Source organism: Pseudorasbora parva, chromosome 3, assembly GCF_024679245.1.
Source record: "Pseudorasbora parva isolate DD20220531a chromosome 3, ASM2467924v1, whole genome shotgun sequence".
NCBI classification, from domain to species: Eukaryota; Metazoa; Chordata; class Actinopteri; order Cypriniformes; family Gobionidae; genus Pseudorasbora; species Pseudorasbora parva.
The window spans coordinates 57,172,394-57,316,572 of record NC_090174.1 but is presented as its reverse complement, the minus strand read 5'-3'; the positions used below and the strand labels follow the sequence as shown (position 1 = coordinate 57,316,572).

General features: G+C 37.7%; 9 protein-coding genes and 1 long non-coding RNA gene across 13 annotated transcripts in view; 7 read left to right on the top strand and 3 right to left on the bottom strand.

The window, feature by feature from the left end:
* Positions 1-26,722, top strand: part of pxna (paxillin a) — a 60,531-nt gene extending 33,809 nt beyond the window's left edge. For 2 of the 3 annotated variants that reach the window (XM_067439614.1, XM_067439613.1), the window contains exons 2-10: positions 2,254-2,459; positions 8,000-8,207; positions 8,309-8,501; positions 9,393-9,543; positions 20,808-20,966; positions 22,144-22,317; positions 24,249-24,330; positions 24,468-24,616; positions 25,463-26,722. In XM_067439614.1, coding sequence (XP_067295715.1) covers positions 2,254-2,459; positions 8,000-8,207; positions 8,309-8,501; positions 9,393-9,543; positions 20,808-20,966; positions 22,144-22,317; positions 24,249-24,330; positions 24,468-24,616; positions 25,463-25,729 — 1,589 coding nt within the window. In that variant the 3' untranslated portion in view covers positions 25,730-26,722. Of the gene's footprint in view, positions 1-673; positions 751-2,253; positions 2,460-7,999; positions 8,208-8,308; positions 8,502-9,392; positions 9,544-20,807; positions 20,967-22,143; positions 22,318-24,248; positions 24,331-24,467; positions 24,617-25,462 lie in introns of all 3 variants that reach the window. The other variant, XM_067439615.1, reaches the window with a different exon arrangement.
* Positions 9,684-15,146, top strand: LOC137071526 (uncharacterized). The gene is made up of 3 exons (XM_067439616.1): positions 9,684-11,338; positions 12,749-13,018; positions 13,822-15,146. The coding sequence occupies exons 1-3, from the start codon at positions 10,445-10,447 to the stop codon at positions 14,134-14,136; spliced, it is 1,479 nt and encodes a 492-aa protein (XP_067295717.1). The 5' UTR covers positions 9,684-10,444; the 3' UTR covers positions 14,137-15,146.
* A 2,098-nt stretch (positions 26,723-28,820) lies between the features above and the next one.
* On the bottom strand, positions 28,821-35,984 carry ostf1 (osteoclast stimulating factor 1). Its single transcript, XM_067439612.1, has 10 exons — positions 35,778-35,984; positions 32,471-32,517; positions 32,123-32,173; positions 31,945-32,008; positions 31,526-31,579; positions 31,336-31,443; positions 30,397-30,446; positions 30,153-30,231; positions 29,118-29,216; positions 28,821-29,020 (listed from the first exon to the last, which is right to left on the bottom strand). The coding sequence occupies exons 1-10, from the start codon at positions 35,809-35,811 to the stop codon at positions 28,962-28,964; spliced, it is 645 nt and encodes a 214-aa protein (XP_067295713.1). The 5' UTR covers positions 35,812-35,984; the 3' UTR covers positions 28,821-28,961.
* Positions 35,985-49,231: 13,247 nt separating this feature from the next.
* Positions 49,232-51,426, bottom strand: LOC137072085 (uncharacterized). Its single transcript, XR_010904616.1, has 4 exons — positions 50,672-51,426; positions 50,504-50,563; positions 50,217-50,354; positions 49,232-50,040 (listed from the first exon to the last, which is right to left on the bottom strand). It is a non-coding gene; the product is annotated as an uncharacterized lncRNA (long non-coding RNA).
* A 3,586-nt stretch (positions 51,427-55,012) lies between these two features.
* Positions 55,013-65,568, top strand: areg (amphiregulin). The gene is made up of 6 exons (XM_067439611.1): positions 55,013-55,527; positions 59,590-59,763; positions 61,948-62,167; positions 62,311-62,469; positions 64,847-64,941; positions 65,069-65,568. Exons 1-5 carry the CDS (start codon positions 55,488-55,490, stop codon positions 64,932-64,934), a joined length of 681 nt encoding a protein of 226 aa, XP_067295712.1. The 5' UTR covers positions 55,013-55,487; the 3' UTR covers positions 64,935-64,941; positions 65,069-65,568.
* A 3,597-nt stretch (positions 65,569-69,165) lies between these two features.
* me2 (malic enzyme 2, NAD(+)-dependent, mitochondrial) lies at positions 69,166-99,037 on the top strand. Its single transcript, XM_067439609.1, has 15 exons — positions 69,166-69,326; positions 78,885-79,016; positions 83,086-83,219; positions 83,506-83,655; positions 85,674-85,749; positions 85,982-86,143; positions 86,738-86,951; positions 87,089-87,186; positions 87,314-87,427; positions 92,568-92,679; positions 93,122-93,264; positions 93,872-93,974; positions 95,313-95,383; positions 95,913-96,011; positions 97,161-99,037. Exons 2-15 carry the CDS (start codon positions 78,909-78,911, stop codon positions 97,320-97,322), a joined length of 1,746 nt encoding a protein of 581 aa, XP_067295710.1. The 5' UTR covers positions 69,166-69,326; positions 78,885-78,908; the 3' UTR covers positions 97,323-99,037.
* Positions 99,038-101,146: 2,109 nt separating this feature from the next.
* elac1 (elaC ribonuclease Z 1) lies at positions 101,147-107,961 on the top strand. Its single transcript, XM_067440305.1, has 3 exons — positions 101,147-101,431; positions 102,245-102,721; positions 107,388-107,961. Exons 1-3 carry the CDS (start codon positions 101,275-101,277, stop codon positions 107,867-107,869), a joined length of 1,116 nt encoding a protein of 371 aa, XP_067296406.1. The 5' UTR covers positions 101,147-101,274; the 3' UTR covers positions 107,870-107,961.
* Positions 107,962-111,147: 3,186 nt separating this feature from the next.
* On the top strand, positions 111,148-122,274 carry smad4b (SMAD family member 4b). Its single transcript, XM_067439608.1, has 11 exons — positions 111,148-111,216; positions 112,658-112,964; positions 113,744-113,918; positions 114,061-114,090; positions 115,629-115,844; positions 116,308-116,415; positions 117,230-117,280; positions 118,037-118,220; positions 119,181-119,349; positions 120,076-120,214; positions 121,587-122,274. Exons 1-11 carry the CDS (start codon positions 111,191-111,193, stop codon positions 121,796-121,798), a joined length of 1,617 nt encoding a protein of 538 aa, XP_067295709.1. The 5' UTR covers positions 111,148-111,190; the 3' UTR covers positions 121,799-122,274.
* Positions 122,275-125,962: 3,688 nt separating this feature from the next.
* On the bottom strand, positions 125,963-131,536 carry LOC137071520 (RNA-binding E3 ubiquitin-protein ligase MEX3C). Its single transcript, XM_067439607.1, has 3 exons — positions 131,421-131,536; positions 130,780-131,294; positions 125,963-129,387 (listed from the first exon to the last, which is right to left on the bottom strand). The coding sequence occupies exons 2-3, from the start codon at positions 131,264-131,266 to the stop codon at positions 128,285-128,287; spliced, it is 1,590 nt and encodes a 529-aa protein (XP_067295708.1). The 5' UTR covers positions 131,267-131,294; positions 131,421-131,536; the 3' UTR covers positions 125,963-128,284.
* A 1,668-nt stretch (positions 131,537-133,204) lies between these two features.
* Positions 133,205-144,179, top strand: part of stpg2 (sperm-tail PG-rich repeat containing 2) — a 24,026-nt gene continuing 13,051 nt past the window's right edge. The window contains exons 1-9 of one of the 2 annotated variants that reach the window (XM_067440302.1): positions 133,205-133,436; positions 134,404-134,513; positions 134,592-134,744; positions 136,155-136,319; positions 138,216-138,331; positions 139,294-139,405; positions 140,050-140,151; positions 141,657-141,816; positions 143,628-143,791. In XM_067440302.1, the coding sequence (XP_067296403.1) occupies positions 133,328-133,436; positions 134,404-134,513; positions 134,592-134,744; positions 136,155-136,319; positions 138,216-138,331; positions 139,294-139,405; positions 140,050-140,151; positions 141,657-141,816; positions 143,628-143,791 (1,191 nt within the window). In that variant the 5' untranslated portion in view covers positions 133,205-133,327. The remainder of the gene's footprint in view (positions 133,437-134,403; positions 134,514-134,591; positions 134,745-136,154; positions 136,320-138,215; positions 138,332-139,293; positions 139,406-140,049; positions 140,152-141,656; positions 141,817-143,627; positions 143,792-144,179) is intronic. The other variant, XM_067440303.1, reaches the window with a different exon arrangement.

The window sequence follows — 144,179 nt, the reverse complement described above, 5'->3', positions numbered from 1 at the left end:
GGTTAATGTTTCCTTCACCACTCCCTCATCAGGCCGAGTGCTGAACAAACAGTCGAGATTCGTTCAGAGACAAGTCTCAAAGACTTCCTGCTTGCTTCGATGCTATATTTACATTTATTTAGCAAATGACATTATTGTGATCTTAAAGTATTATTGACTGAATATTGAGTTGATTTGAGAAAGTTCATCTGTTTGTCTAATGTTAGCAGTGTATTTCTCTCACTTGTCAAGATTAGTGACCTGTTGGAGACTTGGAGATTATATACTGCAACCTTTTTAGTATCTGGTATGTGGAGGGGAAGTTAAAGTTAGCACCTGCCGAAAAACAGCCCGCCCTCCACGGGGACGGCTCCACAGTCACTGCTACTAAACGCAGCACAGTTTACGATACTTGTTCTGTCTTGAAGTACGTTTTCCTTCTGTTTCTTCTCTCTCTCTGTCTCTCTCTGTCTCTCTCTGTCTCTCTCTGTCTCTCTCTGTCTCTCTCTCGCTCTCTCTCGCTCTCTCTCGCTCTCTCTCGCTCTCTCTCGCTCTCTCTCGCTCTCTCTCGCTCTCTCTCGCTCTCTCTCGCTCTCTCTCGCTCTCTCTCTCTCTCTCTCTCTCTCTCTCTCTCTCTCTCATATTCATATTCCATTCTTATCCTATCTGTTTTTTTTCCCACTCCTTGTCGTAGCTCCTCCTGTCTGAGATAAAGTGCGAAGGTAAAGACACACAGATCAGCAGGGCGTTACTGTCTGTCCCTCTCACAGTGTAAGTAACCGGCTTCACTCTGTTGCAGTTGTTTGCCTTTAGTTGGTTGTTTCTTGGGAAATTGTCTTTTTGGGATTGTCTTTCATGTGTTTGTGGTTTTTGGAATCTGCTGTTATTGTTGGTTGATATTGTGTGATTTAACAGTGTGTTATTTGTTTGTTAACTAAAAAAAAAAGTATATTGAGCTTAAGTTTGATGTTTTGTTGCACTCGTGGTTTATCTATGGTACTAGATAAACCTAATTCCTAATATCTAGAAGTCTACAGCGGACATGAGCGGCTTTGAGAAACATCAAAACTAAATCGCTCCACTCATTCGATCAATTCAAATCACAAACACTGACAAATGATGATTCATTTAACATTCACTCCATTCCCATTTGTCTGAAATAAAATAATTTTATTTATAGTTTACATTTATGCATGCATTAATTGCTCTGAATTTAGTATAGTTTCTCTGAATAATTATATATATGTATATAAATATATGCTCATCATTTATCTCATTATATATATATATATATATATATATATATATATATATATATATATATATATATATGAAATAAATGATGAGCATATACAATTATTTAGCTATTCTGCAAAAAACCTTCCATGCATATTCTATATTTATTTATTTTTATACCGATAGATTTCCATTATTTAGAAATGTTTTAACACTGCATTTTAACATGCGTTTTAACATGGCTTACAGCTCAGCTCACCGGGTTTATTCTGACAAACAAATTGTGATGATATGCTGCTTTAAGTGTCGATAAACTCGAGCTGTCATACTGCAGTGTGTCCTCAATCACTTCCTGTGTAGACATAACCGACTTGATAGAATGGATGGGGATGCAAACTGGGATCCAAAGGTTTCTTATCACACTTGCTATATAAAGGTGTTTTAAACCAGAGATGTTTATATTCTCTTAAGAGCATGTTTAACAGCATTACTGAGTTGTGTTGAAGTGCTTTCTGTTCTGTTCCTGATGCTTATGGCTTTTGAATATTGATTTGTGTGTTCATGAAGAGGTGTGTCCATTTATGCACATGCATTTTGCGCTTTACTTCCTGCTGAATCTATCCCTGTAGGCATGCAGTTTTAGAGCAGTCTTTACATGTGAGGTTGTCACTCTCACCACACCCCGTATGAGTGAAGCCTGCCGTGATTTCACCATCCCGGTCATGTGATTCATAATAAACGCTCCAGGATCCAATCCAGCCGAGAGCCGTGTTTTGAACAGGCTTGACAAAGTCACGTTGAAACAGGGTTATTCAACAACAGCCTGTTTGATCTCGAATAGATCATGCGCAGGGAATGTGAATCGGAAGCAAATGTCTGAACTCTTGAGGTTATGGAATTGATCAGACTTGCAAATCCATAGCTTCAGATTTTTAGATTACTTTATGTATTTGACACCACTTTTGTCCAAAGTTTTATCAGTGCATGTTCTCTGAAAATGAAGCCAATCTGTTTTTTTATTGTTTTGTTTTTTTACAGATGCTCTTCTTGCGGATTTGGAGTCCACAACCTCCCTGATTTCCAAACAAGCTGTTTTTCTGTCAGAAGAAACACCATATTCCTACCCCACAGGAAGTGACTCTTATCAGGACGTGTCCTCCCCACCTCGCGTAACTTCCCCTCCTGCTGAAACACTGAATGGATCTTGGGTAGAAAAGCCAGAATCAAAGCACTCATCAACCCAGGTAAAAATGCACCATTACTTCCTGAAGGGTTTCTTTTTTCCCACAGGGTTTTTGTTGGCATTTTATATGAGTCTACTCAGTTATCCTTTAACCTTACAACAAATACCAGATGCCGTCCTGTTCCGCTTTCTGCCTGTCGTGCCCTTGAGCAAAGCACTTCAGTTGTGCCATTAAGTAGGTACAACATATTCAGGGTTTCTTTAATGGCACCATATTCTACATATTTCTATAATTTTTGTAAAATTTGTCTTACTAGAGATTTTACTTTAAGTTTACTTCAAGTTTATTCTTTAATGACCATTTTCCAACCTCTCAATGATCCTGAGAATTAATCAGACTGTTTATGCTACTGTGCCTTTAAGACAGTAATGAATATACATTGATATAACTGATGCACCAAAATTATTATTTTTTTCCAAAACATTGAAACTAAACTTCAGTTCTAAAAAACTTCTAAAATAGTTTCTGAAATAATCTATGAATTTATCAGATTTATTTAATAACTCTCAAATAAAAACTTGAGTTTTACACACACACACACACACACAAAAAAAAAAATATATATAGTGACATAAGGCCAGTTGCTATATCAGATAATAACAGAATTACATTTCTACTCCAATTTGTTATTGGAAATTTTAAAAGTTATTTAAATGTTTATATTTCATGACAGATTTTTATGACAGATTAGAACACATTATATAATAAAGACAATAGGTTAAGTAAAAAGATAATAAATGTTATATGCTGCATTTTACAGGTTACATCACTTGCCCCCTGTGGCACCGCCCTCACTGCTGTTAATTTTTTTATAGTAATAAAAATAATTGAGTTCAGTTACTAAACAGACACTATAATTAAAAACTGAACGTGTCTGCTTAATACAGCGTGAGCTGAATGAGTTTGAACTGATCAGCTTTTCATTTATCACGAGAGTGAAGAGCTGATTGACAAGACGACGGAAGGTTTGGTTTCAAAGTGAAATGTAAAGGTGCCTATTTGAAGGAGTTTGTCATTGTAATGTTTAGTTGCGTTTTTCATTAAGAATAATAGGCTAATGGACCCACCATTCAAGCAATCCGCCCCCGAATTGGCGCTGATTCTTAAACGAGAGTAAAATGTGCAGATCCGCACGGGCATCCATAACGGTATGTGCACGGAGCAAGCGTCTCAGTTCATTACTATGGAAGCTCAACTTTCATAGGAATTAATCGAAAACACTCACTCTGCTCCGCACTGTTATGAAAGCCAGTGAGGGCGCGCGCATTTTACTTTCGGTTTAGAATTAGCGATTTAAAAGAAAATGTCCTCATTGTCACATCACTAGCGTCAAACCACATATATTGTTTAAATTCTGTGATAAAATTGACTGAATTTGAAAGCTGAGACTCCATGTTAAAGGTAACAAAGCACAAGCTTATTGCTCAGATAATTAAACATCACAGTTTTGGTAAATGATTTCAGCCCTCCCAAACCGTTTTGAACAAAACCAAAAGTTGCTGTTTCAGCTGAAAATTTTCCGCTGCAGAAATTTTGGTGCATCACTATTTGATTGTCACAGTGCCTTGCGAAAGTATTTGGCCCCCTTGAACTTTGCGACCTTTTGCTACATTTCAGGCTTCAAACATATAAAACTGTCATTTTTTGTGACGAATCAACAACAAGTGGGACACAACCATGAAGTGGAATGAAATTTATTGGATATTTCAAACTTTTTTAACAAATCAAAAACTGAAAAATTGGGTGTGCAAAATTATTCGGCCCCTTTCCTTTCAGTGCAGCAAACTCTCTCCAGAAGTTCAGTGAGGATCTCTAAATGATCCAATGTTGACCTAAATGACTAATGATGATAAACAGAATCCACCTGTGTGTAATCAAGTCTCCGTATAAATGCACCTGCACTGTGATAGTCTCGGAGGTCCGTTTAAAGCGCAGAGAGCATCATGAAGAACAAGGAACACACCAGGCACGTCTGAGATACTGTTGTGGAGAAGTTTAAAGCCGGATTTGGATACAAAAAGATTTCCCAAGCTTTAAACATCCCAAGGAGCACTGTGCAAGTGATAATATTGAAATGGAAGGAGTATCAGACCACTGCAAATCTACGAAGACCTGGCCGTCCCTCTAAACTTTCAGCTCATAAAAGGAGTAGACTGATCAGAGATGCAGCCAAGAGGCCCATGATCACTCTGGATGAACTGCAGAGATCTAAAGCTGAGGTGGGAGACTCTGTCCAAAGGACAACAATCAGTCGTATACTGCACAAATCTGGCCTTTATGGAAGAGTGGCAAGAAGAAAACCATTTCTTATAGATATCCATAAAAAGTGTCGTTTAAAGTTTGCCACAAGCCACCTGGGAGACACACCAAACATGTGGAAGAAGGTGGTCAGGTGATCTCTGGTCAGATGAAACCAAAATTGAATTTTTTAGCAACAATGCAAAGCGTTATGTTTGGCGTAAAAGCAACACAGCTCATCACCTGAACACACCATCCCCACTGTCAAACATGGTGGTGGCAGCATCATGCTTTGGGCCTGCTTTTCTTCAGCAGGGACAGGGAAGATGGTTAAAATTTATGGGAAGATGGATGGAGCCAAATACAGGACCATTCTGGAAGAAAACCTGATGGAGTCTGCAGAAGACCTGAGACTGGGACGGAGATTTCTCTTCCCAAAAAGACAATGATCCAAAACATAAAGCAAAATCTACAATGGAATGGTTCAAAAATAAACTTATCCAGGTGTTAGAATGGCCAAGTCAAAGTCCAGACCTGAATCCAATCGAGAATCTGTGGAAAGAACTGAAAACTGCTGTTCACAAACACTCTCCATCCAACCTCACTGAGCTCGAGCTCTTCTGCCAGGAGGAATGGGCAAAAATGTCATTCTCTCGATGTGCAAAACTGATAGAGACACCCTTACAGCTGTAATCGCAGCAAAAGGTGGCGCTACAAAGTATTAACTTAAGGGGGCCGAATCATTTTGCACGCCCAATTTTTCAGTTTTTGATTTGTTAAAAAAGTTTGAAATATCCAACAAATTTCGTTCCACTTCATGGTTGTGTCCCACTTGTTGTTGATTCTTCACAAAAAATTACAGTTTTATATCTTTATGTTTGAAGCCTGAAATGTGGCAAAAGGTCGCAAATTCAAGGGGGCCATTACTTTCGCAAGGCACTGTATATATTTGTATGTATGTGATTATGTTAATGAGCCCACAAGTTGGGCACTGTATTTGGAGCTTAGTTTCCGTAAACATTCTGGACATCAAATGTTTTTGATGGATGGCACACCGACTACTATAGCGCTTATATATTCACTATCATTTCTATTTTTAATTCTTTCTACAATAGTACGGATTGTTTCAAAACAGCTTTACATTGATAAACAGAAATATAAGTGTTGATTTTGTAAAATGCATCAATTATGAAGCAAGTTAAATTTCAGCTGTAAAGAAGCTCTACAGAAGGCAATAGTTTAAAGGGGGGTGAAACACTCAGTTTCAGTCAATCTCATGTCAATCTTGAGTACCTATAGAGTAGTATTGCATCCTTCATATCTCCGAAAAGTCTTTAGTTTTATCATATTTATAAAATAAATATGGGCTGTACCGAGTCTTTCCGGAAAAAAACGAGCGCCTGGAGGCGTATCGTGTGGGCGGAGCTAAAGAATGACGAATGCGCAAAGCGGTGACGTCCTCAAGCGTGGAGAAACCCATCTATCTCAGCTAATACAGATAATGATCCACAATCAAATCTGAGGCAGAAATAAATTGAACAGGAGAAACGGCAACATCAGGATGTCCGTCTCTGTGGTATGTACTGTATTTAGGGGCCTTTGTGTGCAGTTTATGAGGACATGATTCGGTTTATGGACTATTGTATGTGACTAGACCTTAGAGGTAGCAAGCAAAACGGTTTTGCACGTCAGAGTCAGACTAGTGTTATACAGAACAACAATGGAGTAACCGTTAGCGCATTTGAATGACGAAGCACGCGATCGTATCGTTTACTGATGTTTACTCATGCGACGGTAGCCAATAGCGGAGACTTTTGAAGTTGATTTACTCACCGGCTGCTTCCAAAGCATGACCGAACCTTTATCGCTGGGACCGCTCTGTCAAAAACACACTTCTTTGGTATGATTTGGTGAAGTCCTGTGACAGCAGTGAATGTGGAAATCCACTTTGCGACGCGACTGAAGCGATGCCTTGAAGCTTCCCGTCATTTCTGCGTTCAAATCGGTTCAAATGCAGCGCTGCCTTCCCGGAATGCTGTGCTGAAGCGTTGAAGTCGCTCGACGTCACCCATAGGAATAAAGTGGAGCGCGGCGCGTCATAAGTGTTCACGGACGACTGGATCTGCACCTGAGAGACTGTTTACGGCGTGCATTTCCTCTCTCTCCCTCTAGTTACGCGCGCGCGCACCCTACCGGGAGAAGAGCCCGTACGGCCCATACAAGGACCTTCCGATCTATTTAACGTCAAGTAGACCCATACTCGAAAAAAACTCGCCGAAACTTGTGAGAAAACGGAAGGAGTATTTTTAACACAGAAATACTCCATCAAACGTCCAACATTAGTTTTTGAAACTTTGTCTATGTTTAGGATGGGAATCCAAGTCTTTAAAGGTGTAAAAAGCTCAGTATGCATGAAACAGCATTTCACCCCCCCTTTAATTATTCAGATCAATTCAGTTCAGTGTTGATTCAGTACAGTTCAATAACACTAGCTGTGTTTACATGAACCCTAATAATACGATTGTAATTGGATTGATCGGACTGAAGAGCTTTGATGTAAACACCTTAGCTGATCCCATTGAGCTTGATCCAAATTAAATTTTGAACCGACTGGTTGGAGTGGTTTAAACATTTTCTCATCCGATCGGGAGAACATGTAAACACTTGACCGGGCTGAAAACCGGAACTGGACAAAACACTACGCATGTGCAATGACATAAAATGGCCATAATGACGTATGACATACGGAACAAGCTGCAGCAGTTGTTATATAAAATGTCATAAATCACTCGTGTTATTCTAAAATTCTCCTGCCACTCATCTGTAAAGTGGAGCAGAACAACGTCCCACCAGTCCTTGTTTCGGACTCTCATCCACAGGTGCTTTGTTTTGGGCGCGGGAAAGGCTGTTTTTACTGATTGATAAATATAAGCAGCACAGAACAGAGCTTCATGTGCTCGTTCTCTTCTAATCAGGACCCGAAATAGGTAAATATTAAGTCTTCTCGTTAAAACAAAGAAGCAATGTACGAGAATCATATGCACAAACAGTGGAAAACGATATGTTCCTGCAGTGTTCACATCGAAAATCAATTCTGATTAGAAGCTTTTGTCATTGAGATGTGCACGTCAACCCTATCTCTTTATTTGGCGTTCATGTAAACACTACATTCGAAATCATCAATCGGAATGGTTTCATTCAGATTGAAACAAAAAGTGTCCATGTAAATGTAGATACTGTCGATGCTGCAAAGTCTGCTCTCATCTATAAAGTGAAAATGCTTAAATGTTTCTTTCCTCAAGTCTTTCAGCTCGGCTCCGAAAAGCGCCAGTCCTCGCGTGTCACAGTCGGACGAAGAGCACGTCTATAGTTTCCCCAACAAGCAGAAGACTACTGACTCCCCCTCTGCCGCCATGAGCTCGTCACTGGGCAGTAACCTGTCAGAGCTGGACCGTCTGCTGCTGGAGCTCAACGCCGTACAGCACAGCACGCCCTCCTTCGCTACTGAAGGTCAGATCTTTAACGCAACACGCGCTACAGCAATACAAACATCACATATACATTTCGACTGTTTTTAAAATGTGAATGCTTTTCCATGTTATATTTCACAGAGACCTACCCACCCAAACCAGCCAGCAACGCCCAGCGCTATGTCCCAGAAAACGGTGTTTCATCAGTTGTGAAAGCGCCTCCTCCTAAGATAGAGAAACCCAAACGCAACGCACCCAATCGGGGGATAGAAGACGTCAGACCCAGTGTAGAGAGCCTGTTAACCGAGTTGGAGAGCTCCGTGCCGGCCCCTGCGTAAGTTTACACACTGCTGAAAACATTTCATTCATTTAGTAGTTGTATATATGTAATATTTGTGTTTTATAATTTAAATATTTTATATTTGTTTAACTTTTTACTGAGAAATAGGAAACAAAATATTATTTTAATTACATTTTTAGTTTAAATTATACTTTGAATCCCTGATTTTATTTGGGGTCTTTTGGACTCTGTAGTTAACATTGATGTTTAAATGAGCAGAGATGAACAAAAGAGAACTTCACCAGGTGCCTTATCTGTGTGCTACTTTTCTTACATTGAATATTCGAATATTACTATTTAATAATTGTTTAATCGACACGTCGTCATCAATAAACCCGTCTCCGGCGTGATGCCTCCGATCTTTCGAATATTCAGATCTACTATGACTTGTCATCTCATATGTAGTAATCTAATATGATTTCTGACCTGTAAGGTTGCCAGAATAATAATCATCATACACTGTATGTTAATAGGCCAGAGGAGAACTGGCACCCCGACTGAGTCTGGTTTCTCCCAAGGTTTATTTTTCTCCTTCATGCCCTGATGGAGTTTTAGTTCCTTGCCACTGTCGCATTTGGCTTGGCTTGCTCATTTGGGGACAATAAATGTTCAACTAAATATCCAAATAAATTACATTTCTAAACTAAATCAACTATATCAACTATATCACTGATCTGCCCACATTGTCGCTATATGATAATTGAACTGAGCTGATAACATTGCTGTTTTCTCCAGAACGACTGTACAGACGAATCAAATTCTGTTGCATTATTTTCCTGTTTAACAATGTGAAGCTGCTTTGAAACAATTGGCATTGTAAAAAGTGCTATATAAATAAGTTTGACTTGACTTGACATCCCATTTTTAATATTGTCAAATTTATAGACCCGCCCCATCAGTGCCGATGGTTCCTGAGGTGAGACAAGTTCAGGATGAGACCCCAAACCAGCAGCAGGCCAGAATCTCCGCCTCTTCAGCTACGCGAGAACTCGATGAACTCATGGCTTCACTGTCTGACTTCAAAGTTCAGAACAATGTAAGTCTTGGAGCAAGAGAGACACATTACATTATTTTTCATGTTTTCTATAAATGTTCCATAAAAAAACAAACTTCCTAAACTGTGATCCATTGCTTTGCCACACAGTAGAGGAATCTTATTAAAAAAATATATATTTTTGAATATACTTTTATTGGCAAATAATCTGGTCTGTAGCATTACAGGGGCTGTTTGAATGAGTTCTCATGTTATGTTGTGGTTTTATTATAAGCATGTCTGAGTGCTGAAAATGATAATCTGATAGTAAACAGATTATTATCAATAAAGGACTTTGAAATGAATAAAGGTTTATATGCCTGTATGAGGGCATGCTCTCATGGGTCAATTATGAAGGTCTTGTTAGCATCTCTGTCTTGGACGTGTGCCACACTGCGGTCGAAAAGAGAGAATCTGGAATGCTGTGTTTGTGGTGTCATGTTATATCTTGAAATTCTGGTGATCATATTTGCTTTCAGGTTGGTAAACCAAATATCCGTCTTGTACTTTCTTGCATTCTTAGAATACATTTTTATTGACTAAATAAGCCAAACTTTTTTCGAGATATCATTGCATTAAGCCACTGGTTTGCATGCATGATTTTTTTCATTTGAGATTAAGGATAATTCCCAGAATGCCTTCATGATTCTACTCAAATGCTTTCCTCCCTTTCTCTTTGATTGTTGTTGTCTTACTGTTGGTTGTCTAGTCTGGCTCTGTGTCGGTTAAGGAAGACTCATTATCCACTAAAGGGTCAGAACTTTCCAATCTTGTGGTGACTGAGAGCCTCACAATCCCTTCTGTCCCAGAAACAGAGGTATCTGACCGCAGCTTTCCTTCCTCTAATTGCGCTCCACTTCTGCTGGAACTCCACATTGTTGAGGAATCAACAACCATAGCTCCAATGTCCAGCTCTACAGTGTGCTGCACTTCCTCCAAGACCCATTCGGATAAACTACTGGTAGTTTCTAGCACAAAGAGTCCAGTCCCTGAGACTCGTTTATCACCAGAACCATCTGCAAATACCTCAAGCCTTCCAGCATCAAGGTTAAACAAGCGTGAAGTCAAGACCGTCAACCTGAAAACATCAAGTCCAGTTTTGGTTTCCAAAAACAGTCCACCTGTGGTAGCAAAGGTCTCCTCACCAGTTATAAATCGAAGGATTTCTAGCCCAGTGGCTAAAAGCCCCATTCCACCAGAGGTTATGAAGAGCTCAAATCGAATTGTTGACGTGAAAAGTTCTAGTCCTGTAACAATTGCTAAAACCTCTAGTCCAGTTGTGGTAAGAAAGAGCCCAGGCCCCATTACAGCTGTTAGAGCAACCAAAAGTCCTGTCCCTGGAGTCCTTGCCAAGAGCCCAAGTCCTGATCCAGGGATTACTGGCAAGTGTGCAGTGCCAACTCTCATTTCACTACCTGCTACTCCAGTTTCAACCCTAACATTAACTCCCAAGCCTTCCAAAGAGAAACCTGAGATCTCTGGACCTGGCATATTGGGAATAAGTCTTCCTTGCCCCAAGCCTCTTCTGGAGGAAGCTTTGGACAAACTGTTGACGTCCAGTCTCTCCCAACCAGAGACGGGGAAAACACATGGAGATCATGCCTCACTAGAAATGAACGATGACATTCTGGCACTTCTTCATCAATCGACGCCACAGGGTGGCTACAAAGACACACAAACCCCCTTAACTGAGATCAGTTGGACAGACGACTCCTTAAACCCTGGAGCGTCAGATGTTTCTCTGGACCTTCCACTTCTTCAGCCAACAGCAGTTGAAAGGCTCTCTGCTTCTGGACAAGTATGAGGCGCACCAACTCTGTCTGTCTCCAATTTGCACCCCTAAATTTAGCGTGCATGACCGAGACGCATGCTGAACCACGTACGGCTGTTTATGCTTTCTCAAATACACAAGCCTGATCCTTGGGTCAAGGAGGCCTGTTGATATCCAATCTGAACCTTTCCATCCTGCTCAGATAGAAGCACCAACCATTAGCAAGTTAAATATGCCTCTCAAAAACCCGATACACAAGTACAAATGTCACTTAGTGCTCCTAAAACTGAAGGGCTAGCCATTTTGTTTGGTTTCTAGCTGCTCTGTTCATTTGCATTGCTTTGTATCGTGTTTTTGGAAAGGTTGAGAATTGAGAAATCCAAAGTATGTGTGCTGCATGAAATGGATAAGTTTCTGTGGAAGGGATGTTCAAATGCATGCCCTGACACGCTTCCTCAATGATTCTTATGGCGTTAAATGGACAAGGCTAGGCTTGCTTGTTTCTTTGCACTTCTGCAATGGAGTTTAATTGTGCAATTGCATTCCATCTTCACTTCGTTCTTTCTTCAGGGCACATGATGCTTTTTAGATCTCTTCTGGAGATGTTCTGCAAAGTGGTTATTTACTGTGGTCCCATATTCTGATGGTCTTGCATGGTTCTAATTATTTGCAGTTGCTAAATTTGAGGTGTGAAGTCTAAGGGTGTAACATTTCAGTCATTTTCTCAACGCGTTAAAATCATGCAGATTCACTTGCATTAATCATGAAATATAACTTAAATCATAAATTGTTTGCGTTCACCAGTAACTAATCGAAAATGCTAAAAATGGAAAGAATTGCAGTTTGTTGAAACACAGTGTTTAATATCTGAGAAATATCAATTCCATCGAAACTTTTTACAAAGTTGCTTGTCTTTTTCTTGCCTAAGAATGGGAGTATTTAAACAATACTAGACATGCATTTACAAATATATTGCATATATTTATTGTTAATCAAATAAAATTTTGTACTGAATTGAATTTATTCACTCTGAGGTTTTAAATCAAAATTCAAATGGAATTGTAAGGAATTTAATAAATTTTTAGCAGTGATGTTAATTTCGACCTTTTAGTCCAATTGAAAATTGCTTTGACAATTTTGCTTTGCATTGCTTTGGCATGTGTTTGCTTTATGGTCTTTATACCTGCTCTTGCATCATTTTAGAGTGTTTGTAGAAGGTTAGAGATGTTACTGTGAGTCACGAAGAGGATGCTTCAAGCTACACATTGCATTGGCCCACATTTGGTGGGTGTAGTGCTGATTTTCATTATGCTGCCTGCCTGGTTTTTAGAGGCCTTTGGACTGGATGTCTTGAGTTCTTGAATGGCGTTTGCAAAGAAAGCATTGCATGAGCTAAACATTTAAACTGGTGACTTCATTAATGCTGCCTCTCCGCAGCTTAAATCGGTCATCAGACGCACAAAGGAAACGTCCAACGTTCACCCAATGTTTCGTGACGGCCACTTGCGCAGAAAAACAGGCCCGCTCATTCTCAACAAGAGTAACTCGCAAGATCTACTCATTGAAGAGCTGCAAGGGAAACTGGGGATCGGTCGCACTGAGCGGCCACCAAAACGGCCAGATGATTGGCTTACGGAAGGGGTTATTGTCTGTTCCAACCCACAGCGCTTAAGAGAGGAAGGTGGTGTATCACCAACGGTTGATAAGGTAGTGTAAGTCACAAGATTAGTGCTAGAACTCACAAATATCTTGCACAAAAACATTTCTTGAATTGGTTTGTTTTCTATAAAGTTTGCTTGTTAACCTTTATAGGACGTTTTCAAAGAGCGTGTCCATGTTTTCCACGGAGTTAGTTCTGGAATAATTTTTTCCATTCATTTTCCCATAGGAATGTTTAAAAAAAGTCTTTGTTATAAGCCCTGAAACAAACCAAGCAGCTGCGAGGTGATTTGAAGCAAAAAATATTATTTTAAAATCAGACGAAAGACAAAGGTTCAAGACTGTACTTATCGTCTTTACTGAGGTAAAGAACTACAATCCCATCAACCATTATAATTGATTATCCAATGAAAAACTATGGAGAAATATTGTATAATTAATTTCTGTTCAGTTTATTGTAAAATTATTTGCAAAAGTATTTGGAGTGTGTTCCCTGCAGAGTTAGCTTTTTGGCTTGACTTGCTTGCCACGATTTTCTGATTGGTGGAATTTTCTGTACAGCATCATGGGTAATGTAGTTTTTCCTCGGTAATTCTGTTAAACATCCTTTAAATACGTTAAAATAATGCAAACTGATGGCTTCAGCAAAAGCATTGACCGTTGTTTAAGAAGAGTTAAAAACAGGTCTGTCTTTACAGGTTTATAAGTTATCGTAAAAACAAACCGAAAAAAACTTCCTATGGATAAAATGAATGTGATTTTTACTTTTGGAAGCCGATTGTTGCACAATATTATGCATTGTGTGCCAATTTTACTTCCTATTACGTGCTTCACATTTCTTTGTCCATCAGATCATCATTCCTCCAGACTCGCCCAGTCCTCTGAAAAAAGTCCTAACCCATCCTGTCCCAAAAAAGCCAGTGTCTGTGGTACAGATGCCCGCTCCTCTCCCCCCACCACCTCCACCTCCTAGGGAGCCATCTCCACCTCCTCCTCCTCCTCCACCTCCCCCTCCTCCAGTTCCGGCTCTGCCTCCAACTAAAGACCCCACCCCTCCTCCATCCCCTCCACTCAAACCTGCGACCCCGCCCCCTCCACCAAAGGTTTTATCATCTGTGGGCTGCCAAACGGAATACGAACCTCTTTTTCCACCGGTACAGGCATGAACTTGCTCTCTCCGTTTATCTGCATCTGATCCAAGCTTGCATCTTTGTGAAAAGGGTTTGCATGGTTATGGAAAGTATGGCAATATCAGGGAATTTGTGAGGCCTGGAAAAGTAATGGAAATGTATTAAGTCATAGAAAACTAGTTGTATATTGGGTTCGTATAGAGTAAAACCTGTTCACAAGCCATAGTGAATCATTCATGTCAAGTCACATTTATTTATATAGCGCTTTAGACCTTATGCGCCAGAGAATACCTCTATATATCATGCTGTGGAAATACAAACTGGAAGACAAAACACAATGAGTGCAATGTTCTTTTAAAGATATTTTTGCAGTGTTTTGTCATTCGAACAATCCAAATAACTGTTAATAACTGTACAACCCACTGAAGAGAAGAGTGCCTATCCCTCACATCTTCGCTGTCAATCATGTTTAAGATGGCGCTGCTAACAGGAAAATGGTGCAAAGTCATCATTTATGAAACTCATTCGATTTCAGCTGTAAAGGAGCTCTAAAAAGACAGTAGTGTCATTATTTATTTCAAGTCAGTTCAGTGTTGAATCAGTTTAGTGTCGATGTTGCAAAGTCAGTGCTTGTTCAGTTCACATTTTGTTCTCATCTTATAGAGTCAGTGCAGTTGAATCGATAACCCAACTGACCTGAAACTGAGCAGCAAACTCCACCTGGTGACCGTAGTGGAGAAAACCTTTGGGAGAGACCTAAAAAATAATGATCAATGTATGAGTGGATTATTTTCAAGTGAATGAATCTTTATTGAATCATTCTGAATTTGAATATGAACTTAAATGTGAATGATTCTTATCTAGTAATCACACTACTGGAAAAGCCATGAAAAACATTTAGAAAATGCATTGGTCAGATACTGTGGGAACCCTGTGCCCTTTCTTTCCATTTTTTCATAGTCTCTAGCATGTTGCTTATTGAGCGCATGCTGTTATGTGTTTGACCTCCAAACAGCGCTCACACTAGGAGTGTCTCAGCATTTATTAAATAGTTTGCTGGTGCCAACATGTCCCATGAAGACAGTCTGTTTTCCCTAGTTTTCCCTCTAGATTCCTGCTATGTGATTAAATTCTGTTGCCAACTAAGTTAGTTATCAATTACAGTTGCATTTTAAAGTAGAAATGAAGCAGTGACTCATTTAGTAAATGGATTTTCTCTGTAATAAAAAAATAGGTTACACTTTAGGGCCCAATTAACACTATTAAGTTGCTTATTACTATGCATATAACTAGGATATTGGATGTTTATTAGTACTTCTAAAGCATGGGTTAGTGTTATTAATGCCTTATTCTGCATGACTATATTCTATATCCTTAATCCTACCCAATACCTAAACTTAACAACTACCGTACCAACTATTTATAAGCAGTAATTATGAGTAAGCAGTAATTATGAGGCAATAATAATCATAGTTGATAGTGAGAATTGGACCCTAATCTAAAGTGTGACCAAAAATGATATAACAAACACAATAAATGTAACCGTTTAAAAGAAAAACAATGCTTTGTTATAGCTTTTGTAGCAAGGGCGCCACCATCTTGCAGTACACCATCTTTTATATTAATGAAGATTATTATAGTTTTGATTCTGGTCTTTGATTTTTCTGCCTAGTTGCTGTAATTGTTACTCGTAATAGATAAACTCATTATATCTGTCACCAAGTAGATGACAAATATAGGGCTCAAGTAGCCTGACAAGCCAGACCCACATCAAGATGTTTGGTCTGGACACTCACCATTGACAGCTCAATCCGAGGGGCGGATAAACGGTTGTCTTTCAAACTCCCTCTGCACGCGATAGGATAGCACTACAACCAACCAGAGGAACGAAGGTGAAACAGAGATTGTTGATAGATTAAACATTCGCCATATCCGGTCGGTAAAACTCTGAACACATCTTCCCCTTTTAAGAATGACTTCAGTGCCGTTCTTTGTTCTTTTCTCAGAGAAAAGCTTAACTCCAAGTCTTCCAGAGTCACGGTCAAAGCTGATTCGAAAGACCGCCGCCGTTCGCCAGTTTCTGTGTTTATTAGAAGCACACAAACGCAACTCGGCCGTCGTCATTATGGCCCTGCCCACCGACTCTATACACGATGTGATTGGCCCGGCAAGAGTTAGGCGAATACAGCTCAGAAGGGTATTGAGAGTTCCTAGACGACACTTGCGGGCAGATTAAATTTGCTGCCACTATAGGGTGCGTCTAGATTTCTAGGCTAGGGCTCCAGTGCTATTTGCAAGGCAATTCCAGGCTAATAAAAAATTGGTCCAGCAGTGAAGGAAAATTTGGTTATCTTTATTACACAATGCAAAATTTTCAAAAAAGATAATGTCAAGGAAGATGACAGAATCAGGGATGATGTTAGAGATTAGCCAATGAATGGCTGATTGGTATAGAAATATTTATTTTGCGGTTTGCATCAGCTTTGGTCTTTTGTATGTTGTAGAAAGACAAATGGGTGTTTATAATGGTTGTGGTTCATTTCCATTTCTGACAGTCAACCTGACAGCATAATGTGTATCCAAGTATAACTATGGAAATCTCGAGGCAGTGGGACGTTGTACGTGGATGTGTATCTGGAAGCGAAGCAGAGAAGCACCATTCTCACGTCTTTCTGATTCCGAGCTGGTCCTTTTTGTTGCTAGCGGCACAGCTACACGCTCTCCGTCTCTTCTCTCAGATGTGACACACACCTGTCTGCTCTCACTCACTCGTCTCATTCGCTTAGGTTAAACAGTGCTTGCATTGCACATAATTTGAGTCATTTCCACAGGTTTCATGCTCACACCAAAAGCATGCACACCACTCAGTCAGCTTGTGAGTCCCAAATTTAGTGGCTTATTGCTCTTAAAGGTGGGGTAAGTGTCATTTCAAAACCGTTTTAGAAAAAGGACTCGGACCAAGTGGAATAACAAACTTGTAGCCAATCAGCAGGTAAGAAGAGAGAAGAGGGACTTAACGTCGTCATTATTCAAAACACAAGACACACAAGGACATTAGCCGAGAACTAATGTGCTGGCTTTTGCTTGAATATGCTCGTGTGTCACGTTCACTTGTTTGTCCATTTGCGATCGTATTGTGGCTCACTTCAGCGATGATAAAGACCAGTTCATTTCCACACCGTATGGAGCATCTAAATCTCCTCCCTGTCTGTCTCAAGCGTCATCTCACACAATGTGTCCGACAAGTAAGATACTATACTCCTAATATATGTTTGTTTCCTCTTTTCATGATCTATATAATCCTAATCCTGTCATAATTGTTATATGTTGTTAGCTGGACTAGCTTGTGTACTATCGAGTTGTTCATGAGAACTAGTTTGTGTTTTTGTGATCGCTATATAACTCTAATCATGTCATAATTGTTATATGTCGTTAGCTGGACTGTCGAGGCTCGTGTACTATCGAGTTGTTCATGAGAATGGTTTGTGTTTTTGTGATGGAAGGAGTGACTTTTTCATTGAATATTCGACCTGGATTAGTTACACACAGATTCTGCCATAGTCGTTGCCTGGGTTACGTATGTGTGGGGCAGAGCTATCAAAATTGGGGCGAGACCCTTTTTGGGGGTAGGGCTGTGTTTGTTTTGGTGATTTGAAATGTCTACAACGGTTTCTAGATAGCACTTACCCCACCTTTAAATGGTCAAATATACACAAAATGATGTCAAAATGCCTTTCTTGGCGGGCATTTACAGTTAAACAGTCAGTTTTGGAATGTAAATAGTTAAGATAACGCAAGTTATGTAACAGTGTATTGCATCCATGAATAAACTTTTAAAGTGACAGCAGCCTAATATTCTTGCTGCTTTCTGTCATTAATGTTAATCAAAGAAAAAAAGACAAATCACTCTCTGCTCTTGACTAAATAACTTTTGTAACTTTAAGCATTAATCTGTATTTTTCACAATGAAGACTATCCAGTATTATTTTACATTTGATTACTTTCATTTCTATAGTATTTTTTACCTGAACGCTACAGTGAGACCCAGCTAAAAAACTTAAAACCGTGTTTATTTCAAATCTCTCTTTATTACACCAGCATTAATTTGTGCTGGTGTTTGCAATTTGTTTATTTGTTCTTTATTCATTTTATTTTTTGGACTTGTGAAATTAAATTTAGCATTGAAGAAAAGTAGATATTTATTAGTATATGCTGTCAGTCATAGTTCTTGGTATCGGCAGGTCACACATACACAAAAATTGGCCAAGACAATTGCAATCGGTGCATCTCTAGTATTTAAGTCTGCCAAAATTGTGTAAAATGCTGCAGAATGCACCAAGTCAAAGGGCGGGCTTGCGCTGGAGCACTTCAGGAGTAGCTTGTTTAAGTGTGAGATCATAAGCAGAAATAACAGAGGATGTGTAGGTTGCTATTTTTGCATTGTGAATAATGCTTCAGTGTCATGCTTCTTTGAATTGAGAGCTCAGAGATGGGGTTACTGTTTCACCAGCACTTTTTGACCCATGGCCTTGGTTGGTCTGTCATCTGATTATGTATTTAACACCACTTTGGTCTAGTTGTATTTAGGGAAGGTTAAGCAGGGAACATGAGATGGATTTCCTTTGATTAGTAAAACAGATATGATTCAAAAGCCTTTCCATTTATGTGAAATAAACTGAAATATAAAATTGCAAATGTTGCAGAATATCTCACCAGATTTGGTGTTTATATATAATAACAATTGCATGTTTTGTACAGGATCATGTTTCTCTGCTGGCTGTTGATTGCTGTTTGCTTTCAAGGCTGTGAATAAGACAAATGCAGTAAATATTTCCATTACATGCTTTGCAATAAAAGCAGTTAAAGGTGGGGAAAGTGCTTTCTGGTAACTGTTGTTGATATTTCAAATCACTAAAACAAACACAGCCCTACCCCCAAAAGGGTCTCGCCCCTATTTTGATAGCTCCGCCCCACACATACATAACTCAGGCAACTAATATGGCAGAATCTGTGTTACTATTCCAGGCCAAATATTCAATGAAAAATGGACACATTGTCGGACAGTGGACTTTGTACTGTCGGACACATTGTGTGAGCTGACGCTTGAAACAGACAGTGAGGAGATTTAGATGCTCCATACGATGTGGAAATGAACGGATCTTTATCATCGCTGAGGTGAGCGACAATGCGATTGCAAATAAACAAACAAGCGAACATGACACACGAGCATTTTCAAGCAAAAGCCAGCATATATTAGTTCTCTAATGTCCGTCATGTGTGTTGTCTGTCTTAAATAATGCCGTGCACTGAGCAAGCGCTCTCATCTCAATATCATTTGTAGACACGCCCCTTATCTGCTGATTGGCTACAAGTTTGTTATTGGACTCTGCTCCAATCCGTTTTTTAAAATGGTTTGAAATAACACTTACCCCACCTTTAATTCCGTTGATTCCAAAATAGTGTTGCACCAAAGCTGAGAACTACTTTAAGTGTGTCATTTAAAACCACTAGCATCCTGTAATGGATTGACTAATAAATGATGCAAGTAAATGTGTGCAATTCAACATCTCCAGTCCTGTTTGTTTGAAGGAAGAAGCTCTTGATGTACATGCTGAGTAGGAGTTTGAAAATACCCTTTTCACGTGACAAGTAATTTCTTGTTTTTTTAATAAAGTTATAAAATAAACAAATAGTTGATTGACCATAGTCATGATACAAAATTGATCATCTGTTGTTGAGCACACAAAAAATATCTGAACAACTACACTCCATATAGAGGCAACTTTGTAGGCCAACCGGCAGTTAGCATCGCACTGGTTCCCTCGAGAAAAACCCAATAGGATTTTCCCATAGGCTTTTGGATTATAGCACAAAATAAGCTCCGTGATCAGCAAAAGTTTATGATACTTACACATTTTGTCGATCAAGATAGTTTGTAAAAAGCGAAATGTAGGCTATAAACAGACTACACCGCTGTCGCTCGACTTCAGCGTCACCATCACTAAGCTTTGACAACTCTTTCAGTTTATCTCCAAATGTTTTCCCAGAACGTTTGACTGAGCAGACTGAGATTACCTTGGCGTGATGAAGTTTTATCTTCTTGACTGCTTCTATAGTCCCATTTAGCCACTTGTTAGCAACCGCCTAGGGTAATACTGATGTGTTTTATGTCGTAGAATAAAACTTGACAGTGTATTTAGCTTGTGTTCACCACAGACCTTGTTTTCAGCCATTAAATAAAAACATTGATTTTGGGACGAGGGAACTGGAAGTGCTAAAATGCTAACTTGCTTCTGCGGTTTAGCCTAGAAAGTGAAGTCATACCTGCACCACTCTATTAGATGTCATTTATATTGACTTCACTGTTGAGTTCTCCAAAACAAGTCAAGAATTAGTGGATGGTGTGGCTTGAAATCCTGCACGCATTTAGTTATTTAGAATTATCACAATTGCCCCATTGATCAAGGCACTAAATCTCTGTTTACTCCAGGGCGATTTACCTGGTAAAAAGTGTATTACAAGTCGCTTTGAAAACTGCATTTGATAAATTATTAATTTGTAGTAATTAGTTATGTGTACTAAGTAGAAAGTGTTTAGCTTAAGCAAAGCTGCTTGTTTTGTGTCTGCGTGTGCAGAGTGGGATTTGCATCCATATTCTCTTTGCTTTATGAAAACAAACTTGAAAATACCTTTGCCTTTTGCTTTAGATTATGGCTCAGGGCAAGAGTTCCCCCACCAGCGTCCCGAAGCAGGGGAATAAACTGGACAATATGTTGGGCAGCCTGCAGTCAGACCTCAATCGCCTGGGTGTCCAGACTGTAGCCAAAGGCGTTTGTGGAGCCTGCAAGAAGCCAATCGCTGGCCAGGTAAGAGATCTGTGGATCATCTGTCCATTTACTGGCCAAATCATTATCTTTTTTAGTATATTATGCCTTAGAGTGGAAGCTTGGGTCAAAAATAAAACCAAAAAGCAACCGAAGGGTGTATTTGCATGTCTCTGTATATAAAGCTTGGAGATTTCCGATTTTTAAAAAGTTTTGTCTCTTAGGGTGTGTTTGCACTTGGCATGTTTGGTTGGATTAAAACAAACCCTGGTGCGATTTACTCTGTTAGTGCGGTTCATTTGTGAACCCTGATGTGGACAGAGACCGCTGAAAAGAGGGGTCACGGTCCGCTTCCAAATGACTGAAGCGGTTTGAATTAAATATGAACGCAACTTAGACCAAAGACATCTAAACGAACCCAAAACAGGACATGATGTGACCCCAAAAAGGAGAGAAGGCGCAATCATACCTGTTTTTTTCTTGTTATAGTTGTGATGTTACAGTGTATAAGCTCTTCACAAGTTCTCAGCTGGTCAAATAACCATCATATGAAGCTACACACAATACCACGAGCACATTTAGCCCAACACACAGCATTGTTTTGGATGTTTGGATGTCATATATAAGTAATAAAACTCGACCAATCAGGTTGTGAACATATTCCTAGGTTTGGTATCTTTAGGTTCAGTGTTAAAATGCCATTGTGAACGCTAAGCAGACCAAGACTAACATTTGTTATTTATTTATTTGTATTATTATTATTATTATTTGTTTGTCCGAACCAAGTGAACCAAACTACAAGTGTGAACACACCCTTATGCTCACTAAGGCTGCATTTATTAGCAAAAATGGATGTTATATTGTGAAATATATTATATTCAGTGTCACATAATCCTTCAGAAATCATTCTAATATGCTGATTTGCAGAATGTAAAAAATGCTGGGGAGGGTATTAATTTCCACACATGAATAAATTACATTTAAAAAAAATTAAACATTACATTTAAAAAGTATTTTTTTATTGTAATTTAAAATATTACTGTTTTCACTGTATTTTTCGTCAAATAAATGACATTTAAAATCATCAAAAAATCCTAATGATCCCCAACTTTTGTAGCTTGTTTAGAATCATGAGACGCTGGCATTCGGTTGTCTTTTGTTGTTTACTACTTTCACTGAAGCTGTACGCTTCCACCCTCGTTTTCTTTGATTCATTCAGGTGGTGACAGCAATGGGCAGGACGTGGCATCCAGAACATTTCGTGTGTACTCACTGTCAGGAGGAAATCGGTTCCAGAAACTTCTTTGAGCGAGATGGCCAGCCGTACTGTGAAAAGGACTACCACAGTCTCTTCTCTCCACGCTGTTACTACTGCAATGGACCCATTCTGGACGTAAGGAGGATTATGCTTCCTATCACCACTTTAAGCGCTCACAGACGGGGCATTCACAGGCCTGTGTGTGTGTCTCATATGTCACCACCCATTCGTGATGGTGCTTACTATAGCTGCTCACTCTTTACCTCTGGCTCAGGTTTCCTGTAAACGTAAACATTCACTCAAATTCAGTCTAAATGGGTCTTTGCAGTCGAACTCAACACATGCATATGGATGGAGAGTCTGCTGTGAATGTAAATGCATAAAAGAAAGCATTTAGGAATACTGTTTCAATAAAAATAATTAAGCATCTTAAAAACAAGATACAAAATTGTCTACCACAGCACTATACAAAGGCAATAAATACACATTTTAATTTATTTTATTTAATTTTATTTAGAATCTTATGTATTTGCTGTCTGCATGCAAAAACACACAGTGTGTCGTCTGATTTGATTTACTAATGATTCTCGTGAATTTTTCTTTTTTTTTGTCAGTTGAAAATATTCCTGAACCCATGAGTTATTGAATCAGTTATGAATTACTAAATTTACATGTGACTCACTTATGTCTTTATTTGATAACATAGATAAAAGATTTTCCATAAAAGAATTTTGGTTTCTATAGAGATACACTGATCAGGCGTAACATTATGACCACCTTCCTAATATTGTGTTGGTTCCACTGTTCCTGCCAAAACAGTCCTGACCTGTCGAGGCATGGACTCCACTAGACCCCTGAAGGTGTGTTGTGGTATCTGGCACCAAGATGTTAGCAGCAGATTCTTTAAGTGCTGTAAGTTGCGAAGTTTGTTCAGCACATCCCACAGATGCTCGATTGGATTGAGATCTGGGGAATTTGGAGGCCAAGTCAACAGCTCAAACTCTTACTGTGCTCCTCAAACCATTCCTGAACCATTTGTGCTTTGTGTCAGGAGCATTATCCTGCTAAAAGAGCCTGCAATAGTGCTTAGGTAGGTGGAGCATGTCAAAGTAACATCCACATGGATGGCAGGACCCAAGGTTTTCCAGCAGAACATTGCCCAAAGCATCACACTGCCTCCACCGGCTTGCCTTCTTCCCATAGTGCATCCTGGGGCCATGTGTTCCTCAGGAAGCCATGCGCATGCATCCGGCCATCCACGGGATCAGAACAGACCACCTTCTTCCATTGCTCTAATGATTTCGGCGGTGGACAGGGGTCAGCATGGGAACCCTGACTGGTCTGCGCGTATGCAGCCCCATACACAACTGCGATGAACTGTGTATTCTGACACCTTTCTATCAGAACCAGCATTAACTTATTGAGCAGTTTGAGCTACAGCAGCTCGTCTGTTTAATCAGACCACACAGGCCAGGCTTCGCTCCTCACGGGCATCAATGAGCCTTGGTCACCCATGACCCTGTGGCCGGTTCTCCACTGTTCCCTCCTTAGAGCACTTTTGATAGATACTGACCACTGCAGACCGGGAACAGCCCACAAGAGCTGCAGTTTTGGAGGTCGTCTGGACATCACAATTTGGCCCTGGTCAAACTCACTCAAATCCTTATACTTGCCCATTTTTCCTGCTTCTAATGCATCAACTTTGAGGACAAAATGTTCACTTGCTACCTAATATATCCCACCCACTAACAGGTGCCGTGATGAAGAGATGATCAGTGTTATTCACTTCACCTGATCGGTTTATATATTGCAAAATTAATGTTTTGTTCAGCATGTAGTTAGGATTGGAGTAGTTTACATTGCTAAAACAGAACTATGTAGGAAGTATGTAATTCACATTTTTATGTAGATTGAAACAACATGACTTGAAATGAACACTATTACCAATAATTGTTAATAAATCTTATCTTAATTTGGTATACATTCATTGATATTGTGCTTTCTGTTCGTTTTTTGCCATGAGTTCATTGTAATGAATTATACATTAGCCTTTTTTCATCCTGCAGAGGGTGGTGACCGCATTAGACAAGACTTGGCATCCAGAGCATTTCTTTTGTGCCCAGTGCGGGTCATTCTTTGGGCCTGAGGGTAAGCAGCTTCTACTCTTTTCTATTCCTCTTTTCTTCTCTTTAGCTGGCCTTTCCTTTTTTACTACCAAGCAATTTTTTCTTAAAAAGGTTTTTAAGCCTTTGGCAACCTTTTTTTTTTGTCTCTATTTCCTGTAGGTTTCCATGAGAAGGAGGGAAAGGCATACTGTAGGAAGGACTACTTTGACATGTTTGCCCCTAAATGTGGCGGCTGTGCCCGTGCAATCCTGGAGAACTACATTTCAGCCCTCAACTCTCTCTGGCACCCAGAGTGTTTTGTCTGCAGGGTCAGTATATATGTGTGTCTGTATAAGAATGCCATTGATGTGTGGTGTAGTGTGTGTGATTGACCGATATATCAGCTAGGCATATTCATATTCCAAAATCTGGCATGGGCATATTTCATTTAATTTAGGTTAATTAATTAAAGAAAAATGAACATTTATTAAATAGTTTGACACCAAATATTGTCCTATTAGTGTTTTATACTAAATAATTATATAAAATCTGAAATATCAGATTGTATATATCAGTGTTATTTTAGTATCACTGAGATAATATTAGTTGTTAATAATTTGAAGTTTTTATTTAAAAAAAAATTTCAGTTTAGAATAGAAAATTGCATTGGAAGCTTGCCGTAATAAAATAAGAATTAAGGATAATTTGTATTATTTTAATTTATTTCAATTAAAGTTTATTTCAAATAACTGGAAAAAAAAGGTTTTCGTTAGCTATAATAATCCTGCTTAAAACTTACCTTTATACATTCAGATTTTTAATCTATATTCAAATGTATAAATATTGCCATTTTATTACATATATTTATAGTAATATATTTAGGAATTATACTCAAAGATTAGTGTATATTATTGTCAGACTTAACAAATATTTTCTGATTGAGTAAAAAAAAACATATTTAAAACTAAATATTAAGGATATTCAATATGCACATTATCAGCCCTGCTGCTCTATATCTTGGTACCAGTTTTGGAATAATTTTGGTGTTTATGTTGCTATCTGTGTGTTTTGGATTTATACACTAGCTCATTTTGTTCTCAGATGTGCTATCTGTTCCATTTTATTTGTAGCATTATTTGAATCGTTTGTGTATCTGTTTTCTCTCTCCTCCACAGGAGTGTTTCACTCCATTTGTGAACGGTAGTTTCTTCGAGCATGAAGGGCAGCCCTACTGTGAGGCTCATTACCACGAGCGCCGCGGCTCGCTCTGCTCCGGCTGTCAGAAACCCATTACCGGCCGCTGCATCACTGCCATGGGCAAGAAGTTCCACCCCGAGCATTTCGTCTGTGCCTTCTGCCTTAAACAACTGAACAAGGGCACATTCAAAGAGCAGAATGACAAACCCTACTGCCAGAGCTGCTTTGTCAAGCTCTTCAGCTAGAATCTGATGGCGTTCGAGTGTGTGTTTGAGCACGCCATATCAGAGGCCCAAGGGTCACGTTTTAAAATTGTGTCATCTTGTGGTGATAGTGAGCATTACACCAGCTTGTTCCTGTGCCAAAGTACTGTCAGACAAGTGTAGATCTTCAGGGAGGCCATTACGATTTTTAACAGGCTTTTTAAAACGCTTCCCCTGGATCCAGATGTTATCAGAGACTAGGTCTTTAAATCGTGTGGAGCTATTTTAGATATTATCGACTGCATCGGACAAATCAAGATCTATTTTTGTACTTGTTACACACACATTGAGCTTAACTTGAACATAACTATGTACACATTTCTTTGCACATTTCAGGCAAATCCCTGCCGCTTTCTAGGATAACACGCTCCGCTATTTTACTTCTACTTTTACTACTTAGCTTATTTTCTTCATTGGCCACATCAGGCTTTCTCAAAGGTGCAATAACAGCTTGGTATCATCCAAATCTCAATGCCATATTCTGTATATTTTTATAATTTTGGTAATCGAGAGTTCGGCCATCCCTGACCTTGTGCATGCCTCTGATCACTTTATAAAGTGTGCTCTTTTACTTTTTTCGTCCTTTTTTGATGATTGATTTTATTTTTATATTCATGGGTGGTTTCTGTTTTTCTGGATGGCTGGAGTGGTTTGATCTTTCGTTCCTTATGCCTTTATGAGAGTTTGACTGTGGAACCGAATCACTTTTGCTGTTATAAAGCTTCATTTATTCTTAAAGCTTTCTCAAAGACACCAGTTTGGGCTCTGACCACTGATGGCCATTTTGTTGAGTATGTGGCGTTCCACAATGTGCCTATTGCCACTGGGCATAATGTGCGATTTACTTACTAGGATTTTTGTCTTAAGTTCTCCTATGTTATATTTTAATAATTTTGTGATGGACATTGCTCCCTTTTTCCATTCATCTAATTTCCTACTGTATGCAAGTAAATATATTAAAGTCTTATGAATGAATTGATGGCAAAAGCTTTACAAGCCTTTTTTTCCCTGTTTTAGTAATTTAAAGATTGTTTTCTTCAGGCTGATGTCATTTTATTCTAAATTGACTGATGACATACACATTGTCTTTAAAACATGGGGTCTAAATGGAGTCAAAGGCATTGAATAAATACCTGGATCTCATTTACTCATTTATGCTTCATGCTTCTTTGATTTATGCAATGTATTTGCATTGAAGTCCTATTAACAGCTGACTAAATGTAATGTTTTCTATTTTCTACTCTAGCCAGGCGTCGTAAATAATTAATATTGTATGAATTCTATTCCCAGGGAATGCATGAACTGATAACGGCCACGAGTTATGAATGCATACCATGAATGCAGTGTAAGTCACTTTGGATGACTTGCACATAAATATAAATGTTTCCCAACATAGATAGCATATTAGTCTTTATCACAAATGTTTCATACATAGCCGTTTTTTATTTTAGTTCAGACTTGGGAAGTTCAACTTTATTGTTGTTTTCAACACTTCCTAATAATTGTATTTAATATTAAAAATGCGCGCGCTTGACCCTAGCAGCGTTTCCTGACAGCAAAATGGCGCATGGTTTCTGAGGTGAGTTTTTATTTTATTTTTACGAATTTTCTTTTTAAAAAATGTAAGCAAATTGATTATTAACATAAGTAAGATGAAGTTCACCACAGTTAAGCTGCTGGATAAATAAACTAAGACATAGAGAGATTGTAATATTACATTTGGCGTTAATCTGCTGCTCTCAAAGCCAAACACGAGCTAACTTTAGAGGCTAATTTAACAGCTTTTTTTAATGTAGTAAAAGGGACCATAGCAAGGCCACAATTGTTTTAAAGCTATTTAAAAAACTTAATTTGATATCTGGGTAGTCGATCTAACTTAACGTCTTTAAAATATAGGCTATGATCTGTATATATGATGATTTTTTTTATCGTAATAACTACATACTCAGTTTAATCATTCATTTTGGATAGTAATGATACACGGGGCAACTTTTTGAGCAATGTTGCCAAAGCGATGTTGCTGTGGGTATTTTGAGAATGGGAAACATTTCTTTTGGGATATCCATATAAAAATGTGTAGCCCATTATCGATGGGAAAGTGCCCAAGCATCTTTTAGCAACATTGCTCAAACAGTTGCCCCGTGTATCATCAGCTTAAACCGATAACTTTATAGGATACTGATAAAGATATAGGCCTAGTTTTAAAAATCGTTCTCAATATTAATGAATAGCAGAGTTCACACACAGCGATAAAGATATAGAGCAACAATATCGTCTGCTGGTGTGGATGCCTAGCCTAGAAATCTAGACGCACCCTAGCGGCAACAAATCTAATATGCCGCGAGTGTAACATCTTCATGTGAGTCTGGCTTGTCAGGCTAGTGGATGCCAATATATCTATCTCAACGATCTTGGTGTGAACATGCCATTAAAATACTTTTTTCTTTCTTCCCTAGTATATATTTATAATTATTTATTAAAAGTGGTGAAACATTTTGAAATGATAATACGATTATATGAAAAAATCTTGATACTAAAAAAAACTTGTCCTTTAAGTCACCGTTACTAATCTTTTTAAACGAAGAAAATAAGGTGAAATTCACAAAAGATCAAAAGGGGACAATTTCAAATACCGAAGCGTTCAAGCTCCAAGCTTGAGTCTTGCATTTCAAGCAAAGGCCACTGATTTATTTGCATAGTTGTAATGTTTGGGTTTACATGCAACTCTATCATCATCATTATCATCATTAAGAACGTCTCATACATACATACACACAAACACAATTTAAAAAGATAAAATGCTCAGGGGCACACGCACGCTTACCCGCATACAAGACACATGCATAAAACTATTGGAATAAAAAGACCCAGGGATGTGAGACGTTCTGGGCAATCTCCCTATTTAAAAAGGCACTTTAAAATCATAAAGACAGTTCTATGGAATAAATACAGTTAAGAGAGGAGCAGCAAATAGAAGAACAAATGTTCACTGTGTCCATCCTAAACAATTAATGAACAGACAAGTACTACAATACTTTTACAATGAACTGGAATAAAGAAGAAAGTTGAGACAACCAGACAACGGCAACCAGCTTTCACATCCTCCCAAACTTTGTAAGTAATGTTTCTCGCAGATATCTGATCTATATACATGTGATGGTTTGTGCAGGAATGAGTGTAGGAATGAATGGACTTCATTAGTGCTGCTCTTCTCTCAGTCAGAGTCTTCATCATCGAGATACTCCTCTGCGTTACTGTGGGTGCGCAGAATCACTGTAAATGCAACCGCCAGACAGTTAGTTGTGTGAACCTTTCTCACAGGAAGTGATATTTTAAGGAGGTAACTGAAAGGAGACGCCTTTTGACTCACCTCCTCCCAGTTTCCTCTTCAGCAGAGAGGCAGATTGTGCATTGGTGGCCATATCCAGAGCTGTCTTCTTCTCGTTGTTGAGGATGTCTGTCCCGGCATCTACAATATGAACACACAGATGCAATATTAAAAAAATGACATGCAGATACAGATAAAAAGACATCACGCCTTGATACCATATCGGACCAATATATGTTCAGTTTTATTGTTATCGGCCGATATATTAAAGCTAATAAATAACTCATATTTCCTTCAGCTTAGACACTAAAGATGCATTTTGAATTGCTTGATATATGAAGATCACTTTAAAAAGGAAAATATAGTTAAGTGCAACATTCGCAGCGTCTGTCTTATAGTCTACAGATAAAATAATAAATGAGAACATTATAATTTTGTGCTTGAGACATGGCTTTTTAATGGTGAGACTTTTGTTTTTGCATTCCGGCTCTCAAAAATGATATACAAATTTGGATTTAGATTTATTGGCCAACATATGGGTTATCTGCTTTCAAATATAAAGAGTTATTGTATCGGACAAAAATGTAATATCTGTTTATGAAACTTATGTACAAATATGTTTCATGAGGCTCATTGTGTGTAAAATGTCACTATTCTCCCATAATCCATGGGAAGTTTAATACAGCTGTTTTTCATCTCAATATAAATATTTGTTTAATTGAGCTTCTCAATCTTTTTGTTTTGGTGGATTAAGATTGCCATTGGTTGTTTCCAGTTATAATTAAGAATAATCTGAATTATTCTTAATTATAATTACAATATTAATTTTGCTTTGAAATGTGAAATTCTCTATGAATAACTCCTAAAATATGAATGGTTTGAAGATTAAATACAAGACCTAAATATGTTTACTAACACTAATAAATGCAAAGATAAATTCTTACAAGAACCAATATTAAATCTTTTAAGATGAAAATGCAATACATTTGGAAATCAATATTTTTACCACACCCTTGTATCACATAGATACTGTAGAAAAATGTGTTTATGAGTATGAGGAAAAATGTATTTACTTACTTTTATTGAGCAACATCTCAACTATATCTGAATAACCCTTCCAGGCAGCTGCGTGTAGAGCCGTGTCTCCCAGTTTATTCTGACATAAAATAAACATGTCAATACAGTCGAAAATATTCTGCATTTGTCCATCATTTTGCACACACACCTTCGTAATCTGATCTCATAGATTCAAATTAAATGACTAATTTCAAGAACACGATTAGCGATTCATCAAAAACATTTTAACCAACTTTAGACCTACCTGCTGATTGAGCTCACAGTTCGGCTGACTCAGCAGAATCTCCACCACATCTAAAAACAAACGTTTTTGATCAATTTGACTCATTTGTTTGCATAATGTATTGAAAAATGGAATGCCTATTGGGGGTAAACTTGTGTGCTCAGGGCTCCAGACTTACATTTGAGAGAAGTAGCAACTTTTATTATAAATAACAGTAAAGTGCAAATAACAGAATTTATATGGAAAATGTAACTGTTGTACTCTTCAAAAAATATAAAATTGTTCTTAGGTTGTTTTTTTAGTATTAGTGAACTGACCGACAGCTGCAGTAATTATAAAAGGAATGTTATTTACTTGTTTTCTGTGTAATTCAGTCACAATGTGAAAAAGTTTGTTTTCATGAGACTTTGACTTTCTACTTTGGCCCCCCCATATATTAGGAAGTGGTAATAAGTCAATAATAAGTTATAAGTGCTCCTCTGCAGCTATCTAATGGTTAGTGGTAATTGCATTATTTTTTGTTTTGTTTGCCACATCTTTACACTTAATTTTAAAAATGTATCATACTAAACATTGATAATACTTAAAAAAAAAAGTGCTTGAATTTCACTCTTAAAAGGATATACGAATCCTGAGATATAAAACAAAATAATTTGACTTTCTGCTACAATACCACGGTTATAGTTAGCATTGCTACATTAAATCCATGGCAATTGTTGGTGGTTTGGTTGGGCTGACAAGAGCTGTCTTTTATGTTGCATATGACAAATATAAAACGGTAAACGAAACAAGTTATAAAAGTTTTTCAATCCACAAACCATGTGGTGGCAGGACAAAAGGTCACAAAATGCAACCATTTGTTTGCAAGTCTGGAGCCCTGGCACTACTGCTGCCCCTCAGATATTAGCATTTGAAAATAGCCAATGCATATGTTTCAACCAATGTGTGCAGTTTTTGTACCTTTATGCCCTCCGTGACAGGCCCAGTAGAGAGCGGTGTTCCCAGCTTTGTCCAGTCCGTTGATGCCAACTTTATTATCCAAACACTCTCGGAGCCAGCTCAGATTACCTGCATTCACACACAAAATATTTGATTGTTTCACCATGTTGACACACAAACAAAATGCTAGATGAGGTGTGTATTTGTGTACCTCGCTTGGCTGCTTCATGCATGGGGTTGTCTATGGACTCTGCTTGTTCAGCCACTGAGAAAAGACAAATCCCATCAATTTAAGAATGACACTCTGAAATATGCATTTATACCAATGGCAATGCCTTGAGACTAATGATATTTTCATTCATTTTATTTTCTGCCAGGCAAAAGTCTGTTCACTTATAAATAATAATAACACATTAAAAGATTGGGGTTTGTTCCAATCCCTAACCCTAAGTATGCACGCGATTGTAAGTTACATCACTGACTATCTCAAATAAAACTTTCCCGACATCATAAAAGTCTATAAACTTCACATATCTACACACATTTAGTTTAATCTTTAACAAAGCATTGTTTCAGGTAAACTAGTGAAGGATTGATGTTTTGTAAGTTTTAGTTTAACACTTTCCCTACCGTAATTACTGGGAATAAGACCAGTCCTTCCCCTGCACGTCCCTTTCCACCAGTTACTGTCACTCTGAAAATAAACCCAGCAATCACTAGAAAATCATTAAAGTCATGACATAATATCTGCATAATCACATGAGGAAGTATCAGAACTTCCAAACAATCAGAGAGATCATTAACATACAGTGTCTGAGATGTACAGAATATCTCCTTCCTCAAAGTACAGCTCATCTGGCTGAAAAAGAGGAAAATATACATGATGAGCTCAATCCAGGCAAGCTAAAGCAATCGGGAAAAAAAAACAAATTAAAGGGATAATTCGTCCACAAATGAAAATTCTGTCCTCATTTACTCATCCTTCAGTTGTTCCAAACCTGTATACATTTCTTCTACTGAACACAAAAGAATATATTTTGAAGAATATGAGTAACCAAACAGTTGATGGACTTTACTGAATTCCCAAATGTGTATGATGGCAGAGTTTATATTTTTTAGTGAACTATCCCTTTAAGGATGAAAGAATGAAACTCACCGTCCTTGGGTCAAAGGTGAATAAAGCCCTGTACACCTTGACCTGACCTGTTTGAAACATTCATATAGATGTTAATTCTATATTTCAAATGAGAACACACAGGAAATCATCCACTGAAGCATTTTATACACACACAATGCCTGTTTACAGCTAAAACAAGTCTTTACCTGTCAAACCCTTATCTTCACCTATCAGCCCATCCAAATGCAAAACACCATCACACATCTACAACCCAGTAGTATTGGATTTAAATGCAGGGCAAACCACATGATGTAGAGATGTGTGTATACCTCCAAACCAGAGAAACCCAAGCCTGAGGCCAAAATATATAAATAAACAAACCATTATAAGCACAACAAAAGGGCATTTCCTGGCTGCAAAGGTATTTCCATTGGCCTGTGACAACCAAATAAGCCCTGCTAAGAGGGATCCAACCGGCTCCTCCCAAACTTCCTACAGATCGGCTCTGAAATCGAAACACTGTGGCAGCTTTGGCCACTTCTTAACATTATATGTTTAATATTCCAAACATTACATCCTACGCAAATGGTAAAATTTGCTTGCCGGAGTAAACTGTATTAAGTGGACATCCTACTGTACAACTAGAGACTAATTAGCAGTGTTGGGGAAAGTTACTTTTAAAAGTAATGTACTACAATATTGCATTACTTTCTATGGAAAGTAATCTATTGTGAATTTGTGATAATTTTTTCACCTTGGCTGAGCTTGCTTTTTTTGTTTGGTTTTTATAAAAAAAATAGTTTTCTCTTTTTGGAAAATGAAAAGGCCCTTTCACACAAAAAGTGTAAATGCAAATTCACAACTGCAGAGGGCACAGCTCAAACCTTTCAGCTGTGCTGCTGTTTTGGATTGCAGAAGAATAGTACACAGGAAAAGAAAGATCAACACTTCAGCAAAAAAAACAAAAGCCAATTCCCAATTGAATTGGATCAGTAGCAAATACATTGGTTAATACAGTGAGATTAAATACAAAGTATATTTTTGTAATTTAACAATTAACTGTTGCAGGTTTGTGTAATATTCAGAGTTTGCATTTCACTGTTTTTTATTTTTATTGAGATGAGTAAATGTTTGCTTACATTTAGTCTAGAACTACAATAACCATCATGTTTACACACAGCGCACACAACATCTCTGCACTTATGCTGCCTTTACATGCTATAGGAATTACCGTAATTATGAGTTTGCTTAATAAGTATTAAACATGAACGTCCTCCCATTTCAAAAATTGAATGCGATGAGCTCAATCACTGACATGGGGGAATTATCAAATTTCCGAAGGCACCATTACTCCTAAATTCCCTCCACATGGAGACAGGAGAGCGGTCGGTCAGACATGGGGGAAAAGTAATCTGTGTTACTTTACTAGTTACTTTGAAAAAAGTAATCTGATTATGTAACCCGTGTTACTTGTAATGCATTACCCCCAACTAGGGCTGTGCGATACGGAAGAAAAATGCGATATGTGATATCTTGTTAAATAATGCGATATTCGATATGCGATAAGATATTGCTATTAGTGTGTAAAATCTATTTAAATTATATTTTGAAAAAGTATTTAAAAACTGAGAATGATACAATTTATGTTTCACATTCTCTCTGGGTAAAGAAAGCATCGCTGCAACTTCTGAAAGTGACCAGCAGTGTTTTAGCAAAAATATATGCATAAATCTGACAAAATAATTTTAAGATCAATGTAAACAAAAACAAAAAAATGTAATGCAAATATTTAACTTGGTTATATATAGTTATATCAACCTAAAACTGAATATCAAGATCATCCAGGTAAACAAATACACCTGAACTAGTGGTGGGTGATTATTTTTGTTAATTTAATTTATATTTGTTATAAAAATTAAATAAAAAATTAAAACATCATTAAACATGAAATAAATATACACTGATACATAATAAAGCTGCAAAGGTTATTCAGCCAAGAGCACTGTGATTTTCTCTTGTTCTGTTGTTGACAGCGGCAGCTTTAATATATTAGCCGTCTGTCACTTTAAGAACTAATGCACGGATCCCATTGACACTCATTCGGTTTCTTTTCCCAACTAATATCGTTCACTTAAAACATAACCGACTGTGTATATGAATACTCATCAAGACAGCCATTTTGACATAACTGTGTCAAAGGGATCACATGCTTTCAGATAGGCGGTTTGTGCGCATGTTTCACTGTGTGTCAGACAGCGCAAGACTGAAGGGATTTGTTTACTTTTAATAACTATTTTTAACATCTAGCAAGTCACATATTTAACAGTTGCGTGCCCAGTCGATTCTTGTTTTAGACATCGACCTAAAACGTACACTTTTCACAATGTTGAAGTAGCCTATTAAAATCATTCAGATATTGAGTGTCGTTGCGATATGCATATTGCAATATGTACATTTGCGATATTTCGATAATTTCAATATATTGCACAGCCCTACCCCCAACACTGCCAATAAGCATTCAAATAAATAAACCATTAGACCGTTCAAATGATTTTGCATGAAATGGCTGCATTATAAATAATACTAGCCATAATGCACCTTGCATTTTAGTTTTGTAATCTAAAGATTTAGTTACATTTGTGAATAAACAATATTGGTTTACTTCTGTCTACATCACATATCTCAGTGATGTTCATCATCAACATCAGCCTAACTCTCCAGTCCAAATGTCATGTTTTGTACACATAAGCATAGTGAAGCTGCTCTTTCATTTAGGGAAGTAACGTAACTGGAAGACAAATGGCAATGACTCAAAACCGTTGAACTATCTATCTAGACAGCATTTTGGGCATCATGGGCGCGAACAGCAATTTTTTGGCTCAGTCGACACGGAACGCACCCTATGATGGCCAAAAATGCGGTGTGTTTCTACTTTGACCTAACGCGCTGTCTATGTAGACTGCTCACTAGGTTTTGAAACACAGACAATGGCTGGCGTGAATGATTTTCTCTTTCCAACCCCAATCCTGCCTTCTATGGCAAGGCGTTTCACTCATTATGTCTTGTTCGTTGAACACTGAAGCAAAGATGTGGTGGTTTTGCGCATGCTAACAATCGTTTGAAAAGCCTAAAAGCGCAAAGAAAGTTGCATTGCGTTGACCTGGAGAAACGCCAAACTCCACCCGCAGGAGAAAGTTCAGTAAGACATAAGAGTTGCATGCTCGTAATACATTTTATTGTATGCCATCGAATTTATATAGCTATCAAACAACGCAGAAAAATATTTGAATATTTAATGAAGCTTTAGTAGTTTGCCGAGGCGTTTTCCTCCACGCGCACCTCTTACCTGGTTTAGCTGGTTTGGGGGGAGGCTTTGACATTTCTGAACTTTCCAAGACTTTTAAAGAAGACTTCCGAGGTTTATTTAAGATGTCAATAGTACGCAAAAGCGGTATAAAACTGCAAATGAAACAGGGGGACGCTGCTTTCTTCCTTTAGGCGCTGTCAATGAGGAAGCGTAAAGGAACCCAATGCGGAAAAGTTGCACTGCGCATGCGCGCTTGTCAACAGTGAAATTCCGTGAGCTACTGCCCTTACGAAAAGTGTACTATGGTAACCATAGTTCACAACGAAATGCAGTGTTACTATAGTTTATTTAGATTTAGTAAATGAAATGCATCTAAAATTATCTTTAACTTTGATACAATTTAAATTAAAAACAATTTGGAAGTGATATAGCCTATTCCACCTATTAGCCTACAATATGTATTACTTTAATAATAATTGCTGATGTCCAGGACTAAAAATATGGACAAAACTGCAAACATCAGCATATAAAAGGATTCATTTTCTGTTGTTGCAATATGGGAAAACTGTTGTCACCATCAACATGTCTATTCTGGTGGCTTTCGTTGTGCAATGATTTCTATAGAAATGACTGAATAAGGTTTGATGATGAAACACTAACATTAATAACACTTATAAACCTTCATTAATACAAATAAAAAATATTAATCATTAACACAAGGAACATTGGCAGTTGAACAGAAAAAAAACATTATTATCAAAAAAAGATACATTTAACCCAACTTGCCTTTTTGAGACGAAATGGCTCAATAGTGGGCATTTGATGTAAAGTATTACCAAGATATTAAAAGCAACAAACAAAACAAAAATAAGTAGGCTATAGGATGGGGAAGATGCCCGCCTTTAAGGGTTAGTTGACCCAAAAAGGAAATATGTCATTATTGACTCCCCCTAATGTCTTTCCACACCCGTAAGACCTCCGTTCATCTTCAGAACACAGTTTAAGATATTTTATATTTAGTCCGAGAGCGTATGTAAGTGTATGCACACTATACTGTCCATGTCCAGAAAGGGAATAAAAACATCATCAAAGTAGTTCATATGAGACATAAGTTAGTTAATTAGAGTGTATTGAAGCATAGAAAATACATTTTGGTCCAAAAATAACAAAAACTATGACTTTACGATGCGTCAAGAGATTCTACCTAACTAACTGATGTCACATATGGACTAGGCACACTTGGATACGCTCTCGGACTAAATATAAAATATCTTAAAGGTCCCATCCCATGGCATGGATTTTTATTTTATTTTATAATGTTTCCTGAGGTGTACTTATATTGTTAGTATGGTTTTTACATAAAAAAATCGTAATTTAGAAATAAAAGGCTTTTTTTCCTATACTGGTATTAGCCCTCTGGCTTGAATGCTCTGTTTTAAGGGCCTGCTGTGAGACTTCAGTGAAAACACCCACTGTTGTGATTGGCTGACATCTTTGCATTTGAAATGAGATTACGTGCGGAGGGGGCGTGGTTTAGTCAGACATGAGCAGCAGCACTCACTGCCAGTCGATCGAGAGAGAGAGGGAGAGAGAGAGAGAGAGAGAGAGAGAGAGAGCTGGGGAAAGATTCCTGAGAAACTGTTATTTTATCGAGTTTTTGAGAGCGCAAGTTTATTTTGTTTGTATCTGAGAGCACTGAATAAACACGAGAGAACTTTGCAACGTTATTTCTCTCACAAAATGCTTTCACCACAACTAACGACAAACACGTCATCGGCATGAATACAGTGAGAGCTTCTGTTGAGTTTAACAGCGTCAAACGGCAGTTTGGACAAGTGTGCTCTGCAGATATATGTGTGATTGACAGATCCGAACATTATAAAGAGTATTCTTTGATCGCTCTCTGTAGATTAATCGTGTAAATAACAGATTTGTTTCATGCTACTAACAGAAACAACGTGAAGTTGATCGTTTTAGTCACTGGCTTGATTCACTGATGCATCAAGACGGCCAGCGGCGGGACTGACAGTATTAAACGATTTAGAAAGAAAGTCTGTGTGAACTTGAATGATTAGCTACACATCAGAACTTACTGATCCCAGATCAGGCATTAATGAACACTGTTACTCACGGTCTGTGGCGGTGCTGTCGAATCCATATGGTAAAGCCTGAGCTGACATCGAGACTGATAAACTGAATCCATTCTCTACTAATTCTCTGGGCGGGCAAAGCAGAGGAAGGGGCGGTAACCTTTCCGGTTATGACGTCATGACAGGAGAATTCAAGATCAGCTCGTCTGGGCTCTCATATTCTTAAAGGCAGAGAAAGACTGCCAGAACTCGGTTTACACCGATCAAAATTTCTAGCCACTTGGGGACAATATTCAGGCTAGGGGAACTATTAAAGCTACACTGTGTGATATTTCCCCCCATCTAGCAGTGTAAAGGTTTATGACCATCTGTTCCTCTCAATTCTGATTTCGTTTGAACTCCTACGGTGGCCGATTTAGTCCAAGATTAACATGGCCAATCCCCCTCTTCACATTCGACACGGTGCCATCGAGTGTTAAAACGCGAAAGGCGAAGCTTGAATATACGGGTATGTCCCTCTTTGGCTAATGTACTTTCAACATGGCGACCGGCATTCGAACCCCTCACCCGTATGTATTTTCAATGGTATATTATAAACTTGCAAGAATACTTTACTTGAAAGAAGTAAATATACATTAATGAGCACATATATTTTTATATAAAAAGTGTTTTTAGCTAAGAATAAACTAAAAAAGTTACACAGTGTAGCTTTAATATTGAAAAACCTCATAAAATACAATTTTCATGCCATGGGACCTTTAAACTGTATTCTGAAGATGAACTGAGGTCTTACGGGTGTGAAACGATATTAGGGTGAGTCATTAATTACATAAATTTCATTTTTTGACGAACTAACCCTTTAAGAACAGTGTGAGTTACTTTTAATCTGTAATATATTTAGATATAAGTTTAGCATGTGCTGGATGATGATGCATCAGCCAATAAGATAATAGGAAATAAATAAATATGCGCTAATTTATTTATTGCACAAAATGTCAAATATTAAAACTGGCAAGATGGCCCTTATACCAGGGATAAGAAGGCCCCCTGGATATTCTTTTACAGATTGTATCAATGACTTTTGAAATAATTCTTATTAATATTTTTATATATACTAAAGTGTCATCAATGTAAAATACTAAATAGACTTTTATTTACACATGTATTTTGACAGTTTAGTTGCTAATAAATTAATAACTGATGACAGACAAAGCAGAAGACCAGTCAAATGGATTAATCTGAAAGGTAAAATTATTCTATGACTTATGCATATGCATATTTACTTATTTAATTGCACATGAAGGTATGTCATAATAGCAACACAAATGCAAATGTATGATTATTTCACTCAAATAACCTACAGGTTTTAGTGAAAGCAAATATGTCTGAAATGTACATCTAATTCATGGAAATACTGAGTAATAACCCCATTAATTACATTAATAATTCAATTTTAAAATGTCAAAATCTTACCCCAAGGGTCTAATTTTATCATTTACCTCAAAATAAATCTTAGATTGAGCCACGATAAGGCCTTGGTTCAAATAGGACATTTAAGTAGCTTTTATAAACATGCCAAAGGGGGAAAAACGTGTGCATCTTGAGATAAAACAATGACACTGACATATTTTAAGATGTATCAGTGCAAAATGCTTTCCTTAAATCAAGGCAACGCAAGTTCGTTTATATAGCACATTTCATACACAATGGCAATTCAAAGTGCTTTACATAGAAATGAATTAAAATAGTGATAACATATGCATAAGAAAAAGAATACCATGTGTAAAAATAAAAATAGAAACAGTTGTAAAGAGAATTAAAAAATAATAAAGTAAAGATAAAATGGTGATAAATATACTCACCTAAAGGATTATTATGAACACCATACTAATACTGTGTTTGACCCCCTTTCGCCTAGCCTGACAAGCCAGACCCACATTAAGATGTTTGGTCTGAAAACTCACCATTGACAGCTCAATCCGAGGGGCGGGATAAACGGTTGTCTTTCAAACTCCCTCTGCACGCGATAGGATAGCGCTACAACCAACCAGAGCAACAAAGGTGAAGCAGAGCTCGCTGACTGATTAAATATTCGCCGTATCCGGTCGGCTAAACTCAGAACACATCTTCCCTTCTTAAGAATGACTTCAGTGCCGCTCTTTGTTCTTTTCTCAGAGAAAAGCTTAACTCCAAGTCTTCCAGAGTCGCGGTCAGATCTGATTCGAAAGACCGCCGCCGTTCGCCAGTTTCTGTGTTTACTAGAAGCACGCAAACGCAACTCGGCCGTCGTCATTATGGCCCCGCCCACCGACTCTATACACGATGTGATTGGGCCGTCCAGATTTTGAGGAACACAGCTCAGAATGGTATTGAGAGTTCCTAGACGACTGAATGCTGAAAGCATTCTTTAGAAATGTTGGCCCATATTGATAGAACAGCATCTTTCAGTTGATGGAGATTTGTGGGATGCACATCCAGGGCATGAAGCTCCCGTTCCACCACATCCCAAAGATGCTCTATTGGGTTGAGATCTGGTGACTGTGGGGGCCATTTTAGTACAGTGAACTCATTGTCATGTTCAAGAAACCATTTTGAAATGATTCAAGCTTTGTGACATGGTGCATTATCCTGCTGGAAGTAGCCATCAGAGGATGGATACATGGTGGTCATAAAGGGATGGACATGGTCAGAAACGTTGCTCAGGTAGGCCGTGGCATTTAAATGATGCCCAATTGGCACTAAGGGGCCTAAAGTGTGCCAAGAAAACATCCCCCACACCATTACACCACCACCACCAGCCTGCACAGTGGTAACAAGGCATGATGGATCCATGTTCTCATTCGCTTTACGCCAAATTCTGACTCTACCATCTGAATGTCTCAACAGAAATCGAGACTCATCAGACCAGGCTACATTTTTCCAGTCTTCAACTGTCCAATTTTGGTGAGCTCGTGTAAATTGTAGCCTCTTTTTCCTATTTGTAGTGGAGATGAGTGGTACCCGGTGGGGTCTTCTGCTGTTGTAGCCCATCTGCCTCAAGGTTGTGCGTGTTGTGGCTTCACAAATGCTTTGCTGCATACCTCAGTTGTAACGAGTGGTTATTTCAGTCAAAGTTGCTCTTCTATCAGCTTGAATCAGTCGGACCGTTCTCCTCTGACCTCTAGCATCAACAAGGTATTTTTTCGCCCACAGGACTGCCGCATACTGGATGTTTTCCCCTTTTCACACCATTCTTTGTAAACCCTAGAAATGGTTGTGTGTGAAAATCCCAGTAACTGAACAGATTGTGAAATACTCAGACTGGCCCATCTGGCACCAACCACCATGCCACTCTCAAAATTGCTTAAGTCACCTTTCTTTCCCATTCTGATTAGGGATGTCAACGATTAATCGATGATCGATTAATTGTCGATAAGACATTTGATCGATAAGACTTATCGATCATCGATTAAGCAGGGTCATGCGCGTGCGTGAGGAAACGGGAGGAAAAATGAAGCGAGCGCGCCCGAGTTCTATTTGGGACTATTTTACAGCTGGAGTTACACCTTCATCATGACTGCAAGCTTACATGTGCATTCGCAGCCTTTTGTTTTGTGCAAATGTAAGTTGTAATATTGTGTTTATTTTGTGCAGGCCTATCTTTAGCTGATTTATCTCATAAGGATGCATTTGGTTAATAATTACGTTAGAGGTGAGCGGTAGTAAAAGCGTGGCGGTGATCAGCTTCAGCGTGCAGCTCCAACAGCACTAATAATGACTGATTGGGACTGTCATATTACACAACATTAATGAGAACACTATTGTAATAAAACATTGTGATTGTTAAGTATTTGGGTTTATTTGCCGTGTGTTTCATTGCGTTGATCCAGGAAGAGCGCGTGCACAACATGAGTCACGCATTCTGACTCGCGCAAGTAACTTAGTTCAAGTTCACTTGTGCATTCGCATCAGATTGTGCAGAAGTAATTTGTTATATTACATTTATTTTGTGACGTTATATATGTGATCAATCATATAGGATGCGTTTCTTTCAGCGAAATAAAACGCACTAGCAAGTGGCTTCAGTCAGTGATGGCTACCGGTTTTCATTCAGTGCTTCGGCTTTAGCGCATACAGAGCAATGCATAATAACGATGATTGGGACAATCATATTATATAACAGAAATGAGAACACTATTTTAATAAATGCTTGTAAAGTCATTGGGTTTAGGTGCCGTGTTCAGAGCGTTGTTCCTAGAGCGCGTGAACACCACGCGTCTCCCATTCTGCATATGAATATCAGCAACTCAATTCAAGTTCACTTGTGCATTCACATCATTTTGTGAAGATATATAATTTGTAATATTTTGTTAACTTTATATAAATCTGATTCATCTCATATAGGAAGCTTTTTGTTGAGTTAAATAACGTGCTAGCAAAGTTTCAGTGTAACTACCAGTGTTGATTCAGCGCATCGGCTTCAGCTTGCGCAGTTCAAACAGCAACGCACGACTAATAATAACTATGATTGGGACTGTCACATTACATAACATTAATGAAAACAATATTTTAATAAATCGTTTTGAATTAATTGGGTTTAGGTGACGTTTCAGCACGTTGCTCTTGCAAGTGCGTCCACAAATTCTGATAACAGATCTGAGGCGGCGTTCGTGTTGTATTACATGTTATATTCGGTTATTAAATAAGTAATTTAATTAAATTATAAATAACATCAACTAATTTTACAATCCCATAGCCCTTTGTTTAGATAAAAAAAATCCTTCTCATTCATTTGGTGAAGAACATGCGTTTTGAGCAGCATTGCACATAGTCCTACTGTCATGCTGTCGGCTATAAGCCACTGCTGTAGACGCATATTTCAGTATTATGGTTAACGATTAATCGATTAATTGATCGTTAATTTAAACGACAATCGATCATGGGAATTTGTGAAAATTGACATCCCTAATTCTGATATTCAGTTTGGAGTTCAGGAGATTGTCTTGACCAGGACCACACCCCTAAATGCATTGAAGCAACTGCCATGTGATTGGTTGATTAGATAACTGCATTAATGAGAAATTGAACAGGTGTTCCTAATAATCCTTTAAGTGAGTGTAGATCCCTTTCTGCCTGATTCTAAATTCGGGTACTCCTATCTGAGATGGAAGAGATGGAGCAGGTTCGCAATGTCTCCTAGACCTTACAAGTCGGTCCAAGAAGGGCTCCTGTAGGGGACCTACAGTTACCTTAGCCCCGCAGGGCCTCCCCTTTCTTGAGTCCACTTCTTTACACCATTAACAAGCAGAATGAAGCGAAGCACACTTCTCTCCTTTTCCAATCTCTTCCAGTCAGACAGTCCTAACCAAAAATATTAATCAACAGATGTATAAGAAATAGAAATATACATTTGTAAAGAGAATTAAAAATAATAAAATGAGGATATATAGATAAAATAACAATAACCAAAGATAAGAAAAAAAGGTTAACTAAAACAGTTATAAAAGAATAAAAAGATGATGCATAGATAAGATAAGGTGCACTCAGTCGGCCGTACAGTGGCACAGAGCTCATTCAGTAAACACACAGCTAAACAGATGTGTTTTGAGTCTGGATTTGAATGTGTCTATGTTGAAGCAAATCTGATCTGTTCAGGAAGCTGGTTCCAACTACGGCTGGTATAATAGCTAAACGCAGACTCTCCTTGCTTTGAGTGAACTCTGTATAGCTGACTTGATCCTGTTGATCTGAGTGATCTGTTGGGTTTGTATTTAATCAGCATATCTGCAAATGTGTTGATGTCCCAGGTCATTGAGCGCAATATAGTCTAAGAATAGCTAAAGCTTGTCTGTCACACTGGGGGTTTTACTCCACAAATCTAAAAACGTGTCCACAAATCCCTCATTAAAGTCCCACTGAAGTGCCCTGAAACGCTCAGCATTACTCAATGTGTTGACGTAATTTCCACTGACACAGGAAGACAGGGCAGGACATATCAAACACTTCCTCCCCTTTTTAAAAATAATCATTTATATAGCGGAGTGCGGGTTTAGTGGTAACACACAAGGTTTAACACTTTCCACACATGCCAGGATGACGAAACTTTGTGTATTTACTAGTTGCCATATCAACAGTTTATAGAGAAAAAAATAGCGCCAAAATGAAAAAATCTTTGGAAGATATCACTGAACATTTATTTTACCATAGCAAAAGTAAATTTCTTACTTATTTTTTTGTGTTTATTTAAAATCAAACAAATCTGATATTATTGTAATCGTATATATCTGTTATTTAACAGTTGAGATGTTCTTTAATGCTGATCTAACAGCAGATGACGCAAGCCGCGGTTTAAATCCCAGTCGTGCAGGTGGGGTGTGTTGTCACACTGCGTTATAATCATAATGGGCCCCTATTAGAACTATGATATTATATTATATAATTGTATTAATTATTTTGAGAAACCACGAGAAAAGGGTATAAATAAGGACTGAGAGTCAATGTTCAGAAATTATTAATTATTATTCTGTTTTTAACTTTGCTGTATAGCTGTATTAGCGATGTGTTTGTTGTCAAAATCAAAATTTTGTGTATTTTTAATGATAAAAAATGCCATTATTTTATTTCAAAAAGTTAATAATTGTATTTTATTGACAAAATATTTTAGTTTGTTTTGGATATTTTTATGATTATATGAGATAAGATTTTAAGCTGTCATTTGGTCATGTTACAATGTACCCCACCTATGGGGCATGTTGTCACATTTCACTTCCATTCTTTCGGAGTTAATAAAAAAAAGTAAATACACTGAAAAAAGTATACACTGTATTAATGAAACAAAACACATAATTGCACTAGACGTGTGTGCAATAAAAATAAGTGGATTTACACAAACTGAGACAGTGAAAAAAAAAAGTGTTAGGTTGTGCCCCGCTCTCCCCTATATCACAGCTCGGCCAGAGCGGTTGAGCTCGGTAAAGCCAGTTTCCTCCTAATCTCTGACTGTTTCTCCTCCATATCGCTTTAAACAGCATTCTGTGCAGAATTCAAAGGGTCTGATATGTTTTCGCGTATTGTCCGCTCTGCTATCGTGTCTCTGGACCGGAGCTGCGGTGGTTTGTGTAAAACCAGACTTCATTCTCCCCAATGGAAAGCGTTTACACTGTCTGAATCGTTCCCTATCCCCTATTAAATAACCTTTATTTTACCAGGAAATGAAGCACATTGAGATTAAGAATCTCTTTTACAAAAGCGTCCTGGCCAAGACTGACAGCAGCACATCTCACGTGGGTTTAACCGATAACATCCATCTATGCATACATACTTATTTGCACACAAACAAGTTAAAAATAATAATAATAATGATAATAATAATAATAATAAAAATATATCAATACATAACATCTTGTTTCTGTCTCCAAGTCAATTAACATCACTGTAAAAATGTCAAATTAAACCAGTAAATAGTAAATGTGTGAATAAGTGACAGAGAGAACATTTAATTGGACAGAAAACCTTATGAGAAGCTAAAGTGCAGTGACGTCCTCAAAATCATTGATCCATAAACGCGGAAGAGAGACTACGTTTGGATGCTTATTTCTAATGGAAATTTTGTCATTGTTTTGGAGCACACTTACAGATAATGGTAAGACTAACATATTCATATTAAAAGCCAAAAAGCTTTAATTATGATTTCATGGAGATTTTAACAAATATACACAAAACACTTTGATATTCAACATAATACAATATCGTAGATCAGTATTTTCCAGAGACACAATATTAGATCAATTAACCTCACAAATGTTGATATTCAGATTAAATGACCAAATTAAAATGAGTCCTTCGGATGAGATGTTAAACCGAGGTCAGGTTATACCCCTACATAAACAGTAGAGGTATAACCCCGGTGTCCTGTCCCTTCATTGGCCCTTACCACTCATGGCCTCCTAATAATCCCCATTCACTGAATTGTGTGGTGAGCGCATTGGTGCAGTCGTATCATTCAAGTGGTGGTGTATGAGGAGACCCCTGCCATGAGTGTAAAACACTTTGGGTGCACTGTAAAAAAATATTTGTTGACTTAACTTAATATATTTTGTTATCTTTTTGCATTGGTTTTTTTAAGTTTCTCTTACTTATTTGGATAAGTTATCTGAACTAATTCCATTTAGTAATAAAAACTTCCCCTTCAGTTTTCTGAACTTAAATGTTCTAGTCATCATAACTTCACTTTAGTTTTCTGAACTTAAATGTTCTAGTCATCATAACTTCACTTTAGTTTTCTGAACTTAAATGTTCTAGTCATCATAACTTCACTTTAGTTTTCTGAACTTAAATGTTCTAGTCATCATAACTTCACTTTAGTTTTCTGAACTTAAATGTTCTAGTCATCATAACTTCACTTTAGTTTTCTGAACTTAAATGTTCTAGTCATCATAACTTCACTTCAGTTGGTTGCAAAGCTGCTTTAATAAGTATTAATTGGATTACTATATTGATTTGTAAATTACATTTGATTTAGAATAAAACCTATAGCAAATTAAAATCACAGCAACACATATCAGTACACATTTATATTTATTGCAAAAACAAACACCAAAAACAACCACACAAAAGGTCTGAAATGTCCTTTCTTCAGAAAATTGCAAAAAGAAACGGCACAGACTGTTAAACACCTCTGATTTGGCTTTATACCATTTTAATTTAAACTTAATTTAAGTTCATTTTAATTAACAATGTGTAAGCTCTCAAGCTTCAGTACATTTATCAATGAGCATAAACAGCACATATGCACCAGTGTTACCTCACTGCATTTTTTTCAGCTTTGCAGCTCTCCCCAACCATTAAACCTAGATTAAAAATAAAAATAAAATAAAAAGTTGGATAACCTCATAGCTCGAGCCCAAACAGTGTGGCAAAGGCATTTAGGGCATCTTCTAGATCCATGACCACAGTCTCTGTCTAGTATGACATCCACATCCACAACATCATCTGGGAAGGCACTATCATGTCTGATGTCCTCACTCATGGTCAAGATGCCCTACATTAACCCCATGAACAATGTCTCTCTCATCATCATCTGGCTGGAAAAAAATGAGACACAGATACAAATTTTAAGTGGTGCTGTCATAAAATATTTATTCAAACATACATTAAATACTAAAGAACAGCAATACAATAACTATGCAATATAGTAAATATACTTTTTCTAGCTGACAGAATATTTTTTCTGAGGTAAATGTGACATGACATTGCTTAAAAGCTATTTATTGACGTTTGCGCAGTTGAAACACTGCGATTACATGAGACAATAGAGATTTCATACATTGTACTGTATCTTTAAACATATTCTCTGATGTTCATACATGTTTATTTCATGCTGTATCTACTAGTAAAGTGCAATATTCAAATGCAAAAAAGCAACAAAAACAACATTTAAAACCACTGTCATATTAAAGGGTTAGTTCACCCAAAAGTGAGAATTAGCCCATGATTTACTCACCCTCAAGCCATCCTAGGTGTATTACATTCTTGTTTCATATAGTTCATTCACTTGGCCCAATAAAAAATGTGCTTGTCCGGAAAAAAGTTCGATATTTTTTTGTTTTTCCGTGCGTGTGTGCGTTGTAAATATAATTTATTCTTAAGCAATATTCTCCCCAGTGTTCAATCAGCTTTGACATATTTAAATATGCATATTTGTGATTTAAAAAAAAAAAATTGAATCATTTGAAATGTAGGATATTTTTACCTTTTATAAAGGGGATTTTCCCCCTAATCTTATTAAATAAAGGCTCTGCTTCAGGTTTCATTCTATATTGTTAAATTTGATCAATACATTAAATTAAAATAAGACAATATAAGGGCTGTTACCAATCAAATAAAATAATTTACACTGAAAAATCACAACTACATTAAATAATTTTTTGAGATTTGTAGTTTTGAATAGACAAATACAAATGTTAGAAAGTATGTTTAAACATGAAACTAAACCTCCAGTAGGTGGCAGCAGGTGGCCGTCTTAATGAGTGAGCCATTGAGTCGTTCATTCAAACGATTCATTCAAACACTGAATCGTTCAGTTGCTGTGAGACGCGTTACGGTTCTGCTGTGAACGATTTTCGCTGCTGAAATAGAACAAACACACTCAATATTGCATCTAAAATGTAAGTGACTAAGTGAATGTTAATGTAATGTTTATGGAACCGTCATATGAAATCAGAGTCACTTTCTGTCGTGATTGTATTCAGGAAACAGCTTAAATGGCTCTAGTGTTGTAATTTCTCCTCGAGAGGCTGCACGAGTGTCAACAGCGCAAACTTGTTATCGTCATTTCATCATATATTATTATCCACTATCGATCGCCACTTACACTAAATTAATGCACAATCATTCTTGCATTTTGGTGATTCACTAACGTTAGTTTATTTTTTGTTTTAATCAGGCCCTTGTCCATCGGGCAAGTAAAATTCTCTTTCACTTGTCCCAGACAAGCGTTAATGTCGAGCCCTGAATCAGTTATATTAAAAAAAGTTCTGGCTAATCCAAAAATTATAAATGGCAGTGAATGGCTGCCCAAATTTTGAAGCCCAGAAAAAAAGTGCATCTATCCCAGGGCTCGACATTAACGCTTGTGGATTTTTCGAAGGGACAAGTGAAAGAGAATTTTACATGCCCGATGGACCTGATTAAAACAAAAAATAGCTAGCGAATCACCAAAATGCAAGAATGATTGCATTAATTTAGTGTAAGTGGCGATTGATAGTGGATAATAATATATAATGAACTGACGATAACAAGGTCGCGCTGTTGACACTTGTGCAGCCTCTAGAGAAGACATTACAACACTTGGCCTGTTTTCCTGAATACCACGACTGAAAATGACACTGACTTCATATGACAGTTCATAGCAAAACAATTAACATTCACTTAAATTAACATTCCCTTAAAGTCACTTACATTTAAGAAGCAATATTTAATGTTTTGTTCTATTTCAGCAGTGAAAATCATTCACAGCAGAACCGCAACAAGTCACAGCAACATGTGTGTTACTGAACGATTCAGCGTTTGAATGAATCGTTTGAATGAACGACTCAATGACTCACTCATTAAAACGGCCACCTGCTACCACCTACCACCCTAACATTATTGGTCTATCCAAAAATACAAATTTCAAAACATTATTTAATGCAAATTAAATTTTTCAGTGTAAATTATTTAATGTGATTGGTAACAGCCCTTATAGTGTCTTATTTTAAATTAATGTATAGATCAAATTTTACAATATAAAATGAAACCTGAAGCATAGTCTATATTTAATAAGATTAGAGGGGAAATGCCCTTTATATAAAGTAAAAAATAATAATTAAAAAAATCACAAATATGCAGATTTAAATATGTCAAAGCTGATTGAATACTGGTCAGCATATTGCTTCAGAATAAATTATATTTAAAACACACACACAAACACACAAAATATCAAACTTTTTTCTGGACAAGCACATGAACATGCTTAATGTCAAGCCCTGTATCCATTATAAAAATAATCCAGAAGGCTCCGGGGGGTTAATAAAGGCTTCTGGCGGACCGCCCTCAACTTACGAAATAAGTGTAATGTTTCTCGAAGTTCAAAAGGTTTACGCCACGTCCGACGTCATCGTCGCGGCAATTACGTTTTTTTTACACCATGTCCGATGCCGTCGCTGCGCCAGTTGCGTTTTTCTTCCCCTCTACATCCGACGACATCGCCGTGCCAGTTACACTTTTTCCGTAACTTTAATACGGAAGGCCGTCGCGCCAGAAGCTACATATTTTACATTATAACTTTTTACATTACAAACCCATCGATTCACATCAGAATGTCTTTATTAACCCCCCTGGAGCCATGTGGATTACTTTTACAATGGATGGATGCACTTTTTTCTGGGCTTAAAAATTTGGACTGCCATTCACTGCCATTTATAATGCTTTAGATTTATTTTAAATATAACTCCGATTGCATTCGTCTGGAATACACCTAGTATGGCTTGAGGGTGAGTAAATCATGAGGTAATTTTCCTTTTTGGGTGAACTTACCCTTTAATAGTTATTTATTTTACCTGTATCGATTCAAACTCACATTTAATAATTTTCAAGGAGTTTCATGAAACTTATCTGTATCTGATGGCGATCTGAGAGAGACCATGCAGTGAAGCGAGATGTAGTTTCATCCGATCCGTAAACCAGTTCAGTTTCTTGTCAAGGAGCCATAGATAAAAACATTAAAAAAAAAAAAAAAAACATTTTATAGGCTTATTGACAACATGTTGCAATGTTTACACTGTACAATGACTCAATGTGATTTAATTAGGGCTGAATACTTCAAATTTCACAATTTGATATTATTTAAATTCATAAAGTTAATATTTACCAGAAATTGCAGCAAATATAGTGAAACTGCTGTCCACCTCCAACCATTCGAACAAATAGACGGCGCGAGTTGTTGAGAGCTCCATGAACCCCGCGAGGTAAAAGCGTGTAACTTTAGGAACTCTGTATTTCAACAGCTCTGGGAGCACAACACACACACACACACACACACACACACACACACACACACACACACACACACACACACACACACACACACAAATATAATTATAAAACAATATAATGTCATAAATACACTTTGTAGATGAGGTTAAACACGTAACTTACTTTGTGTTATCTTGGTTAAAAGTAAACTCCATGTCTGCACTGCACGGTGAGTCATGTCCCCTGAGAGAAAAATTTTGGCTCGTTTAAACGCGCACAGCATATAAGTTACATATTGGTATAAAGCAATAAATTATGAAAAACAAATGGTAAATGAGATAAAACACTTACTTTATAATATTTCCCTGTAAAAAAGTTCTCTCGCCTCAGTCGCCTGTTTCTATCCTCCGCTCTGCACCGCGAGTCAAAGAAGATATCTCTAAGTTTAGGTGCGCACGGACACACACACACACACACATACCATCCTACCACAATATAATGTTATAAACTTCATACTGTTAATGAGATAAAACACTATGCCGGTGTAAACATTACTCATTTGCTCAGCATTGCGATTGAAGGGAAATGGCGTCTGGTCTGTCAGTCGGTGGGGGAGGGGATACGGGGGCGCGCGCATACAGCACGTGCATTTCCTGGATGTACATAATTATCCTCTCCGCCAGATGGCGCTGTTTTCACTAGCCGTGTTAATACAAAAACTCTTTACTCATTGACTCCTTGAATTAAGACTTGGTTTATATGGTGTGGAATGGTACGTATTAAATACGGTAAGTTAAATAAATGTGCTCATATCTATATAATTAGAGTGTTGTATATAAATCAGCTGCACATAGTAGATTAAGTTTAGTTTACTGTAGTTAAATAAATAGACTAAAGTATAATTGGAGTAAAATCCAGAACAGTTCAACTTATGTTTTTAAGTTAAAACAACAATTATACTTGTTCATTCAACAGAAAATCTAGTTTAGTTATTTCAACATATGTTTTTGAGTTAAAACAACAATTATACTTGTTCACTTAACTTTCAGTCTAGTTGAGGACAAGAAAACTTAAAATGCCTTGTTGTCTGGACAATCTAGTTATCTCTACTGAAAATTTTTTGTTGAAATAACAAAATCGCAAAAAAATTTTTTACAGTGTGTACAGTATGAAAGAGCTACACTCAAAAAAAATGATGCTGTTCACTTTATTTAAGCAATTCATCTTGATTTAACACCATTATATGAGGTTTCTGGTTCAAATGTAATTGAATCATGTTAAACTGACTTAAAACCGTTACTCTTTGACATAACTTGATGTGTTTATTTTGAAATAACATGTTTCAATCAAGTAGGCAGATCAAACAGGACTTTCACTTCCCATCATGCTTTGCAAATGGGCTGAATTTGGAGAGTAAATGTTTAGATAAAGTGCTATGTTATGCATTTCTAATGAGACGAGAAAATGGAGAGACTTTTTAATGTTTAATGTTTTGTTTTGTTGGTATTTAAAAGTTTGTGTTATGTTAGTGTTTTTGGACTTTACCATTGTGGTGAAGTGTAGAGCATCCCAGCTTGGGCTGAGAATCTGCTAATAACAATTAAAGTTGTTTTAATAATAAAAAACAACTCCTTTGGGCGTGCCATGGATGTAACAAAACCATCTAGCCAATACAATCTTGTAATGTAAAAGGTTTTCTAAATGTTGTAAAAAAATAGCATTTCACTAAATAAAAATAACCAATTAAACTGGATTACTTGTTTATATATATATATATATATATATATATATATATATATATATATATATATATATATATATATTCATTTCAGAGTAATCAAATGTAATAGTTTTGGACAAAATTAAGACTGTTAACCTGATTTAAATTAACTTATCTGTTCATGTTAAATGAACACAAATATTTCAAGCTGGTTGAACATCATCCATTGTTGTTAAAGGGGGGGGGGTGAAACACTCAGTTTCAGTCAATCTCATGTCAATCTTGAGTACCTATAGAGTAGTATTGCATCCTTCATATCTCCGAAAAGTCTTTAGTTTTATCATATTTATAAAAGAAATATAGGCTGTACCGAGTCTTTCCGGAAAAAACCGAGCGCCTGGAGGTGTATCGTGTGGGCGGAGCTAAAGAATGACGAATGTGCACAAAGCGGTGATGTCCTCAAGCGTGGAGAAACCCATGGCTATCTCAGCTAATACAGATAATGATCCACATTCAAATCTGAGGCTGAAATAAATTTAACAGGAGAAACGGCAACATCAGGATGTCCGTCTCTGTGGTATGTACTATATTTAGGGGTCTTTGTGTGTCTTTACGCGCAGTTTATGAGGACATGATTCGGTTTATGGACTATTGTATGTGACTAGACCTTAGAGGTAGCAAGCAAAACGGTTTTGCACGTCAGAGTCAGACTAGTGTTATACAGAACAACAATGGAGTAACCGTTAGCGCATTTGAATGACGAAGCACGCGATCGTATCGTTTACTGATGTTAACTCACGCGACGATAGCCAATAGCAGAGACATTTGAAGTTGATTTACTCACCGGCTGCTTCCAAAGCAGGACCGAACCTTTATCGCTGGGACCGCTCCGTCAAAAACACACTTCTTTGGTATGATTTGGTGAAGTCCTGTGACAGCACTGACCGTGGAAATCCACTTTGAGACGCGACTGAAACGAGGCCTTGAAGCTTCCCGTCATTTCTGCGTTCAAATCGGTTCAAATGCAGCGCTGCCTTCCCGGAATGCTGTGCTGAAGCTTTGAAGTCGCTCGACGTCACCCATAGGAATAAAGTGGAGCGCGGCGCGTCATAAGTGTTCACGGACGACTGGATCTGCACCTGAGAGACTGTTTACGGCGTGCATTTCCTCTCTCTCCCTCTAGTCACGCGCGCACCCTACCGGGAGAAGAGCCCGTACGGCCCATACAAGGACCTTCCGCTCTATTTAACGTCAAATAGACCCATACTCGAAAAAAACTCGCCGAAACTTGTGAGAAACCGGAAGGAGTATTTTTAACACAGAAATACTCCATCAAACGTCCAACATTAGTTTTTGAAACTTTGTCTATGTTTAGGATGGGAATCCAAGTCTTTAAAGGTGTAAAAAGCTCAGTATGCATGAAACAGCATTTCACCCCCCCTTTAAGATAATGTGGTGTAATCACGTGGAACCACTGTCCACGATTAAATTATGTTCAACCAATGTGCAATTTTTTTGAGTGTATATAAATGCCTCCATCATTCATTCATTCATTCATTCATTCATTCATTCATTCATTCATTCATTCATTCATTCATTCATTCATTCATTCATTCATTCATTCATTCATATATGGTCAGGACAAAAAAGCATCTTACATGCTAAACAATAAAGCAATTTTATAATATAAATAAAGAATAATAAAAATACATTTTATTCAATTTTTTGTGGTACATTTATACCAGTGGAACGGCCTCTGCTCTAATCCTCTAGACTTTTGTGTCATTTGGGGACGCACATTGTGGGCTGCACGAACAAGTTGGTTTACATTGCAGGCAAGTTTTAAGGAGCTGCCTCAAAATAGTATGTAGCCTAGTGTGTCTGCAGTTTCTTATTTCTCTAAAAACTGTACTGTCATCCATAGTCCATGGCAAACCTGTCTGTTTTATATTTTGAGCCAAAAAAGGTTTGATGTTATCATTGCACATCTATATCATCAGCTATCACTACATAGAATGTTAAGCCATCTGCAAAATGATCAGAATGCAGACTCTTGTGAAATTGACCTTTGTACACATATTTTCATGAATACATCACGTTTTTCACACATAGCACAATAGTAAATGTATTTTAGTTGAAATTTAAACAGAAGATAACTTCTCCTTTATGAATCCAATGCCCAGCAAAACCCAAAAGTCCACACACAGCCCCGATGCCTAAAACAAGCAATTTTGGGCTGTCAGTGAAAATGAAATGGACATAAAACCACAGCCCAAGAATGTCATCTAGAAAAAGAACATGTCAAAGAAATGAACCCCCTTATAATCACCGCTGACTTTGATACATGATGGAATATCACACATCTCGCAAGTTATTTTGGTGAAAACATCGTAAACCAAATTCAAGGTTGTTTTCATAGCCGGATTATACCAGGTCTATTGTTAACCGAGATGATGGCTAATGCTTGCTATAGGAGGTGCTTCAAAATGTCTTTTACTCCTATTTAAATTCTGGTTAGCTTTTAATGGGGTGTTTAGTGCTAAGTTTGTTCTGCGTGTGTTAACGGTTCAGGGTCATTAGCTGTATTTCTCTTCCTTTTGGGCCCTTCAGAAACTCATTACCATGCAGATGTGAGGGACATGTTGCACGGCAGGTGGCTTAAACAGAATTTAGGATGCACAAACACGTTTATTCATGGCAATCTCAAAGAAACGGCTCGTTCCGTGCCTCCGTAATTTTTTTTGCCTCGAACTACAGCGACAGTAATGATACTTAATGACGCATGAAGCCGTGCTCACACACACACACACACACACACACACACACACACACACACACACACACAGGCAGATGCTTCCACTGAACAGGTATGTGTGCTATTTTGGCATTTCTCTTTATCTGTTCATTGCATTTATCCATAAAAATGTCTCATTCTTTTCATTCTTTTTATTCCAGACGTGATGCATCTCATATTCCATCCCAAATATTCCAAGGCTAAATTCAATTCCAGTGACTCTGTGTCCCTGATCACTGCATGTGAAGCCATCATCACAATTGAGCATTAAAATAAAAATAAATATGAATCGTTTTCATGTTTACTTATTTAGAAGTATTTTTATATCCCATTCGAATCACAACAGCGTAATACAGTGGAGGTCCAGTACTATGACCAATCAATCAGCATCAGTGGCATGAAATGGAAAATGAATGGTAAATGATGACTTGTGTATGAATGACCATTGGAAGAATTCTACAGACGGACTCTCGTCAATCATTAACCTTACAAAAGGCGCCTACAAACACGCACTAACACAAACACACACATTATCTCTGTAATGTGTGTGCATCTGATGTGTGTGTGAAGGGAAACCTCCCTATAAAAGCTCCTCCTGGACGATAAGTACATGACAAACAGAAACTCAACACGGAACTCAGCTGTCAGCTGCCATGAACCTTCAGCGCCTCTCCTCTCTTCTGCTCTGCGTCGGTGAGTTTGGTTTTCTCCATCCTATTTCTGACCTGTCAACCTAAGGGTTGACCCAGTAATGAAAAACTCTTTAAAAAATATTTTAAAAAATTGTGCTTTCCAGTCCTGAAAACTCTAGTCCTTAAAAATGAGTTAAATCATGTTTGTTTGTGTGAATATATGCTTTGTGGTAAAATATTTAGATTGCTTAGAAATTATAATTTTTGTTTGCAAATTCTATTAGATATTTTTAAATCCTTAATACATAAAATACATAAGTTTGTGAAACATGCAACATATTATCTTACATGCTCAGTGTACATTTTTTGGATTTATTTATTTACTTACTGTATTTGAATTTCACGTTGACGATTTACACAAGATTGACTTAACTTGATAGTAAACTTCCTCCAAAACTAGCGTGAAGTCTCTAGCTGAATGAAGCACAGATATTGTGTTTATGTCTCCAGACAGGCTGGGCTGTGGGAAATTGATTCGACTTGTAGTAACACGCCTCTGAATAGCTACGGCTTTTCCCATGTAGGTGACGCCAAAAACGGCACACAATTTAAATCTCGGCTGTCTGTTGTCATGTTCAACGTCACAAAGCACTTATTGTTCTTTGCAAAGGACAGAGGATTAGGGCGTCACTGCTGTGTTAAATATATATATTTAGCTTTCTGAAATAACGTTTGAAAGGTCATCCCAGCACACAATAATAGGTGTGTGTGTGTGTGTGTTTCTAGGTGAGGAATTTCTTTGACAATCAAACGTAGGATTCCAGTCTGTAGGAGTGTTCGGATCAAATGCATTTACTCACATTCTCGGTGCAGACTTGTTTGACAGTAGCAGTCGCCAGATCATGCCTGTGATAGAAGGCCACATACTTTAAGAAGTTTCAAGCAAAATATTTGACGACAAAGTTTAGGGTAGGCATTTTTATTTTTTTATAAACACTTTTTATATTGGTTAAAACTCTCTTCACATCCTGATAATCAATCATTTAAATAATATTAAAACGTGTACATATATCTTCTGTTGAAGTCTCAGGACCAAAAAATGTTTGTCCAATTGTTGCATTTGGGCCGAATGCAATGATAGGATGTCCACGCTGCCTGTATTTCCATCAGAGGCGGACAGTAGTGGAGTATTTTTACTTTATACTCAAGTACATTTTTAAGTATACTGTAAAAAATTATTTAGGAAAAAAGTTACCTGGTTGCCTTAACATTTTGAGTTAATACAATGAACATTTTTTGTGATTCGACAACCTTTATTAAAATATTATTAAAAGATTTTGTAAGCATATTGGGTAATTGTGTGTTTTATTTCTGATGACGCAGGGAAGCATGCCAAATAGTGCTATTTTCGTGATTTATCCGTTTTTTATGTGGTTCAGAGACAAACATATTTTGAGTTTCTATTTATTAAACAAATTTCCTTCATTGTATCAACTCAAATTTCCTTCATTGTATCAACTCAAATTTTTTATTTCAATTAACTCAAAATTTTAAGGCAACCAGGTAACTTACTTTTTTAAGTTTTTTACACATTTTTTACAGTGTAGATACTTTATCAGTGTTTTACTTTAGAAAAGTTTAACTTAACTGCATTCCATAGCAATAAATAATGTCATACTTTTTGCTGCACTACATTTCATAAATAAAAGTTGTTGTTTTCTTACCTTCAATACTTAATTACACAAAAAATGTAGTACTTTCTTACTTGTACTCAAGTAAAACTACTTGAGTAAAAGTATACAGAACTACATTTTTTTATTGTAATTTTTCCAAAGAAGAACACTGATAATGTACATATACCTTCTTTCCGCCTCTGATTTCCATACCTCCGGACATTACAAACAAACAGCAGACACCTTTTACAGTTCCTCCTGGACCAAAACAACAAGCCTATGCTGCGTTAACGCATGTCATAACTGTAAATACTAGCTGACAACCTGTGACGTGCTACACGTTCTTCATACTCGGATTAATGCGTTTCTGTCAACACTATCAATGCCTAACTGCAATCACTATCAGCTGCAGAGATTAAACTAGTTGCAAATTGCTGTGCGATTGTGTTAGTTTTTTACATTCATTATTAATATTATAATGTTATGTGATGTAAAACACTTATCGCATGTAAAAGGCACGGTGGTGGGATCATATGCTTTCAAAGCTAGCTATTACTAACTTCTCAGAAACTGCCTACCTATCTTTAATATTTTGAGGTTGCATATTATGTCTTTTCCCGCCAAAATGCTTTGGAAAAAAAAAAACAGGATATCATCAGCTGTTTTATAAAACTTGCCCACATTCAAGTGTTGATTTAACAAAAAAAAGAATTCATGAAACTTTTTTATAAAGCAGTTCATGCTTTTGAAATATTGTAAATTCAATGTAATACAGTTCATAGATAAGGGAAGAAGGAGGCAGGAACCGGCAAATACTTTAATCAAATAAATAAACAAAACAAAAGTAACGCGGACGGCCCCTCATGGACGACTGCCCGCGCACACATAATAAAACATAAACAAAACCATACCATATCTCTCTCGCCCTTATATAGCCTCCGAGCTCCCTCATGAGAGGACTCGAGACGCAGGTGACGCTCATTCTCAATCACGACCCGTTCTCGCTCACTCCTCCCATGTCTCTCGCTCGACTACCTCGCCACATTCAGATATTCATACTACAAACTATTCTGCAGTCCATGAAATTATTATAAAAATGATTAAAAATGCTGGTGGTGACTGGCAATTTTTTTTAAACGCTGGCAGGGAAAGAGTTAAATAAATATGTTAATAGTTAATGTGATGGAGAACAGAACGTGCAGAATGCAAAAATACAATGATTGTTTGATAGACTGGAACAATTTATTATAATTTATTGCCACACACCCAGGGCTGGTGGAATTTGTTCCTGCAATTTTCAGACAATGGCACCTTAGATTACTAAGAAGAAATTAAATGGATCCTTTATACTTGTTCCTCGTCTTCTTTGCACATTATTCCAAATAAAAACATGCCTGCCTTTGTAATCTCTTCATCAAAACTACCCCACCTATGCAACAACGTTACCATGGCTGCTTAAGTTTCAGCCAACAGATGCTGGCTGGGTTTCAGGATGGGAGCAGTCCTCCATGTTCAGGTCTGACTCCATTTTGCATTATAACTCCACTTTTCTTGATCCCAAACAATTCCTGATGGATACAAACATTTTCCAGCCTACATTTTTTTTCTGGCTGAAAATCTTGTTTCACTGTAGAAACACCTTGTTGTCTTAATTTATCTCTCTGGAATAATCTGATATTAAATTAAAATTTCATTACTGATGGATCATTGTTTGCTCGGTGCAGAGATAAATCTGGCAACCTTTCGATGTTGACGTCAAGTCATGGTTTTTTTTCACTACAATTTTGCCCTTTTTTAATTGACTGACACTGTAAAATGTATTTTTCAAATCTATAAATAATACTCTCGGCCTTTCAACTTCAAAATGTCCTATTTAATTCAGTGTGTTACTTGCTCTTTGTGATTATTGTGAAACGTACTAGCAATTTCTGACTGAAAATGGTTTCAGTGTAGAAATTAACATGACACAGACTTATATACATTATTTATTATATTGAGCATTTTAACATGACTGGAATGCTTTATTTATCAGATTAGGTCCTGTATTTTATAAAGAGAACTTGGCAACAGTTGTCCAAACAAAAAAGGAGACATAAAGGACTGCAATTGCAGCAGGTGCAATGTTACATCACAACCTCAACTTTTCTACTCGTTTATGCCTTTCACTCTTATTTTTCTCTCTCACACACACATACACATCTAGTTTGCTCAGTACAGTATACATGGGGTGTTTACAGCATGACTCAACATCAACCGCAACATTAGAAGATTAACCTCTCTTTATATTCCCTAATTGAGGTTAATGTGTCATTGTGATTATAATGAAGCGTTTGATCCTGTTATTATTTGCAAACTGGGCCGAAACAGCATTCTTCACAATATAAGAAGTTACTACATAACTACTGTTACATAACAGGCTGTGATTTATTGTGTGTGTATTCTGTGTGCAGCTTGCAGTGCAGTTTTCATTATAAGAACAGCATCCGCTCACACATCTGCACTGGATCATGTGACCGTGATGTCATCATCAGGGGAGGGGCTTCAGAGTGCCTTGGGTGAAGATTTGGAATCTGATGATGATCAGGATCCATCAGGAATGTTCAATGATCCATCTTTGTTTAAAGGTACACTTTGTAACTTTTTTTGTTCAAAGAACATACCCTGACTTACCCTGATTATATGGTTAGCCTATTATTAAAAAAAATATATTTAGAAATTATGTGCATATATGCATAAAGAAATGTTGTATAGGTTAGTTTTCATAATGAGCAATAAAGGCTGACATGAAGAAGCTAAATCTCGAAACTCTGGGGCCGAACAAAGGCAAAAAGAGAATGTGACAGCTCGTCATAAAACAAGAATCAACAATGGTGAGAACTGGGATTTGAGATGTGATAAAAGTGACTTAGAGAAACTAAGTTTTTATTACTTAACAGGTGAGTGAGGTATTTTATTAAACAGATAAATTGCTATATGTAGCTCTCTAACAGAGTTCATTATAACGCATTATCTACTGTGAAGTCTCATTTCATTATGGTTGTTGTAGCGCTATGCTGGAATTTATTTTCAAGGAAGTACCGTGTCTGTTAATGGGTAAAGCTGCCGTAACGTCTCAGCTAGTCAGCTTGCGATCCTTTCCATCTAAACTGGCTATATCTCTTAAAGGGGGGGTGAAATGCTGTTTCATGCATACTGAGCTTTTTACACTGTTAAAGACTTGGATTCCCATCCTAAACATAGACACATTTTCAAAGACTAAGTTGGACGTTTGATGGAGTATTTCTGTGTCAAAAATACTCCTTCCAGTTTCTCACAAGTTTCGGAGAGTTTTTTTCGAGTATGGGTCCGCTTGACGTCGACAGAGCGGAAGGTCCTTGTATGGGCCGTGCGGGCTCTTCTCCCGGTAGGGTGCGCGCGAGCGTGACTAGAGCGAGAGAGGAAATGCACGCCCATAAACACTCGCTCAAGCTGCAGATCCAGTCGTCCGTGCAACACTTTTGTCACGCCGCACTCCACTTTATTCCTATGGGTGACATCAAACGACTTTAATGCGCCCGCACAGCACTCCGAGAAGACTGCGCTGCATTTGAACCGATTTGAATGCAGAAATGACGAGAAGTGTCACAACATCACGCTTCAGTCGTGTCACAATAGTGGATCTCCACGGTGACTGCTGTCGCAGGACTTCACAAAATCAACAAGAAGTGTGTTTTTGACGTAGCGGTCCCAGTGATAAAGGTTCACGATCGTGCTTTGGAAGCAGGCGGTGAGTAAAACTGCTTCAAATGTTTGTTGTTGGCTATCGTCGCGTAAGTAAACATCAGTAAACGACACGATCGCGTATAATGTTAGTTAATTTATCAATGGAGCATGGGATCTATGGTGTGTGTTTAAATACATTTGTTTAGCTGACCAATATGTCAGTTTGTTTATTGTAAAACCACCCAAACATAAATCTAGGCTAGGAGATATTCTCACAAAGCGTGCTTCTCCATTCAAATGCGCCAACGTTACTCCATTGTTTTTTTATACACTATCTGACGTACAAAACCGCTTTGCTTGCTACTGCTAAGGTTTAGTCGCATACAATAGTCCATAAACCGAATCATGTCCTCATAAACTGCGAGTAAACACACATAAATGTTGACAGGCCACTAAATACAGTCCATACCACAGAGACGGACGTCCTGCTGTTGCTGTTTCTCCTGTTCAATTTATTTCAGCCTCCGAATGATTCTGGATCATATCTGTATTAGATGAATCTGATTGATAGCCATGGTTTATACGAGTAACGTTTTCTTCTCCACGCTTGAGGATGTCAGCTTTCAGAAGCTCTCGTGCAGTAGCTGCGCATTCGTCATTCTTTAGCTCCGCCCACACGATACGCCTCCAACCGCTGGTTTTTTTCCGGAAAGACTCGGTACAGCCCATTTTTCTTTTATAAATATGATAAAACTAAAGACTTTTCGGAGATATGAAGGATGCAATACTACTCTATAGGTACTCAAGATTGACATGAGATTGACTGAAACTGAGTGTTTCACCCCCCCTTTAAGCCTATTTAATATACAACAGAATTTTAATGGATTGTGCTGCACTAGCTTAAATTAATTTAATAAATTGACCAAGCAGCAAGTGTAGAGATATTTGGTGAAAAGGAACATAATGACATGATTTTTATTTTATTTTATTTATTTATTTATTTATTTTATTTATTAAATGTAAAAATAAATAATTCAATTCAAAAAGTATAGAAAACAAATATTCTCACAATAATCAAAGTCTCTCATGTATTTTATATCTTTCAGTAACCCAAGTCATTAGAGACGAGCAGAATCAAAAACGGTCTGGGCGCAAAAAGAACAAAGGAAGAAAAAAGAATAAAAATATCACACCTCTTCAGCCAAATAACACATCTGGTCACAGGAGCCACAGCACCACCGCTGACCCCTGCCTGACCTCTCACGTGGACTACTGCATCCACGGCCACTGCACGTACCTGCAAGGCCTGAGAGAGCCCGTCTGTGTGTGAGTGAAGCTTTTCTGCATCTCACACACGTGCACTTTATTGACATTTACTCAGAGGATTCAAATAAAGTGGAGTAATTCATGAAAATCAGGCAATTGTTGGATTCAGTATGTGTAATGTGTTGAATTTATGATTGTTTCAGATGTAAGAGAGGTTATGACGGAGAGCGCTGTGGGATCCAGCTCCTCGAGACGTCTCGGGACGAGAGCAGCGCTGAAACGACACACACCGCGCTCGTCATCATGGCTGTCGTCCTGTCCATCATCAGCTGCCTAGCCATCCTGCTTATGGTCTGCGTGCAGTAAGTACCATACAAAACATTCAGAGTACGCTTGCTAAATATTCAGTACATCTACACACACACACACACACACACACACACACACACACACACACACACACACACACACACACACACACACACACACACACACACACACACACACACACACACACTCATTCATCTTTCACTCACAAAACACACCTGGGTTATAATAGGCTCCTACTGGGACAGCATTCATTTATACACCGTCAGTTTGGACACACCTACTCCTTCTATATCATTATTATTGTAAATCATACTAAGCCATCAAAACTACAAGATAACATGAATTCAGAAAATATGAAGCGACAAAAATGTGGGAATCAAATTTCTCTTATAGCTTATTTAAGCTTCTACGTCTCCAGATCTGCTCAAACTGGATATTCATAAACACAGTTTGCATGGTGTGTCTTCGAATGCTTTTGAATGAGTTGACATGTATTCTGAACACTTTATGATGCTTTTTTCCCTCCACTGTCCAGTCCAACTAATCTATTTTTTTAAAATCCTTTCAATGAAAACTTGATGAGTTTTGTGAAGGACTTCATAGGCTATGCAAGCAATTTTATATTTGTCCTATATTATTATACATATTGCTGTATATTTGTAAAAAAAAAAAAAAAATTCACGGAAGCCTATATATCAAAAGGTTTTATATGTAAGTAATGCAGTGACCCAGACGTTACTATTATGATCAGGACATAAAAATATTAGTTTTCGGAGGTCATTTACATTACATTACAGTTGAGACACCAGATGGCACCAGATGTATTATGTAAAAAACAAGAGAGCACTCGTTAAAGGGGTTCGTTCACCCAAAAAGGAAAATTCTTTCATTAATTAATTACTCACTCCCCCTCGTGCCGTTTCAAACCCATAAGACTTTCATTCATCTACGCTACGGAACACAATTAAAGATCTTTTTGATGAAATCTGAGAGCTCTCTGATCCTCCATTGACAGCTACGCAACTACCACTTTAACATTTTAAAAAGTTCATAAAGAGATTGTAAAACTAATCCTCATTAATTACGCAGTTAAGTCAAAATTTTCTGAAGAGACTCGATCAAATTGATGAACTTTCACTTTGGGGGAACTAACCCTTTCAGACTGATGGCAGAAGTTAGTTATTTTAGTTTATAAAGTTTCAAATATGGATATTTTTCTCACAAAAAAACGCCACTTTACTACAGAAGGCCCTTATTAACCCCCGGAGCCGTGTGGAGCAGTCAAATTTGAGGTTTAAAAAAAATGCAAATTCAGCATATGAAGAAATAACTACATACAGTATAGTAAAATATTCCTACATTCAACCATTATCAAGTACAATAGGAAGCAATTCATTGATTTCACGTGACATCGCATGCTTATAGGAGCGCCCATCTTGAGGGCAACACAAAGCTCTCCTCCTCTGCCCGCCAGTCATTTTTACCAGGTTTGTAGTCAGCATTAATGAAAGTGATGAAACTTTATAAAAGTGATAAATAACTATATTACCAACCCGATCACACATAAATGCGTATAAATAGTACGAGTGTGCAATGTCGTGGAATGTATACGCCAAAACTCATTTTGGCGTGCATATGATACGCTGTTTTTCGCGTGCATATGATACGCACTCTATGGCGTATATATGACACGCTCTTGGGTAGGTTTAGGGTGGTGGGGCGTATATATGACACGCTCTTGGGTAGGTTTAGGGTGGTGGGGCGTATATATGACACGCTCTTGGGTAGGTTTAGGGTGGTGGGGCGTATATATGACACGCGCTTGGGTAGGTTTAGGGTGGTGGGGCGTATATATGACACACTCTTGGGTAGGTTTAGGGTGGTGGGGCGTATATATGACACACTCTTGGGTAGGTTTAGGGTGGTGGGGCGTATATATGACACACTCTTGGGTAGGTTTAGGGTGGTGGGGCGTATATATGACACGCTCTTGGGTAGGTTTAGGGTGGTGGGGCGTATATATGACACGCTCTTGGGTAGGTTTAGGGTGGTGGGGTGGGGGGTTCGTATGTATAATATGCCATAAAACGCGTGTCATAAGCACGCGGAAAACAGCGTGCCATAGACACGCCAAAATGAGTTTTGGCGTATACATTCCACAACATTGCACACTCGTACTATTTATACGCATTTTTGTGTATTAATTTACCTTATTAAATAAACGTATTTGTTCTACATTAACTAAGTTGAGTTAATGTAGTTACATGAGTTTTTAAGTAATGTGAACGAGGGTGGTTTGAGTGAAACTAACATCGGTGAAAGGGGAAAAAAAATGATGAGTGTAGATTTGAATATTCTGGAGAACTGTGTACTAAATGTGTTCATTGTTGTTTTGTTTTTATATTTCAGCTATCGAACACATCATCGCTTTCAGGCCGCTTTCCTGAGCTCCACTAGCGAGAGAGAGAAACTAGAGAAGAAGAACATAATGGTGTGAAGAGAAAGTAAGGCCAAGTCTTTCTTTATGGGTTGCTCATTGTAAAATTCTGTAGTCCTTTCTTAGGCTACCATTAAAACATGTACAATTCCATCAATGTGACTATTTATTCGATTTTTTTTTGTTTGTTTCAGGCAGAAGTCACACTGATGTCACTGGTGTGGATTGCACTACAGATATATTGCACATAAGGTGCGTCCCAATGCGTGTACTTCTGCACTATTCTATGCCGTTTCGTAGTATAAAGAGTGTGAGTAGTGTTATACACTGAACAAGTCCAAAAAGAACAAGTGCACTTTTAATACCCGGAGGATGCACTTAATTAACCCCCAAATATATGAAGTGTGGAATGACTTCATGCCTCAGCTTTAATGACTTAGCGGAGGGGGAGGGGATATCAGACTGTTAATGATAAAATAACTTTATAAAATTCATACACTACTTGGTTGAGTACATAGTACATAAGTGTACAAGTGCATAGTGTATAGTGCATCATTTGGTACGCATTTAGAATAATATAATAAACCCTATTGTAACTTATTGTTTGTACCTATTTATTAACAAATACAATTTCCTTAGTATTTGTGTATTTTGATAATAAAGTATGTTTATTTGATATGCAATATTTATGTACACATATGAAATAAAGGACACTCTCATTAGATGTGTCTTCCTTTCAGTCTCCTTTTCTCTTTCTGTGAGTTCTTATATAAAACATTAAACCTAGTCATGCATGTTTGTGCTGTTTTTAAATATCTTAAAATATACGTCAGTGCCATTGTTTTGTCTCAAGATGCACATTTATTAAAGCTACTTCAATAGCCTAATCCTGGCTTCATCTAAGCCCTGTCTGTGAAACCAGGCCTATATGTCAAGGAAGTGAGATTTCTTAACTGAGAGATAAAAGCAGACATCTGACACACTCATAGTAACCTTAAGCCTGCTCAGGTGGAGTCTCTAGCGCCTCTCCCTGCAATTTTCTGCGAAGTCCAGTTTCTTTCTCTCAATTATTTTTAATCTTTATGAGAGTTGTTGTATCATAGCATAATGGAAAATCATATAATATAGATCATTTTGGAAGTGAGATTGTTTGATCTCTCTTTGGCGTACAGGCAAAACAGGTTAGCCTTGGGCAGAGCAAGTGTAGGTATATTTACTCAAAAAAGAGGAACAAACCAGGAGAAGCCACATGAATTAAGGGTGCAACCAATATAAGGTATAATATTACGCAGAGCTAAATCACTTTCAGTATTTGCCATGCAAACAGGGAATGTTCTCAGAAGTTTGGCAAATGTTATCTTAGTTATGAACAAACCTTCCAGTAATGTTAATAGGGCGTAAATGCAACGTTATGTGGTTTTTAATAACATTATCAAAATGTTAGCACAAAAACTTCATTTATACATCATTCATGAAACAATCTTCTGACATGTTTTAAGATGAATGTTAGTCTGTTTTATTTTATCTTACAATAACCTTACAATTTTCACAGAACATTCAAACATAACGTTTGCAAATGGTCACATAACCAAGAAAAACCGTTGTCAAACTGGACGTTTTCGTAACTTAATGGGAACACTAGCAAAGCGTTTTTTTTTTTGTTAGCTGGCTTAACTGTGACTAGTTTTAAAAAGATGATATAATACTCAACAGATCATTAGTTGTAAATTGTAATTAGATGTACTATTATACTCTGATTCATACATTTATGCCCTACATATTCATGTTGAAATATGGGTCATTCCTGGGATTCAGTAATATTTCAACTTTTTTCTTTTTTTTTTTACTACATATAATTCATTTTCTAAATACCCCACATTATTAGGCATATATTATAGCAAACTTCCATCAATCATCATATTTCCCACCTCAGGCATTAAATACCTTTTTATTATTTTCAATAATAAAAATATTTTATTCAAAAATGATGTGAAACACTTAACCCTGTCACAAGTTTACAACACCAAAACAATGAGAAATATGCAGATATGTGACAGGGTTGAGTTTTTTTGTTCAAAATTGCCACTGCTCCTGTAGTGTATACAGGAGCATATACGGCAGCAATGAAATAAGTATATTATGGATTAAAATCAAATTTTCAATTTTAATTTTATCTGATTGGGTTGAGTTGTTAAGTTTGACAATACCCTTCCTGACTACACCACAAAATATGAATAAAAAGATACACCGCTTTTAATAATGAGACATGAATAATGTAATTTTTGGTAAATTATGTCACATATTGGTGGAGCCTCAATTATGTAGAAAGGTTGGTGTGTCAGGGTTGTTGTTGTTGTTGTTGTTGTTTTTTGTTTTTTTTATATAAAAAAATTATAAACAGTCATTTTATAAACTCTAACTTGTCACAACAAAGTAACACAAATAAATACTTACAATATTTCCAAAAATTATAGCCACTGCACATTTAGTTAAATATTTACAAATTCCGTGAAGTGCCTCATGACAAAATGATAGAGGATGACAGAAATTAGACATTATTTTTTTATGATAAAAATTATTTAAAAGCAATAATTATTTTTGTTCATTATAACGGACATGCCAAAATATTGTGAAAAGCCTTTTCGTTTTGATGAACCACCACTTTAAAAAGTCTGGGGGACTGAAATATTACTGATTGAATGACCCAGATAAATGATCATCAGCTACTGATCTGCTCAGTGTAATGTTTGTTAGTGACAAATATTTAGAAGTGCTACCATATTACTGTAGCATAAACAGACCCATAGATAAAGTTGGCCGATCTTAAATATCCAAATGGTCAATGTTTGCAGCTGTGCAGGACTTCCATTTCTAAATCTGCCAAAACTAGAAACTCAACTGCGGCCTCTTCTGGTCATAGAGCAAATAGACACTTGGTCTGTGTGTAAATGCGTTGACGTATATAAAGATAAGCAGACATTAATAGATCTCAAAATGTCCCAGCAGTAATATCAGCTGAATACTACTGTAATGTAGCAAATACAATTATTAAATAAAAAAATGACATCCAGACAAGTCATTCAGAAGATATAAAGAACAAAAGCAAATAATAGGCCTACATTTATTTAAAAAAAATAAACATGCAAACGAGATTATAAAAAAAAATTATATATATATATCATATAGAGTTGTGTATTTTATGTGTAATAATAATAATAATATGCTAAATAATATATTTGATTTGATTAATTGTGAATAATCACCTTTTACAGTCTATGGTGTTTACATAACATATGTGTGTGTACTTTCTATAATTATTATGTATATTTTAATACACACATACATGTATATATTTGCCTGTATGTACTATATATAATAATTAATATATATGTTAAATATGATGGTACTTGTGGTACCAGAGAGGCATGAAATCCCTCTCCAGGACTTTTTCTTTCATTGTTCCTGGTTGGTGGAACAATCTTCCGTCCTCCATGCACACGACAGAATCACTCGCTTCATTCAAAAGACATCTCTTCCATGAGCACTTAATCTTATCCTAAAAAAAATAAAAAAATTAAAAAAATAAACCTCTTCCTCCTCTATTTCTCTTTTCGTCTTCCCTTTTCTGGTTTTTGCTACTCTGAGTAGTATACAAATCTTTGTATTTCTCGGTTCCTGTACGCCTGAGTTGTAAGTCGCTTAGTTAAAGCGTTAAAGTTAAAGCGTCTGCTAAATGCATAAATGTAAATGTATTAATATAATATAATTATAATTTATTATATATATATATATATATATATATATATATATATATATATATATATATATATATATATATATATATATATATATATATATATATATATATAACATATTCTTAAATATATACATACATGTGTGTGTATATAATAATTATACACAATACACACACATATGTTATGTAAACACAAACTTTTATTTTGGATGCGATTAATCGATTTGACAGCACTATTTTATGATCAATATAAAAAGTAAATCAAATTATTATTACTATTTTCTTACTTTATTAGTAAAGCTAGACGGCTATAATGCAAAACTCCACAAATGTAGTGGTTCTTTAATTTGCAACTCAAGTCTGACTTGCAAAAACTTAACTGAGGAGGAATTAGGTTTGTGTAAGATCTTTACGGTTATTCCATCATTTTCCTTCCGCTTCTACGGTCGTTTGTAATTGCACTTTATATACGAGCTTTACGGTAGATTTAAATGCTATGGCGTTCCTCATTTCTGATTGGCTGTCGGCGTGTGTGTTAGAATGTCCCATGCCAAGAAGGCTCGCGTGAGTCGCCTCGCCTCTGTCACTCTCTCTGCACGGCCTGACGCACTGATAAAAGACCAGTACATTTATCTCAAATATAATGTGTACTCGCGTATTATTGTGACCAGCGGACTCTGACACGTTTACAGGAAAAGGTAAGGTTTGAGATATCCATTTTGAGAGCACTGGAGGGGATACAGTGTGTGTTTTGACCGGTTTGTGTTAGCTTAGCTGAAGAGCAACTGTCATCATCATCATCACCAGACCATTTCATTCAAACATTAGACTCACGCGCATCACATTACACACTGTGTTTTCATTATTGTCATATAGTTTAACGGATGGGTTTACTTGTTAATATGATCAATATTTTGATTCTACACCTGTTGCTCTTTGGGTTTGCTCCATTAACTAACGTTAACGGTTTCAGAGCAATAAATCTGCTTTAATGGTTATAAATCAGTTGGTAATGGTCACTAATACAGACTGTAAAGGAGAAACCATTGTTTATTTCATCCACTGTTTTTGGAGGTTTTGGGCTATTTGGCTTCCTTAACTTTTTTTCAAAATAGTGAAAACATCCAAAATACACGTGCATTTACTATATCTATTTGAGTCTGTTGATATATTTTAATTACAATGCATACTGTATTTTTAAATGCTGTTTTTTTCTCCTGCATTGAGTCAAAAAGAAGGATGTAGGTTCAAACACTGTTCATACACTAGCATTGTTTTGCTCCTAATCTATTTTTATTTACACATTTACAATTGATGTAGTTAAAGATCTAGACTGTTAACTGATTGTAAGTTTGTAATAATTTGTAAATTATTGAAAGTTTGCGATCTAGGCTGGTATCCTCAAGAATTTAGGTTTAAGGGACCTATCCTCATCACGCTCTTAATCATGCCATTTGCATGCACTTAATTTTATGTACTATTATAAAGCACAGAAATTATGGCAGAAGCATTGCATTTGCTTACTCAGGATGTGTTCATCACATCAACTTTTAGGTGCTGCTTTGCCAAATCATTGGCTTGTTTTCGCTGGGGAAGAACACAACACATCAGGCAGATCTTGTGTGACTTCCCATTTGGTCCCTAAAATAACCCTCAGTGTCACTTGTTAAAGGTTATAGGTCATGAGAGGAACAGCCGTATAGAAAGAATGCTTGTTTTCTGGGACACATTTAGGGTGGTACACTATTGATGAAGAATCTGTAATAAATTGTAGCTCCAAAACTCAGGACACACATTGTATGTAATCGATTACAAGGAAATTGATTACTTTTAGATTACTTTTGAACTTACAATGTTTATCACATTGATTTGGAAATATATTCCACTCTTTGTTATCAACAATATGAAGTGCATTAAAAATATTACATTACGTTCACAAACTTTGGTTTGTGATGGAACTGCAGGCGATTTGGGAATTTAATGAAAAGCTAATAAAGTAATTAATTAAGTAATTAAATCAGAGATGTCAAATTAAAACAAATCAAAAGCATATTTAAACATTAAATATTTAAATATTTTATTTAAGATTAAATTTTATGTTATGTCACGTGACTATTAAGTGACATCAAAGAACCATGAAATTAGTTAAAGTGTATTTTATTATTATTTTTTATTTTTTTAAGTTAACATATTAACTTAAAATCTAAATGTACTTCAATTAAATATCAAAGAGGCACAGCTGAGCTGACAAAAAATTTGCCAAATCCCTGCATTGCAGGTAAATTAAGTTGTGTGAATTTGTACATTTTAATGTGTTTGAAAGGGAAATGCCTTCCAAAGACACAGTAATACGTGACTCAGTGATAATTCAAATAATTAATGCGTTCTTCAAGAGCTGATTAGATATGCTCTGTTGCAATGCTGAGAAAACGCTTCTTAAAAGTGAAATAATTTCTGTAAATGCTGTGGGTTTCAGTTTTCAGCGATTTCAAGCACTTCATTTTTATGTGGCAGATAAAGGAATTCATCAAGCCATTCACTATCACATGCCGATAGTGATGCCAAGCTCATGGGTTCGAGAATCATTAACTGATAAAGTGTAGACCTTCAATGCAATGGAAGTATAAACTACATATTTTGCACGATATTGGAAAAAACTGACGTGATATTTTCTTCTTCTTCTGTGATTTATATATTGCGATAAGCAAAAAATAAAGGACATTTCAGTTCGTTTTGGAAATAATTACTCCTTCTACAATGATTGGGGTGATTTTGTTTGGGATGTTTGTAAAAAAAAAAAAAAGCCATTGTCCCTTTTTACAAGATAAAAATCTCTGATGTGCCCAGAGTGTGTATGTGAAGTTTTAGTTCAAAATACCCCACAGATATTTTTTATAGCATGTTGAAATTGCGAATTATTTTTTTTTTTTTTTTTTTGAGGGTGAGCGAAACATGCCGTTTTTGTGTGTCCCTTTAAATGCAAATGAGCTGCTGTTCCCGCCCCTTTTCATGAAGAGGGTGGAGGTTCGAGACCTTGTGTTAGCAGCTTTGATTACGACACGCATTGAAAATGTCAAACCCTTCTAATATGTTCAGAAAATGATGGAGAGACTAACAAAGAAGTGACAGCATTAAAATCCAGCAGGACGTTTTATGAATGGTAAGTTGAAGCATATGTAGCTGTCGTGGAGTTAACTGTCTTCAAGTCAGAATACTTCATTTTCGCTCATGTGGGAACTTTTGTAAGATGCCTTCAGAGCCTATAGAATATCTGTAGCATGAAGATATAACTGGTAGTTTAGTTTTATTACTGTTTTTATTACTGTCTAAGGGGTGGTAATATTATAAGAAGCTCCCTTATACGTCGCTAGGCGAGCGAAATCGGAGTGGCTCGTTTTTTCCAAGCAGCAACCTCCCACAGTTTCTCTTGAAGCCAATATGGAAGTGACTTAAACTGTAATTCATCGACTGCCGCTAGGGACAAATGTACCGACAGTATCTCATTGAGCCCCATGTTAAAATGCCCAACTTTACAGCAGAAAAAAACATGTTTACAGCCTGGTACGAATTGTGGTTTTGGTGTATATGGCTAATTTTGCTCTTCATGACGACTGTGAGGGGATTGCATTTTGATATAACTCATTCATTTACATTATATAAAGCCTTAAAGTTCTGCATAATTAAGGGCGTGGCCACTTTGAGTGACAGGTGGATAGCCAATTATCCGCTGTCTGTTAGTCATGGGGTCACCTCAGCTTCGCCCATGTCCCGCCTCCCTTGTCAGTTAACCCATAGACAGTATTAAAAGAAATGGACACTGCGACCCCAGAATTCAACGGCAAAAAGTGAAGTCAATTAGAAGCACTCACTTCCTGATGGCTGAGCCTACTGTACTGCACAGACTCAGACTGAGCTTGACGACGTAGATGTGACGTAAGCAACCTGTCTGACAGTTGTAAGTCTTCTAGTATTTGTGCGAAGTGAAATCTAAATCACGTTGTTTAAATGTTTTGTCCCGATGCTTTTGGCTCTTTATGGGCTTCTCCCCTAGCCTAGAAATCTAGACGCACCCTAGCGGCAGCAAATCTTATCTGCCGCGAGTGTCGTCTAGCAACTCTCAATACACTTCTGAGCTGTAAAAACCAAACTCTGTCGGGCCAATCACATCGTGTATAGAGTCGGTGGGCGGGGCTTAACATAATGACGGCCGAGTTGCGTTTGTGTGCTTCTAGTAGACACAGAAACTGGCGAACGGCGGTCTTTCGAATTAGCTTTGACCGCTACTCTGGAAGACTTGGAGTTAAGCTTTTCTCTGAGAAAAGAACAAAGAACGGCACTGAAGTCATTGTTAAGAAGGGAAGATGTGTTCTGAGTTTTGCCGACCGGATACGGCGAATGTTTAATCTGTCAACGAGCTCCACTTCCCCTTTGTTGGTCTGGTTGGTGTAGCGCTATCCTATCGCGTGCAGAGGGAGTTTGAAAGCTTGGTGCGTTTATCCCGCCCCTCGGATTGCGCTGTCAATGGTGAGTTTCCAGACCAAACATCTTGATGTGGGTCTGGCTTGTCAGGCTACTTCTCCCCATGCGTCTCCCCTGACTTTATCTGACTTTTTACCTCAACGTCGCCCCGATTGCCTCATAGACAGTAAAAGATTGTCTGCGAGCGTCTCCTCCTGTCTATATGGTAATTTCTCTACTGTGCGACAGAGAGTCGCGTGGTTATGAAGCAATCGTTAGCATATTTTTACAAAAACGGTTTCAACGGGCCGATAGTGTAAGATACAAGGTAATGGAGCCTTTTAGACATTGTCGAGTGTCTTTAGAAATAAACATTGGACAAATGGAGTCTTTAAACACCTCAGATGTAAAGTTATTCACTGTAAAAGTGATGCCAAAAAATGAATGGGATTACCCCCTTGAGTTAACTGGGTGTGACGCGCTGCCAAGACGGCAACGGCCAGCTCGGCCCTATTTTACGCTTCAGAACTGCTCTTCAGAATCCTATGGGTGTCAAGGACACAGGTCCGGTTCTACGGGGGTGCTAGAGGGTGCTAAGCACCCTCGAATGCAAGCAAAATCACCATCAGTTGATACAGTAATAATATTGGCAAAACAGATTTGGCCGATTTTCACATTTGTGTCCGAGCTCTGGAGAGCGTCAAATGCATCTATTTACAGCGTGTTTTTGCAGCTGTGAGTGGTGTAGCCAATCACAGACTCAGCGGTGAGTGATGCAGCCAATCACAGATAGTTGTTGATCTTGGGAACGCGATAGGAATCTCACCACTTGAAATTGCAGAGCTCTCATTCAGTGCGGAGTTAACGCAACCTCTTAAAGGTCCCGTTCTTCGCGATTCCATCTTTCAAACTTTAGTTAGTGTGAAATGTTGCTGTTAGAGCATAAATAATACCTGTAAAATTATAAAGCTCAAAGTTCAATGCCAAGGGAGATATTTTATTTAACAGAAGTTCCCTTTCAAAGTCTACAGCGAACGGCCGGTTTGGACTACACCCCTGCACTTCCTTCAGGAATGACGTCACTAGAACCGTTTGTTGACTAACCCTCCGCCCAAAAGAACACGCAAAAAGGGGGCGTGGTCTTGTTGCTCTCCCACGTGGAGAAGAGCGCGCATTCAGCGCTTGCATCTCCCCGTTATGGTAAGAGGCGGGACCTTTCCGGGCAAAGTGTGCTACGCTGCTGTCCAATCACAACACGGGAAGCGCTGGCCCAATCAGAACTCGTTACGTGTTTCTGAAGGAGAGACTTCATAGAACAAGGAAATCATCAGGCCGTTTTTAGGACAGAGGAAACAGCGCTGTACAGATAAGTCAATTGTGTGAAAAATACTGTGTTTTTTTACACGCGAAACATGAACTCATGTTATATTGCACACTGTAAACATAATCAAAGCTTCAAAAACACGCGAAGAACGGGACCTTTAATAACAAACAAAGTCAAGCCACTATGTAAGTAAGAGATTTATTGTTGACAACTTCCTTTTTATAGCGAAATTTTTTGAGATCACGATGAACTGACAAAACAACAGCATTGTAGTCATCTTGGCTCTCTTTCGAGGCTTCAGTCATTCATTGATAAAATCGACGGCCAATATTGCTTACTGCAAAGTTTTGGAATTGACATCTAAATAGAAATGGAACTCTGCACGAGACAGAAATATCCCCCTGAGACCTGGAATAGAGGTTTGGCATCAGTAGAGGACATTATTTAGTGAATCTCTCAACACACAGTTTTAAGTCTGTAGCCTATATTCTTATAGAATATAAGACATTCTTATGAAAATACATTAGCCTACATATAATCCCAAAACATTACATTACATATAGTCCCAAAACACATTAAAAATGCAAATTAGAAAGGAAATGGCATTTATGGCCATGTACACACATATTGCGTTAAGTAAAATGGTATAGCCAATAACAAATTATTCTGTATCTTTCATAACATTGAGAATCATCTTTATACAAAGTTTGGGTAAAATAAATGGATTTGATGAATGGAAAAAAAATCCCATTGTTTGTCTATTCATGTCTTTTAATTTCCTCAATAAAGGGGTTCTGGTGTCCTCTGTAGAGTAGAATATATCGCATAACATAGGAATTTAAAAAAAAATCGTAACTTTTTTGGGGGGTTCTCAGGATGATGACATGTTAAAATACTAGTAACGCATAGAAGTAAATGACCTGTAAATAAATACATTTATAAATTTCTCACTCTACACCGCTATGGATGGTCCGTTGCTTGGAGCACCCCTCAGTAATTTCAGAAGCACCCTCAGTGATTTGATTCTGGAACCGGGCCTGCAAGGACACTACGTCCAATTTTTTATTTTTTTTTACAGTCTATGGTTTTTTCACATGCTGGCATGAGAGCCTTACCAAAGCAAAGTTACTGGATTGTCCTTTTTCATGTTTTCTGGGTTGGTAGATGCACCAGGGACCCGATTATAGCACTTAAACATGGAAAAAGGCTTAAAGACATGAAAGATTTTCATGATATGATTTAAGTCCAAAATCATAGCCATAATGTAAATGTAAAATTACATTGAGGGCATTTGCTCTCTTGCAGATAATTGTATCTAATGCAATGCCATATTGCTTCAAATATCTTGGAATGTTTTATGGTGAACTGTTTCTTTAAGTGCAGATGGTTCAGTTTGGAATGATCCCTGAACTTCCTGCCCTGTCGTTGTTGCACCCTTGAGCGGTACACCTAACTCCGGTCAGCGTGATTGTAATTAGTCTGCTGTGAATCACACTGGATGAAACCGTCCTGACCTAGCAACAGTCATGATATCAGCATGCACACCACCTCTAATGTGTACTTTGACTTTTTTAATAACCCAGAAGAACACAGTATAATAAATCAATAAAGAGCAAGCGTGGGATACTGGTGGAGTTTTTTTTGTGGTGTAAGGATTTGGCTTTGGGTTTGTTCAGCTTTCATTTCCTCTACGTAAAGCGCAAAGCACACAACTTCAGTGCTGACATGACTGTTCAACTGCTCACATGCAGACGTATACAAACCAGCAGTCATGAGACATCTGATTATGTTGTTTTAGAGTTGAGTGTGTGATTGAATCTTCTGTGATATGATATTACATCTGCATCCTATTAGAATGGGCATTCATTTGGAGGTGTAGGATAATTTAGCTGGTTTGAAATGTATCGGCTTTTCAAGCAGGCGGATTCTCTGTTTTTGGAGACTGAAACAGCTATTTTTTTAAAAACTGATTCAAAAGTATTTCTATCCGTATATTTGGTGACACGATGATGTCATGTGTAAAACGCAGATGGACTAGCTATTATTGGTTTTATATGTAGCTGAAAGTAACGTTAGCTTCATAAGGTAATATGCCACTATCTTGGTCAATTAATATAAGGTAACCGTCACTTTTTTATCATATGTTAATACTAGCTACATATAATATTGATTTAATAATGATCTACTTATTCATATATCTCTGAGTTCCAAAATAAATGTTTATTAGAATGATTGATGAACGTGGGGAGCGACACAGCGCGTGTTCCAATAAACAACGTATTGCTGGTGCTAGTTCTCTCATTTACTATGTTTTATGTTGGTAATGATAAACTAAATTGAAATTTATTTTCTTATTGAAGAGTTGATATACAGAATGTTCGACAATCGCGGATGCCATGTCAACATATCTATAATTTGAGTAACTCAAATTATGATGCGCGGTTAATATGTCAACATAGCCTACCAACTTATAGGTATGTTGGCATAGCGACCGCCCGCACAACATTCTGTCTCACACATTAGCTAACGTTACTGATAAGTTTGTTTAGTAACGGTAGCTCGCTGCTATTTCATTAGATTGACATTACATAACGTGAAAAGCCGTAACTAAGCTTAACAATAATAGAGATTTAATATAACAATTACCTTGTCAGTGAACATGTTTTCTGCTGGAGATGCCAGATTCGCTGGTTGACAGTGGCAATATGACAACAACTCCCATGAGCCCACGCACTTTCCCGACGTCATCAAAGTACGTCTGTTGTTATTATTTTGAATGAGTGACCCCTAGTGGCCAAAAGTTGCATACTGCACGTTTAATTATTTTCCCACGCTCAAATAATTAGTGTTCTTCCTACTTTTTTGGGAAAACATATCTTGTTTTCATTCATAAAAAATGTTTCGTAATGTTTTTTTTGTTGAGATTCCTGGATGGTTAAGATACATCATTTAGATCAGTGATTCCCAAACTTTTGTGTCAGCCAGTAAGTTTTTTTACTCATTTACCAACAACACACTTGCATGTTCACGGTCCTCTGATGTCAATTAATGGGTACATAGCATGCTGGAAACTTTGTTTATACATTTAAAGCAGCACTGGGTAACTTTTGCTCTCGGGGTCCCCCTACAGTTTGGAAAAAATAATGTCCTCAACTACTGTCGTAAGCTCTGTCCTCCTACAACAGGAGATGCCATCGCGCGTGCATTTGTTGACATGACAGCCCTGATAGCCCTGAACTAGTGATGCGTGGGTCGTCTCATAACCCGCGGACCCCGTATGTCTATTTAATGGTCGCAGGTGCGCGGCGGGTTGTAAAAATATATACAGTGGTGCGGGGCGGGCCAAATAACTTCATAAAAGCGACCCTGCAGGTTGGTGCAGCACTAACAGTTCCCCTGAACACTGCAGGAGTTCACATGCAGGTGTTCTGCTTGCGGCGCGTGTGAAATGTGTTCATCCCAGGTAATGTTACAGTCAGTGGCATGTTTCAGCATGTCATATGAATATAATTTCATGGGTTATATTTTTTTCAAACGCCAAATAATCGCGATTCTCACGTTTACAAGCCAGCGTCATTATAGTAGTCTATTGGTTACCGTTTTACAGAATCTATATGATACTTCAGTTCAGTGTTTGAGTGGTAGGTAATCACCGTAACAAGCAGGACAGCATCGGTCGGGCACGCCTCCTTCAGCTCACGCCGACGAGCAAACGCTGGTCACATGTTGATCCTCGTCCTGCCTTTAATCCCATCACTTTTTCGTTTCCTCTTATTGCTTTCCTCCAACAAAACCTTTTCTTTCTTATTTGTCTCTGCTGCTTCTGACATGACTATATTATCCGATGAACACAGTTGGGCTCGCACGTCCGAATTTAAGGAAGTGTGGGTGTTGGTGGAAGTGACGTATATGCCGTAAAGCAGTCGAATTTTGTAGTTCTTTTTGTTCTCGGGTTACTACCCGAAACCCGAAGTTTAAAAGTACGATTAAAAACGATACAGACCCCATCAGGCTATGGCAGACGTGTCATTCAACCTATTGTAAGTCGATGTATCATCACAAGCGTCTTGAAAATATATTATGAAGGTTGAAAAGTTACCTGGTGCTGCTTTAAAATATAATTTAGTTAAGTGTTTTTTTTATTTATTTGTATTTAAATGGTTTAGTTTTCCTGTAATTCTTTTGCCCAGGGTCACAGACTGTTTAAAGGCTGCAGACATGTTTATCAGTGCTGTGTGTGCTTGGTAATCTTTATAAGGACTCTGGTATGACTGTTTATCTGAACAGCAGGGACTCGTAATGTTCTCAGTGAGGATTGTGGTGTGAGAACCCAGTGCTGCTGACAGAACAGCCATAACAATTCAATCTAATCGCCCGATAACAGCCCAACTCTTCTATCAGGCACTTGTGATCTGAGGGTGTCGGTATATTAAGTGTGTGTTTTTATGTTTTATTTATTTCTTTTCTTTTGCAGATTTGTTTCAGCATCACTGCAGCCATGCTGTCCAGACTAAGCACGAGTGTGAGGCCGTGTGTGAGTGTGTGCCGATGGGTTCACACTAAAGAGAAGGGGAAACCACTCATGCTCAACCCACGTACCAACAAGGTTAGAAAAATACAATCTGTCCATCCTTCTAGTTTGGTCTCCATGTCCCTTTCAGTCGCCATTCTTTTTTGTTTTCAATAACATACAAAGAGGAGTTGGGGAATCTACTTTAAATCTGTAATTTGCTGCTTTCAGTTTAAAGGAGTAATGAACTGCATTGTTTTATGTAAGATGGTCATAATGTAGAATTAAAAGGCATTTTCCCACCCTGATTTTAGCCCTTTGATTTGAACACAGTTTGAATGGACTTGTCTGCTATGAGACTTTAGTGTAAATGCCCACTGCTGTGATTGGCTGCTGTAAGACATGTATTAACACACACTGTTGTGATTGGCTGGCATCTTTGCTTATGAAATGGCTAGTATTACATGTGGAACTCTACTGAAAATGTTTAGCACATTTTTACTATTATTTTTTAATATATATTTTACTATTACAGCTCTCAAGGTTAACTAATTGTGAAAAGTGTTGATTATAGCATTATTTTTATAAGTTCATATTGTAAAAGTCTTTTTGTAAACCCTGTGCAGATTTACTTAAGAATCCACAGTGAAATGTACTGAACAAATAAACAGTGCTCAATTGAGATATTCACGTTGTTGTAATAATAACCATATTCCTATAGCATTAGGATCCTTTGGAAGGTAATGTTATTTTTAGTCCTGTGGTCCTGCATCGCTCTTCTCTCCTCGTCATCTCACCAACACTCCAGTGGTCCTGCATCGCTCTTCTCTCCTCATCATCTCACTAACACTCCAGTGGTCCTGCATCGCTCTTCTCTCCTCGTCATCTCACTAACACTCCAGTGGTCCTGCATCGCTCTTCTCTCCTCGTCATCTCACTAACACTCCAGTGGTCCTGCATCGCTCTTCTCTCCTCGTCATCTCACTAACACTCCAGTGGTCCTGTATCGCTCTTCTCTCCTCGTCATCTCATTAACACTCCAGTAGTCCTGCATCGCTCTTCTCTCCTCGTCATCTCGCTAACACTCCAATGGTCCTGTATCGCTCTTCTCTCCTCGTCATCTCGCTAACACTCCAGTGGTCCTGCATCGCTCTTCTCTCCTCGTCATCTCGCTAACACTCCAGTGGTCCTGCATCGCTCTTCTCTCCTCGTCATCTCACTAACACTCCAGTGGTCCTGCATCGCTCTTCTCTCCTCGTCATCTCACTAACACTCCAGTGGTCCTGCATCGCTCTTCTCTCCTCGTCATCTCATTAACACTCCAGTGGTCCTGTATTGCTCTTCTCTCCTCGTCATCTCACTAACACTCCAGTGGTCCTGTATCGCTCTTCTCTCCTCGTCATCTCACTAACACTCCAGTGGTCCTGCATCGCTCTTCTCTCCTCGTCATCTCACTAACACTCCAGTGGTCCTGCATCGCTCTTCTCTCCTCGTCATCTCACTAACACTCCAGTGGTCCTGCATCGCTCTTCTCTCCTCGTCATCTCACTAACACTCCAGTGGTCCTGCATCGCTCTTCTCTCCTCGTCATCTCACTAACACTCCAGTGGTCCTGCATCGCTCTTCTCTCCTCGTCATCTCACTAACACTCCAGTGGTCCTGCATCGCTCTTCTCTCCTCGTCATCTCACTAACACTCCAGTGGTCCTGCATCGCTCTTCTCTCCTCGTCATCTCACTAACACTCCAGTGGTCCTGCATCGCTCTTCTCTCCTCGTCATCTCACTAACACTCCAGTGGTCCTGCATCGCTCTTCTCTCCTCGTCATCTCACTAACACTCCAGTGGTCCTGCATCGCTCTTCTCTCCTCGTCATCTCACTAACACTCCAGTGGTCCTGCATCGCTCTTCTCTCCTCGTCATCTCACTAACACTCCAGTGGTCCTGCATCGCTCTTCTCTCCTCGTCATCTCACTAACACTCCAGTGGTCCTGCATCGCTCTTCTCTCCTCGTCATCTCACTAACACTCCAGTGGTCCTGGAGTGTTAGTGAGATGACGGGGCCAAAGTTGTGATGATGAAGTTAGCGTCGATCTTCTTCTGCAGAGGTGCTCTTTCACCTATCATAGATGGGCACATTCCACAATGAGCCGTTCTTTTGGGCTTGGTTAAAATAAAAGCTGTTTGGCGACTAACAAGGAAGTTTTCAGTTCTGAAGCTTAAAGGATATACTTAAAGGATACGGTATGATGACCTATTGGTAGATTAAATTCATGACCTCTTTAAATAAAAATAAGTGCCGCAAAAACAATAAGGATATAAATAGCAGTGACAGCATTAAACTTTTAGCATTTACCCTAAATTATGTCCGTTTGCTGTCTTTTTGCTAGTTTTTTTTTTTTTTTACTCCCCAATGTAGACCCATTCACACTTTCTAACACAATTCTTGTGTGTTGAGGGTCTGAATGCTTTTGTCTGGAAAACATTAGTGGAGTGACTCAGCAGAAGTGCCACGTATCCTGAAAAACATGGGTGTGTGCTTAATTTCTATGCTGTAGACCACTGGTTTTGCTTCAGGACTCCTATATTATTTTGGACATCAAGCGATGGGCCATGTTTATGCTTGCTGTAATTGTATTTTATATAAGTCACGCTTGTGTAGTTTTTGTTTATGGTTTTTGAAGATGAAGTCATGCACCAATACCGTTTAGTTTGGATGCCTGTCCTTTGACATCAATCACAAAAGTGTTTTCCTCCAATTTAAAAGTTGATAAGTCTATACTAACTAACTAACTAACTAACTAACTAACTAACTAACTAACTAACTAACTAACTAACTAACTAACTAACTAACTAACTAACTAACTAACTAACTATCTATCTATCTATATCAGTATTTCATAATTTGCATTTGACAGTATTTTTCTGCAACCCACCAGCTCAGTTTTAAACGGTTCCACACCCCTCTAACATGCTCAAACAAACACATTCACACACTCCAGGCATATGGAATGTAAACTGAATGCAATTCCTCCATGGGCTGTATGGTATAGATGGGTGTTTCCCCCTCGCTGACCCTCATTGGTCGCTATTCTGCATTGATCTCCTCCCTATAGACACCCTGTGTTGGGTTTCCTCCTTTCACACAGGATGTATGCATTACATTTGTGGCACTGGCACCTCAGGTCAAAGAGTCATGCATGGTTTTAATATACAGAAGAGCAGGGCTGCTCCAGCTCATCTCCAAACACGCATAAAGCAGGGTTTCAGGCTCTCTGGAGGGCCTTTTGTGTTGTCTGCCCTCCAAATGTCACATACACACCTATAGTAGACAATGTATTAGATTAGACTATCTGCAGTTGTCTTTGTACGGCTTTGTCTGTAATTTGCTAAGGCAAGCATCACTAGTATTGCTCATATTTATGGTTGGGGCTTTGAACAAACTCTAAAGGAACGTAGGTGTTGCACCAGTACATTTTTGATCGGTTTGCAAACGGTGTAGTCTTGAATATGTACTTGAAATCTTACACATTCCATAAATTTATAATAATAATTAATATGTCAACCACATATCTATATCGATCAGGCTTGTAAATGTCACATTACTACATAGATATTTAATTTTTTATTTAATTTAATTTAATTTATACTTTATTGTATTATTTTTGTATAGTTTGTATTTATTTGTTTTTATAATCAATGAATATTATAATTTTTGTTGTTATTATTATTTACTTTTTAATATGACTTGCAATCTTAGACATTTCAAATAATAATAAAAATAATTATAATAATAAGTTATAGTAATAAATAAATAATAATACAAATAATTACCGACCATGAAAAAATATATATCAAATGGTTTGATCAGGTTTTATATTTTTAAATTATTATTAGGCTATTTATTTTTGTTATTCAGACTGCTGTCATTAAGAAGAGCAGAAAAAAATCCTGCACTCGACCATTGGTCGCAAAAAACATTATCATATATTTAATTCCACTTTTTTTGATCTGACCTTTGTCTGATGTTTTAAAATGTTAATTTTTTTAAGAATACAATTAAATTTGAATTGGCCAAAATTTAGCCCTTGCAGTTACCCACAGTTTTAATGTAGTGAAAAAGTAAAAATCTTGTGTAAACATTCATTGTGCGTTTGTGTGCACACAGGGCATGGCTTTCACTCTCAAGGAGAGGCAGATTTTGGGCATTCATGGTCTATTACCACCAAAGATCGAGACCCAAGACACCCAGGCCATGCGTTTCCAGAAAAACCTGAAGAAGATGTCCGACCCACTGCAGAAGTAAGTTCATTCACATCACTACACATTTCTGATGATAAAATAAATCAAGAGCTGTTCTAAAATTTGATTTGAAATTAAAATTTCCATATGAAATCTGAATTGCATTAAAAAATTACCTTTAATATGAGAAATTCTGTGACCTAAGGTTGTGTGGCTACAAATAATCTTAACCAACCTGCTGTTCATGATCCTAAAAGATAAAATTAGCAAGATAAAAATATTCTATTCACATGGAAATGTTACATATGTTTTGAATGCAGATTCATGTTTGGGTCCATTTGAGCAGGTATATCTACCTAATGGGGATTCAGGAGAGGAACGAGCGTCTCTTCTACCGCGTGCTCATGGAAGACATTGAAGCTCTCATGCCCATCGTCTACACGCCAACTGTTGGCCTTGCGTGTACGCAGTATGGACACATCTTCAGGAGACCCAAGTAAGCCACACTTCATCAATTATTAACTATTTAACTTTGATACATTGAACCCGTTTCTGTGTGAATCAAAACGTTGATTGTATGCTCAACATGCTCTTATTCTCAGCTTGTCGGGGAGTTATTTTTAGATGTGCCAGATAGAAGATCTATTGCAATTTACAGAGGCCATATAATGCCATTTTACAAAGTCTTGATTTTGTTTTGAGCTCTATTAGAATTGGTTTTCATGTGTGAATGTGCAAAAGAACATTATTTTGCACATATTTGACTCTTCTCGGTCTGCAGTAATGCTCTATTTAGTTCCTGTCTCTGTGAAGCCCCTCCCTCTGAAAAGCTCAGTTTGCTCTGATTGGTTGGCTGGATCACTGTGTTGTAATTTGTCAACCACTTTTAAGCCTAGTTCACACTGCCCGATTTTTGCCCCGATTTTGAGTCGCCGACAGGTTTTGCGAAATCGCCGACAAATGCCCGAGATCACAGGTAAATCGGTGCTCGTGCACGCGAGTGACAATCACGCAGTGTGAATAATCAAAGACGCGATCAGAGAGAATCGCCGACGAGTCGCCGACACCGGTGAGATATTTGGCATGCTAAATATCTGGACCTGTCGGCGATTGAAACTCCTGCTGTGTGAACTGCTTTCTGACTGAAAATTACATCGGCGATGACCGACAGCCAATGAGAGAGTGAGATACAGGGCAGCAGGACGTTCAGGGAGGAGTTATAGAGCAGAATTTCAGTATTTTAATAGATATATTTACAATTCTATCAAACAGAAACAAAGGCCAAACATTTGCACATCCAGCCACAGCAGCAGCACATTACAAAATTGTTTATTTACCTCAAACTGTCTTTGCAGAACACAATCCTGGCTCCCTCTGTCTCCAACAATTTCTTCCGCCATAATCTTTTTTTTCTTTTTCTCCACAAATCAGCGCACATACAGTTTGAAGCAAACGTTGTGCAGTTTATCATTTTAAATAACAATTCATAGTCTCGCATGAGAACTCCGATCTGACGCACGTGTGATCTCGCGTTGTTTACTCGGCACATCGCACGTGTGTTTGGGAAACGTAGTTTAAGCACCGGAGAGAGAGAGAGTTGTCTGCGATTCTTCATCTTGTTCAGTCATGCAGTGTGAACTCCTCTGTCGTCAAACCATTGTGCAGTGTGAACACATCAGTGACTGAATGATACCCCAGATAGTCATGCAGTGTGAATAGAGCAGTGACCCGACGAGTTTGAAAATCGAGCAGTCTGAACTAGGCTTTAGTGTGTTTAGGGGAAATGTCACCACTCAACCAGGCCTTTCTCCTTTATTTTGCATATGCCCTGGAGTATAATTATAAGGAATATTGTGACGTGTTTATTCCTGGAAGAAAACTCAAGACTACAACGGAGGCGTTTCAGGGACTTTATAAACCTTGCGCACTGATTTAGAGAATAACTCCTTTTTGAGTGACTGGTGCTCAAATCAATATTTTGGCGTTATTGAGAGCAACTTTCCCTTTACAGCATTACATCAAAATAAACTGAAGAATCAAAAGAACATTTCCCATCAGAATTGAATGTCATGAAATAGTGAAATGATTTTTCTTCACTGGCTGCAAGCAAAAACAAACAAAGCTTGGCCAATGTAGGCTGATTAGTAAAACAAATAAATCTTACGAGCCAGTTTTTGAATTATTTGTTCTATATAGCTTTCTAATTCGATCGGTTTAATGAATAGCTCTATTTGAATCCTTCATCTCTGAGTTCATCAGGGAGTTTACCGATTTAACATTTTCATCACTGAATTGCTAGTTAACGTTACATCCAATCATGTACACTATAAACCAACTGTTACTGTGTATTTAGAGTTCAGTGAAAAAAACACAATAATTTGTTAACAGAATTTTTTTTTTTTTTGCTTAGTATGTAGTTAGGAGTGTTTTTGTTTTTGTTGTTGTTATTATGGGGGAGATTATCTCAAAAAATGTGTGTTAGAGAGATTCAAGTTTTTGTCTTATTCTCCCCAGAGGTCTGTTTATCTCCATTAAAGATAAAGGACATGTTCGTTCCATATTGGATAACTGGCCAGAAACCAATGTCAAGGTATTGGATTTCAACATTTCAGTGCTTTTCAATTTAAAGTGCAATGTTTGATGTCACTGTTTGTTCTGTCATGATTTATTTACCCTCATGTTTTTCCTAACATATTTAATGACAACATTTTGTCATTGTGGGTGATCTATCCCTTTAAGACTGTGATGTATGTATTAATTTGATTTCTTAAGAGACTTTTTCTTAGTATAGTGAGGGATCATTCATCTCTGTGTGTCTGCAGGCTGTAGTGGTGACTGATGGTGAGCGTATCCTGGGTCTGGGGGATCTGGGAGTGTATGGTATGGGTATTCCTGTAGGAAAGCTGTGTCTTTATACGGCCTGCGCTGGAATCCGGCCTGAAAGTTGCCTGCCGGTCTGCATTGATGTGGGCACAGATAACGAGGTTGGTAACCATTCATTCCCAAAAAGGGGTCGTTCTGTGGGTTTTTTCTAGGCTTGGTTGTGTTTATGGGGCGTTTTTTCTTCTTCTTTTTTAACGCCGTATTTTTCTTTATTCCACACCGCTGTCTCCACTGTCCTTTGAACGGCTCGTTTGCTTCCTGCTTCTATGAAGCCCATCCCTCCGAAAAACGCAATGGTCTTAGATTGGTTAGATGACCAAATGTAGTTTCCTGTATTTTTATTGGCTGAAGTGCCAAGCATAGGTTGTCGGAAACGCCACGCCCCTTTTCATTACGGACAGAAGTCACATCTGGGGCAGTGTTTATGTTCATAGCAAGGGTTTATGATGTCACCAACCCGGGAAGAAGCTCGTTGTAGTCCAAACCAGCCGTTTTGGTAGGCAATAAACTGCCATAACTTTAATATCTCTGTTTGCATTGAGCTTTCAGTGCTGTAACTTTGCAGAGACTGTTTATGCTCAAGCAGCAACATTACACACTAACTAAAGTTCAAAAAGTGAAATCGCATGCAACCACCCCTTTAAAAAAAAGAAGCTATTTTATTATGTTCGTTGTGCTCTTGTGTTTTTTTACAGAAGTTACTGAGGGACCCGTTCTACATGGGTTTGTACCAGCGGCGTGACCGCTCTCAGCGCTACGACGATCTCATAGATGAGTTCATGGAGGCTGTGGTGGAGAAGTACGGACAAGACACCCTTATCCAGTTTGAGGACTTTGGCAATCACAACGCTTTCCGATTCCTGAAGAGATACCGTGAGAAGTACTGCACCTTCAATGATGACATCCAGGGTGAGTACCAGTACCTGCAGTACTAGACTTTACAAAGTGCGCATTGCATCGTCAATACAAGATCTGGACCAAAAATGTATGGACCTCTTAATGGAAATAACATCTCAACATTCATGATGTGTGTTTGTGTGTCACAGGCACTGCATCAGTAGCTCTGGCGGGTTTACTGGCGGCTCAGCGTGCCATAGGGAAGCCAATAACCGAACACAAAGTTCTGTTTCTGGGGGCTGGAGAGGTGAGCACACATGACACAGTTTAAAGCCACAATGACGCAAACTCGTCTTGTAATCTGCGTGGTTTAATTAAGGATTAAACTTAAGCATAGCCTGTGTATTTAAGCTTTAAGCAATTTTCACTTTTAGGCAGCTCTGGGAATTGCTAACCTGATCGTCATGGCGATGATGGAGGCGGGGGTGTCTCAGGCAGATGCCAGAGAAAAGATCTGGATGTTTGACAAATATGGTCTGTTAGTGAAGGTGAGTGAACATGGCTACATCAACCCCCGGTTTCAAAGACAAGGCTTAAGCTAGTCCCAGACTAAAATGCATGTTTGAGCTGTTTAAAGGGATAGTTCACCCAAAAATGAAAATTGTCATCATTTTACTCATTCGCAAGTTGTTCCAAACCTGTATGAGTTTCTTCTTTTTGCTGAAAACACACAAAAAGATATTTGGATATTTTGTTTTTTAACAAAGCAGAGAGAACAATCATTCACTACCATAGTCTTTTTCCCCTTCTATGATTGCTCTCTCTGCTTGGTTACGAGATATTTTAAAATATGGCAGTGCTTTTGTTTTGTCTCAAGATGCACACCAGTAATGTTTTTTTTTTCTAAGGCACATTTATAAAAGCTACTTAGGGTGTTTTCACACCTGTAGATCGTTTGTTTTGTTCCGAATTTGAAAAAACAATTTGTTACAATGTTGCAGTTTCTTCTTGGTTCGGTTCACTTCCACAAAGCAACCTTTCCAAGTGTGCCGAATTGTGTTTATGCGAGTCACATGTGAGTACAACTGTCCTCTCATTGGTCAGTTTCCAATGCGTCATCCATCAAGATTATTGACAAATTCGCTCCATGAGCTTGTTGATTTATCTGTAACTGTCAAGACACACTCAAACAAAACTACAGGGAGTGCAGAATTATTAGGCAAATGAGTATTTTGACCACATCATCCTCGTTATGCATGTTGTCTTACTCCAAGCTGTATAGGCTGGAAAGCCTACTACCAATTAAGCATATTAGGTGATGTGCATCTCTGTATTGAGAAGGGGTGTGGTCTAATGACATCAACACCCTATATCAGGTGTGCATGATTATTAGGCAACTTCCTTTCCTTTGGCAAAATGGGTCAAAAGAAGGACTTGACAGGCTCAGAAAAGTCAAAAATAGTGAGATATATTGCAGAGGGATGCAGCAGTCTTAAAATAGCCAAGCTTCTGAAGCGTGATCATCGAACAATCAAGCGTTTCATTCAAAATAATCAACAGGGTCGCAAGAAGCGTGTGGAAAAACCAAGGCGCAAAATATCTGCCCGTGAACTGAGAAAAGTCAAGCGTGCAGCTGCCAAGATGACACTTGCCACCAGTTTGGCCATATTTCAGAGCTGCAACATCACTGGAGTGCCCAAAAGCACAAGGTGTGCAATACTCAGAGACATGGCCAAGGTAAGAAAGGCAGAAAGTCGACCACCACTGAACAAGACACACAAGCTGAAACGTCAAGACTGGGCCAAGAAATATCTCAAGACTGATTTTTCTAAGGTTTTATGGACTGATGAAATGAGAGTGAGTCTTGATGGGCCAGATGGATGGGCCCGTGGCTGGATTGGTAAAGGGCAGAGAGCTCCAGTCCGACTCAGACGCCAGCAAGGTGGAGGTGGAGTACTGGTTTGGGCTGGTATCATCAAAGATGAGCTTGTGGGGCCTTTTCGGGTTGAGGATGGAGTCAAGCTCAACTCCCAGTCCTACTGCCAGTTTCTGGAAGACACCTTCTTCAAGCAGTGGTACAGGAAGAAGTCTGCATCCTTCAAGAAAAACATGATTTTCATGCAGGACAATGCTCCATCACACGCGTCCAAGTACTCCACAGCGTGGCTGGCAAGAAAGGGTATAAAAGAAGAATATCTAATGATATGGCCTCCTTGTTCACCTGATCTGAACCCCATTGAGAACCTGTGGTCCATCATCAAATGTGCGATTTACAAGGAGGGAAAACAGTACACCTCTCTGAACAGTGTCTGGGAGGCTGTGGTTGCTGCTGCACGCAATGTTGATGGTGAACAGATCAAAACACTGACAGAATCCACGGATGGCAGGCTTTTGAGTGTCCTTGCAAAGAAAGGTGGCTATATTGGTCACTGATTTGTTTTTGTTTGGTTTTTGAATGTCAGAAATGTATATTTGTGAATGTTGAGATGGTAAAAATAAATAATTGAAATGGGTATAAATTTGTTTTTTATTAAGTTGCCTAATAATTATGCACAGTAATAGTCACCTGCACACACAGATATCCCCCTAAAATAGCTAAAACTAAAACTTCCAAAAATATTCAGCTTTGATATTAATGAGTTTTTTGTGTTTATTGAGAACATGGTTGTTGTTCAATAATAAAATTAATCCTCAAAAATACAACTTGCCTAATAATTCTGCACTCCCTGTATACGACTGTAGCCGGCATTACCACTGTTAAATGATATACTACATTCATATTAATACTGCAGCAAATTCAAACACGCTCTCTGTGGATCTCCCAGCACTGTCTAGAGTTGAACTGTGTAAAAACACACGCAAAAACTATACAAATATTATAATGAAGCTAGAGCAGGAATCAAGGCTTCTTCGAGACACCATTCTCCCACGGATAAGTGCATTTACACAACATTTTAAGATGAGGACGTGCTCTTTTGGTTTTCAACTTACTCACAGAATCAGACACTACTGCTATTTATATAGCACACTTCCCGTTCTGAATGATAATACCATTTGTTTCATTGGTCCGTTGGGTTGGATTGTAGGGCTGTGTATTGCCAAGACTCTGGTGATACAATATGTATCACGATACAGGGGTTACGATACGATATATTTCTTTTTTGTGTGTTTTTGTTTTTTTATAATTTAAAAGAATAAAGAACACAACCATAAGCCTAAAACACGAGACAAAGTATTTTATTTAATTAATACAGCCTATAATTTATATCACTAATCATATGCAATGTGCAATCTAAGTTAAGGGAAATGTAAAGTGACTGCAGGATTCTTTATGTGTATATGTTTTAAAGGTTCACAGTATAGCAGTGGCTATTTAACAACACAAAGTGCAGTCCATTTCATGACTGAATGACTCTGTTTTATATTTAACACAGTAGTCCTGATCACACAGAACGCGTTTTTGCAGCGAGAGGCGCCTTTTTTGAATGGATTTCGGTTGGCAGAGAGCGTTATGCGCGCTGCTTATGCGCCCTGGGCGCCTCGCGTTTTTGAAGGAGCGCTCCGAGCGCGTGAAGTTGAAAAAAAGTCAACTGAGCAGAAAAGCGCGCAACATCATCACGCTTATGTTCTGTTGTCCAAACGAATGAATGAAGCGGCGGGCCTTCCGTTGTGTTGACCGTTACATTATTCGACTGACAGTACCGGTGATTCGGGGGTTGCCTAGAAACATTAAAGCGCACTGCTCATTTTTGAATGAAAAAACGCCGACCAAAAAAGGGAGTGCAGTGCGCCTCGCATTTTCGAACCTGAAAAACGCGTTCTGTGTGATCGGGGCCTAAAGCTGTTTTCTATAAAGCAGCCTATTGTATAAAGTGCTGTTTCAAGAACTAAACTGCAGAGCTGGTGCATCCATATCCACATCGCTATTATCTTTCGTTCTCCTGCCACCGCTGTCAGTTTTGGCGTGTGTTTATTTTGTTACTGAGAGGAAAACGTGCAGGAGATTCTATCGAAACACTTCTCAGCAGCGCGGGTGACGTCAGGATGTTATGCGAGCTCTGTTTCAATGTGTTTCCCGAGTATTAGATTATAACTTGGCCTATTTTGCAAACAAAATGTTTCTTGTCGATTTCCTTAGTGGCTTCTTTTTAGCTGAAGCCAAAATGAGTCCACACTTCAGCTCTGTATACTGCAGGAGCGGAATAATGCTATCGTCTTGAGAGCTGGGTTTGCTAATGTAAACACAAGTGATGCACGCATAGACAGTAAAAGAAATGGACCGAGCGATCCCATTGACTTCTACGGCGTTAAGTGATGTCAGTATAGGAGCACTCACTTCCTGACGGCTGAGTGAACTGCGCAGGCTCAGACTGAGCTTGACGACGTAGATGTGACGTGAGCCTCCTGTCTGACAGCTGTAGGTCTTCTAGTGGATGTGGAAAGTGAAAGCTGAATCACGTTGTTTAAATATTTTCTCCCGTTGCTTTTGGCTCACTATGGGCTTCTCCCCATTCTTCTCTCTTGACTTTATCAGACTTTATGTCTCCACGTCCCCCCGACTGTCTCATAGACAGTAAAAGATTGCTTGCGAGCGTCTCCTCAGGTCTATACGGTAATTTCTCAACTGTGCGACAGGGTCGCGTTGGTTATGACGCAATCGTTAGCCTATTTTTACAAAAACAGTTTCTGCGGGGCGATAGTGTAAGATACAAGGTAATGGAGCCTTTTATACATTGTCGTGTTTCTTTAGAAATAAACAATGGACAAATGGAGTCTTTAAACGCCTCAGATGTAAAGTTATTCACTGTCAAAGTGACTCAAAAATGAATGGGAGTCAATGGGATGCTAACAGCAGGTGATGGCTTGGTTAGCAATGGCAGCCCCTAGGGGTGGAACACTTTCCGAGCGCTAGATTACCCCCTTGGATGCACGCCCTTACCTTGCACTTCTCCGGCTCCGCGTCAGTTATACGTTCTGAGATAACACTGCCATCTAGCGGTTGGGTGTTATACAGTAATTTAAACCAACCGAACACAAAGCCACGAATCTTGGATGTAAATAAATAAATATATAAATATCGATACATTGTTTTTGAGAATCGATACAGTATCGCCAACACATAATATCGCGATATTCACATGTATCGATATTTTCTTACACCCCTATTGGATTGCTTTCACACCTCAAGCGAACCACCACAGAGTTAATATCATTAACTAAATCATAGTTAGCAAATCTATTAAAAACTTTAGTTTCTAATTTATGTTTCACTTAAGTTGAAGCACTAAAATCGATAACTGGAAAACTAAATCTAAACCAGAAATAAAAATAAATGAAACCCCAATTGTATTTTTTTTAAAAATTAAATCACAAAAGGCCATAACAAAATTACTAAAAATGTAAAATTAATATATAGAAAATATAAAAATAAAAGCTAAATCACAATATGAATAAAAAACTAATATAATACTAAAATAACAATGAGTACTACCTCTGAGGTTGTTTGCTGTCTCTAAAAAACCACATGCAGTCGCAGTATTTTAGTAATCTGACCTCACATGACAAGTCTTCTCTAAAAACATGAAGAGAAAATCTGTGCCGTTGACAAACTTGTTCTTTTTTCACATGTTTGAGTCTGATAGCTGGAGTCCTCCAGTAATCCCGTGTGTGTTTCTCTTTTTTATATAGGGCAGAGCTTATGAGACAGACAGTAATCAGGAGGCTTTTGTTCACGCTGATCCAGGGGACGTGAAAAGCTTCTTAGACGCAGTCAATGTTATTAAACCCACAGCAATCATCGGTAAGAGAAGCGGCTCCTCTGTGTCTTGCTCTGAAATCCAACCCATCAATCTTTCTACCTCTCTGTTTAACCTTTAAAGGTTTAGTAGTTTCCTTTAAATGTTAGTCAATGATTGCACCTCAACAGTTGTCATTTAGTTTTTCGTGACCTAGCATTTAACAAGCTCCTTTTGTTTAAACCTTTAAGACTTCTGTATGTAAATGTCGCGTTGTAATGAGCTAGCCTTTTAACATTTAAAAAGGACATCAATACGCCCATCAGACTACTGGGTAATGAATGGGTTTGCTTTTTTATTTTATTTTTTGTAAATGTGGGTTGCTGTTTTTTTGTTTGTTGCATGTTGTTTGCATCTAGCTTAAAATGTTATGAATAAAGCATAACCCATACATTCTCTTTTAATATATGTGTATGTATGTTTCAACCTCTTTCTCAATGTGAACAGGTGTGTCAGGGGCCGGCCGGCTCTTCAATCATGATGTCATCAGAGCAATGGGTAGCTTGAATGAGCGTCCAATTATCTTCGCCCTGAGCAACCCCACCGCCAAAGCAGAATGCACAGCTGAGGATGCGTACAGCCTCACACAGGTAAAATATCTTTAATACATTAACCCTTTGAAGCCTGACATATGAAAAACATATATTTTTAATGGACAAAGACAAGATCTAAAAAAAGAGCTTTGCATTTACACATGAGACTTTTTTAATGGCTCATATAGTATGATATAGTGAGATGAAAAACCCCTCAATCATTTTTCAGAGACTCAAACTGAGCAAAAATATGCCATTCGGTCCAAGTAGTAGATTTGGAACAGGTTAGGTTTTGATCATGTTATTAATAATAAAAGGCATTATAGGGTTCAAAAATGAACACATACTGTAACTCAGAAATAAAGTTGTTTATTCTAGATTCAAACCAGTAAATTTTTGTGAATTCAGTAAATTTGAGGGTCGGTTTGAAGTCACATTTGAAGCCATGCATGCAAACACAACATAGTTTAGGTAATTTCACTGTGGCACATCTGTGCCCATGTGGCCTCTGCTTTAATCACTACTGTGACACTACAGTGTTACAGTAATAAAGGCATTTGCGCTCTCAGGTGTAAAATACATTTACGCCTGTGGTTGTACACAGATGTGTCTCATGGATTGTCATACCCATATGAATATGGAAATATAAGTGTTTCTGTTACAGGGTCGGTGTTTGTTCGCCAGTGGCAGTCCATTTGCACCGGTGTCACTAGAAGATGGCACAATTCTGACCCCGGGACAAGGCAACAATGCATATATATTTCCAGGTATTAAAAGTGTCATGAACTGGCTTTTTTCTTTTTTTATACTGTTGTCTGAGGTCAACTAATGATGTTCGTTTGGTTTTTACATTCAAAAACATCATAACTAATAAGTAATAGGCTATTTTTTACACTGGTTTTGAGGCTGTCTCTTGAACGCTGGGTTTTGATGGGCGTGCCGCACTGGAGACTTGGAAGTAAACGCCCACGGCTAGGATTGGATAAGATTTGCATATTTAATCAGCTTCAGCTCCTCTGTCAGTCCACATGACAGAGAGGAGAGAATGAGGGAGAAGCGGCAACCAGAATGATTATCTCGATCACAGGGCTCGTAAACGTCTTTATCAAACAAACACAATGTTTAATTTCTCATCGACCTGCGATTGATTGGACTCTTATTTTAATATTACACATAGCCCGGAAGATCGGATGATATAAGCGTGAACCGCGCACACACACATACACGCTTGGCGTGCGCGCCGCCCTTCAGATGTCAACTCGAGAGAGAGAGAGAGAGAGATAGAGAGAGAGAGAGAGAATAGCAGAACAAGGACGGAATGTAATGAGATTGATCGGCCTGCAGGGCTTTGCGAGCGATGGCCCATACGTGTCTGAGTCCAGCGTACTAAAGATATGTTCTGTTAGACACATAAGCAAACAATCTATAACAATGCAATACTATTACATAAAAATACACGTTTTACTCACATCGGTGTGCTGCACCATTCCTGGAGATTTGTTTGAAATGATCCCGCAGTGAACTGAAGTGAACATGTCTTCCCCACGTGAGCTGTAACTTCATTAAAAATAAAGTTCAACCACTCATTCCTAATGTTAGGATCAGAAGGAAGCTTATGCAGCGACTGTGTTCTTCCACAACCAGGAATAGCGCAATATCTTAATCTTCCTCGGCATGTTTAGCATGTCGAGCCGAACAGCTCCATGAATCGGTGGGCGAGGCTACTGGATTAGACGCGCTGTAGAGGTGTGTGCATCGTCGCGCACTGACGTCAGTATGAAGCACCGGACCGTTTGCTGAGCCTGGTGTCTATAAAAGCTTTTCTTTGACTTACAAGAAAGTTTTCAGCTCTGAAACTTAAAGGATATTCTTATATTATCATGACCTTTTGTATATCAAAAGCTCAAGGGAAAGTTGATTCCTCAATTCATCACCCCTTTACATACTCTAATCATAGTCTTACATATTAATGGATTGTTTGGTGGTTAGCTCTAAACCCCATCTACATTTTGAAGTTGCTAATATTTAACAAGCATATTACAATGTTTAAGAAATAATGGTGTAACATTGGCCTGTCCTGTCCTCTGGTGTATTTGTGATTTCAGGTGTAGCTCTGGCTGTTATACTCAGTGGAGTTCGGCACATCAGTGATACAGTCTTTCTTGAGGCTGCAAAGGTAAATACAAAAAGACCAAAGTATTCACCTTCATTTTAATGTAAGAGCAGGTGTGACTATTTGTAATTTGAAAGTGTCTGGCTTCCGGTGTCATCTGCTTCCGGTTATTTTACAAAAATAGTAATAATAACAATCCGTTATGCTACGTGATATTGCATAGTGTTATTTGTTATATATCTATATTATTGTACGTTATTTTCATAATCATAAAAATGCTGGTTTCTTTAAACATTATTTTCTCCAATGAATAATGTGGTTTGTGAAATATTTTGTACATTATAGTCCCACAAGCTTTTTTTTTTTTTTAAATCACCAACTCTTTCATCGGTTTGCATGAACGCATACAGTATCTGAAACTGTTGTTAAATTATGGCAATGAATAAGTCGATACTTAATCAGGAACACCCCTATTACTGTTCATAAGTTAGTAGCTGTGCATTGCCTGACTGTATAAAGCAGAACTTGTTCTACTTGTTTTTGTTAATATTTTACACTGTGACTTGATTAAAAAGTGGTTGTGTTGTTCTAGACACTGGCGAGTCAGCTGACAGATGAAGAGCTGAGTCAGGGCCGACTTTATCCACCGCTGTCCAACATCAGAGAGGTGTCACTACAGATGGCAGTCAAGGTGTGTGTGCGTGTGCGTTTAAGTGATAAGTGATAAAGGCTCATGCTTTCAAAGCAGTTCACAGTCAATGAATTTGAACCATGTGTTTATGCAAAGCAATTGCCCTTTGGTCTGCCGTTAATTAATTATGACATGTTTACCTTATGGTCTTTATATCATACATGCAAAATAAAGAAGTCACTGCTCGCCACTGAATAGCTGGCATGTGAGCAATGTATTTTATCCAGATAAAGTACCACCCACCTGCATACAGATCTACATTTTGAGGTAACCATTCCTCAGAGTGACAGCTTTTATCAAGTTAGGAGTTAAACTGCGCAAGTCAACAAAAAGTGCACAGCTCTGTTACTGACTGCTTACAGCTTGTTCCGCTGTACATAGTTAATGCTATAAATTTCAACCAAGTATATAGAGTCGTTATTAAAGGGTACACTTGCTCTCGCTCTGGTTGTCGTGCACACACTCATCTGGGAGAAGTGCCCATACAAGCAATTCCGCCTTTTATGGTGTCATACAGCACCATACTCGGAAAAAAAAACTTTATTATAAGACATTTTTGAATTATTTCAATTAATTAAAATTGATTAAAATTAATTTAATTAAAATGTAATTTATTTTTGTTTGTTTTTGTGCACAAAAAGTATTCTCGTCGCTTCATTACTTCGTTGACCCACTGGAGGTCACATGGACTGTCCTAACGATGTCTTCACTGCCTGTCTGGAACTTGAATGTGTTCATTAAATTGATGAACAAAAGTCTTGCGGGTTTGGAATGACATGAGGGTAAATAATTCATGACAATTTAAATTTCTGGGTGAATTTACTCTTTAAGATTGATTTTAAAAATGCCACTTGTTTTGTGTGGGTGTGTGTGATGTACAATATTTGTACAATTCATCCATTTGTATTGTAATTTTTCACTGAGAATCTATCAAGAATCCATTGAGAAGATTTAGGGAATTTAGTGATAAATGTGCGTTATTGCCAAGAAAATAATTTCACGCAAAATATCTTAATGGCCCCAATTATGTTTCATTTTCTTTATGAATCTTTGTCATTTTTTTCAGATCATCACTGTGGGATTCATATATATGAGGGACACAAATGTCGTTGTACCCATTGCTAAGAAGGTGTGTGTTTTTGTGCACAGGTGGTGGAGTACGTGTATTCAAAGGGAATGGCGTTCCGATACCCCGAGCCTGTGGATAAGGAAGCGTACGTCAGATCGATTGTGTGGAACACAAACTACGATTCATTCGTTCCTGACATGTACGACTGGCCCGGGGTTTCTCACAACCCCATCGTAGACTAGACGAACACATGAGAACATATTAGACCGAGAGAAACAGAACAAAAACCACGAAGTCTGAAGGAAGCTTTCATTCTTCTGTTTTAGCCACTCCTCCTTTTTCTCACAATATCTAGTATTTATTCTTATATTTCTGACCCCTTGTTTAAATTGCAATTTTTGTTTCTTTTTTGATGAGTTTTACAATTTCTTACACATTTCACTCCAGAATCAAAATAAATAAATGCAAAATAATATTTTGCATAAAGAAAATTAAGCCTGTTTTCTAGGATCATTAAGATTTAGTTGCATTTTGACATTTCTATCACAATTAAGCACTTTTTACTCAAAATGCAAAACATGCAAAAAATACAAAGTATTTCACATCAAAGTATTTTGTTGTATTTCCTGCCATTTGTTTTACTTTTTTTTAACTCTAATAAAGTAAAAAAAAAAAAAAAACTGACAGTAATGAGAAGCTAATAAGAATCCATTGAGATTTAAAAACAGGCCGGCCCATTATAGTAATGAGAATTTATTGATATTAATGTGCCAAATTGTTATCAAAATAACGTCACAGTGCAAAATGGCCTAATGGTCTAATTAAGCTTCATTTAGTTTATGCAAAATATATTTATTGTTTTATTTACTCCATCCATTTCTCCAGTGTTTAGTTTAATAACGTGCCTTGCCACTCCTCACATTAGTTTTTAAACGCTGCGTGAAATGAAAGCGTTTCTCAAATGAAGTCACACTCCATGTGTTCTTTGTGTTTGTTTCTTGTTGTGTCTGTGATTGTCATTGAGTTCATAAAGATCTGTTTATTTCCTAGAGGATGTACAGGACGTGAAGGACTAGCGGAGTTTCTAGTATATTGCACAATATTACAGTCTCGTTGCATTGTGGTGTGCATTTGTCGCTATGACTGAGCTTTAGGTGATTTACCAGCTAATATTTACACACTTGTATGTGGATGCTTAGGATGCAAACACATTCTTTATAATAAGAAACAGGACATTAATGTCATTATCACACTATACTCTCTTTGAAGGGGTTTATTTAGGGGGCAAAATAACTGGCTGATACATTATCTAACTTGTTACGCAGCTACATCCCAAATAAATAAATATATGGAAATATAAGAAGAAAATGTTGTGATATTAAAGATAGGACTATCACAGCTACAGTTTGTAGGTTTCATGCAACAGCAGTAAATCATACATTGGTCATTATATTGAAATATTTGACTGCAACTTTCGACCAATCAGAAAGAGGTACCACTGTGGTATTACCTCACAAGTGCCTGCTTACACATCTTTATAAGCCATTGCTGATCATACAATCTTTTAAATGCCATTGTAACTGCAGTAGCCAAAGATCACAAGAGCAATACATTTACATTTGACCTTTAATGGAAGTTTTAAAAAACTGCCTATTAAAGGTTTTGTTTTCTTTCAACAGCACATGGAACAAATAACTAGTGAACACTTTCATAAATCCAGGACCAACACATAGAGATGCTTAGTTTCTGTCAGTCCTTTAAGCATTGATAGGTTTGATCAGTGTTGTGCACTCGTCATGATGTCATTAATGTTTCTGAATGCAGTCCTTCCTCACGTGAGCATTGTGGGTAGAGATGCTTTTGCCATGAGATGTGAACATTAGGAGGTAAACTGCTCCGAATCCTGTGTCTGCTGTTACAAGTGCAGAATAAACATTTGTCATCTGTGCAGTAGTCACTGCTGGTCTGTTTGATGCCCTCGTTTTTGAACGGATTAAAGTATTGTTTTTTACACATTATATGAAAAATAGCATGCTAAAATATACTTTTATTGATTTTGAAATGTATGCTGATTTAAAATTAGGCTCATCTATATGCGAACATTGACTTGTATATTTTATAGACATTTTTTTTCATAATATTTATTTCCATATAAAAGCAACAGAACTTTTTTTTATTATTTTTTATTTTTTATTGAAACATTTCAAATAACAAATTGGCATTAACATTATCAATGATAGACATTAACAATATAACCAAGCAGCATATTGTAAACAAAATAATAGGAAAATTATTAAATAATTAAAAGGAAAATTATAAGAGTAAATTAGATTACAGGAAGGGCTAATCCATATATATATTGCCAGTAATTTAGAGAGCTTTAAGGCACTTCTCATTTTAAGTTGTTTTAAGGATTTAAATAACATTTTAAAGTCATTTTTAAAAGCCTCAAAACATGGAGAAACTTTAACAAATCTACATTTTTGTATGTAAAATTTGGCTAGAAATCATCATTATTACACAAAAATACCATGTCTTTGTTTTCCAAAAAGAGACCAAATTTGACAATATGATAATCAAAGTCAGGTATTACATTTTTTGTCTCCAACCACTTATACAATCTTTCCCAAAAGGACTTAACAATCATACAATTATAAAAAAAAAGATGTTCCTGAGATTCATACCTTAGACATTGTGCTCTGATGAACTGTGGCCTGATGAGATTAGTGTGTGATGTTATGCTGACCTCTAGTGTAAATGTGACAGTGGTATATAGTATGCATACAGCCAAAGATATAAAGATATACCCGTCTCTCCCATAATACAAGCAACACGATGAGAACCAGACTAATATCAGTCACAATATCTTCTTGTATAATGTTTTGGACTACCATTGGAGGTTAAGACAATTCTACTAAGATGAATAAATACTGGTAGTAATATTTTGTAAAAAAAAAAAAAAAAAGGGATAAAAAATGTGAAATCATGTATTTCTAGGAAACCTAAGTAATCCAGTTTCCAACATCTTAGCAGATATTTATAAATCTCCTTTTTGGTTTATTATTAGACTGAACTTCCGAACCTGAAGACTCAAAACATTTAGAAAGGATATTGAAGATCATAAAACTATAGTTTAGAGGAAAAGCAGTGTCAAGTTAAAAAATAAAATAAAAAATAAAAATAAGATTCATCTAACTAATACAAATGGTTAAAATAAATAAATAATAAACAAAATATTAAATAAATAAAACGATTTCAACAAATAATTTTTAAAGTAATTAAAATAAAAACAAATCACTATATAAATAAAATATTTGATTACAATAAATTTTTAAACATCAATTTTACAACTGGTAATACATCAAATTTATTTTAAATAAATATAAATTATAAAATCAGTGTAACCTGTCAAAAAAATATGATTAAATTGAGTAAATGAATAAATAATTAAAATTAAAATGGTTAAAAATAAATGAAATATGAATTAAAATGATATATATTTGATTAAAATGTTTTTTTAATTAAAATAAAAACATGAATAAAATATATCTATAGAGTAATAGAGTAGAGGCTTATAGAAACTAACAAATGCATAGCATAAATGTTTGTATTAATTAGGTCTTCTACTATAGGTCTTCTTTATACATATAAATATATATATAGCCTATAGCATCTTTTTAATTTTAGGATGGGGGGTCCCTTGCATGCAAATGATCATAGTTTGGGAATCTAAAAGATTGAAAGATTGTTTTTCGTATGTTTTTTTTTTTTTTAAATAGTATGCCGTATATAATCAAGTGTGTATAGTATATCCTATACGGAATACTAAGTCATAATGTTTACTTTAAATGTAATAATTATGACATAAAATGTAATAATTATGAATGGTCATTTCTCTAAATCATAATTATCATATTAAAAAGTCGAAATGAAGACATTCTATATAGGTTTTTTGTCATAAATTCTCACAAATGTCATTTTATTATTATTCATTAATAATATGATTCACAAAAACACGTATGTAGCGGGAATGGGCTTCCATACTACTATGCAGTGTGCACTTCTTCGTGCCCCGGATGTTGATTTGAACACATGTCAGTCGTGGCTCAGCTGGTCGCGGGTAGCTTTTAGGTTTAGTATAACGGGTCGGTGACTTAACGTTATTTTTCCGCCACACGTGCACGGAACAGCAGCATGTCCATGGACATCACGTTTCTCGGGACCGGTTCAGCATATCCGTCTCCCAACCGCGGCGCGTCTGCGCTCGTGCTGCGGACTGAAGGGGAAAACTGGCTGTTCGACTGCGGAGAAGGAACTCAGACTCAGTTCATGAGGAGTCCGCTCAAAGCCAGTCAGTCTCTCATTCAGCTGTATATATTGATTTTGTTTATATATTTGATATGCACGTCTGCGTTTTTTTCTGAATTTTTTATTCCAATTTTGATTGTAAATTAAGTCAGGTGTCGAATGCACGTGTATGTTTACAGTTTTGCATGATCGTTCTCTTCCGGGTGAATCATAAATTCATGTTCACATGTTAAAAAGAAACATTTATACTCACAACACGTTATATGACCATAATTAGTATATCATTCACTAATGATGACGCATTATGTAATGCATAACTGCAATAAAACTGCGAGAATATGTATATATATATATATATATATATATATATATATATATATATATATAATGTGGCTTAATATATCATGGTATTTTGTAATAAAAAGTTTTTATAAAAAAACATTTGTATTGCTTAAACGGCTATAAAGTTGGTATGAAAATTTTTACTGATTTGTAAATATAGTCTAATATAAAAATTTGTAATGCAAGTATTGTATTATAGCCTTATATTTACTACAGTACAGTATTCAATCACTACATTACATTTTTGAAAAGCAGAGTTGAGGGGAAAAAAACTATAGTAAATACTGAATTATGTTAATAACAATGTTTAATTGTCATGAAAATGAACTGTTTTCTATTAACTGTTTTCTAGGAAATCCTCCTAATACTTTGATTTAATACACTCAAGATACCTTTCTTAAATCAATGTTTAAAACAGTTGTGCTTAATTATTATTTTTATTTTATTTTTTTGAAAACTGATACATTTATTTGAAATATTTATTTGAAAAATTCCTCCTTTCGATTTCTTTCAGGCAAAATCACCAAAGTGTTCATATCTCACCTCCACGGCGATCATCTCTTTGGTCTTCCTGGTTTGCTGTGCACCATCAGCCTGAACTCAAACCCTCAGCCGGATCAGCCTCCTCCCTGCGTGGACATTTACGGGCCGCTGGGCTTGAGACGCTTCGTCCGTGTGGCGTTAGAGCTGTCCAGCTCTCAGCTGCTCTTCCCGTACGCTGTGCATGAGCTGGAGCCGTCAGATGAGCAGTGTCCTGTGGAGGGGCGTCTCAGCCCTGCCCTGACCTCCAGCGGTGATGCCCTTCACCCACAGGAGCGGCCCGGCAGAACCATACGCCTGCACCCGGACACGGACTGCTATGACCTCATTGAAGACAAACAGTTCGTGGTTAAAGCGTTTAAGCTGTATCACAGAGTCCCATCGTTCGGGTTCTCGGTGGAGGAAAGGGAACGTCCAGGACGGTTGAACACGGACCTGTTGAAAGAACTAGGTAAAACGTTAAGTGTACAATCGGGTTTTTTTTTTTCTAGAATATGGACCCTTTTCATGGACTGTGATGATGCGTTACAGTTATCAACATCGCAAATCTAGTAAGGTTTTTCTTAGGCCCTGTTCACACCGGATATTAAGATGTGCTTTGGTCGATCGGATATCAAGTTAGATGAGGGAGAGACGTTCCCGTTTACACCTGGTGTTTTAATCCGTCTTCTGTCCTGATTTCTCTGAGGGGAGGGTCTGTGGGCGGGTAAATGCATGGGCTTTTTCAGATCTTTTGATCTAATGGACAAAATAAGCTCATGCAATTTACACATGAACATCATCTGGAGAAAACAGAAAAACACCCGGAGAGCCGCAGCTTTCGTTTCTGCTCTGACTGACACAAGACCAGCCGAACGCTGTGAGTGTGTGTTAGAAATCAGGAATGGTGAGAGAACGCTGTGCTCTGTGTTTTCATCTTCAAACCAAACTTTGGTCTCCAGTCGACAAAGTTTAAATCCAGTCTGGCTAAAGTGATTCCCATAATGTTCACGCGTTAGGTCAGTAGGAGGAGAGTAGACGTCTATTGTGGCTGAACACACTCGCCCACATGAGCGTTTACACTATGAAAGCAATCCTGTCGAATGCGTTTTCCTCTGGAAGTGGTCGAAAGTGTTCAAGCTCAAAAGATCCTGTTTAAACCTGTATTCGCTTCGTCCACTTGAGATCCGACTGAGCAAAATGCATCTTAATACCAGGTGTGATATTTCATATTTCAGTGTTTTTTTAAATGTTATGATTTTTTGGTGGATCAATTCAGAATTATTAAAGAAAGATTTTATGAATATAGGTAATATAGCTATAGTTTTAATTGTATCCTACATTACTCTTTTATTTTTAAGTCAAGTAAATTGTATTTGTGTAGTGCTTTATACACAAAGCAGCTTAACAGAAAAGCATGATATTATAGAAGCTTGTTTCCGCCACAGAATAATAAAAAAGTAAATGCTTTTTACTTTGAATTGCGATATAAACTTGAAAATGCCAGCTATAAACTCGCAAATATGAGAAAAAAATACTTTTTCTCGCAAAAAAGTCCAGTTTTACTTCTGAGTCAGAAGTCAGAACTGCAATTAGCTATTTGAGTGGCAGAAACAAGCTTCCATATGATGCTGATGTTTCTTATATCTCTTATCTTCATGGCATGACTTAAGGCCCAGATATACTTGGTTTGATGACATTTCGAACAAAATCAGGGCAAAACAAAGTTTGTCTGGAGCTCGTTTCTAGAGTTTGGAAGAAAAAAAAAGTTCACTCCGGCTGGTTCTTCTACGCCGTAGGTTCTTCTTTAGTGTGGTGATCCATTGCAACCCGACCGATCTGACTCGAGAACCGCTGTATCAGTGTGCGTGTGTGTGCTGAGCAGGGTGCTGAGCTGCGAACTGCTGAAAGCTGAATATGTAGTCTATATCAAACCTACTGTTTTGATTAGATTTTAAAATGTGTATCGACTTAGAAATTAAATAAGATAAAAGCTGATCCTGAAAATATTAGGGCTGTTTCGAATGCCATTTTTTGAGCTTCGAAGCTTAGGTGGCAATCAATATCGAATATTCGAAGCTTCGGTGGGTGGGGCTAAATGTATAATAATAGTGTCGGTTTGTATTTGTATCATCTTTCACGACTTCACGTTTCACTCTTCGGCATCGTAAATGTGTTGCGGCAGACCCAGTGGAGTGCAGTGTTGCATTTGGTGCAATATGATCAGGTGGCACACATTCTTTAAATATTAATAAACATTTAATAATCTTTTAAATAGAACAGTTTCCGGTACGCATTACACGGGCAGGTTTATGCTCCGAAAACGGACAGTGCACAAGTGATACAAAACACAAAGTCTGTTGAGAGCAAGAACTTTAATAAGGTATTAATAACGAACCTTTCTTTAAAACAAATGAATCCCAAAACAGAAATTAAATTAGTAACACAGAGTGATTTCAACGAACTGTAATAAATAAAGAACACGGTAGCATGCTTATAAACAGTTGAATAAGAATAAATGAATTGTTTTTAAAATGACACAAAATGTAATATATATTACAATTAGTTTTATTCTATATAAGGGATTTATTTTGTCTTATTCTGACTTTTTGTTAATTTAAATCTTTAAAATGCGCGATGCTTTTATTGAAAGCATGTTGCGGTGTTTTTTAAAATGTATTATTATTATTTCAAGCATGAGTGAGAATGAGTCCGCGACGGAAGTCACGTGTTGAAAAAAAAAAAACGAATATTCGAATCTCAAAACTGAAAATCGAATGCCACCTCACCGAAGGAATATTCGAATATTCGATTATTCTAGTACAGCCCTAGAAAATATCATGCATTATTGATAAAACAAATAAATGTTTAATTTGACCGTTTTACAATCCATTGTTTCCAAACTTTAAAATAATAAAGTGATGAGAGCTTTGTTATGATGTTTCCAAACGTGATTAGTTTTATACACTTAACCTGTATTTCGTTCCGCTGAACAAATAACACGCATGCGCAGCTCATCGGCTCATCGGCTCTCAGTATCGAACGTGTCCGACAGAAACGGTTTTCGATTCTGTACTGCTGAACCGAGGATCCGAGAGCCGCTACGTTCGGTTACACGCGCATGCTCAGTATCAGCTGCTCGTGAGTTCATCAGATCTCTCAGCAAAACATGCCTCACTTCAGCTAACGACTGGAGTTACAGCATCTACTTCAAGATATTAGTTTTATTTCTAGTTTGAGAGACTGTCACTCATGTCAGAAAGTGAATAACTATAGTAACTTGTGGGATCAGCCCTGATTTGAGACGCGAACCGTTTAGAACGATTCATTTACATTTACATTTAATCATTTAGCAGACGCTTTTATCCAAAGCGACTTACAAAAGAGGGGAGAGTAATAGAAGCAACGGAACAGACAAGGCCAAAAACCTGTAAGAGCTGTAAGAAATCTCAATTAATTAGCACAATACACAACAATTTTTTTTTTTTTTTTTTTTTTTTTTTTTTTAAAGACAGACATCTACAACAAAAACTCACGTCCGCAAAGTGCCGAACACTGGATTTTGATAGCTAAGATAGCTACAACCCATTAGGACTAAGGCTGTTGCCCCAGCTGTTGTCGTTAATGCAGATTCAGTGGCCCAATGGGTTGGTTTTGTATTCTAGCTAAACGCGCAGCAATAGCCATCTACAACAAAAACTCACGTACGCAATATACAGAACACTGGATTCTGATAGTTATGATAACTATGTAACATACCCGCCTAAAGGCACAAATCCGGATGAGAGACGTAGATATGATCCAGGAGTGTGCGCTTTTGGTCGTTGCTGTGGTGATCAGTAAGTGCTATTCGGTATTGGTCAAGTGCAAATGGAAAAGATGTGTCTTAAGATGTTTTTTAAGAATGGCTACAGACTCGGCAGCACGAATTGAGATCGGCAGGTCATTCCACCAGGTGGGAACGGTCCAGGAAAATGTCCGTGAGAGCGATTTCATGCCTCTTTGGGATGGAAACACGAGGCGCCGCTCGCTCGCAGAACGCAAGCTTCTGGAGGGTGTGTAAGTCTGAGCAAGTGAATTTAGGTATATTCAGGATTCAATTTAGGATTCAGTTCGATTTGGTGAACTGGTTAGACCGGTTCACAATAAAGATCCGGTTAAAAAGAACGATTCGTTCGCGAACCGGACATCACTAGTGTGGAAGTCTTCTCCGGTTCATTTCTTCAGTTCAGTCTGTGGAGTTCAGACGTCTGTGAGTTGAAACATGAACACTGGAGAGCTGCTTTATAGTAGAAAACTGATGTTGTAATTCTAATTGAAAGCGACATTTTTTCATGTTTAAAGGGTTAGTTCAACCAAAAATGAAATTTCTAGTTAGACTCTTTTGAAGCGTCGACAATAAATTTTGGTCCAAAAATAACAAAAAATATGACTTTATTCAGCATTGTCTTCTCTTCCGCCTTTGTTTTCAAACCTCAAATAAAGAATCTAACGGCCGGGAATCAGTAGATTGATTCATGATTCATATCACCGATCTCACGTGAATTCAGCAGTTTGCCAGTTTGACACGCGATCCGAATCTTGAATCATCTTTATTTGAGGAACCCGGAAGAGAAGACAATGCTGATTAAAGTCATATTTTTTGTTATTTTTGGACCAAAATGTATTGTCGACGCTTCAAAAGAGTCTAACTAACCCACTGATGTCACATATGGACTACTGTGATGATGTTTTCATCACCTTCTGGACGTGGACAGCAAGTGGGCATACACTTACATTCAAAGGACAGAAAGCCCTCAGACTAAATCTAAAATATCTTAAACTGTGTTCTGAAGATGAACGGAGGTCTTATGGCTGAGGAACGGCATTAGGGTGAGTCATTAATGAAAGAAATTTCATTTTTGGGTGAACTAACCCTATAATACTGTAAAGCTACTTTTCTAAAGCAATCTATTGGATAAAGTGCTATATAAATAAACGTGATGTGATTTGACTGGACTCGTGCAAACATCCACAACGCAATGATCAGATGCTTTTTAAACTGCTGTTTTCTCACCGCTGTCATTTTGTTATTGTGAGGAAAGTGCGCGGCACAAATTAAAATAAAATTGTATTTCTTGTTCTTTTGCTTTTTGTAGGTTTGAAACCTGGATCTCTATACGGACGCCTGAAGAACGGAGAGTCTGTGACACTAGACAGTGGACGTGTGTTGACGGCCAGCGAGGTGCTGGAGCCGGCGCTGAAGGGCCGTAAGGTGTGTGTTTTTGGGGACTGCAGCGCGCCGCTGGGTGAGGGCTTTAAAAGGGCGTGTCAGGGGGCAGACGTGCTGGTGCACGAGGCCACGCTGGAGGACGGGCAGCAGGAGAAGGCGGTGGAGCATGGGCACAGCACACCCAGCATGGCCGCCGCGGTGGCGCTCTCCTGCGGGGCACACACGCTGGTTCTGCACCACTTCAGTCAACGCTACAAACCCGAAACCCTGCGGCGAGATGGCGAAGACGACGTGATGGAGCTTAAGAGACAAGCTGAGCTCGTGCTGCAGGGGTCAAGGACAGAGGTCGTTCTCGCGGAAGACTTTCTCACGCTGCCTGTTGCACTCAAAAAGAATTTGACGCATTAGTTCCTGTAAGACTTGTGTATGGATACAGTTTCCAATGGTTATATTTTAATACAATGTTTTAATAAAGTGTCATTTTTACCAATGTGCATTCACGAATGCGTATATGCGTGGTGAAATGTGTTTAATTTATTGTTAATGATTTTATTTTCAAAAACAGAGACTGCTGGTTGGGAAGTCTTTACTTGATGCATCTTATTGGGCCTGATCCGTTATAATGAGCATGCATTGACCATTTCAGATCTCTAAGTCTAAATCCTCGAAACAGCAGTTGCTGTTTCAACGTTGCTGAAAAACCTGTTGCACACAGTCCACTCCATGCCTTCTGTCTTCTGATTGATAGTTTTTAGCAAGTAAAAAGCCTTTTAGTGTAATTGTAAAAACATCCCCCTTCAGCTCATTGTTCACGTGTCTGTCTGCTGAGAAATATGTAATGATTTAAAAATATATATATACAGTAAACATAAGAATAACTTTTATATTGCTTGTAATATTTCAAGATGAACAGTGACTGAATTGAAGCAACTTAATTTTACTTGATTATCCATACATCATGTTTAAGAAAAGTAATGTTCAAATGTGAATATCATATGATCCATCAGGGTTTTGGGGAGCGTTTATTAGCTCATATATATTGAGCTATTAATATATTGGCTATAATATATTTTGGCATACAGCTCATGAAAACCCAAAATTCATATCTCAAAAAATTAGCATATTTCATCCGACCAATAAAAGAAAAGTGTTTTTAATAAATAAAAAAAGTCAACCTTCAAATAATTATGTTCAGTTATGCAGTCAATACTTGGTCGGGAATCCTTTAGCAGAAATGACTGCTTCAGTGCGGCGTGGCATGGAGGCGATCAGCCTGTGGCACTGCTGAGGTGTTCTGGAGGCCCAGGATGCTTCGATAGCGGCCTTAAGCTCATCCAGAGTGTTGGGTCTTGCGTCTCTCAACTTTCTCTTCACAATATCCCACAGATTCTCTATGGGGTTCAGGTCAGGAGAGTTGGCAGGCCAATTGAGCACAGTAATACCATGGTCAGTAAACCATTTACCAGTGGTTTTGGCACAGTGAGCAGGTGCCAGGTCGTGCTGAAAAACCAAATCTTCATCTCCATAAAGCATTTCAGCAGATGGAAGCATGAAGTGCTCCAAAATCTCCTGATAGCTAGCTGCATTGACCCTGCCCTTGATAAAACACAATGGACCAACACCAGCAGCTGACATGGCACCCCAGACCATCACTGACTGTGGGTACTTGACACTGGACTTCAGGCATTTTGGCATTTCCTTCTCCCCAGTCTTCCTCCAGACTCTGGCACCTTGATTTCCGAATGACATGCAAAAATTGAGCAACAGTCCATTGCTGCTTCTTTGTAGCCCAGGTCAGGCACTTCTGCCACTGCTTCTGGTTCAAAAGTGTCTTGACCTGGGGAATGCGGCACCTGTAGCCCATTTCCTGCTCACGCCTGTGCACGGCGGCTCTGGATGTTTCTACTCCAGACTCAGTCCACTGCTTCCGCAGGTCCCCCAAGGTCTGGAATCGGTCCTTTTCCACAATCTTCCTCAGGGTCCGGTCACCTCTTCTCATTGTGCAGTGTTTTTTGCCACACTTTTTCCTTCCCACAGACTTCCCACTGAGGTGCCTTGATACAGCACTCTGGGAACAGCCTATTCGTTCAGAAATGTCTTTCTGTGTCTTACCCTCTCGCTTGAGGGTGTCAATGATGGCCTTCTGGACAGCAGTCAGGTCGCCAGTCTTACCCATGATTGCGGTTTTGAGTAATGAACCAGGCTGGGAGTTTTTAAAAGCCTCAGGAATTTTTTGCAGGTGTTTAGAGTTAATTAGTTGATTCAGATGATTAGGTTAATAGCTCGTTTACCTTTTCATGATATGCTAATTTTTTGAGATATGAATTTTGGGTTTTCATGAGCTGTATGCCAAAATCATCAGTATTAAAACAATAAAAGACCTGAAATATTTCAGTTGGTGTGCAACGAATCTAAAATATATTAAAGTTTAATTTTTATCATTACATTATGGAAAATAATGAACTTTTATCACATATGCTAATTTTTTGAGAAGGACCTGTATTGAATTATATACTTTGCACACCACAATAAAACTAAAGAGCTGTGATCATAAAACTAAGCATTTAAATATCTTACTAAGACATTATTGGGAGATATGGAGTGACAACTTACATAAAATGCATATGAAATGCATATAAAAATAAGTAGTCTGCTCTACTGTTATAAAGCATTAAAAGCTATTTAACTTTTTGGCCATATAACATTTGCACCAAATTGCCTATTTTTACTCCCTTTGGGCCTCTAAATAATATTTTCCCCCTTCTCCAAGAATGAGTATGAAATCCATATTCTCACTATATCAAACTATATGGACCATAAAAAGCTATCAAATTCATGCCAACTTTTTTATTAGATTATCTTATATTGGGTCAAAAGGTTCAATATTCTATTCTGATTTTTTAAACTAATTTTTAAGTATTATTTTTAAGCCTTTAAACATCAAAACATTGCTAAAAAACCTGTTGCACACAATCTACTCCATGTCTTCTGATTGTTTATATTCTTTCAAGATGAACACTCACTGGGCTGAAGCAACTTTTGTTTACTTGATTATCCATAAAACATTATTTTGAAAAATCATGTTAAAATGTGAGTAAAATATGACTTTTGAGGAGTGTTTATTAGTTAATCTCTGAGTTGCATAAACAATTACTGTTTTTAATGAAGTTTCAAACACTTCCCCATCTGTCAAATAGGTTGTTCTGCTCTAAATTCACATTCACACTATATCTTGGTCCATGTTGGTCACAGTTGAGTCACACAAACAGATATGCGACTTCATTTGGTGTAGAAATGACGATCTTTTATACAAAAAGATGAACTTCCAGGAGTAGGATTGTAACTGACTGTGATTTGTAAGAAGTAATCTACCCTGCACTGATTATATCCCTGAAGTGTGCAGATGTAGTGTCTTCCATGAGTTCTGTGCATATAGAAAATGTGCATACTGTGTCAGTATGTATAGCCTGCCCTATACTACATATAGGCCTACTGAAGAAAGTAGAAGGACTGTTTACTATTGAGAACTATTAGTGCAACCAAGCAGAGTTTAGTAAGGTGAGGTGTTGTCCTAGCATATAGGCCGTTTACACCATAGACATCATATAGATGTCTGTTTTACAGTAGTTTTCAGTCATGAAGCTAGAAGAGCATCTGTGTGGGCGGGGCTTATTTACGCTCACCGTGGCGTCACTCGAGCGATGACATCACTGCGCTTACGTAGAGACAATGTCCCTGCCTTCGCTCCATGAATCGTAAGTGTTTTTGTTGGTATTTTCTCATTTTATTTTTCATCTCCACCTAATATTTTACTCTAGCACTCGTGTAGACACTTCATTTGTTAATTCCCCACGTATTTGAGGAGTGTCTGTTGGCCAGTTAGCTCGTTAGCTTAATAGTAAGATCAGTTGTATTGTAATAGAGTGAACTGTGATTTTATTATTCACGTTCACATTATTTGACTGTTACAATGGTTAAGTTTAACGATTTGATTTTGATGAGTTTATAATTTATTAATAGATCCGTATAAGTTCGTTTCCGTGTTTGTTTGGAGTAAATGTTAAGTCAACCGACTAACGTTACTCAGTAACGTTAATTCCCCGTAAATACGAACAGAATTTTGTGTAAATCAGATTATAGACTCTTAATACTAATTATATGTGGTATGTGAATTCTTAAATTAATTAACGTTTCACTCTTCTTGAACATCTATCTATCTATCTATCTATCTATCTATCTATCTATCTATCTATCTATCTATCTATCTATCTATCTATCTAACAACTGAAAAGTACAGGAAGTGATCTGTCATGAAGAGGCAAAGAAATGCAAAAAGTAAATTAAATACAAGAAAATGTTTATAATTACAGTGTGATGTGCTTTATAGTCAGTTGTAAAGCAGAGCGCAATATATATATATATTAAAGTCAGCATGAAACGGTGGTTGCAATTGTATTTTCTTCCTTATTGTAGCCTTCTCAAATAATTGGAAATGGCCAATTTGTCATGCCATTATATGACATTTCTTAATGCTGCTCTCCATTGTACACCACTGTGTTTGTTGTTAGGATGACAAATAGTTAAATAGTTATATTTTTAGGTTGTTCTATCACAGCCGTCTAACAACGCAATGTCAAACTGATCGCCAATTAGATCAAAGAGGACAGGCCTTAAAAGGAGTGTGACTTCCAACAACGCAAAGCTTTTTGTTTTTACAGTGAAAGTGTGTGTGTGTGTGTGTGTGTGTGTGTGTTTGTGTGTGTGTGTGCGCGTGCGCGGTAAGATATAAGTAGCCAAAAACGTAACATTTGACAAATGTTTTACGATCAGTGTTTTACACCCCACAGTTACATAGAGTGACACAAACTACTCAATATTTCTAATTTAATTTTGCCATTTTTAAAAATTCTTAAATAAATACATTTCTAAAAAATATTTTTGAAAATATGCTATCGTTTAAATGATGTCATTATCCCCCAATATTCAAAACATGGTTTCGGCCTTGCGATGTCATGTGAGTGACAGGTTGTCAGCAAGAGAGCGGGTCATTAAATTACAAGGACACATAAAAATAATGGTGTGCATGGATAACTCATTTATAATGAATACTCCAATGCCATTTAAAACAAAAAAAAGAATTGTCCGTTTTTGTTTCATGGTGAGTAAGTTATACTCACAGACTCTCTGTGTTTTTAGGCCGGTGTGGATCACGTCTCAAAATCAAGGTGTGAAGACAGAAGCTCAAGACGTGTATTCCAGCAACATGTCCACATCCAGCACACCCACCAGTAATGATGCCTGTCTGAGCATCGTCCACAGCCTCATGTGCCATCGGCAGGGCGGAGAGAGCGAGACTTTCGCCAAACGGGCCATAGAAAGTTTGGTGAAGAAGCTGAAAGAGAAGAAAGATGAGCTGGACTCACTGATTACTGCCATCACTACGAACGGAGCTCATCCCAGTAAATGTGTGACTATACAGCGCACGCTAGACGGTAGACTGCAGGTCTGTTTCTCTAGAACAATAGACTAATTTACTCTTTTAAAGGGGTGGTTGATTATAATTTCACATTTTAAACTTTAGTTAGTGTGTAATGTTGCTTTTTGAGGATAAACAATATCTGCAAAGTTACAACGCTCAAATTCCAATTCAAAGGGAGATATTTTCTTTTAAAGAAATAGCTTTTTAAGGACTACAACAAATGTCTGATAAGACTACTTAAGCTTCCTCCCAGGTTAGTAACATCACTAACCCTTGAATTTACATAAACCCCATCCCCGAGAACATGCAACAAGTTTGTTGAGAATTTATAGATTATCATAACAGAATATGCTAATCAATTACTTGAAGATGGTTATCTCCACATCAGTCTCATAAATTCATCAACTAACCATTCAGAAACGTCCTGTCTCATTCTACATGTTGTCACATCTTCTTGAGTCTCTCCATCATTGTCCGACTCCGGTTTGAACATAAAAGGCTGAATTGCCTGTCTGCATTTGGTAATCAGAGCTGCTAACTGGAGTTCTTGAAGCTTCGCTCATTTGCATTTAAAGGGACACAAAAACAGCACGCCCTCAAAAAGTGACAATTTTAACATGCTATAAAAAAAAGATCTGTGAGGTATTTTGAGCTAAAACTTCACATAAACACTCAGAAGACATCTGAGACTTAAAAGGGGCAATCAACCACCCCTTTGAGTTTATCTCGGATATTAAAAAAGGAATTTACTGTGAAAGTCTGTTCTATAGCTTGTCTTCTGTGACTGATGATTTGTTTCTCAGGTGGCCGGTCGTAAAGGATTTCCTCATGTCATATACGCACGACTGTGGCGATGGCCGGACCTGCACAAGAACGAGCTGAAACACGTGAAATACTGCCAGTTTGCCTTTGACCTGAAATGCGACAATGTGTGTGTGAACCCATATCACTATGAGAGGGTCGTGTCTCCAAGCATCGGTGAATTGTTTTCTGTTGTCTTGCTGTGATTTAAAACTTTGTCATGGTAATAATTTATTGCAAAGCCTTATGGTCATGTCATATGTGTATTTTTTAGAATAGTTCTTATATCTATAATCTCTTTCTGTCTCGCCATTTTCAGATCTGTCTGTCCTGACTCTGGGTGGCCCAGGTGAGTGTGCACTTTTATGGACTATAATTTTATATTATTATATAAAATTTAGTTGTATAAGTTGTAAAATGATGTTAAACGGTGTAATTAACTTGCACAACCAATTGTTCACATACACTATGTTTCAAAATGTAAGGATAAATTAAAGACATTTATAATGTTACAATAAAATAATGCTGTTCTTTCGAACTTTCTATTCATCAGAGAATCCTGAATAAAATGGTCTCCACAAAAATATTAGCAAAAACTGCAACAACAAAAACCAGCAAAAATGGTTTTCAACGTTGATAATATATTCAAATTAGGGTTGTCAAGCAATTAAAATCTTGAATGATGTGCAGATGAATTAATCTAATTAATCACACATTAAATTTGGCTGAGAAATTACCTCCAAAAGATAATTTAAAGTCATTATTGTGTTAAAAGCGTCAAATAGACATTACAAAAAGTAGCTCTAAAAATACATATTTTATTTGATTCAACATAGAATTTACTATACATAATCTTTTATGTATAGTAGATTGTTTTTCAGAAGCTGCATTTGAATTGGTATTAAGATATATTTACAGACCAAAACAGTTTGATTCAGTTTACCAACATTGATTTTAATGTCATGCAAAAAATGAACAGAATTTTTATTTTTGGGCAAAATATCCCCAAAATATGAGTTTAATTTTTTTATTTTTTATGAAGTGATACTCTAAATAAGAAACTAAAACTGTACTAAATCTCTAAATGAGTAAGTAATGGGTCTCTATCATACACTCTGCGCCTACAGGCGGGTGCACAAAGCGCCCAATTAAACACAAGGATGTGCAGCAGCACACTCGTTTTTAAATATGTATAAAAAAAGGATTAAAATGTAGAAGATTATTATTGTGTACATATTATATTGCCTACAAATCATAATGGACAGTCATTGCATGTATCAGAATTACCTATCTGCAGTAATGACGAATGAAATTGGCTACTTATTTAACCAATCGTGGCAATACACACATGTATTTAAACTGACCCGTCAGTTGAGGGTGTCTATATTCCACCATTGTGCAGGAGCAACTGGCTTTTAAAGGGAATGGGAGATGAGACTCTGATTGGTTGATTGCACGTTACGCCCAAAACACACCCATGACTCATTAAGAGATGAGTTACAACCGTTTCTTCCGTTGTTAAACTAACAAAAGTGGATTTGGACACGCCCTAAAGGGCACCTGCACCATGCGCTTCAGACCACACGCTTAGATCGGTAAAAAGGCTCATTCATTCATTCATTCATTCATTCATTCATTCATTCATTTTGTTTCATTCATTTAATTCAGGAATTAAGTAAATGGCTCTGTTTATGAATGTGCCATTGCATCATTGGTTCCCCGGATTGATTCGCTCAATGTTTCATATCCATTTATTTAATTTGCTAATTAGCTGTGAAATAAGCATGATAATGTACTGTTTGTTTTGGGATAATGATTGAATAACTGTATATGATCCATTGCAGATTGAGATTTAGTGAATAGGTCATTTTTCACATTTATGTGTAGGTCCGAGTGGAGAGCTCATGGTGAAAGATGAGTTCGAGGGTCAGCCGTCACATTCATCACATGCAGATGGAGGTCATGGTATTCAAACCATCCAACATACCGCCACTTCCTCTGCTCCGCCCGCCACTTTCAACAGCCCCGCCCTCCTGCCCCCAGCTGACTCTGCGAGCGCCGCCTCCACTTCTGTATTTACCAGTATGGCTGCCGGTCCAACCAGTAAGTCCTTGGCTGCGTCCCAAATCGCATACACTCTCTCTTATTTTGAATAACTAATTACTTTGCGACCGCTAAAAAAGTATGAGTATGAGTGTTTGTAGTATGAATATCATTTGGACCTACTACATTTGCCATGTTGTCATTATCATGTGACCTACCAGTGTCAGTTAAGTCGCTTCACCTCCATTCACAAATCCTCTCCCGTGGCCTCATGGGATAGTAAAGTGTCCATCGTATGCACACTTCAGAATCTCAGTGGAAGTAGTAGGTCATCTGGGTACCTTTGCCTCCTCTTTTATGATTATTGTGAATTTAGACACACTTATTTTGTATAGTAGAGAAGTATGCAAATTCGGATACAGCCATTATTTCATCCTTTTGTACGATCAGCAGCATAGATAAATGCAATGTGTAATGATATTGTTTTATGACCATGTAATATCTGTTTGTTTTCCTCCATTAGATGCCCCCGGCTCATGGCCCAGAGGAAGTAGTTTCCCCCCCAGCATCCCGCATCAGAACGGCCAGCACCTGCAGCACCACCCTCCACTGCCTCACACGGGACAGTACTGTGAGTTATTTGAACCACCACTAATTACCATCACTGTCTGTTTTGCTCTCATCAAGGGGTCTTTGACACGAGGCAGCGTTGATCTGATTTACACCCTCTTGATGCAATTGAACCCTGGTGCATTTCCATTTATCGTACGTCATCACAAATCAAGCGCAGCGTCAGTTCTGGCAGGACACGTCAGTCAAGCTTGCATCAGACTGATCACGTAGACATATAGGAATAAGAAGCCTATCACAGCATCCATGTAGAGTGAACGGTCACTTGCGTTGCATGTGTTGCATTTTATGTGGATCACATAAAGGCGGCTTTCTGCTGCTTGCAAATTGGCTCTTTTGCATAGACAACGGATTGCAAGCCATTAATTTGCCACTCTGGGTGCACTCGATATGCGCAATTACACTGCAAGCTCGCTCTCGCTTGTATCCAAGGTAAATCATCACCACTGATGTTCCCTACTTGTGTTTTCTTAAACAAATAAAGTTGTCAACAGCTAAAATGCATGCCCATGTTATTGTGCTTCTTGATCGAGTGCACACCCGAGTCTGAAGCTGTGTTCGAAATCACCCCTATACTGATTTACTATTGCCTACATTACTCCACTAATATAATCCTCTTGAAGGAGTGAATGAGAATCAGTCGCACCACAGTCCCAGTGCAGCTGAACTCAGATCGCCTCCTTCAGGTAGTCTCGGGTTCGGGTCCGCATGACAACTTTCACATTAGCAATTTTTCATGCAAACTATGCCATGTTTCAAACTAAACAGCCAATGTGAAAGCACCCTGAATGTTTCTCTTTTTTTGTGTTTCTCAGGGTCAGTCCACAATGAGCTGGCGTTCCAGCCGCCCATATCCACACATCCAGGTGAGGAATAAAACTGTCTGCTTTCACATTCACACACTATAGAAACCATAGTGTATGTCAGATAAGGGTTATTACCATTACCTAAAACTGCTTAAAATTAAAGTATTGAAAACATGTTTGTTTATTGAAATGAAGATGAAATAAAAATATTAGATGAAAAACATTTCTAACTTTAGCCTAGCTGAAAATTTCTGGAAATAAATACTAATAGTAAATAAATTAAATACAACTCAACTATAACTAAAACCGAAAACCTAAAATATTCTTAACAAACTAATAAAAATTATAAAAACGCATTACAAAATGACAAAATAATAACAAATAGATTGAAATATTTCTAATTGAAATATTAATAAAAAGTAAAATATAGTAAAATAACAGCTCATAATGTGAGATGCCTGGAACATTCAGTATTCCTTGTGAACTTTGTACTTGTAGTGGCCTAAATATGTATAAAAAATGTGTGTATCCGTAGATGCATTATGCGCTAACATTACCCACAACCCCGTGCAGTGCAGAGGAGGAGTTCATTTTACCACTCCTTCATCACCTTGTCATCTCTAGTTGAGCTACAGCAACACTGTAGTATGTAGTATTACTAGCGTAATGACTTCTGACATACAGCAATGTCTTTACTTTCCCATCCTCAGTGAACTAATCAAATATGCAGCCATGGTTTAATATTTATTGTATTTTAAATATGCATATTTCAGAACTCATATTATACTGTGCTGTTTCTCTTTGTCTTTCTCTCAGCTCCAGATTACTGGTGCTCGATTGCGTACTTTGAGATGGACATTCAGGTGGGCGAGACGTTTAAGGTGCCCTCCAACTGTCCCGTCGTAACGGTGGACGGTTATGTGGACCCATCAGGTGGAGATCGCTTCTGTCTCGGCCAGCTGAGTAACGTCCATCGCACAGAGGCCATCGAGAGGGCCAGGTACTGATTTATATCCATCGGTTAACTGGATCAATACTGTAGGGGTTAAATAATAAGCAAAATCAATTTGATTAAAGTAAAAAAATTGTTTTTTTAAATAAATAAATAAATAAATAATGTCATTAAAATAAAAATAAATTTTATAAATTTAATTTAAATAAATAAGAAAAGCAATGTAAAATAAATCAATAAAAAATAGTATTAAGCTAAATAAATACATGGATTAAAATGAATAAATTATACATTTGATTTAAATAAATAATAAATGAATAAAATGTTTGAACCCCAAACCAGCCAAAATGTTGTCCACCGTTTCAAACCTATTTTTTACTGGTGGAAATAAAAGGTATTTCCGCTTTTATATTTCCAAATATAAAAGCGGAAATCTGCCCAATCTGGCAACACTGGGAGTGACGTGGTCGAGTGGATTTTAATACCGTTTTGCAATGATGACTTTAAACTAGGGATACATCCAAATTTCCACCACCTAAAATTATCGGCTGAAAATGGCATTTTTGGTTTTTGGCTGAAAGAGAAAAATGTCTGAGAATATACAGTAAAACAAAAAGTTGAGCCACTACGCTCTGCTCACATGCTCTGATAATAATAGCTTTGTAGGACTATCCATTATTTGGATAATTGGTCTAAAAATAAATCTGATTGTGCTGCATAGACCTAAATTAAGATTACCATATTTATATATAATATTCATACATTTTCTGTCCAATTTTGATTATTTTATTGGCTTGTATTTATATAGTTTACATGATATTTTACATTTAATGGGAACAGAAAAATGAATTGATGCTGGACATTTTTCCCCCTCAATTTTAACTAGTTAGGACACAACATAATTCTAGAGAGTAGAGAAAACAAGAGTCCTGCAGCTCTAATTTATTTCACGACTCTCCCGTCTTAACTGCAAACCAGTAAAGCTGTCTCTGTTGGCGTCTCCTCCAGGCTTCATATCGGTAAAGGTGTTCAGCTGGAGTGTAAAGGAGAGGGTGACGTGTGGGTGCGCTGCCTCAGTGATCACGCTGTGTTCGTCCAGAGTTATTATCTGGACCGCGAGGCTGGGCGAGCTCCAGGTGACGCCGTCCACAAAATTTACCCCAGTGCCTACATCAAGGTAACCCCCTCCACCTGTTATTTACACTACACTGAGGTCAGAATATTAATAATATTACATAATATAAACTCTTATTATTTGTGTACTGTTAGTAGTAATATCAGTAATGTTAAATCGTATTGTTTACTATCAGAATGCTTATAGTATTAAATAGAGGTCGACCGATAGTGGATTTTACCAATAGCTAGGTTGGACCTCGCTTGCCCGTTACCGATTACCGATAACCGATGAATCGGTCGACCTCTAATATTAAATGCTATTTTTTATAATTATTTGTTTATTAACAGTCTATTAATAATATTAACTCATATTTTTGGTTTATTATCAGAATATTTATATTATTAAATGGTATTGTTTGTTTACAATCATCAATGTTTATCTGATCCAAGAAAAATTGAAACTAAAGTAAGGAAACTAAATGCAACGTGCCAAAAGTGAAAAGAAGCATTTCACTGATTATTTCACTCTGAATTTATGTAAATTAATTTATGCCGCCCATGTACCACATTTAAAAAGTCAAACTCATGTTTTTTCCTAGTATTTGTCTTTTCAGTGCAGTCTGACAAATTTGCATCAGATTTGATGTCATGTCCTTTACGTGGGGTTTAACACAGAATGTACTGCAGCAGGAACACCGGATTCTAGAACAGTTCTGCACATGTAGTTCAACATTTTCACCCTCCACTGAAGGACTATGAAAGCTGTGTGTGTGTTTTGCGTCTGCAGGTGTTTGATTTGCGTCAGTGTCATCGGCAGATGCAGCAGCAGGCGGCCACGGCTCAGGCTGCGGCGGCTGCACAGGCGGCTGCGGTGGCCGGAAGCATCCCAGGCCCGGGCTCTGTGGGGGGCATCGCCCCTGCTATCAGTGAGGCTTTCATTTATACATATGGATCCCTATTACATCTGTTTTCTGACATTATTAACGAAGCCCAGTCACAGAGCTGCGTGGGGGGATCTGGGCTGCTAACTGAAAGATTGTAATTTGTGGAATAATCCATTAAATGTTATTCAGTGCTAGTGCTTTAAAAATGTGTAGTGTATAAATTGGCACCACATACTTTGTGCAATATTCAGCTCCATTAACACTTTTTATTTATTTATTCTGGAACTAAATGAAATGATTTTCATGATCTTCAATTCTGGTAATATTTCTTTTCTCTTCTTTTTTTTATAAAAATGCTGCAACCAATTGATAGTCATTACGTTCGATTACAGTAACGGTTCTCTTTTTTTAATACTGGAACCAAATTATTTTCATGACATTTGGTTTCATTAATGGTTCTGTTTTTTAAAAAAAATTTTTTTTATTACTTTAGGCTCCGTTAAAGGGGTACTTCAGTGCTGCGAAGATAAATCTGTATTTAAACTGGGTCATTATTTTTGCAGAAATGTGAAATTATTTTTGAATTTGGTGCTTTCTAGACTGAGATGAGACAGAAAATGTATTTTTGTCTCATGGGGATGAAAGACAACAATTCCCAGAATGCTTTGCTGCACTACAAGGCCAAAGCCACCGCTACTGTTACTGGATCACTTTCCCACCACCAAGTTCATAAAATCAGTTCAGTTAGAGAACAGACACTACAATTAAAAACTAAACGTGTCTGTTCAATATAATGTGATTTAGCCGCTGAGGGAGTGTCAAACGCAGCAGGAGTCAGATTACATTCATCGTGATCAATGAGCTGAATGAGCTCGTGATGAGAGCTGAGGTAATCGCGTCTGCGCTCACGGCATACATTCACAGTGTGTGTTCAGTCTGGCACGTTTTCAGTTCATGCCTTTGGAAGCTTAACTTTCATAGGAATTAGTTTGAGAAGTGGAAACACTTACATTGCTCAGCATAGCTCCATTTACATGAATGCCTGCAGCTGCGAGCTGAGCTGTGAGTGCGATCCCACCGCCCATACGCGGGTTGAAAACATGGAAATGACTCCCTCTGCTGGCTGTAGTCTTTAGCCTTTGGCCAAAAATTGCTCTGATGACGCAAATTGACGATATTTGCGTCATCTGAGTAATTTTTCCAGAAATAAAATGCAAAAATCTCTTGTCTCAGGGGGATATGAGTTGGGAAAGCACAATCATTTGAATATACTCCAAGGGTTCTACTGATAGAAAGCCATATGCTAATCGCTGAAGTAACCCTTTAATGGTTATTTCGTCGATGCAGATGAACCAGTGTACTAAAAGACAGTGTGTTTCAGGGTTTAGTAACGATCATGTCCTCCTATCCTCAGGTCTGTCTGCTGCGGCAGGCATCGGCGTGGACGACCTGCGGCGGCTCTGCATTCTGCGCATGAGTTTCGTGAAGGGCTGGGGTCCTGATTACCTCCGCCAGAGCATCAAGGAGACCCCGTGTTGGATCGAAATTCATTTGCACCGAGCCCTTCAGCTCCTGGACGAGGTTCTGCACACCATGCCTATAGCTGACCCTCAACCTCTGGACTGATGTTCCAACACTTACAACAGTGCATATAGCTCAAAACGACTCAAATGACCTCTGACTTTAGCCATGGCATGTGGCATTAGATCGAAAACCAGCAATACTACAAAACAACACTAACTCTGTTCATCAGAATGCAACGAAATGACACTTTTTTTTAGACCCTCACAAAACGTACACTTTTGATTTTTTAAACAAGAAATGGACTTATGCAGAATGTTTGGAGTGGAGACCTTTAGAAATGTATATTATATTGCATTTAATCCAGTGACATAAGTTTGGATCATACAGTGGCCACATACAGATGCCACTGTTCTGTGCAACACAAGATGAACCATGTGCAATCAGCCAGAATTTTTTTTTAATAACATAATTTTATGAACAATTTACTAAGAAATTCGCTCAGCATGTCTTTGATCATAGTTCGTGAAACCATTTACCTTTTAATTATTGCATTGAATTAAAAGGTTTTACAAACATTATGTAAATTGTGGCTTTCATTAATGATGGTTCAGTAATTCATGTATGAATGGATTTTCAAACTATTTACTGAAACATTCTGGATTTCGTAACTAAACAGCTTCTTTCATGATGGGTCGTCAAACTATTCCCCTGTTAACAATTTGGGTAAGAATGGTTTTAGGAACGATTTACACACAAGTGGTTCTGCTTGTGTGTCATGAATGAAGCCGTTCTCATATTTACAAAAACACATTTTTTAAATCATATTTTTAAGTAATACAGAAATGAAATGTGTTCAATTTAATGCCTTTGTACGATAATGGTTTCACAAACATTTACACACATTTGTTCAGCTTGTTTCGTGATTGATTAAGCATTTTTCTATAGATTGTTTTGTAGAGTTTTGTAATTTGTTGCATTCTGTTTAACTAAAATGGTTTTAAAAGCCATTCTTTATGCAATTCTTGAAATATATAGCGCATAACAACATAAACAATTTACATATTCAATTCAATGCAACATTCGACAGGCTTTTATGAACAGTTTGCACAAAAATGTGTTCAGCTTGAGTTTGGCACTTCACAATCTTTGCAGTGAGTATGTGGCCAGAATATCGTGTGTGTGTGTGTGTGTGTGTGTGTGTGTGTGTGTGTGTGTCTGTTTTTTTAACTCTTATGCAGTATTTTTTATAACACTAATGTGCACTCATTTATATCAAGCACTTGGTTACGTTATATGAGTTGTAAAGGTTGTTTTCTCTGGAACATTATCAATCATTCTGTCTCAGTGTGGCTGACTCTTTCAGAGACCAGACAAATGAGTGCACTCACAATAAAAACAGCCTCATCTTGCGACTAGACGTCCGTTTAGAAAATATGAAAAAGTCCTGCATCGATTTGTAAAGAAAAGTATTTTCTCGGTGCGTAGATTCAGTTTACAAAACAAGTTCAAAGTTCAAGATCCATTGGAAAGTAGTATTTTACTGTAGATTCTCACATGAAGTGGCTTTCTCTGCACCTTTACTATTCTGTAGTCACTTAATATGAGAATCTACAGTAAAATACCACTTTTCAGTGGCTCTTATATCTTTGATATAAAACTTCATTTAGCTCCAGCGGTTTAGATATCTTGAATACTTAATAACACTTTTTTTTGTACTAGCCACTTTTGTCTGGTCTTTGAATTGTATGTCCATTTGCTCATATTTTTTCTTAGTGACACGATTGTGTTTGCCTGTAATCAAACAGTTTTGAATCTAAGGGTGTGTTCAGAATGGCATACTACCATAATATATGGTAGCATGCAGTGTGTATATTGTTCACAGTTCGTATATGAACAATGCATAATGCTCAATTTGACCTATTTTTTCAGTATGACTAAACGGATATATGGAAGTAACGAAGTAATACGAGCCATGATTTTTTCATTCTTGACTGAGTATTTGATTGGAAATGTATTATTACATAAAATAAGATGACAAATGCAAAAAAATGCCTTCATTTTCATAATGATAATTGGATGCCATTTGCTGAATTAAAGTGTTAGTTCACCCCAAAATGAAAATTGTCATCATTTACTCTGCCTCAATGAATTTCTTTCTTCTGCTGAACACAAAGGAAGATATTTGGAAGAATGTTTGTATATAAGCAGATTTTGAGCCCCATTGACTACCATAGTAGGGAGAAAAAAATACTATGGTAGTCAATGGGGCTCAAAATCTGCTTTATATACAAACATTCTTCCAAATATCTTCCTTTGTGTTCAGCAGAAGAAAGAAATTCATGCAGGTTTGGTACAACTTGAGGGAGAGTAAATGATGACAGAATTTTCATTTTTGGGTGAATATCCCTTTAAACATGCAACTTATCTCACCTTGACAATAGTACACTACAGTTTCTCCAGAAAATGGTATTTCCTTTGTGTGTATTGGAACAACACACAAATGGCAATATTTTCCAATTTTAAGCTTGATATCTCAAAAAATGTAGATTAGGTAAACCCAGATTTGACTTCGCCCTGCAGCTCAGGCTGGAAACCTGTACATACTTTTATTCTGCTTCTGTTACACATGTACGGGGACCAATCACAAACTGGCTTATCCACCTATTGGCTGGTTTAACACAATGACGGCTAGAGAAACGATGGATTGTTGGTCGGATTGGTTGAAGGAGTATCCAAATGCGTACAGAATCATTTGAATAATGCTCGTTCATCACTCCTCTTCTGCAGTAAAAAATACAGAGCAGACTCCCCAGACCAATGTTCAATCTTAAAAGATTGAGCCTGGTAGTCTGGTGATAGCCAGACAGCAAAAAATTAGCTTTCAGTAAGACTATGTGCAGTGCCAAATGTTTCCACTAGATACAATTCGTCTCCCATTCATTTCCAGTGTGATCATTTTTGACCGTGAGGAGTACTAGTGTGATTTTTTTTTTCAGGATATTTAATATTTTCGAATCATGTCTGTGTTTTTCTGTGAGCTGTAGTTTAGAGTATGTATGGCAGTATTCCATTCTGAATACAGCCAGTAAATCAGAGTTTAACCGTGTGTGAATGAGTGACCTGTTGAGCCTGGTTAACTTGTTCAGGCTGATGGAGAAGATTTTCCAGTCTTTCTTCACTTGTTAGTGTTTTTCTGTTAATGTTTTTTTGACATGTTACAGTACAGTGCAAAAGTCTTAGGCATGTTAGTATTTTCACAAGGAAATCTTTTTTGCCATTAATTGTAATAATCCAGTGAGATTTTTGTATGCACAATGAGTCTGACAACAGATGGTATGATCTGATCTCACCATCATCCAGTCTGTCTGTGATTATGAAGAAACTGAGGCTAAATCCAGAAGAACTGCGGTTACATCTCAAAGCCGCTTGAAGAAACCCTCCAGCAAAGCGACAGTACTGTCAACAGTTTTAGACACTTGTGTAAAAGTGCTGTAAAGTGAGAATGCTTAAAAAATAATTTCACTGATTTTGTTTATCAGTGAACTCCTATACACTCCTGTTCACTTGCTCATAGTTTTTCAGTGAGCTTTGCCAGGAGGGTTTCTTCAAGAGTCCTGCAGACGTAGCCACAGTTCTTCTGGATTTATTCTCCGTTTCTTCGTGTAATCACAGACGGACTCGATGATGGTGAGATCAGATCATACCGGTTGCTGTCAGACACCTTCTGCATACAAGAATCTCACTGGTTTATTTCAATTAATGGCAAAATGAATGTTTTGAAATGTAAATTTCTCCCTGACACACTCCCCTAAAAGATACAAATAACTTGCTTAAAACCATTTTTTTCTTTGTGAAAATACTAACTGTACATCCTCATAATGACATGTTGTGATCAACAGAAGATTGATATCACCTTGACTGAAACTGTAGATATGAGAATACAATAGTTTTGCTTACTTTGCCATTAATAACAATGAAAATGTTCTCTCTGAAACTATTACACGCGACTGACCTGATTTTTGTTAAACGTTTGGTTTCTATATAAAATTGCATCTTTTTCCACTGGATTAAATTATAACTTTAGTAACACTTTTCTATACTAACAAACTTTCACGATTTTCATCAAAAGTCTCCAGAATATTTTATTCACAGATTCTGTTGCAGTTTGCCTGCAGCTCAGAGCCCATAAAAATATGGACGCACCTGGGTGAAGGAAAACCTCAAATCTCACACACACACACACACACACACACAAACTTAGGTAAGTGAGTTTTAAATGAAACAATTTATTAAGGAACTTTAATATCAGAAAAATAAAAATCTTAATTCTTTTTTACAGCAAATATATAATATCAGTGCTTTGGCCACAGGACAGTAAGGCCATATCATAAAATATATTTTAAATTTTAATACAACTTATATGCCATCATGTCCCTGCATATGTGTATATACATAATAAAAGAACAGTAAAATTATCAAATACAGAAACAGTTGCAGTGTGATGATAAAAATCCCTCAGGTAAACAAAATTCCTAGTTATGTTTAACAGGACTTTTATTTTGTTCGTAATGTAGTTGTATGTAGATCTAATGCAGCGTATGTTTGTATTTGTATATATATGTATGTATGTATTGGATCCTTGGCTTTTTTGTTGCGATTTAAGAATCGTTAGATAATAAATCATGCAGGTGTGCTCTTTCCTGCTCTATAGTACCTAACGTCAACACTCTACAAGCTAATACTTACGGCAACCTGCTTGCCAAATAGTCTTATATTTAATCTTCATATATATATATATATATATAATATATATGTGTGTGTGTGTGTGTGTGTGTGTTTGTATATGAAATATAAACTACAGAAATACTACAAAATTGTAAAAAAACAAAAACTCTGTCAAAGTGAATCTTGAGAGCTTATGGATGCCTTAGTTTCTCTGAGTTTAGTGGTTATTGTGAAAAGTGACGCCATTAGCCGTGTCAGCCTGCGCTTTGAGGAGGGATTGTTTTTGCACATCCTCTCAGGTCCCGTTCGCCGCGGGGTCTGGCCCGGCAGGACCCCTTCAGTTAAGGCAATGAGAGGAGTCGTTACGGACACACACCCTAATGCAACTTGCTAAAAGGGCCTTATCCGTGAAACAACCATATTTTTCTATGCGTTTCAATCTAGAATTGAAAATTGAACTGGAATATGAATAAAGCCGTTTCCATCCTATTTGTTCAAGAGAACAAAATCTTCACTTCCTGTGAAACTGGCACAGAATATCAATAAAATAATAAAAAAAAGTTGCTGCAAGTGGGGAAAGCCTATGACTCTTTCTTCCCCATGATAATGAACTGCTTGTGCATCAGAACATGCAGACGAAACGCAATAACCAGCGCACTTCTCATGTTATCTCGTGCTCGGACGCCTGACGTTTGGGAATGTAATCGTGCGAGACAGTTCTGGGAGGTAATTATACCAAATCATTTTGATGGCAGACTGGTATTTAAGAATGATTAAAAGAATATTTTAGATGGTGTGCAACGAGACCGATCCATTGGTTAGTGCAGTGATCCGGTCACATGACCTGTTCTGATCATGAAGTCATGTGGAATTTATTTAGTAAATTTGTTTTCATCGACGCTTATGCGCACGTTTTCCTATCACATAAAAAAAATTAAACGTCCCAACTGAGTGCATTAACACTTTACATGCATCTCGCCGTTTTCCAACCAGCATTTATGCAATGTCCCAAAAATGACCAAAATACGTGGATGGAAACACAGCTACTGAATTAATTGAATGCGAAATTGGGTTTTATTCATGCAAGTTGATCTAAAATATGACATGCAACAATTTATGCAAGAACGGATTTATGAGCGATTTACACGCAAATTAATTTAGCTCGTGTTTAAAGGGATAGTTCACCCAAAAATCATTTAGTCTCCCTTAAGTTCCTCTCTTTTTTCTGTTGAACTAAAAATATATATTTTGAGAATGTTGGTAATCAAACCAGAGAAAAAAAAAAAAAAAAAAAGTCAATGGCTACCGTCAACTGTTCGATTACCAACATTCTTCAAAATATCTTCTTTTTTGTTCAACAGCAGAAAGAAACTCGTACAGGTTTGGAATCACTTGAGGATGAGTAAATGACCATTTTAATTTGGGTGAAGTATCCCTTTAATGACGATGCTTTAGGGTCGTGGAGGTCAGAACAGCTCTTGTGTGATCGCATGCTGCTCGACAATAGTGTTGCGCAACAGAAACTCAAGGCCACAGATGCTTTTGCAGCAACAGCGCCAGTGTGGACCGCGACCGTCATGGAATCAGGCACATGAAAATGTAAATACGGGGTCGATACCTTGAAAGCAAAGTAACAAACCAACAAAAAACACGATTTAGTGCTGCTAAACCCCAGCACTGCTTGCTGTAAGAATGACGTAGCAGCTAAACGTGAATGGGGAAATCTTTGAGATGAATTGATTGAAAACCTGCATTTCCCAGTTATTTAAACATAATAAAGAAGGAAGAAGGATTTATCAATGTAAAAAGTCAATCAGTTTGGTTCGTGTGATCCCAAATCTCTCTTTCTCTTGCGCGCTCTCTTTACGCGTTTAGCAGGATGGCGTTGGAACACTCCAAGCAGACGAGGTTCTGCCCACCCAGGACAAGCGCCGCCACATTGTCTCCGCAGCGCACGCACGCAGGAACCTGGCTGTGTTTGGGGAAGGTGCGCATGTCTGGCGGAGAGCTGGAGCCCGTGCTGTCGCTCGATGGGGAAAACGCGGTACCAAAGGCCGGGAGACTCTGGGAATTCTCCTGCACCAGCCGAACCAGCGGATGATCCATCGCCTCCGGAAGAGACGGAGACAGCCGGGCGAGAATGGACGGAGAGAGCCTCGGCGTAGTCGGCAAACTCGCGCCTCCTCGATCAAAGGTGCTCCACAATGGATTGACGGACGGGGCCGTCATCGTTATCCCGTCGTACGCGGTCGAATCTTCCGGCCCCAGGGGCAGCTGGGCATCGCCAAACCAGAAGGTACCGCCGGTGCTGCCGGGACTGAGATCCGCCACTCCGCTGCCTTTCCCGCTGTTGTAGGACTCGCTCGAGTTGCTTCCGAGCGAGCTGGAGCTGTCGTTGCGGTATCCTGCGGCGTTGCTGTGGAAGTTTGAAACTCCCCCGGAGAACAGCCAGGCTTTGTTGCTGCCCGACTCGAAGCCAACGTCGGTGCCGTTGTAGTGGAAGTCATCATCGTCTGCACTGGTGTCCACGTTTCCCACGGTACGCACAGCAATATGGGCTTCGATTTCCTCCCGAGCTCGATCCACGTTCTCAGGCATGCCGGTCACCTCAAACACCGGTTCTTTGTCGCGGCTTGGCGTGACGATGTAGGTGTGGGTTTGCTGCTGGATCCTCTTGATAGTCGCTCCTTTCGGTCCCACCACGAGCCCTACCATTCGATACGGCACCCGTACCTGGATGGTTGTCTGTCCCGGATGGCAAGGGACGCTGCTGTGCCCAACGTTTGCTGCCAATTTGTTCCGAGACGCCCGGATGAGGGAAAAATGCTCGGCCGCTGACAGAATCTCACGCTTCGCCGTGACGACGTCCTCCTTCCGTCCCGTCACTACAAACACCGGTTCTTCTCCTCTAACGGGCGTTTTAATGTAAGTGTTGGTCTTTGCTCTCAGAGCTTTGATCTTGCACCCTGAAAGGAGCAGAAACAGACAAGTCAACACATTTCTGGCTTAAGAAGACATCAATATATGAATCCATCAATCAATCCCACTGATAGACAAGTGATCTTCTCTGAGGTGTAATTACAGCAGACCTTGATGTTGATTGGTCAATGCTAGCACACATGGTGTAGTAGCAGGGTTGTTTGACAACAAGTTGTGTAATATAAGTTAACTAGCACAGACAACCAGTGTGCTAATTCACTTGTATTACACAACTTGTTGTCATACAGTGCAGTGAAGGAACATCACGTCATCACAGATAAATGGGGCAGCTGAAATCCATATTAGTGTACATGACACATGCAGTTCAATGAGGTCAATGCGAGTAAATATCATCTAGGTTTTATAAATGCACAAATTTAGAAAATTTGGCCTATACAATTTATGTCTTATGTCTGATATTAAATATCATTACTATTTTGTTTCATTATTATTTTTTAAGGAAACTTGTTTTTAAAGTTTTAGTTATATTTAATTTGTATTTATTTGTTACAGTTATAATATATAAAATACTGGTGGTCAAAAATTTGGAAATTTAATTCATTAAGAAGTCTCTTCTGCTCACCAAGGCTGAATTTATTTGATAAAAAAATTATTTTATTTCGTTTTTAAAATATAATGTATTCCTGTATGTGTATTGCATTGTCAATACAAGATCTTGACCAAAAATTGATGCACCTCTTGTTGGAAATATCATCACAGCGTTTATTTCCATCAGGAGGTTCATAATTTTTTGGTCAAGATCTTGTATTGTCAGTGTAAGAGTCCAGCACACTGTAAAGTCTCCTCCAGCACATCCCAAAGACTTTCAATGAATTTAAGCTCTGGACTCGGAGGTGAAAATTATTCTTCATGCTCCCTCACAACCTTTCTCTCACAATCTGAGCTGATGAATCTTGACATTGTCATCCTGGAATATGGCCATGATGTGTCTGTCTTCCTACATGGTTGTTCAAGAAATGAAAAGCTACACACTCCATCAGTTAGGGTTAGAAGAACTGTTGCCAAACATATAACATGATAGAAACATAATAATCACTGCAATAATGATCCAATCATTGACTCTTAAGCATTTGCCTGTTTAAATACAAAAAGCAACTATTTTTGCTGTCGGACAACTATTGGCCGAGCAGTGTCTATATATATATATATATATATATATATATATGTGTGTGTGTGTGTGTGTGTGTGTGTGTGAGGTCTATGAAAATATCAGCAGGGCGATTCCAAATATGAATCACTAATCCATTAAACCACATACAAAAGAAGTCCTTAATATTAAGTCCTGCTCTGGCTGAAAAGTGAGACAAGATGAGTCACAAAATTAGAATATCAAACATGACACAAGCAAACAAACCCACCCTGTCGGCCAACTATTTCCGCCACATGCTCAGATGTGGGCACCATCACGCACTCTGTTGTGTTCACGCTCTTTCTCCTGGTATTGAGAGCACACCTCTCACCCTCCTGCATCATCATCATTGCCATCATCATCCTCCCCTGAACCTGGTGGTGGTGGAAGCTTTGGGACTCGCCCAGCCCATCCTGAAAAAGCCCACCCGTCCCCGGCGCCTCCATGCCTGTGAGGGCCAGTGCTCTCAGCTGCTCCAGATCAACATCATGTCTGATAATGTTGTTGTTGTTGGCGGTGTTTCCCTCCTCTGATCCAGTTTGGGACAGCGGCTGGAGGTCCAACACCGCACCCAGAACACCGAGATGAGAAGTATCATGTGGTTCTGATGGACTCTCATCATCGCGGAGGCTCAACCCGCTCAGGTTCGGTACCAACACCGGAAGGTCCGGTTCAGTATCGTCTGACTCCAAGAGTTGAGCCGTGTTACTGGGCATGCTCGACCAACAACGTGTCCTGCTTTCACTGCGGGACGCACATAAACAAACAAACAAGCAAAAGTGTCACGGCAAAGCGAGTCTGTTACTGTATTCAAGTGTACAGAAATAGATTATGCCGTTCATAAAGTGTGTTACGTGTATTTAAACTTACAGTTGGTGTTTACAGCAGCGGCAGCTGTGGTTCCGTGACCCTGTTCTACTGGATCTCTTTGTTTACGGTCCTTCAGGGATCCTGGCGCAGGGTTGAGGGACAGTTGATCTGTGCGCACAGCGCCACACGCCGGCGCGGATGAACTACCAAACACTTTGCGTTTTAGCAGCCAAACAAACATTTAATTTCTATTTATTTGGGCCGTAAAACACTTTCTAACAACTATGACCATAATTGAATCTACTTGAATACATGTAACAGTGAGTATTTGATTAATGATGAATAAATAAATGCTATAGAGGGCCAATATAATGTTTATCGTTATTTTAATATCAGTAGAGTTTATATAGGCTATATGAACCATAGATATGTATACATAGGCCTATATATGATATGAACTGTTTCTACATAGTTTTGTGTAAAAAAACAAAAAACAATATTTAATTTATTGCCATGAGAACAAGAGGTAGGCTACATATTCATAATATCACATTAACATTAGCGGCCAGGAAATTAAAATAATAATAATAAAATAAATTACATAAAGTCCAGTTTTTTCAAAGACTTACATGTTTTCATAACTTTTTGTTTTTAGTTTGTTCCAAAAGGTTTATATTTACAACATTTGGTTTGCATTGAGCCCACTTCTTTTAATAGGCTATGTGGTGTTTTCCTAATACAATCAATAATGTGTGTTGTTCTTTGCATTACAAATAGTCATTCTGAGAATAAAAAAGGACATCAAATACACACATTTCTATCATACACTTCAGTTCTCTATTAATTAAGGTTTCCAAATCTTTCCAAAATAATCTTGAGTAGGCCTAAATGCAGTGAAATCAGATGCAAAAGTTTATTTTTCTAGTGCAAAAAAAAAAAAAAAAAAAAAAAAAAAAATCACAGTTAGCCTATATGAAATATTAAGCCTAAATCTTAAAAAAAGGTATTTTGTGAGACACTTCCTTAATTTTGTTATTAACACAAGACATATTTGTCCATTTCCATGCTTTGACCCTATCACCAAAATAATCTTGCTGCTGGAAAAGACACAGAACAAAGAGCATTTCTTATATCCTTATTGGAACATTTTGTTTTAAAACATTAACATTAGGCCTATCAATGAAAATGTTACCACAAAGATTGTCTGTATTGATTTACACTGACTAGACTGCATACCCACTAGACTTACACTGTTTTTTAAGAGTAACATCATACTCTTCACATTAAGAACAATAGCAAACTCTTTTGATTTAACTAGTAATTGGAAATGTTGTAGAAATGATCATATCCATTGTAATTAACCAATTTTCTTACTAATATGGGCTAATCCCTTCATTGAACCAAGTATGATAGAATAGTGATTGGTTTTTAAATAGTAGCCCATGTCTTTGTTATTCCATATGAAATGATTGTGCGGTGCAGCAGGAAAAATATGCTTATATACCAATTTCCATGCTAGCAGGGCATATTTTTTTTTTTTTGGTCTATGGTGAAAACTGGCCAATTTTACAGAAAGTCATTTCAACAAAAAGTATATGCATCAAAGAGTAGCCTATTAATACAACAACAACAACAAAAACTTTCTCTATTCTTCAGAAACTCTATTAACCATTTTTTTTTAAATCTAAGACCATAGTTTTGTGTTAGCCTCTCAGTGTCCAGGCGACGGATTGGGTCGGTTTTGTGACTGACAGCTTCAGGAAGTTTACGAATCACGGGACGTCTCCATTACCTAATTAATATTCATGAGCATCAACGTATTCGTAATTGGCGTCCAGGCAACGCCGACGACGCGCTCCAGTGACTGGAGTTTGTGAAGTGCCTGGAAGACGCTTCACTGCTCTCACATTGTTACATTAGTTAATTAAACAAGTTTCATCTTTGTACCATATAAATAATTAATCAACATGTATGATCGAGCTCCCAGGTTCACTCCCAGACTGACTTTTAGCAGCACCACGTCTGATATTGGACCAGGAGCTTATAATATCAACCGGTCTCTGAGCGGCAAAAGCTGTAAGTTTCATTTTGACATGAAATAAAATATTTTTTTATAAGCCTAAGACCATCATAACGTTTGAAAATCAGTTACAAATTAAAAATTGAATGGGAAAGTGATATTGAAATGAACCCTTTGAGTGAACTGCTAGTTAGTAAAATTAGTTCTTAAACATAACGTTAGTGGCTAATTTAATGCTAACGTTAGTGGCCTCAAAACTGACCATGGGTTTACTGCAAATAAACCAAAACATGGTTATTAGTTAAACCATGGTAACCACAAGTTAACCATGGTTTTACTACACTAACAATTGTTTAACCGTGATATTTTTAGTAAAACTGTTCATACACATGGTTTTACTACAATAAAACCATGGTTACTTTTCGTGAGACAGTTTTAAACCTTAACAAAAAAGCATATATATTACATAAAAGGTTATTAAATGGTCTATAGTTTTCTTGGGTTGCTGTAGTTCTTGATGTCAGATGTTAATATTCAATATCAGATGTTTTATCAGACAGATATTGTATATTGTTTAATTTAAAGTGCAAATAGTACATCTGAGTTTTCTAAAGAACTAGACTATAGAATAAATAAAAGTTTCTGATATGGCATGCTCTGCAACCATTTTAATTTATTATTTGAACCTCATTTTTTAAATATTTTAGCCACCTGTGATCAATCTACTAGGCTATTGGATTTGTTTAGTATTATACTAATATAATAATTGCCCACTTTCACAGATAAGGTTTAAGCGGGTTCCAGACTAAAATGTATGTTCAAGCTCTTAACTAAAAGCATCTTGCACAGACACATCTTAAATGTCAGTGCCATTGTTTTATCTCAAGATGCACACACACCTGTAATGTTTTTTCCAAGGCACGTTTGTTCTAAAAGGCTGGCTTAATCTATGCCATGTCTGTGAAACCAGACCTTTAAGTGTTATTATTATTTGTAAGAGTAATTGTTGATATATTTCTGCAGATTCGTATGCCCCCTTCCTCTCGCTGTCCAGTAGAGAGCCTGGGTTCCTGGGGTCGGGCAGCTGTCTCCTCAATCCTGGACCAGGACAGTATAACAGTGACATTACCAGGGTGTGTTATTTTACTGTACATCACTGTGCAATCAATTAACATGTCAGTGACGAGTCCAAAATCTCTGGAATATTACAGAATCATGTTTTGGGAGGAAACAGTCTTCAGAATCGTTCCAAGCGGTTTGATGACGTGGTGTCAGACGTGCCAGGGCCGGGAGCGTACGATGTTACCAAGAATGTTTCACCTTCAGGGAAAAGAAAAACAACCAATCCAGAGAAGAGTATGAAGGTGGGATGGGATGTTAAGTTTGAAATATCATATAGACTATAATTTAGTTTTTTTGTTATGTATGAGTCTCACAAAGAAATACCCAGATCATATTTCAAAAGAAAAATAACAACAACAACACAAAAAACATATTTTGTGTGAAGATAATAAAGCCTGTTTGTAGGATCATTAAATCTTTTTGAATTTTGACGTTTTCACACCAATTATGCATATTTACCAAAGATATTTAGACAGTTCATAAAAATAAAAAAAACTTCAAGATTTACTTAAAGATCAAATCTAATTTTATGAGCAATGAATGCAGTATTAAGTGCTCATAAAATTTGATTTGATCTTTTATATATATATATATATATATATATATATATATATATATATATATATATATATATATATATATATATATATATATATATATATATATATATATATATATATATATAAAATATATGCATTACACAGGTGAATCTCACAAATAATTCTCTTGGTTATATTTCAACCCAAAATCAAAAGAAAAATTCAACAAATTATATTGTGTATAAAGATAATAATACACTACCAGTCAAATTATGGAAACACTTTCCCCACAGTTTATTCGCTTTAGTTTAGAGAATGGTAATAAAATATGACAAGAACTCAGAGTTAAACTGTCAGAACAAGTTAATCTGGATAATGTCAGATAACTTTGATAGAAAGGGATGTAATGGATTATAATCAACTAATCAGCTGTTACATTCACTCTCAGAAAAAAAAGTACAGTGCTGTCACTGGGGCGGTACCCTAAGGTACAAAAGTGAAAAGGTACATTTTTGTACCTTACTCACCCCTAAATGATACATATTAGTACCTTTTCGGTTTTATACCTTAGGGTACTGCCTTAGTGACAGCAATGTACCTTTTTTTCTGAGAGTGTTTAAGCACACAATTAGATCAAACAAATCTAGCTTAACCAATGACCAAGCAATGCTTCATTTAGTTCAGTTTGTGTAGTCAAAGGTCGGATTAGCAATTAAAGAAAAACACTTGAGCAAAACATTTTCAGCTCAAACTGTGAATAATCACAGTTTACTTTATTTTGCTATCCTCACTTACATAATTGAACTATAGCCCACTGTCCTGCATCCACTAGTAGAATACATTTTGGTTTGACTGTATGCACACACACACACACACACACACACACACACACACACACACAGTATATTATATAAACACAAACTTCTATGTTAGATGCGATAAAATCACAACTATTCGATTTGACAGCACTCATAAAAACAGATGAGATTTTATGAGCAATTAATGCAGATATCCAGGTAAATATCCAGGGTTCATATATTTTTCCTCTTGCAGCTGTAATGAATCTCTCTTTCTGATTTGTTTTTTGAGTAAATATCTTTACGATGCCCACAGGCGGTTTTTAAAGTGGTGAAGATGCTGCTGAATCCGGATGCTCCATCCATCCCCTCTCCCGGACAGGGGTTCGGATTTGAAGAGGATCCTCAAGGTGTCCTACACAGACACAAACCCCCCACCAGAGACCAGAGCCTCGGCCCAGCCTTCTACAACCCCTTACCGGTCAGAAAGATTACGGGCAGTATGTGTAAATGGATGTGCACTCAGTCATGAAAAAGATACAGGTCTAATGGAGTGGTTTGAGTGTGTGCTTGTGGGTGTGTGTGTGTGTAAGGTCAGATGTGTCCATTAACAGAAGACCGTCTAATGCCCCTCTGCTCTGCATCATTAGTGCTGAGGCTGTTTCCATTACTAATGATCGCTGCATTATTTTAAAAAGTCACAAAGCGCAGCACTCATCCATTTTACTGTCAGGACCGAAAACCCTGGGTAATTATTCTTTACGTTATATTTCAATATTCACTTACAATAATGCAGCAGAAGCTGGACTCAGCTTTAATCAAATCATCTTTCATTGGCCATTGAGCTGCCAACTTCCTCTAGAGGGGGAAGAACTCTGTATCAAAGCGCAGGGCCATTCGTCAGGGTGCATCTGTTTCTCTCTCTCGTCTCAGGGTTTGCACACTGATTACACATTTTCCACCCATTTGTATGTGCTTTTGTAAATTAAAATGGTTATATTCTACACTTTTGTAGCATTTTATGTTGTTTCACTGCATCCGCTCTGTCTCTAGACCTACTGAGACCGTGTACGTGTCGTGACACGTAGCTAAATGAGGTTCAGCACCCATTTTTATCAGTGCATATTGAAAATTGCATATTGATGATACAAATTATGATTTATTTTGATTAATATCCAATATTATACCTGACTTGCATTATATACACACTGTATATACATGATATATGTATGTATGTGTGTGTGTGTGCGTGTTATTTTATACTTTTTTTATCTCTCTCACACACACACACACACACACACACACACACTATTTCGTGGCTGTGAATGAATTGGGCTTATTTGAAGTTAATTTTAATAAATGGACTTTGAATGTTAAAGTATGTGCAATCACATTTGACCATCAAAACATAAATCAGTTTTATATCCAGTGAAAATAATTTGTGAACTAATATTTGATCCCGGACACAATACAGTCCAAGAAAGTCAATGCGAAAGGATTGAAATGCAAATATATGTATGTGTGTATATATATATATAATTGTATCATACAAGAAGTGTGTTGTCACGGCAGCTGTTTAGTGATTGTCAAACATGACTGACTAAATTGAAGTTTCATTATGCAGGTTGTTTTGTGTTTCTTATCATGATATTCTTAACACCGTATTACAGAGCCTCTAAAAGCACCGTTGCAAAAAAAAATATATACAGACTTTCGTGTGCATATGAGAAACCATTAAACGTAATAAATAGGACAATGCACACTGAGCCACCTTTTGCGCCATCAGCCCATTTCGCAGTGTGGTTTCTTGGCCGCCACAGACTATGCGTTAAAGCACACCTATGGCCTTGAAAAATGACTTACTTCCCTAATGATAGCAACATTTTGAGCACTTTATTTTTCTTGTCTTTTTTTACCGTAACTTGGCAAACAGAGACATGCACACAGCCGTCTTGTGCCATGAGCCCATTTCATGTCGTGTCCATTTTGTTAAACCGGACATTTGGATATTAGAGTTACTACCCTAAGGAAAGACACATTTTGAGCAAAAAGATCTCTAAATGTGAATCCAAGCTCTCATTTTCATACTCATACATTTAATACTCTAATTTTAGAGAGTTCATAATTGCTGCCACAAAAAAGCTTCTCGTGGTCATGCAAAAAGTCTGTATATGTTTTTTATTAAAACAAATATTTTAGGGGCTCTGTATGTTGTTACCCTGAGAAAAAAAAAGTATTTACAGGTGACTGTACTATAAACCAAATAAAATGCTATATGAACTATTTATGTTAAATATGGTCTGAAAATCTACAGAGAGGTTTGGAAATTTCAGTCTTTGAAATGGAAAATGTGTAGGTACCCTTGTATATATTGCAGGAGGAGCTGTCATCCTCTCAGAAGTATAAAGGTGTACAGTTCGGGAAGATGTCGGGCCGGAGAGAGCAGGTAAAGGGCGGAGACGGACCTGGACCAGGACAGTATGAACTTCAGGAGTGAGTTTGATTGATGCAAATATTCTCAGCTGCAACACTACACCGTTTGCATTGTCTTGCAAAATGTATTCTGAAGCATCTGGACCTTTGCCGTTTGCCATATGTAGATGTTTGTGAAATCAATTTCACATGTCTCAGCCTCAGACAGCACACACACAGTCTGTTCTCTGACCGTCTGATGCATACAGCACACAAAACTCCAAAGCACCTCCTTGATCTATTAAAATCTAATATGCATGACTGACTTTTCTGCAAGTTATGAGAGGAAGTCAGCGCTGCAGTGATGATGTATTTCTGTAGGCCAATCCAGATGTCAGCATCACCCTGGTTCCTTTGACGAAAAACAATTACTTTTCTGTTGGCTTTTGGGTTATTGTAGAAAATAAGCTCTATGATCAACAAATATTTCTGATGTATACACATTTTCCATGATAATCTTCACAAATACATTTTTTATGAATTTTGAAGCCTAAATACAATTGCAAGAAGTAAAAAAACGTAGGAAATGAACTAACTACACCACTTCTATAACTCTTGAAAGTTGGTGTTAGAATAGTTTGCAAGTGTGATTATGAAAACAACAAGGTTGTGCAAGCGAACTAGTGAGTTGATGAGTTTTCCTGTTTGTTGAGATAATATTTAATGTCCCAGACAACCTCTGTTGTCCTATTTAGACACTTATAAATTATAACTTTAATGTAAAAAAAAAAAAATGTTTACATTGTATTTTACATCATAGAATAAAATGTGAAAATATTGAGCTTGTTTTTTGTTTTGTTTTTACCACAGACCTTTTTTCTAGGCATTTAACCAAAAACCCATTCAAAACCCCATTGACTTCAGGTTTATGGAACTGCTAAAAATGCAAACGTTTTGGTTTCGGCCTTCAGAAATACGGAATCCCTCCAGCCCTCTGTTGTGTGTTTGATTTGATTTTGTGCATCCCTGTTTGTGTTTACCAGCGATCACACTGTCCACTATGAGAATGTGAATCTCACACGAGAGCAGAGAGTCCGTTCAGAGCTGGCCGTCCCTCGATACCACGAGCTGGTGGCTCTGCAGGAGGAGAAGAAGGTTAAGCCTCATTATATCATTTTGTCTTTAGTCTCTGTTCTATATGTGTAGCTAATTTTTGGATAACTTGTTCTGGACATTTTTTAAGGACATTTGACTGAAGCTGCAAGGTTAAGTCAAATGTAAATTTGAAGCTAATGTAAAAAAGAAAAAGAAAAAAAAGATAAAAATAAATGGTTAAATAATTGGTTTAACATAAATATATTTTTGTTTAGTCTAAATACTTATTTTAAAAAAAACAATAAATAATACATTCATATAGTGAAGTAGAAAAAATAATTTAATATAATTTATAAAAATATTTATAATATTCGTGGGTGTTTATAAAAGATAGATGCCTTTTATAATTTAAGATGAGGTCCTTCAAAACAAGATGATCGTATGTGGGGTCTGTGGCATCTGGAAGGCACCTGACGTGTGGAAATTTGACATGTAGAAGTTGTGCCTTGCCTGTAGAGGGCACTATTGCAACAAGACTTAAGCTCAATGCATTTCTGCATGGATGCTTTTCTGTTGTGCTGCAAATAATTTTCTGTGTGTGTGTGTGTGTGTGTGTGTGTGTGTGTGTGTGTGTGTGTGTGTGTGTGTGTGTGTGTGTGTGTGTGTGTGTGTGTGTGTGTGTGTGTGTGTGTGTGTGTTTATAGGGTGTCCCAGGTCCCGCGCAATACCACATAAAGAGTCAGTTTGAGATGCCCAAAAACCCACATGGTCCTGTGTTGAGCCCACCCTTCCTGTCTCAAGCTCAGGCAACAACACACACTGCTTTATTTTTGAACATTCACACATAAGGGAGGGATAATGTACATCCGGCCGGTTGTTATCACAAAATAAACTCTGACAGGGTGATCAGGACCCTACGTGAAATGGAGAGTTCTTGTATCACCCTGAAGGTTTTTTTTTTGTGTGTGTCTAAAACATCTAGCTGGATGTACTTTATCCTGCTTATTACATGGTTACTTGCAACATAAGTAAATAATTAGACAAAAAATATGGATTGGAGTTGAAATTTTTTATTAACTCATTCAATGCAATTCTTCCACAAAGCAAAATAGTTCATAGTAAGCAGCTTTGAGCATAGACGTATAAACAAGTTTAAACAAGATGGACATTTAAAGGTGCACTATGTAGTATTTTTGCAGTAAAATATCCAAAAACCACTAGGCCAGTGTTATATATTTTCTTTTGTTAGATATTTTTACAATATCCCAAATGTTTTCAACTATTTGTAAATTGTGAAAAAAATGCTATTTTAACTAAAGACCGGGACGTTTCAGCATAGCGCTTGAGCGAGTCGCCTGTTAATCGCGTCATATCTGCGTTTCCCTCGGTTTTATTCTGCAGAAGCGCTTTTCTCTTAGCAGTGTGAACATGTCACAGCAGCGCCGAGCGAACGCACAGAGTAACGTCATAACATAATTATAAACACACTTAAATGTATCTAATGTGATAAACAGAGCTGCTTTACCTTATAATCATGACCGGAAAAAGCGGAAGTGCGAGCGCCCGGCGACTGTGTCCCGTCCCGTCATGTCATAATAAAAGTCGGTACTTGCGTGTTTGTGTAACAATCGCTCCAGCGGCCGTGCTCAGCTCCACAACACTTGGTCCTGCTCTGCTTTACACTACAGTAACGTTAATAACCGCATCCATCAACATGATTTCTGCCCGAGTCCTATTTTCCAACGGCTGTGAGGTGAAGACCACATGTCCCAAGATACTGCGCTCACACTTGGCGTCATCAAACTACGCATTTATTTAGAATAGGCGCCCTCCAGTGGACGGAAAGTTGCATAGTGCACCTTTTAAGGGTTATTTCAGCGATTAGCATATGGGCTTTGTATAATCAATAAGATGCACAATAAGCACAAGATGCCACCAGCATGTCCACAAGAAATATGAAAGAAGTTCCGCCTCAAATACCAGGGTGAGCGGCCACTACAGCGTTGCAATTAAAGATGATCATTATAAGGGAATAACAGATTTCGAAATGCTGTTACCGACCAATCAGAATCAAGCATTTCAGAGAGCCGTGTAATAAGTGCTAATAACAGCTTCTCCGGAGTAGTCACACAAAATCAGGATGGACCTTATTTACTTAATACACATTTTGGGTCATGTGCACGGTTCATCAGAGCACATAGTCTTTATAATCTTTTAGTAAAATGTAATCAACTTACAGAAATAAAATGGGTTGTCAATGCCGCCTCATGTCGATTTTCATCTGATCTCAGTATTGTGCTGGTTCTCGCAGCGGTTCAGTCCGGTCAAGGATGATGCACCCCCTGTAGGTGCGTACGATGACCCGCGCTGTGCTCTGGAGATCCTGAAGAAAGGCAGAGGGGTGAAGAAGAATCCTTTCGGCCTGACAGCTGTACGCTTCCTGCCAGAAAACAGATCGAAAGCTACGCCAGGTGTGTTTTTTTCCTGTGTGAATGTGAATCCGGGGCCACATTCTTAATGCAAAATGTCTTGTATCTGTGGAGTGCAGTCAGAGGTCAGAGTTGGATTGTGTTTGCTAGAAGGACAAACATGAGGTTGGTGAAGTTATCACTAGATTTAAAGCTTTACAGCAGCAGCCAATCAGATTTTAAGCCGCTCTAAAAAAAAACATCAGATTCTGTGGCACTTTAAGACACTCAAGATGCATTCTAATTTGCATACTGCCTGTCCTAAATAGTGTGCAAGATGCCAAATCATAGTAGGTTGAAAATAGTATGCCAAAGGTGTTCAGATGGTGTACAGTTTTGTAAGTTGGTCTTAAAACGTTATTTTATGAAAATGTTTACGTGGCCTTCCATTGAAGAGTTCTAATTGAATTTTCTTTAGCAGACATTCAAAGTGATCAAAGTCATCACTTTTATTTTTATAGCACTTTTACACATCAGAAATCATTTCAAAGCAACTTCATAGTAATAATAAACAGGAAGATAGCAGAATTTTGATGCAAACTTTATGAAATAAGATACAGAAGTGCAATGATATACACTGTGAAAAATGGTAAACTGTTATTTCTACCTAATTTAATATATTCATGTATTTAGGTTAATTCAGCAATATTAAATAATAATTGACTTGAATAAAACCAGCTAAATTACATTATAATTTTTCAAATCAGTTTTCTTTATCAGTAATATCATGCAAAGTGCTTAAGGAACACTATTTTTAAGGCAGCAATTTAACTTAAATCTTAGCAGGTTGACATATTTTACAAATGTATTAATATTTTATAAATATTTTATACATTTTATATATATATATATATATATATATATATATATATATATATATATATATATATATATATATATATATATATATATATATATATATATATATATAAATAAAACTTTCAGTGTAGTACTTCCCACTCCTGGCATACTTCTGTTATCATAAACAAAATGCAGTATGCATTATAGCTAACCACATGGACTGCATAAGTACACTAAAATTCAGTTAGCAAGATATTAATCAATAAAAAAATAAAATAAAAAAAAAGATTACTGTTTTCTTTTCATCAAGGATGCATTTAATTGATCAAAAGTGACAGTATAGACATTTATATGTAACAAAAGATTTCTATTTCAAATTATTATTATTATTTATCACAGAAAGCTGCACAACTAAATCATTTAGCTGTTTCTTAAGCATCAGAATGATTTCTGAAGGATCATGTGACACTGAAGACTGTAGTTACGATACTGAAAATTCAGCTTTGATCACAGGAATAAATTACATGTTACAATATATTCAACAACAAAAACATTTTTTTTTTTACATAAATCGTACCGACCCCAAACTTTTGAGCCGTAATGTATGAAAATTAGGCAAAGCCACAATCATCAATACTGAACAGACCTAGTTAGTCGTACTCCAATAGTAACTAAACGTCTTACTCATGCATGTATTGGCTGCAAAACCTGATTTCACCCAATGCAACATGTTCCTGGATCCACATCTTTGTTGATCCCGAAACAACATTTCAGTCAACAAATCAGATTTAAGGGATACGTTTACTGTTTATGTCAAGTGTTGATCTAAAACCAGGGTTAGGAGCTTCTACATCAGTGTTATTCACCTATCATTTCCCTCAGATTTTTTGGATAACTTATGAGTAGGGTTAGGACTAAATTTTCAGACTGGAATGTTGTTCCAGGATTAACAAAGTATGTTGACCCAGGAGTTCATCTAACTCTTCAAAATCAGGACGTGCTGTATTTTCTAGGTCCCGGTGCCTATAACGTGTTTGATTATGGCCTGGCTCAGGAGAGTTTGAAGAAAGCCAGTCTGAAGAGCACAAGGAAGGGCGCCTTTGGCTCTGTTGCACCACGCCGTCTTTTTCTCCCCAGCAAAGAGGAAATGAGCACCCCGGGGCCGGCTCAGTACAAGGTGAGTAGATCTTCAACCCAGAAAGTGTGCACTCATTGTCTATTGTCTATTGTACACTAATCTGCCAGCGCCCTCGGGAGCTTATTCAGACTTTTCAAGGGGCTTCATCCAATGAATCAAATAAATCTTCCATAAATCCCCTTGAACTGGATATTTCTCAGCATTCGCTAAATGTCAGTTTTGCCTGGAGCCTACAACCTAGAGCCTATCTTTTCAAAATGTACCATGGAAACCATAGTTTCAGGCAAAATACAGCTGTTTCTGTATTCCATGGCAAACATCACTATTAATCACTGTTGCTCATACTCAAGGGTGTGGTATTTGAATGAAGTATCCATCATTCCTGCTTCAGACATCATTTAGCCTTGAATTGAAGTGTGCTTTTACT

Excerpts from the sequence above, each read along its gene's own strand:
- LOC137071526 (XM_067439616.1), top strand. The coding sequence starts at position 10,445 with ATGTCCAGCTCTACAGTGTGCTGCACTTCCTCCAAGACCCATTCGGAT. Across the intron at positions 11,339-12,748 it reads GGCTCTCTGCTTCTGGACAA|CTTAAATCGGTCATCAGACG; the intron begins GTATGAGGCGCA and ends GCCTCTCCGCAG. Across the intron at positions 13,019-13,821 it reads TATCACCAACGGTTGATAAG|ATCATCATTCCTCCAGACTC; the intron begins GTAGTGTAAGTC and ends TTTGTCCATCAG.
- ostf1 (XM_067439612.1), bottom strand. The coding sequence starts at position 35,811 with ATGTCAAAGCCTCCCCCCAAACCAGCTAAACCAG. Across the intron at positions 29,217-30,152 it reads TGAGATGTTGCTCAATAAAA|ATGCCGGGACAGACATCCTC; the intron begins GTAAGTAAATAC and ends TTCATATTGTAG. Across the intron at positions 29,021-29,117 it reads GAAGAGGAAACTGGGAGGAG|TGATTCTGCGCACCCACAGT; the intron begins GTGAGTCAAAAG and ends TTGCATTTACAG.
- areg (XM_067439611.1), top strand. The coding sequence starts at position 55,488 with ATGAACCTTCAGCGCCTCTCCTCTCTTCTGCTCTGCGTCG. Across the intron at positions 59,764-61,947 it reads TGATCCATCTTTGTTTAAAG|TAACCCAAGTCATTAGAGAC; the intron begins GTACACTTTGTA and ends TATATCTTTCAG. Across the intron at positions 62,470-64,846 it reads CTGCTTATGGTCTGCGTGCA|CTATCGAACACATCATCGCT; the intron begins GTAAGTACCATA and ends TTTATATTTCAG.
- me2 (XM_067439609.1), top strand. The coding sequence starts at position 78,909 with ATGCTGTCCAGACTAAGCACGAGTGTGAGGCCGTGTGTGAGTGTGTGC. Across the intron at positions 85,750-85,981 it reads GGCCAGAAACCAATGTCAAG|GCTGTAGTGGTGACTGATGG; the intron begins GTATTGGATTTC and ends GTGTGTCTGCAG. Across the intron at positions 92,680-93,121 it reads TAAACCCACAGCAATCATCG|GTGTGTCAGGGGCCGGCCGG; the intron begins GTAAGAGAAGCG and ends CAATGTGAACAG.
- elac1 (XM_067440305.1), top strand. The coding sequence starts at position 101,275 with ATGTCCATGGACATCACGTTTCTCGGGACCGGTTCAGCATATCCGTCT. Across the intron at positions 101,432-102,244 it reads GAGGAGTCCGCTCAAAGCCA|GCAAAATCACCAAAGTGTTC; the intron begins GTCAGTCTCTCA and ends GATTTCTTTCAG. Across the intron at positions 102,722-107,387 it reads GGACCTGTTGAAAGAACTAG|GTTTGAAACCTGGATCTCTA; the intron begins GTAAAACGTTAA and ends TGCTTTTTGTAG.
- smad4b (XM_067439608.1), top strand. The coding sequence starts at position 111,191 with ATGTCCCTGCCTTCGCTCCATGAATC. Across the intron at positions 119,350-120,075 it reads ACCCCAGTGCCTACATCAAG|GTGTTTGATTTGCGTCAGTG; the intron begins GTAACCCCCTCC and ends TTGCGTCTGCAG. Across the intron at positions 120,215-121,586 it reads GGGCATCGCCCCTGCTATCA|GTCTGTCTGCTGCGGCAGGC; the intron begins GTGAGGCTTTCA and ends TCCTATCCTCAG.
- LOC137071520 (XM_067439607.1), bottom strand. The coding sequence starts at position 131,266 with ATGCCCAGTAACACGGCTCAACTCTTGGAGTCAGACGATACTGAACCG. Across the intron at positions 129,388-130,779 it reads GGAAATAGTTGGCCGACAGG|GGTGCAAGATCAAAGCTCTG; the intron begins GTGGGTTTGTTT and ends TGCTCCTTTCAG.